The following is a 144,179-nucleotide window of genomic DNA, read 5'->3' as shown; positions in this document are numbered from 1 at the left end:
AAAACGAATAGTTGCCCCCTCTCCGTGTCTGACCAAATATCTATCCTGAGGTTGATTGAATTAGAACCCTCTCACAGTCAGAATTTGCTCGCAACGACTCACCTATAGCGTTACTAGCATTCCCGTTGCAGCAATTGTTGGTTTGTTTCTTCTAAAACAATGCCTTCACTGGAGTCCGCTTTTTGCGTGATAAATGCAGGGGTGTAACACAGGCCCCCGCAGCCCCTGCATTGCTGGGGGCCCAATCTGCAGGTGCCCCTCTCTGCACAATACTCAGGCCTGAGAGCTCCAAATTAACCCATTCTATGCTCATGACGGATTGGTTCCGTCATGAGCATCGGTGCCCCTGTGCTCATGACGTAACCATTCCGTCATGAGGCCAGGGGCACGAAATCCCTCTGCTGCAGACAGCAGATGGATTTCCTTTCCTCCCCTGTGACCTTGGTTTCTGTTCAATGATGATCAGCGCGCACGTCGCGCTGTCATCATTGAACACAAACAGAAACTGAAATGAGCCTACATGCTCAGGGGCAATCGCAGCCCCCTGAGCACGTAGAAAGACGGGAGAGGTATCATTGGAAAAGGGAGAATCTCCCCTCCCCAGTGGATCCCCCCCCAGTGATAGTGTTGGATGTATTGGAGTTATGAGAGGGCGTGTTTCACATATATTTTGAAATGTAAATAGAATGTACATATATTGATGTCTTTACTGTATATTTTGGATCTATGAAAGAATATTTCAAAAAGAAAAAAATCAATAAATAGATATATGTTTTTCAAATAAATTCTCTCTGTGTGGGGTAATGATGATGTTGTGAAAGAAATTAGAGTGATTACCTAATTATATGTTTTGTTCTAGGAGAGGTTCTCTTGTTTTTGATTACAGTTTTTTCCCTGCCTCCTCCGCCTAGTACTTGTCTTCAGGGACCCTCTTGTGTTTTTGACAGTATATCTCTATATATAAATTGCTGGATACATTTAATTATTTGGGGGTGAATTTAATTCCTGGGATACTTGAATGAATCCATTCCTCTTCCTTTCCTGTTTCATTCAGCCACAATTAGTGGCCATCTTGGGTGCAGGCAAGCATCCTGTTCTTACTCATACATATTAATGTGTCTCACTTCAGTGTTAATCGATCACACAATATATTATGGCCTATTCGGTTATAACTATAGCAATCGTTCCCATTTTTATTGATTTTTTAATCCAGATTTATATGTATCAAATTTGCTCATATAAAACCGTTCTCTCTTATTTCATTTATTGTCTACGTCCCCACCCCTCGCTGTACTCCTTTTACATTCTAATATACACCACTGTAAATCACTTTCTTTGTGTTCATATTTTGCCCATTGTCCAGTCAGGGGTGCATTCCTCTTGTTTGTTCTTATAGCCGAGATCTTTAGTTTAGTATGGTGCGTTTTTCCCTTTTTGTCTCTCTTATATAGCCTCTGTTGCATGGGCATACAATTAAAAAAACTACATTCTTAGTTTTGCAATTCATCATCATCCTAAAGTAGTGTTGTTTGCCATTATGCTCTATGTTACTCCCTTTCATTATGGAATTGCAATTTCCACAGCTTCCACTTGGGAAATTGCCTGTTAATTTTTTGCCATCAATCACACTTGTTTGTTGTGCCATGCTTACATCCTTATATGTATGATCCACATGGTTATGGATGGTCCTATTTCTCCTGTAGGCAAATAGAGGTTTGGGTAGACAGGCTTTTCCTGTTGTATTTAACAGGGACCAATTTCTATTTATTATATTCTTGATCTTAATGCTGATGCATAAAAGGTTAGCAACAAAGACTATCCTTTGTCTATTTTCTCTGGTTCCTTTGTGCTACATTTCCCCTATTAATGTACTTAGGTCTCTTATAGGCTTATTTAATAATTCTTTTGGGGTAACCTCTATTCTGCAACTTTTCTTCAATGAATCTGCATGATTCTTAAAGTCTTTTTTATTTGTACAATTTAATTTGTGTCTTAAAAATTGACCAAATGGAATATTAGCCCTCTGGGAGCATGGATCATTACTTGAATAGTGCCCTATGGTATTTCTATCTGAGGATTTAGTAAATAATTCTACTTCCAATACCTTATCAACTGTCTTAGTTTTAATGTCAAGAAAATTACAACAATGTTGACTTGACTACTGGTAGATGTAAATTCCAAATGTTCATCTCCACTAATAATCCATTCAAGAAATTCATCCAGGGTCTCCTTATTCCCATGCCAAATAAAGAGCACATCATCAATGAAGTGTGACCATATGTGTGCTATATTTTCGAAAAATGGAGCCACCTCATTAAAAATATGTTTATCCTCAAAGTCACCTACATAGAGAAAGGCCAGACTTGGGGCACAAGTTGCCCCCATGCTGGTCCCTTCAATTTGGCAGAAAAATTCTCGATTGAATAAAAAAATATTGTTTTTTAAAATACACTCAACACATTCAGTAATCAATTTAGCATGTGCTGTTAGTTCCTCCTCATTGTCTTCTATCAGCTTCCTAATCATTCCAATTGTGGCCTCTTGGGCCGTATTTTTGTATAAAGATTCAAAATAAAGAAACACCAGCCAATCTCTGTAAGAGGCACCTTCTTTGCCTTCAGTTTTCTCAATTGTATTCATAGTGTCTTAGATATATGAGTGTTGCCTCGAGACGAGGGGTCTCAAAAAACAAATACGTACTTGCTAAGTAACTCTGTTGAGGAATTAAGGCTAGATAATATGGGTCTCATCAGGGGATCCGAGAGATTCCTTTGGACTTTGAGTAAGCCATAGAATGCTGGCACTATAGGATGCCTATTTAATAAAAATTCATACTTATCCTGGCAGATCACTTCATCCTCTCTTGCACACCTTAATATTCTAGTGATCTGATGGTTATATTATCGCCTTTTTCCAACCCCTTAAGGGCCTCCCATTGATCTTTGAGTAAATTATTATTGTTCCAGAATTTTTGAGTGAGTAAATATTCTACTCCTTTTCCAACTGTCCTCTCAAATATTTCTACCTCTTTACCAACTAGTTGTCTTTGCGGTGTCCATACTGAACAAGGTTTTAGACCTGATTGATTATTGCTCTCTTTTCCCTCAAAAAAATGGCTTAGTCTGATTTTTCTAAAAAGATCTTTCATGCCCTTTTCGATTCCGTATTTGAAAGGTGGAGCTGTTGGTACCAAACCTCAACCTCTCTCTAATAGTTGAATTTCTTAGATTTTTAGGATTCTAGTGATAGATTAATTAAAGGGGTCTTATTCGTTTCTATTGTTCTCAGTTTTTCTGACTTCATGTCTTCATAATCTGGTTCCTTTGGCCCCCATTCTGGTGTTCATAAACAGCACTCCCCCTTTCCCTCCCTCTGGGGTTTTGGTTGTACCTTCTCTGATATTGATCTAAAAATCATGTTGGAACTCTCTCTACTTGGAACGGGGCCTCCTTCTCTATTATCTTTGGTATATATTTGATCTAGTGTGTTCTCCTCATTCAAATCTTTACTTGTATATGAGGTACATGCTTTTTAGGGCCCTGTTTGTTAATTGTGTACCGTTTTGTATTTTGTCCTACCTCATTCCAAGACTTTTCATATTAAACTTTCTGGAGATATGGGTAAACTTGTTCTACAATATACTTACTTATATTCTTCCTAATGTTATTTGTTTTTTTATTTACCAGTTATTCTCTGCAGCCTGTTGTCTCATCTTGGATTTCATTACATGTACGGTTTGCATCTTCCAATGCTGTACTTTCTGTTAGGTGTAATTCCAAGGTTTCAATCTCCTGTTTTTCTAATATTATTATCTCTTGAGCTGTCTCAATAATAAGAAGCATCCAGTCTCGGCTACATCTGTTTGCTATTATTGTCCAGCATTCTTTAAACTTCTCATTCTTTATAAATACACCAGGCTCATTTTTTATTTGAAGTCCTATAGGAATAATTTCTTTCTTGCAATATTCAATTACAAATTCAGAGTGTGTCTATGATTTTCTTTTTAAGATTCCATAGTGGATTCCATTCATCAGTATCACCTGTGGATAAAGTTAAGTCTTTGATTTACTACCAATGATCTTATTAAATTGATCTTTGGTGAATTCAAACGTTTTTAGTGTATCCATTTGTTTTCAAATCAAGTAAAGTTATGATCTAAACTAGATTTTGAGGGTTGAATATTGCTCTCCATCTAAATAGCTGTACATTAAACTCCACAATAATGTGAGAGGTACCCTTGTCATCTTAAAGGGACAGGGTCAATTATAATCTACACAAAAAGAGAATTCCCCTCTTGTTGAATATTTTCATACTCTAAACAACACTCTCATAACTACTCTCTATTCACTCCAATATTCACATACTGAAAGTTTGTAATATGTAAATATGTTTCATTTACTATAAAAATTATTTTATGTTTATTAATACCATTATCTTAAAACAGCACATACATAGCTTTGTATTTGGTCACAAATGGAATTCTTACAGATAGAGATCTAATTTATATTACATCAAGGTTAAAAACACAATTCATATACTTTCATGGTCAATATCACCATAAAAACACAAAAAAATCACATTAAAGATCTGCAGTTAGCTACGTAGTTTCATTATCATAACACATAGAAAAAATCACAATACAATTGTAGAGTTGTTGATGCATAGTTTCAGTTGATGGAGCTTGATACACACCACCTTCTTCAGGACTAAAACTTTTTTACAATGGGTATTTTATCCTTGTTTTTACATTTAATTCTTGTTTTGAATCATATTCAATCAATCAATCAATCAGGGTTTGTAAAGCACAGCAAGTCACCCGTGCGGGTCTCAAGGTGCTGTGGGGGGGGGGCGCAGCAGATCAGATTAAATGATAAGTTTAGCCGAAGAGCTAGGTCTTAAGGTCCGTCCCAAATTGCGTCAGCAAGGGTGATTTTCTGGGGTGGATGGGCAGGGTGTTTCATCTATTCGAGGAGAGGTAGCTGAAGGACATTCCTCCGGTTCTGGTCTTGCGGATTCATAGGATGGTAGCCAGGGAAAGCTGGATGGAGCTGAGGTGTCTGTTGGGTGTGTAGAATGTGAGGCGGTGATTCAGGTATTCGGGTCTGTCATTGTGAAGGGCCTTGTATGCGTGGGCGGGGAGTTGAAGGTTATTCTTCTGTCAATTGGGAGCCAGTGGAGGTAGCAGAGCTGTTGAGTGATGTGGCTGCGAAGGGGGATGTTGACTATTAGTCTTGCTGCGAAGTTCTAGGCATTCTGGAGTCTTTGGAGGAGTTTCTGGGTGACGCCGATGCAGAGTAAATTGCCAAAGCCGAGTCAGCTGCTGAGGAGGGCATGGAGACAGTGTTTTACCTGGCGATTCATTGGGAGCAAGGAGTCCAATATGATGCAGAGATTTTGTGCATGGTTGGTGGGGGTAGGGGGACTTCCTGGAGCAGAGGGCAGTCAGGAGTCGTTCCAAGCAGAGGGGGAGGCTCTTAGGATGAAGACTTCTTTCTTGTCCGAGTTGAGCTTCAGACAACTGTCATTCATCCATGCGGTGACGGCTTTCCTTCCTTCATGGAAGTTGTTCCTGGCGGAAGTGGATCTTTGATGAGGGAGAGGATCTGCTGTGTGTTGTCGGCGTAGGAGATGATTTTGACCTGATGGTTCCTGGTGGTGGCTGTGAAGGGAGCCATGTAGATTTTGAATGGCAGAGGAGGCTCTGTGGAAGATGCAGTGCGGGGGGTCCGAAGGTGCTCCAAAGTGGATGCTTGTAATGGTCTTTATAGTGTCATCCATGTTGAGTAAGGACCAGCTGTGCAGAGTCGGTCGGTGGGCGGCGTCAGTTGTAGTGGTTGCTGGCGTGGTGGGGTTCTGGTTGTCAAAGTTGTCGCAGATAGTCTTGATCTTGTGGTAGAAGAAGGTGCCAGGTCTGTTGCAGATGGCTTGGGAGGGTGGGATGTCTTTGGTCTCTCTGTTGGGTTTGGCTCAATCCTTGATGATGCTGAAGAATTCTTTGAACTGGCTTGCTTTCGTGATGTGTTATTTTCCTGTGGCTTTTTTGAGGGGGCAATGGTGTTGGTGATGTTTGCGATCCATTAGTGAAGGTTGTGTGTTGTGGTGTTGACGTCTGAGGATGTCAGGGGTGATGTGTTGTTGAGGAAGGCAGTGAGTTGATCTTCTTTGACTCTGTTCCAGCTTCTGTGGAGTAAATGGTGGGCATGCTGGTGTGTGGTGGGTTTGTTGAAAGAGAAGTAGATGAAGTGGTTGTCATTCCAGAGGAGTTCAGTGGTGTGGCTGTAGGACATGCTGTTTCCTGCGGCCAATACGGGGTCGGGATTGTGTCCTTCTGTAAACGTGAAAGAGGTGACTAGTTGTTTAAGTCCTACGTTGGCGATAATCTAAAGGAGGAGGGAGGGAGAAGGTGTTCGGATCGTTTTGGTTGTTCAGGTGGAAGTTGAGGTCTCCAAGTAGGATGTAGTCAGTGGTTGTGATGGCCTGAGGTGTTATGAGGTTGATGATGGCGTTGCTGAAAGAGGCACGGGGACCAGGAGGTCTGTAGACGAGGGTACCACGCAGGGTGGCTTACGGGCTGGTGTAGATCTGGTAGTGGAGGTGTTCCATGTGGGTCATTGGTTCATCTAAGTGGGTGGGCAGGCGGAGGTAGCTTTTGTGCACGATAGCAATGCCTCCTCCTGGCCAGATGGAATGATGATATTGTAGTCATAGGAGATGGTGGTGGTGATGTCTGGCACTGAGCTGGAATTCGTCCAGTGGTCCATCAGGAAGGCGATGTCAGGCGAGGAGGCCCCAGATGTCGGTGGCGTGTTTGTGGAGGGATGGTACTTTGAGGGAGGAGTATGCACTTGAGAGGCTTGGGTGCGGTGAGGGTCGTTAGATTGGGTGAGGGAGTCGGGAAACGGAGGGGGTGAAGGTGAGGCAGCGCCAAGAGCGGGCAGTTGTTCTTGCGTCCAGGGTTCAGATTGTAGAGGATGCTGGCATCGTATTGGTGGTAGGTCGAGGACCAGGGTCCCTGGCACTGAGTGTGGTATGGTCACAGACAGGTGCAGACTGGCTTGCCTTTAGCGCCCCCTCTGAGCAGCCATGCACCGGCTTCCAATAAGTAGTGTGAGGGGGAGGGGAAATGGTGCTGTGGAAGGGGAAGGGGCTCCGGGGGTCAGCAGCGGCAGGGAAAACACTGGAGGGCAAGAAAAAGAGGCAACAAGAGAAAAGATGCAAAAGAAAAAAAAATGAGAAAGGTAAGAAGAGAAAAAAGGTGCACAGAGTAGGAGGAAAGGAAAAGAGATAGCAAGGAAAAGACAGAAGTAGCAGAGAGAAAGAAGGCAGAACAGCAGAAAAGCAGAATGCTCTCTCACTGGACCACCAGAGATGAGGCACAGGAAGGAGCCTACAGGTGGAGGAGGGCTTTGAACACCCGACCCAGATGAGTCAGAGCGCACTCAGGGGGCAGCTACTTAGTGGTGGAGCTGTGCGGGGGAAAGCAGTGATGCTGACAGTTATTCAGCCAACACCCCTTCCCTGAACACAGCTTTGGCTGTGTGTGTAGTGAGGGTTTGAAAGCAGGTCCTGGATTCCTGCCAGGCCCTGCTCCCAGCCCTGCTATGGGGATGAACAATTGCCATCCACGTCCAGCTGAAAAATGCCAAAAACCTTTTACTTTGCCTACCAGTCCAAAGTTGTAATATCGTACCCAAAATGGTAAAAGGCTTTGTCACTTTCTAGCTCAGTGTGGATGGCACTGTGCTAATCCTATGCTTAAAAACTCAGCTAGAAAACCAGACATTTAAGGTGAGCAGATCTGGAGTGTGGGTGGTGCTGGAAAGTGCTCCATATTAAGGAGCTGTACTCCCTCTAAAACGTGGGAAATACCAAGGGTTCCAAGCTCTTTTTTGCATATTCTATGCAGCACTCTAAGCCTAACACAGCACTGTTTTGATTTGAGCTTTACTATCATTTCCTCAATATCATTTAGAAGAATATTTTCCCTGTGGGTGTAGATTTTCAAGGGCAGATATTTATGGCCATATTTATGACACAATATTTTGTGACAATGTTCTGGCACAATTCTGTAATGTTATTTAAAGTGAAATCTTTTCAAGGTAGGTTAATTCTATGGCAGGCACTTTCCTAAAAATCAGAAAGGTACTTGGGTTCTAATTGCACTATTGACAAAGAAAAATGTCAGACTACTAAAGTTTTTTATTGTGAATGAACTGACCTTTGAATTGGTTCTTTACAGAGCATGTGAAAGCAAGACGCACCAGACAGTGAGCTAAATGCATGGAACAAGGCAAGTGTAATTTTAACACAAGCCCAACCCTTACATCGAAAATGGACCAGAGGGTTGGAGACGAGTATTTAATAAAAATACAAAATAATATATTTATGATAAATGTGCAATATTAATGCACAGGCTTTTAACAAATATGAAATACATTTAAAATGCCGATTTCATATTATGCAGCCATAATTCATTGTACTATGCTTCAAATGGCTTAAGCTTATGTTTCTTTAGAAATTGTCCCTTAGTAAAATTATAAAGAAAATCTCATATAACAATTAAGCTTTTAAACTGAACATGACCTTTCTTAACATACTTGTTTATTTCCAAAGGATGATGTTGCACAGACATGCTTTCTTTTTGGTATAAAGCAATTTCTGCTTTTACATAGATCATTGTTAGCAGAATATAGTTGATATTTAAAAAGTTCAACACACAGTCAGATGTGTGAAAAGGAATCCTGCACGAGAAAAATGTTCTGTAAGAATCTAATCATCATGTTGAAAGTTACAAACATAACATTAAAATCTATGGACTATTTTGTATTTGTGTGAGAAGAAGAGGAGTGATTCTGTTCCCAGGAGAGCACCGAAAGTTGATTGGATGAGAGGAAGAGAAGATGCAACATGAACTGCAACATTGTTTTCGACTGTTTATAATAGTGCATGCTCCTGGAAAAGTTAAACACACACACACTTTATCTATAAAAGACTAAACATTTTACCCAAACATACTTTTTGCCCCATCACTTTCCAGACCCACATGCCCTTTGTCTTTTTGTGGTTGCTACTGCATATTTTCCCAGCCGGTTACTCAGAGACTCTACTGAGTTTCCTGAACCTCTTTTCATGGGCAGTTCTGCTTTGATCGATTTTTAAATTAATTTATGCTTGATCTCACTCTCTTTAGAACCTGAACTCTTCATGAGTTCTAGCTGACACCATTCTGTCTGATTCTTAGTATAGGGATTATTTTCTTTTATAGAACACACTTTTACGCACTTCATTAAAATTCATGATGAATCATTTTTTTGATTATTGATTTCTTTATCTATTTTGATTAATTATGGCTTTGAATAAAGATAACTTACTAAACTTGAACAATAAAAACCTTTTAAGCTTACATTCAACCCTCATTAGTGACTGAACTTAGAATGAAAGTTCTGATTAAGATTTCTGTGATCATTTGCTCCTGGTCTTTTCTAAGATAATGGCAAAGGTCCATCAGACCCAAGAAGAAGAGGCACAAACGAGGATCTGCCCTTGTGATGGTAAATCGAGTTTTGAACTGATTTCCGCTGCAGCGGGATTTATTTGCACTAAGAAAATAGAGCTACCCGCAACAGAACAGGAACAGTGGCAGCCAGCAAACACCCTGTGCTTTTGCAATAGGCACGTTTGCCCCACATTTTTCAGAATTATGCGATTGGACACAATTGTGTACGTTTCAGTATTTTTGGGTCACAAGAGTAAAACGAAAATGCTGAAATTATTTACTCTGCCATAATTACAATTTCCCCCAGTTCTAGCTTATATGATCTTCTTTGTTTTTACTTTGGCAGGTAGGAAGTCTGCTTCTAGCTGTATACACAATATTTAAGCAAGCTACCAGAGATTACCTGTTCTAAATGATATCATGCCTTGACCTTCCTTTTACACAAACCTGCTACTCCAAGGGAAGAGACAAGGAAGTGTGGTAAATAAATAATTAATTACCGGTTCTATTTTTCAGGATACTCTAATAACAGATAGCTCAATAAATAAGAGTCAAGATTCGAGGTAGCTGAAGTATACAGGCTTTAATCAGGCATAAAAGGACAGGAACAGGACAGCCTGCATGGGAATAGGATGGCAGCTGCCGGGGGCAGGATCTGGGAATTGGCTAACTTTTAATAACAGTGCACAATATTTATAGTTAAACAGAATACATTACATTCAATACAGGGGGCGTAGCAGTAGGCGGAGTTTGTAGCAGTCGCGAAAGATAAGGCATAAAGTGGGTGTAACAAGAGGTGTGTACAGGGCGTATACATAGACATGTGATGCAAACGTAACAGAATATGTCATAAATGGGGTGGAAACATGGAGGGGGCTACCTGAGCAGCTGGGACCTCTAACCTAGTGGTGCGCGTAAACTGGCAATGACGTGTTACCAGGGAGAACTGGGGGCTATGACTTCTGCACTAGAAGAGGAGACGAAAGTCTGGAGGGTCAGAGCGACATGTACCCAGGCATATCTAGTATCTGTTGTTTAGAGTACATGTTGATAGAATCCAAAAGTTATCAGGGCAAAGGCTAACAGACATTAAGACTGGTGCATGCATTATTCTACTTGTATTGCGTGTGTGAGGAATATTCTATGAATATTAATACAGTATTTCTCTTACATGGAGACATAAAGACCAGACCATGACGGAAACTATTGATGTGATTCAGTAGCTTAGGAATGCAGAGAAGGAAGGCTGGACTGATAACTAGAATCATAACATACTCTTGGCAGACTGGGAGGCAGAGCCAGGCCGAGCCGGGCACTGCGTGGCAAGAAGTAAGCTAAGGGTCAGGGATGCAGGTGGGGGCTGTATCGCTCCTCGGAGAGGGTTCAGGAGACAGGAGCTGAATCTGAGTCCGGGCCCTTTTGAGGCCTAGAAACGGGGATAATTCAATGAATTAACGTGCACACTGTAAAATGTGGCAACGTAAGTTTACATAGGCCTGATATTCGTTATATTCACGAAAACTGGAAACTGGCATACTAGAGATGGACACAACTGTAATTGCGTCTTTAATCGATCATAGGGGAATACATGCATATCGATCATGCACATATAACATAACATGGGGAACACGTAGGCACATATAACATGGCAAAATTTACTTTTCCACATTCCCTCCTTGTGCCCTACGTTTCCATTAGGAAACATCTATATTCATGATACCATCTATCATTTCATACAGCATCATTTGCTCGTCTCGAATTGTCTTGGAACGGGACTTAGGACTAGGAATACAAGAGGTAGCACAAATGCCGCAAATCGCAGGGCCACATTGTATACAGAGGCAGCAACTGAATATGATCATTACTGCAAAAACCTAGAAATGACAATACTTTCCATCCCCAGGCAGATATGATACTCCAGAGCCAACCGGACCATGTCCAGGTGCCTGGATTCTGGTGTAACTGTTGGGCAATTTTATGAAGTCTGGTTATAGCTGAATAAACAGACGGCGCGTTATTAGGAATGAAAATGCAGCAACTAGATCCGATGACTCTACATGCTCCTCCTCTATCGGCCAGTATGACGTCAAGAACGAGACGATTTTGGAGCACGACAAATCTCATAGCAGATTGCTCTTCGGTTAAGTTACCTAGAGCAGAAGTAGTCTCATTCACTACTGCTTCAAGGGTTCTGGTTAGTCTACGTATTAGCTTACTATTCTGGATAGGTCCTATAAAGAAGAAGAAACCTTTATTGAAATCTTGATATTGTTCTAGGGTAGTTTCAGTTTGATCGACAATCGGGGACTCAATCTCCCTTCTATGTCTGACCTGTACTAGATCTGTGTTTCTATGATAATCAGATGGGGCTAGAAAAACTGGTGGCAGTAGGAAGGCAACGTAACATGTTCCATCCCAATCGAGGGGCAGACGAACATATGCGGTCTGACCACAAACAAAATAAGAATGACGTGAAGCTTTGAAAATAGATTTCCCACTGTCACTGTACTCGACAGTAGTAGTACAATCACTATGTCCTACATGTGCGGAACCATTCTTTCTGACACATAATTCGCCTTTGACTGGTAGTACTGAAATAGCAGGCAAATCTGGAGTAGTATCAGACTGAACATTCAGGACCATGAAATTCGAAGAATAATTACCTAAATTATAAACTTCATTTTCTAGATCTAACCCTGTTCTATGGGGGAGACCTTGCTTGTCTGGAAAACATGTTCTATTCAGAAGAGACATATCATTGGAGGATGACGTTAACGTGGACCATGCTCCACACGAACCATTATGTGAAAACGGATAAGGAAAGAGTGGCAGAACTCCCTTCGGTGTCTGGAAAGGGGGGAGTCGACCACACACCCAACAATTAGTGGCATTGCTGGTCTGGTGTGAATAGTGTAACATTCGGATGAATGTATTATTACGCATAGCAAGACGATAGGATAACTCGTGAGGAGGCAGATCACTAAATGTGTGCTCTACTGTAGCATTAGCAAACTTATTTACATGAGAAATTGGAAAACATAAATGCAATGCATAACTTGTGCAGGTAACCATCAAACTTAGAAACAATAAGAAACTTAGAAAAACGATACATCTTATGGAGTTTTGACTAACTCTCTCACTATGGGGGTCTATCTCATACATGTCAGATACCTGTCTAACCGTTTCACCCGAGAGGGACTTAGACAATTAAACTGGCTGACTTATTTTACTAGACCGGAGTTTCTTTTTATACTCCTGTTGCGGAGTTTCCTCTAGCAGGGAAGGCTTGAGTTCAGTGTCTGTTTTTAGGCAGTCCTTAGAAATGGAACAGTCTTTAGAAGTGTCCTTTAAAAATGTCTTTTTCCGGGCTCCATGGAATTTCTTTACATGGGACAGATGGACCCACCCCTTGCGGCCTTCCAACTTCACGGCCGTGCGGGTGGTCAGGAGAACAAGTCGCGGCTCCTTCCAACGAGGCTCCAGCGGACTTGAACGATCAAAGTTCCTTACAAAAACGAGGTCCCCTGGAATGACCTCATGCGGTTTCACTTCGGTATTGTCTGGAAATGCAGCGGCAACCTGTGAACGACAAGAGTGTAGGGCAGACATCAAGGAAGCTAGGTAATCTGTCAGCATATTACTGGAAACATCTGTAATACTGCGGGGTCTAGGTGTACCCCACATGTTTGGGGGGCGGCCGAATACGACCTCATAAGGGGACAGACCTGATCTGGAATGTGCAACCATCCTCATGAAGAATAAAGCAACTGGCAGGGCAACTAGCCAGTCTACACCTTTCTCTTTACATGTCTTGGCAATACGGATTTTCAGGGTCTGATTATGTCTCTCTACGAGACCGGCTGCTTCAGGATGGCGCACACAATGGAACTTCCACTGGTACCCTAACAAAAGGGAAACATGTTTCATAAGCTCAGATGAGAATGGCTGGCCGTTATCAGAATACACGACCCTAGGGAGTCCATAACGGGGGAAAAATTCACGAACCAACTGCTTGGCAGTGGTCGCTGCTGTGTAATCTGGAACTGGATATGCTTCTGTCCACCTGGACAAAGCGCATACCACTACGAGGACATACTTGAAACCTCGACATTGCTCCATCTGAATATAATCCATCTGGAGGACTTCAAAAGGGTGGTCAGGAGGTTGGAATCCACCTTGTTCCACCGGGACACTTTTACCTGGATTGAACTGGCAACATATCATACAGGTACGGACTTTCTGCTTGGCTGCAGCTCGTAAATGCTTGTTGAACCAGAGGTTCTGTATACTGTCTAACATGGCTTTTTCTCCTAGATGTGCTGGACTATGTGCGGTATTGATAATGACTTGAACCATAGAGTCGGGGAGAAACCATGTGGCTTTTCCCTTCGTCACCCATCCCTGATCTGTCTGGACCCCTCCTTGTTCAGACCATTTCTTGATTTCTTCGGGAGTAGCATGTAACTGTATGTCTATGACATCTTGTGTAGGGTCCTTGACTGTCATACATGTAGTCTGTTCTGGAGTGGATGTCTGTGTCTTGTTAACTGGAATGTCTGGTGTCTGAGCTGTAAGCTTGGCTGTTCGATCTGCTAGATCGTTACCTTGGGAAATGATGTCAGTAACTTTCGTATGTGCCTTGCACTTCATGATAGCGATAGCTGTCGGTAAATGTATTGCATCTAACAGAGCTTGAATGAGGAGACCATGCTGAATCTTGGTTCCATGAGAAGTCATGAAACCTCTCTCCTGCCAGAGCACTCCGAAGTCGTGTACAACTCCGAATGCGTAACGTGAATCTGTATATATGTTTACTTTCAGGTTCTTGGCACGTATGCAGGCTTGGGTCAGAGCAACTAGCTCTGCTGCTTGAGCAGACAGGGTGTCAATACGTTGTGTTTCAATAACTTCGGTTTCAGTAGTCACTGCATACGCGGCTACTAGTTCTCCTGTACTAGTTCTCATACATGAACCATCCACATAAAGTGTCAGGTCGGGGTTAGGTAATGCAATGTCTGTCAGGTCTTGTCTTGGCTTGGTCATGGTGTTAATAACTTCCACACAGTCATGTGTGACAGGATTTGAAGTAACTGACGGTAACAATGTAGCAGGATTTAGAACGTTGCAGCGTCTGATTTCTATGTGTGGCTGGAACAGTGTCAGTTCATAACCTGTTAAACGTGCAATGGTCAAGTGCTGTGTCTGTGTTCGGTTTAAAAGAACTTCCACGGAGTGTGGAACTTGTACTGTCAAGGAGTGTCCTAATACTATGGAATCACTTTGTCTGATAGCTAGAGCTGTGGCTGCAACTGACTTGAGGCACGCAGGCAAAGCCTGGGCTACTGGATCTAATGTGCTCGAAAAATAAGCACAAGGTTTGTACTGTCCTGCTTGATCTTGTGTGAGAACAGATAATGCAGTACCATCACGTTCTGTGACAAAAAGTGTAAAAGGCTTACTGTAGTTCGGTGTAGCTAGAACAGGTGCTTGGCATAAGGCTTTCTTTAATTCATTAAAACTAAGTGTATGTTCAGATGTCCAAGGGAGAACAGTCGATACTGCTGCCTCCTGTGTCGTTAACTGTATCAGTGGCTTGGCTAGAAATGCATACTGAGGAATCCATTGTCTGCAGTAGGAAGTAAGGCCGATAAAAGCACGTACCTCCTTTTGTGTCTTGGGCTGTGGAAGACTCGCTATTAACTGGATACGGTCTGGTGTCAACTGCCTACCCCACTTGGACAGTAAGTGGCCTAAGTAGATCACTTGCTGGACACAGAACTGAAGCTTCGAAGGGGACACCTTGTGCCCCATCTCGGCTAGGAAATACAGAGCTGTAAGTGACGCTCGCTCGCAGTCACGTTCAGAACGGGCTGTGATCAGTAGATCATCGACATACTGGAGCAGGGCAGTGTCAGCTGGCATGTGAATATTGTCTAGTTGTCTTTTAAGTGCTTGACTGTAAATACTAGGACTTTCTGTGAAACCTTGAGGAGCTCGTGTGACTTTATAGCTCCTTCCATTTAAACAAAAACCAAAAAGGTACTGGCTGTCTGGATGAATGGGAACACTGAAAAATGCATTCTTGAGGTCTATTACAGTAAAAAATGTAGCTTCGGGATCAATAGCTGTCAATAAGGATGAAATATCTGGGACTACTGGATACTGGGGTATGATACATTTATTAAGTTCTCGAAGGTCAATCACTAATCGATATACTGGAGGTGCATTTGGATCAGTACGTTTCATGACTGGAATGATAGGAGAATTACATACATTGGAGTCAGTTTCTACAACCACTCCTTGAGCAATAAGCTCGTCAATAATTTTGGATAAGGCTGCTACAGCCTCAGGTGGCAATCTGTACTGTCTGATTCGTGGCAGGACTATACCTTGCTTGAGGGTCACACGATGGGGTGTGATTTGCATAAAACCTACATCAGTTGGACCTTGCGCCCATAGATGCTGTGGAACATTCAGTAATCTTGGATCAAAATCACGTAATACATAGTGACCTTTAAAGTCACGCAAAAACAATCGTATTCCTTCTGGAGAGCAGCAAATTACTGCACCTAATTCTTTCAATGTTTTAATGCCTAACAAATTTTCTGGACATGATTTCGTAAGTAACAAATCAGTAGTTCGGGACAATGGACCAACTTCTAGGGAAACTGGCTTTGAAATTTCGTTAATAATAGGCTTTCCTGAAAATCCAAGGGAAACATTTTTAGAGCCTGAGAGCGGAGCCCCTGGAACCTCGTCATGACTGATAGTAGTCCTACTTGCCCCTGTATCAATCAGAAACTTTCTGTCTTTCCCTAATACTTGACTGTGTACTTAGGGACCCTCTTGATCTACAGGTATCTCGATGAGAGGCAAGCCTACCTCCCTCTCTAGGCTGTTTCATGAATACTGTTGATACTCTGGATACTCTGTCTGAGCATACTGGTACATTTGCTGTGTAACATGCTGTGTTGCAGCGATGGGCTGCGATGCTGGAACTGTCTGTTGTGCATTCTGTGATGACTGAGAAGTCTGTGAAACTTGTTCTTGTCTAGGCGGACGTGGTCTTTCTTTAGTTTTACCAGTTGGTATGTTGTGTTTCAGAACTGCACACTCGTTTATAAAATGACCTGGCTGTTTACAATAATTGCATGTCCCTTTAACGGGAGCTGCAGGATGACTGGCTTGATTCGGACCCCTCTTCTGACTGTCTTGTGGAACAGATTGTGCAACTAGTACTTTCATTTTCGTATCTTTCATACGTCTCTTTTCGTGTTCTTGCTCTTCCCTGATTCTGTTCTGGTGATACTGGAGCATCTGGAGCATTTGTGACGGGGTATTAGCTTGCCAAGTACTTTCGACTTTTAAAACTCGATTTTTAACTTGTGGGCTTGAATTCTCGACTAGTTTAGTAACAAAAAGATGAGGGTATGACTCACTACCTGTCTTCAAACCACTGTTAATAATAAAACATTTTTCAAATCTAGAATAGAAATCACTAGTGTCTTCATCCTGTTTCTGTTTACATGCTGAGATTGCATCCCAATCTTCCTTTTTCGTGGCTAGTAACCTTGGCAAAACTTGAATCAATAACTCGGGCAATTCTTTACATTTGTCCCCAAGACCGGTACCTGGTACTCGTATTTTATCTTCAGCTTCTAAAGCTGTCCAATCAATCTTTTTCTCTCCCACCTCCCATTCTTTTTCCTTGAGTTTTTCATATACCCCTGCGGGCAACAGGACCTTTAGCATTTTAATGATATCTGGATACGTGTATTCTCCCATACGGAGCATGTCTTTTAATTCGTGATGGAACCCTGCTGGATCTTTGTCATGACAGGGAATTAATTTCTTCATCTCTAAGAGTTCCATCTTTGTGATAGGGGTGTAAACAAATACTCGTTGCATTTCACCACCCGCTGTCCTAACTGGGTGTACTTCTCGTAACGGATGCTGTCTATCTATGTAAAATGGTTTACTTTCTGGAGGTGAGACGTGAACAAAATGCGGATTCAGAAACGTTCTATATTTGTGGCGCTGTTCTAGAATGACACTAATTAAATCGGTACCAAGACCTCTCCATCTATACTGGAGTAACTCGTTCAGAACATCATGTAACGGACCTGGATCAGAATGTTGTCCCTCATACAGTGTAATGAGGTGCTGGATCATATACATACCCACCAGTCGCTGCTCGGCTGGGGGCAGTTTCAGAAACATTTGTGCCACTATTTCGTCTGGAAAAGTGGTAGAATCAGTAATCCATCGGACTGCTGATCGGGCTAGTTCTTGTTCATGCATGGTACTAAGTTCACTATAACCGATTCGTGATTTCAGAATGTGATCGGTAGCTTGAAATACTTGCTCCAGAGAACCTTGTTCTGGTGCTGGAGGAGGAAAAACTTTCTAGTGTTCTAGGCGTGAATGTCGGTCAGGAAGTCTAGATTTACCTACATACGCTATTCTGGCGGTATTCTCGTCTTCTACCTCTTCAGTATCAGTGTTGTCTTCTTTCTCGCTTACTTGTGCTGCTATGCGTTTCACGTGTAACCTTATTATTTCCTTACGAATTTTCTTGTACATACTGTCTATACAGTTCTGTGTCTTGTGTCTTCCCTTGGCTATGTGGTCACTCCACCTTGTCAGGATTCTCATTTCGATCGGATCTTTAGTCGGACAATCTTGTTCCCTTATTAAACAATTAATTAAAAATTTTAATAGCATGAGCTGAGTCTCAGCTTTCCTTAGAGACATGATTTCGCCAATACTTTCTGGGTCTTCTCCTGTACGGATGAAACGATATATTCTGTCTAGATCTTCTTTCATATTCGGTAGGGTGTCCAAATACTCGGTCACCCGTCTTACGCGTAATGAATATATAACCATATTATCATCACCTGGGACTGGATCATAACGGCATTCGGTAAGAGCTCGTCTGATATCTGCAACGGACTGATATTTGGGCGTACGCTGTAACGCTCGGGCATGTAGCTCGAGTAATGTCACACATCTGTGTTGCGGCGGGGTACAAGGAGGACCTCCCCCCGCGGCCCCTATACTGGAATCGTCGACTGATACTCTTCGTGCTGGCAGAGTGACCGATATAGCGGGTACTTGTACTGTAGGCTGGACCGGGGGTACCGTAACAGGTGCTGTAACAGGTGCCCCGGTGGCTGAAGGAACAGGAATTACATTATTTACAGGAGCTGGCGGAACAGGATTTGCATATTCTGGGACTGTGTCGTCCAAATAGGACGAGAGAAAAATATCAGCCGCGGTCGGTTTGTGACGTAGCTTAATCGGAACTAATGGCGGCGGAAAATTACATGGTGCTTCCGGGGTTGCTTTTGGCAAGCCCTCGGCAAGAAGAGGATACATACCCTTAATGAGGGCATTTCTCTGTCTGTCTGACTGTTCGGCTTTAATTCGTTCACCTATTTCGATTAATTCCCTTTCTTGGGCTCTTTCTGAGGATTCTCTACTTAATTCTGACTTTCTCATTTCTTTTTCGGTTCTTTTATGAGATTCTTTGCGCCATAACTCGATGGCATCTTTCTGGGACTGTCTGGCTTTCTTTTTCCATAATACTTCTTCTACTCGCATGATGCACTCGGCATCCCACGTACCTGATACGGGCCATCTATATTTTTCCTCTAATTCTTTGGTGTACTCTACCCATAAGTCTAGATATAATATGGCACTTATGCCATGCTTATGATACATAAAATGACCTGGACTGTCCCTAGGCGGGACAGGAACTGCTTCCTCGAGCAGACCTTTTCTGGTTTTTAACTGACGTAACTTTGTGAACAGAGGCATGACTTAGACTGGAATCTGGACACAATACAATACACGATAAACACAATAATAACTTGAAAACAAATCACTCATACCACAACATTGAAAACACATGAAATAACATTTAAAATAACAGTTCGGACAGAATACTACCTGGAATACTGAAAACAGAAACACATGAATTTCTCGAGAACAGAACAGAACTTACTGGAATGACTAGATGCACTGCTAAAACAGTACGAAACTTACCGGTCTCATAAAGAGACACGTCAGGACCCGCATCCACCTAGATGGACACTTCGTGTTGGATCTGTGTACCCAAACCCACGGACCAGAGACAAATTACTTTGACCCTGTCTAGATACTACCCCAGCAACGGTACTCACCGGGCAGCAAGAACGGAAGGCCTCGGACTGGACTGCTACGACGACGGACGGACGAACTTCGGACTTCAGTTACATTACAGGTGGGCCTCCGGATACCTCGGACCTTGGACTCTCGGCTTGGGCTCTGGTCGGGACTCGCCGCGTTCCTCCACCGCCTCGTCTGGACGCTGGACCGCAACCTCCGTCTCCTCCGTGGGCCTGAGGGATACTTGAAGCAGAAATATCTGCACGTGCACGGTATGGTTCCGTCACGGCTGCAGAGGATCAGGGGGCCTGCGTGGCTTCTCCGGCGCGTGGGGAAAGGGCAAGTCCCTATTCGGGCGCCATTATGTGGTAAATAAATAATTAATTACCGGTTCTATTTTTCAGGATACTCTAATAACAGATAGCTCAATAAATAAGAGTCAAGATTCGAGGTAGCTGAAGTATACAGGCTCTAATCAGGCATAAAAGGACAGCCTGCATGGGAATAGGATGGCAGCTGCCGGGGGCAGGATCTGGGAATTGGCTAACTTTTAATAACAGTGCACAATATTTATAGTTAAACAGAATACATTACATTCAATACAGGTGGCGTAGCAGTAGGCGGAGTTTGTAGCAGTCGCGAAAGATAAGGCATAAAGTGGGTGTAACAAGAGGTGTGTACAGGGCGTATACATAGACATGTGATGCAAACGTAACAGAATATGTCATAAATGGGGCGGAAACATGGAGGGGGCTACCTGAGCAGCTGGGACCTCTAACCTAGTGGTGCGCGTAAACTGGCAATGACGTGTTACCAGGGAGAACTGGGGGCTATGACTTCTGCACTAGAAGAGGAGACGAAAGTCTGGAGGGTCAGAGCGACATGTACCCAGGCATATCTAGTATCTGTTGTTTAGAGTACATGTTGATAGAATCCAAAAGTTATCAGGGCAAAGGCTAACAGACATTAAGACTGGTGCATGCATTATTCTACTTGTATTGCGTGTGTGAGGAATATTCTATGAATATTAATACAGTATTTCTCTTACATGGAGACATAAAGACCAGACCATGACGGAAACTATTGATGTGATTCAGTAGCTTAGGAATGCAGAGAAGGAAGGCTGGACTGATAACTAGAATCATAACATACTCTTGGCAGACTGGGAGGCAGAGCCAGGCCGAGCCGGGCACTGCGTGGCAAGAAGTAAGCTAAGGGTCAGGGATGCAGGTGGGGGCTGTATCGCTCCTCGGAGAGGGTTCAGGAGACAGGAGCTGAATCTGAGTCCGGGCCCTTTTGAGGCCTAGAAACGGGGATAATTCAATGAATTAACGTGCACACTGTAAAATGTGGCAACGTAGGTTTACATAGGCCTGATATTCGTTATATTCACGAAAACTGGAAACTGGCATACTAGAGATGGACACAACTGTAATTGCGTCTTTAATCGATCATAGGGGAATACATGCATATCGATCATGCACATATAACATAACATGGGGAACACGTAGGCACATATAACATGGCAAAATTTACTTTTCCACAGAAGGAGTCTTAATACAAATCAACTGCACAACTCCATAATATCAATCCATATTTTTTTAATATGGTACATGAAAACCTACATGAAACAATAAAATGTGAGATTCTCAGCCTGCAACCTCATTCTTTATGATGTCACAGCATGGATACCAGATAGCTCCATTAAATGAAAGATGCCATTTTCCAGCTCTTCTTTATTTTTATATCTTTGTTTTATTTGAGATCCAGAATAAAAAGATTACAAAGTTCAACATGTACCATACACAAGTGCAGAGACACAGGCCAGGAACTAATTTTATACCATTCAAAATCCATTGCAGAACAGAATAGCCCAAATGCTTTACACAGTTCATTGTTTGTAAAATATCAAAGGAGTGGACTACACATTTTCACCGTCCTCAGGGAGCTCTTCTTTATTTTTATATCTTTGTTTTATTTGAGATCCAGAATAAAAAGATTACAAAGTTCAACATGTACCATACACCAGTGCATAGACACAGGCCCGGAACTCATTCTATACCATTCAAAATCCATTGCAGAACAGAATAGACCAAATGCTTTACACATTGTTTGTAAAATATCAAAAGAGTGGACTACACTTTTTCACCGTCCTCAGGGATTTCCACCATAAATTAAACCCAAATTGTATTAAATCTCCTAACCTCTCCACATTGAAGACCATAAAGTGACTCTTTTGCTCTCACTTGTTTCATTTTTACCACCCATTCCCTAATAGAGGGAATTAACTTAGCTTTTTAACCTTTGGAACAGCAAAGATCTGGCCACTATCATCAAGAAAAAAAGGCAGTGTTTTAAATCGGGGAATTAATCCAATGGGGGATCATTACCTATTAGCTTCAACCACAAATTGGACACTACTTGTATCTGACAGGCTAATTCCAGATATTGAAATATGTCTCCCTAGAATTCTTGAATAGCGGCACGCTGTCCAGTAACATGAGACCAGTTTGCAACAGCACTTGATTCGCATCAAAAGCAGCAACTTGGCCATGCAGAATTAATTCCGCCCCAAACTTGCAGAGTTCTATAAAGCAGCCATTTTGTTTAGAATTGCATTCTCCACCAGTTGACCCCTCTCAGCACCTTAAAATGTAACTTACTGAGCAATATTTTCCATGCACCTGGTCATCTCAAATCTGTAGCCTCAAACGGCTCATAACCAAATTTTGACTGTCACAAATCTGACCAATATTCAAACACATGCACATCAAAACTCCTAAAGAGCCCAACAGCCAAAAACGACCCCAGATCAAATCTCTAATTTCGGACCAATACTTCCGCCTATCACCTACCATGAAGTTAGCCACCTTATGAAACCCCATTGCCTCCCATTTCAGGACTATGGTTAGTTCCATCAATCGAATGTCAATTTAGCTTCTAAAGGGGTGTAGCAAAATTAATATAGGGGATTGCATACCGCCTGTAACAGTCCTTCCATTTTTTTAAAAACAATGAAGAATCTTAAAACACTCTTTTTGAGGTGATTTTGTCAATTTTGAAACATCCCTGATATTATAATCCTTTAAGATCAAACCCATAAGATTGTGCCTAAAAAAATCAAACTAACTCATGTTTTGCATTAAATCTGAACATATATACAAAATATGCAAAGTAATAATCTTGCAAGTGGGGAAGTCCTAAACCACATTCCTCCACACCGTTATAAAAAAAAGAAAATGAAACAGGGGGAGGTCCTCCATTGCCACCCTCCCTAAAATGGCGAGGGGGAGTGTGTTCTATTGTGCAAACACTGTTTTTACTTTTAAAAGTAGTGGGGAATAATTAAAATCATATAGGGCCATATGTATCATTCCAATTTGCAATTGCAAACCCCGAAATTTGGCTTTTGCAATCGCAATTGGGCTCAATGGTATGTATGAAAGAAAAACTGCCTCGCAAAATAAGAAATCGCAAAATTTGCGATTCCCTATTTTGCTATTGCATTTAAGGATTCACAAATTGCTGTTCCTTTAATGCAATGTAAGAAGCACAGAAAAAGTGGAATTTGGCCTTAAGGAATCACAAATTACCACCAACTTCAAGTTGGTGGTAATTTGCGATTTCTCTGAAAAATTCACTTAGGGCATGTATATGTGCCACATGTGCACACATGCACATTTCAGGGGTGCAAAAGGGTGTTCTTTTGACACCCTTGCAATTGCATTCTCAATTTGCGATTCTCTAATTGAGATACGCAAATTGAGAATGTTTTCCCATTCATTCCTATGGGCCTTTAGGCCCATAGGAATGTATGGGGAGGTAGTCCGTAATTGCGAATCACATTTTGCAATTCGCAATTAAGGAATATGTAGGATTCGCAAAATTATTTGCAAATCCTACATACATAGCATTTTGCGATTCTCAAATAGCGATTTGCAAAAATTCGCTATTTGAGAATCGCAAAATCAGAGTTTGATACATATGGCCCATAGAGATAAAATTTTCAATGAGTATCTAATTCCCAGATACAGCTTCGGCTTTCATTTACACAAGTAACCATATCTGGGAGCAGAATATCAGCCTCACATTACAAAGAATCACTTCAGTTTTCTTCCTAATAATTATGTAACCCCTAACTCCTTGTACAGTGAAAAAACTCAAAAACATTTTCTTTTGAGCTCCGGCTAGCATCAAGCAACAGCACTGAGTCATTTGCATAGAGTTTTTTTACCAGTCTCTGATATAAGAGGGTTAATCAACCTGTCCTTCCATATTGCAATGGTCAATGACTCAATAAGGCTAATAATACAGGAGATAGGGAACAGCCCTGCTGGGTACCCCTGTGAACTTGCACCATACCACCCTCTGTTGCACTGCTTCAGCGCACTCCTACATCTTGTAAATCAACCTTGTGATCTGGGAGGGTATATTAGACTTCTCCAAAATACTGAAAAGAGTCTCCCAGACCATGAGGTAAAAGGCCCTTTCTACATCTAATAGAAAGACCGCGGCGGGTATATTATCAACTCTGCTAGATAATGTGTATTGATTCACTGCTGACGCCCAGAGATAAAGCCCTTCTGGTCCTGATATATCACTTTCATCGCTATCCTTTTGAATATATTAGCCAATAGTTTCATAATAATCGCATAAACTGTGTTAAATAATGTGATTGGGCAGTATGAGTTTGGATCTTCCCCATTGTTACCTTTTATTTGAAAACTGACCTTATTCTGCAAATTAAAAGATAAAGGTATGGGGACGCCCTCCAGCACAGAGTATACTATCAACAGTAAATAGTCCAATAAAACACACAAAAATTCCTAGGAAAACTCAGGCGGGAAACCATCCATCAATGCCTGTTTAGCCTTCTCAAATTCCCTTCTATACCCCTCTGAAGACTGCAGCAGAACTTCATCATGGACTTCCTGGACACACTTCTCCAGGACTAGCTTTTTTACTTTGCCATTTCCACATCTTTAGCTATCATCTGCCCACCCTGATACCTTGCCACAAACTGCTTAATCTCTTCTTTACATATCCTAACCAGTCCCTCCTCTTGAAGGTAGTGCTTATTCTAAACAATCCCTCCTCTTGAAGGTAGTGCTTATTAAAAACCCACCTCCTTACTTGTTGATTGCACCTTTCCACTTGAATCTCCAACTCAAAGAATGCATGGTCTGAAAACCCACTGGGGTTAGTCTGCAGACCTTTAAAAACAAACCAGGGTTTACAAAAAGGGTTTACAAAAAGGGTTTACAAAATATATGAGGCACTTCGAAACGTACCTGGTAAATTCCCTCTTAACTGAAACGGCATCCTGACAGGGATCGATTAGTGAGTGGACTTGATAGTTCTGAATACCATTCACTACTCTGGGTTTCGACTGTCTTTTAAGGCTTACACAGGAAACCATGCTGGGGTTGTTCAAAAAGTTAAAATTCCTCCCTCTGGTAATCCCCCCTGGGCATGCATTAGGGATTGAAATAACTCCTCGAATGGCCTGACATTGTCTTCTCTGAGGGCGTAATAGCTAATGAAAGTGAAGCACCCTGAGAAAACTGAACAGTCAAGCCAGCACCAGGGGCTCTGCATGTCACTGGCGCAATCAAAAACTTCTGCATTTAATCTATGGGCAAGAAAAACGACGACACCCCAGTGAGCCTTTGGGCCGGACAAGAAGCTTCTATACCCTGCACATTTCTTAAACACATACAACTTTAAAAGCTTTCCTACCGGCACATCACAGATGGATTACGGTCCGCACCCTGGCTTCTATAGCTCGCATCTTCTTTCTATTATTTAGCCCTTTAACATTGAACAAAGACACCTTCAAAACATTCGTAGGAACCTCACTCTCCTGCTATTTGCCGGGGATTACGGGGCCTCCTACACGTGTTCCCTAGATCCTGTTCTTCCGGATCTGGCCCAACACCCCTATAGCTTGCAGCTGCATTCATGGACGCAGCAAGAAATGGCATCCTGTGGGAGAGTCTTAGGGCCATATTATACAGAAAGGGCGATACATTATCGCCGCTTTTATCGTCAGGAAACTGCCGCTAAAGGGGCGATAAAGAGCTTGATATTATGCCCTTGTGAATTCCCATAGAAGCCCAGGTTAACACCACAACCTGGGCTTCTATGGGAAATCACAAGGGCATATTATCAAGCCCATTCTCGCCGCTTTAGCGGCAGTTTCCTGCCGATAAAAGCGGCGATAATGTATCGCCCTTTCTTGATAATATGGCCCTTAATTTGTTCTCCCTATTGCAAGGAGCTGCTCAAATCTGATGCACGAGTTTGCCTGCAGCCTTTGCTCTCCCATAGAATGTTTATGACTCATTATTACAGGGATGGTGAAGGGCCTCCTCCAGTATGTCAGCACAGAAAAAGCTGTGTATAACTGCAGAAAGAGTGTGCTGAAGTTAGTGCTTTTGTTCAAGTAAGGGGGGGCGGGCAATAGAGCCCAGGAGCTTCAGAAGGGGAAGTCTGCATGTTGGCGCCAGGGGCAGAGGGCAGCCCAGGGAGCTTGAAGTGCTGCTAAGTTACTCAAAGTCAAATACAGTTTTATTCGATTGCTATTTCATACAATCATAAAAGCACATGTAAAAACATGTGTACTTTAAAACAAGAAACATCATATATACATATTGCTAAATCCATTGATTATACACTAAATAAAAAATCATTAAAACTGGAAAAGTGTTAAAAGAAATAGCAATAGCAAGAAAATCTCAACATTTTTGTTATCTATCGCTATTCCTGGTTTTCTTAGGCCTAGAGCTTTGCTTGCATGAAGTGCTGCATTGCTGGGCTATTGTGGACCCTCTTTCCTCGAAATCACAACAGAGGTAGGGTAGCTCTACAAGGAGAAAAGACTGTTTCCCAAATTTTGAGGATACTAGTCAAAGTCCAACGTATGGATGTCACATCACAGAATTCCTGAAAGAAAATGAAGAAAGACCATTCTAATGGAAGAGGAAGTCTCTCACACAAATTGGTATAATGCTTCATCATAAGCAACCTCTCCCCACCCTGGAAGGATTATACCACTATGGCAGACTCGACCTCCTGACGGACCATGACAGGAGAGAATTCTTAGATATAAACTAATGGACATAAATCGGATCCAGTTAATTAAAAATACATTGAGGTTCTCCGGTATATTACCTATTATAATAGGGTCTTCAGCTATACCTAAAACCTGAATTGAGATTATGATTGAGGACCGCTGAGCCTGTTCCAGGCGAGGTCGCCCCCACTCCGCTGCTCCTGCCCGCTGACCACCTGAGCTGCCCTGACAAGCTGTCCTGCTGCCTCGTTGCTACCTCCTGCTACCTGCCCACTCTGCTGCCTCGTGGTTGCCCTCGCCGCCGCTCCTGCTGCCGCCTTTGTCTCTTCCCTTCTTGGGTTACCCTTGACCCGCTGCCTGTCTTTTCTGCTGCCTCCCATTTTCCCCCCCTTCTGCTGCCCTCCCCCTTCCTTTGAGACCGCTCCCGGCCGCCGGACGCCCCAGCCACCGCCGAGCCGTCCTCAGGCCCCCTTCCCGCCACTGACCTACGCCGACTCCGCCGCCCTACTGCCCATTGGCCGCCCACGCTCCCGCCACCCAGCTGACCCGCCCTACCAGATCCTTACTTAAGGGGACCGAGGGCAGGGACAGGGAGCGACCGCTGAGCCTGTTCCAGGCGAGGTTGCCCCCACTCCGCTGCTCCTGCCCGCTGACCACCTGAGCTGCCCTGACAAGCTGTCCTGCTGCCTCGCTGCTACCTCCTGCTACCTGCCCACTCTGCTGCCTCGTGGTTGCCCTCGCTGCCGCTCCTGCTGCCCCCTTTGTCTCTTCCCTTCTTGGGTTACCCTTGACCCGCTGCTTGTCTTTTCTGCTGCCTCCCGTTTTCCCCCCCTTCTGCTGCCCTCCCCCTTCCTTTGAGACCGCTCCCGGCTGCCGGACGCCCCAGCCGCCGCCGAGCCATCCTCAGGCCCCCTTCCCGCCACTGACTTACGCCGACTCTGCCCCCCTACTGCCCATTGGCCGCCCACACTCCCACCACCCAGCTGACCCGCCCTACCGGCTCCTTACTTATGACGCCCCCAGAGCGACAGCGCAGCGGACGCGTGCAGCGGGAGCACCGAATGAGCGCCGAAGGTGCGCCAAAGGTAAGCCCGTCTGCGCCCGTCCGCGCCTGGCCCGCGCCCAGCGCCCTGTCTCCCGCAGTCACCAGCCCTCCCGCCGGACCTACGCCGCCACTGAACTCAAGGCACTCAACGCCGGCCGACTCCCGGGTTGCTACCGAGCCACCCCGAGACGCACCCACGGACCCTTCTGCTGCAACTCCTGCAAGTTCACCTGCACCCGGACCTGCACCACTCCAGCAGTGCCCAAGACCTCGACGAGCAACAGCAGCAGCCACCTGAAGTGCATCCTGCTCAACACCCGCTCCGTCCACAGACACGCCATCGAGCTCTGGAACCTGCTTGACACCACAGCCCCGGTCGTCGCCTTCCTCACGGAAACCTGGATGTACGCCTCCTCAGCACCCGACATCGCCATCGCCATCCCGGACGGCTTCAAGATCATCCGGAGGGACAGCGTCAACCAGACAGGAGGAGGCATCGCCATCATCCACAGGAACTCCATCCGCATCACGACCAACACCGACGACACCCTCGCACCCGCTGAGCACCTGCACTTCCAGATCCACATCAACCCCAAGACCACCCTCAGAGGCACCCTCATCTACAGACCCCTGGGACCACGCACACAATTCAGCGAGGACATCCCCGACTTCATCAGCCCGCATGCCCTCCCCTCCGCTGACTACACCCTCCTCGGGGACCTCAACTTCCACCTGGAGAACAACAACGACCGCAACACCACCACCCTTCTGGACAACCTCGCTAACCTCGGACTCAAGCAACTGGTGACCACCCCCACCCACTACGCCGGACACACACTCGACCCCGTCTTCTCATCCAGCAAGGACATCGCCTTCAGCCACGCCACCGGACTCCACTGGACGGACAACAGCTGCGTCCACTTCAGCTTCAAAAGGACCAAGATCCACCACCAACAGCAACAGGTTGCACGCAGAAACTGGAACAAGATCACAGCCGACCAGCTCGCGACTTCCCTGACCAAGAACCCACCCACCAGCGCAACGAACCCCAGCCAAGCGGCCACCAACCTCACGAAGTGGATCAGCGACTGCGCAGATGACCTCGCCCCTCTGAGGACCCCGCCTAGCAGACCCGACAGCAAGAAAGCCCCATGGTTCACCGACGAACTCAAGAGCTCCAAGAAGGACTGCAGAGCCCTTGAGACAGCCTGGTGCAGAGACCCACCACCGGACAACATGACTGCCCTCAAGCTCGCCACCCGAAAACACCACCAACTGATCCACACCACCAAGAAAACTGCATTTAAGGAATGACTGGACAACAACGCACACAACAGCAAGGAACTCTTCAACATCGTTAAAGAGCTCTCCAACCCCAACGCCGGAAACAACGACATCACCCCTTCGCAAGACCTCTGCAACTCCCTCGCCTCCTACTTCCACAACAAGATCGCGGACATACACAACAGCTTCAGCACTCAACCGACGCACGCCACGACCGAACCACCGCCCCCCACCACCACCCTCCGCGCCTGGACCCCAATCAGCACCGAAGACACCACTCGCACGATGAACTCCATCCACTCCGGATCTCCGACCGACCCTTGCCCTCACCACGTCTTCAACAAGGCCGACGCTGTCATCGCACCCCACCTGCAAGACACCATCAACACCTCCTTCAACACCGCTACCTTCCCGGAGAGCTGGAAGCACGCCAAACTCAGCGCCCTACTAAAGAAGCCATCAGCCGACCCCACCAACCTCAAGAACTACCGACCCATCTCACTGCTCCCGTTTCCTGCAAAAGTCATCGAGAAGACCGTCAACAAGCAGCTGGCCGCCTTCCTCGAGACGAACGGATCCCTCGACCTCTCGCAATCTGGCTTCCGGGCCAACCACAGCACCGAGACCGCCCTGATCGCAGCAACCGATGACATCCGAGCCCTGCTCGACAACGGAGAAACAGCGGCCCTCATCCTCCTAGACCTCTCCGCGGCCTTCGACACTGTCTGCCACCGTACCCTAGTACAGCGCCTCAGCAACGTCGGAATCCAGGAGAAGGCACTGGAGTGGATCACCTCCTTCCTCGCCGGAAGGACACAGAGAGTCCGCCTCCCCCCGTTCAGATCAGAAGCCACCGAAGTCATCTGCGGCGTCCCTCAAGGCTCCTCGCTCAGCCCAACCCTCTTCAACGTCTACATGAGTCCCCTCGCAGCCATCGCACGCCAGCACAACCTCAACATCATCTCCTACGCCGACGACACCCAGCTGATCCTCTCCCTCACCAACGACCCCGCCACCGCCAGAGCCAACCTACACGAAGGGATGAAAGAGGTAGCCAAATGGATGAAGAAGAGCCGCCTGAAACTGAACTCGGACAAGACGGAAGTCCTCATCCCAAACCAACAGACCACGCACGCAACCTGGGCTTCATCCTGGACTCCTCCCTCTCCATGACCAGACAAGTCAACGCCGTCTCCTCGTTGTGCTTCAACATCCTACGCATGCTACGCAAGATCTTCCGGTGGATCCCCACCGAGACCAGGAAGACGGTCACCCAGGCCCTCGTCACCAGCCGACTGGACTACGGCAACGCCCTCTATGCCGGAACCACCGCCAAACTCCAGAAGAGACTCCAGCGGATCCAGAACGCCTCGGCACGACTCATCCTGGACATCCCCCGTCGCAACCACATCTCCGGACACCTGAGAGACCTGCACTGGCTCCCGGTCAACAAGAGAATCACCTTCCGTCTCCTCAACCACGCACACAAAGCCCTGCACAACCAAGGCCCAGGATACCTCAACAGCCGTCTCAACTTCTACGCTCCCAAACGCCAGCTTCGATCAACCGGCCACGCCCTCGCCGCCAAGACTTGGAACTCCCTCCCGACCCACCTCTGCCTGACCCAGGACCACCTCGCCTTCAGGAAGCAGCTCAAGACCTGGCTGTTCGAGCAGTAGCAGACCCCCCAGCGCCTTGAGACCCTCCGGGTGAGTAGTGCGCTATACAAATGCTTTGATTGATTGATTGATTGATTGACATTAACTGAAATCGTCTCTCTTAAGCCAACATGTTTGTTTCCTAATGTGTAGCTTTAACAGGTCTGGGGCATTCATCAGGGCTCTGGATCCCTAACTTTCTCAGGTGGACCAATTGCAGGGAGACATAAACTAACAAACAAATAAACCAGGTGAGTCCTACTTGGGTGTTGAAAGGAATAGTTAGCCTATTTTTTACAGGGGTACCAACATCCAGATCTGGGTGGGGAGCGATGTCCTTTATAGTCACAAAAACATCAAAAGGCCATCACGTGATTATGGCTGGGCAAGTCCGCTCCCAGCCTCCTTTCCTCCCTTTTCTTGCTTCTCTCTCGTTTGCTGCTCATGAACTTGGTGTACCTCTGTTGTGTGATGGAGGCTGGCTCTCTGGTAGTCAAGGACCATCAAGGCACATTAAGGAAATGGCAGCTAAATTAGCTAGATCACTAAAAACATTCAAGTATTGCAGTGAGAAGAAGAAAACTTCCCTAGTTGAGTTAAGAAGTACACAGAAGAGTGTGCCAGGGCTGCATGAATTGAGATGGAAGAGTGAAATCGTCTGCCTGTTAGTATCCCAAGCTGTCCATCTGCCTCGGACTTGGAGGAGGTTGTGGCCCAAGACATTTTGGGAAATTAGCATGGGCCAGGTCAAAGGGGGCTTGAGGCACTCAGCGGGTGGTGGCTGGTGTGGCATCAGGAGTTCAGGTGCTGCAAGTGAGATATTGTCACAAGAACAGTCCGTGCTGGTTGCGGCAGGAAGAGAGGACGGTCAAGGAAATGGGTGAAATACCTTGCTAGAAGGGAGGCAAAAAGGGGGATCTCAAATGGAGAAATTCGAAGATTGAAGGTGTATAACCTCTATTCCAGACCAGCCAGTGCAATGCCAAGAGTGGAAGTAATTCTAGGAGGAGACACCAGGGCAAAGCTCATCCATGCCCTCGTCTCAATTTGGATCCCACGTTTATTCACTCTGCTCAATTAGATGAAACCTTGAACAATGGTGAACAATGGTTTGGTTACTCAGAGCTCGATTAGCACCTGGCAAAGGGAGCAGGTGAACTCAACACAGTGTGGCTTCCCAGGTCTTTATTGGTATGCTATATGAAGTATTAAGAAAGGTTACATTAATCAAGGCTATGCAAGCAAAAATGGCGAATGAATTAAATGAACAGCTAGACTCAGTGTGTGCACAATTGGGGAGCCTTTCTACCAGGATAAATGAGATGGAACAAAGAGTGTCTGAATGTGAGGACAAGATACATGACTAGGAAAAAACTAATGAACAGTTGGAGAAGGAAACATCATGGCTCAAGGAGGAACTGGAGAAATGTGCAAGGAGGTCTAACCTTCGGATCAAGGGAATCCCAGAGCACAGTGAGGATGCTGCCGAATATATGCAATTTGTGGGAAATCTGATTAAGTGTTTGTGGATTCCAGACCATAAACATGATTTGACAATTCGGAGGGCTCATCGCGTACCATCACAGATTGTTTGCCCAGCCAAGTATCCTAGGACAATGCTGGTGAACTTTGTTGATTACAGAATTAAAGAGAGGATACTGGCCAAGGAAATAAGAAGTAGTAGTGTCTGCAGACAACTTTGAGTATTGTAACTGTTCAGATATGACATCTGAATCCGCCCGAAGGCGTAAAGAGTTCAGAAATTTGATCCCAAAGTTTCAAGCAGCTGGGTAGCAGGCTTCGATAATTACATTTTCGAAACTCAACATTTTATTTAATAGCACATTTCAAATATTTGGGAATGTTAATAAGGTGGTTTTGTTTGTTCCTAAAGTCAATGTCCTGGTGCGGGATTTTAGTTGAATAATTGAGGGGGGAGGGGGGGCTGAATGGAAGAAGTCTGTGGTTCCTGGCACTCCGAATTGGTAGCTAGCACGCTAGGACTAGGTCTAAACTATTTTGCAATGTTAAATAAGCTGCTAGGCTTCAATGGCTTTATAGTCTATGGGCCGTGTAGGAAAGCAAGTTTTATGGGTGTAAGGTTGAGGGGCGGTGCTGAGGGGAGGAACGGGCGAATCCTGGTGCTCTGCCATGATGCCAATATCCATGTGGACGGTAAGGACTGTAACGTGAGGGAGGAAGGTGGGACTCCCACTGATGCATTGGTCAGGGAAGGGGATGAATGGTGTGGGGAATGTGTAGGGGGGAGTTTAGGTGTGCAGTATAAAATGAGAACATTGGGAATGGAAAAAGGCAGAGTTGTACCATTAAGGGGGTTGGACATGTAGGATGTGTTGGTGTAGCTGCTGTTTATGAACCCGAACAGTTCTAAGCTATCTGATGGGTGGGGCTTTCCCTTCAATGGGTTTGGGTTTGAACTCTAAGTACCTTTTCGATATACGTATTTGCCCTTTAGTATGGGTGTCAAAATACTTTTGGGTGGCGGGGATGAGGTGTAGCATCAGGGTGTGGAGATGTGGGCTACCGGCTGCCAGTAAGCACGGGAAGAACTTTGATGATTTCAAGCACTTTAATGCATATGTTGGCACTTTAGCACTTGGGCACTTTAGGCATTTTATGTATTTTGACAGAGTATCTTTAGTGCCATTTTCCAGCTCTGTCTGGCGCGTTAACAGCCTATTGCTTTATGGAAGTTGCATTCCTCACCTAAGAAAGTGGAACTAATACATCTGAAAATAGTGATTTGAAAAAGGTGAGTCGAGGACTTAATCGTGGTATCCCTGGAGACATTGGGTCACCTCTTAACCTTATGTCACGGAATTACTTTGAACTTTTTTCGTAGCTTGACAAAATCTGAGATACTACATTTAGTTACAGCTAATTCTGTATGTGTATTGTGCATTTATTGCTTTACCATTTGAAATCGAAATAAATAATCCAAAATAATGTTTGCGAATAGGTCCCGCTGGTGTATTGATTAATTTGCACCTTTATATATCTGCATGCTGTTCGTTGTTAATGACTTAAATGCGTCTTCCTTTCTTCTACAGCTAAATCCTATTTTATTTGTTCGCAGTTTTATACTGCACGAACTGGGTCCAAGGGCATTACATTAGTATCAGAATATATTACACCGTGCCAGATTTATTTATTCATTTGTTTCAGGCACTGGGAAGTTAAGTGATCTCACAGGATCACGGAACTTTGAGCCGACGCCGAGACTTGACCCTGGTTTCCAAGTTCCAAAGTCGTCCACTGCGGCCGGAAGGCCACACACCCTCCTCTCGGGTAATGTATTCATATCGAGAATCTTACAGCTAGCTCAACTGATGCAGGTCCCTCCATTACCATTTTCAATACTCCGAACATTCATTCTGTAGAGATTGCTTTCTATGTCTAATTTAAAAGGATCGTAAAAATAAAATTGGCCAATTATACTCCTAACATCATTGAAACCTTTGAAGGTTATCCGTGATATATACATCAGCAATGTACTTCAGTTCTATAACTGCAAGCCCTTCTGTTCAAGGATTCCTTCCTTTGCTCTGCAGATTCTCGTGTGTGCACAAGATCACGTTTTCTGAGAAGAATGATCCAGTGCATTTTACTAAATAATACTAGAGAGGGGGCCAAAAGCAGGACTGTTTTTTACACCCCTTTTATTATCAAATGCTAATAAAACTACTAGACTTGTGTACAACTTAACGTCATGCACGCTAAACATGCGTTGATACAAAGGGGCATATTTTTGTGAGAGTTGTGTCACGTTTGCACAACGCAACGGGGTAAATGCGAGACTCAAACCGCTAAGTGAGATTTTTGAAGCCACGCAAAGCCACTTTATGTGGCTCTGAGTGGGTTCACCAATCACTTTAGTAATGCCACGCAGCGTAAATACCATGCCCTTTGACAACGCATCCCCAGATTTAAAAGAACCTGTAAACCTAGGGATGCACAAAAATCTTACATCTTCCCAGGGGAGGCGTAACAAGGATAAATATCTCTATTTCTTCCTCTTGCTATGTGTGCTGCAATCTGCAGCACAAACAGGAGGGAGAATGTGCCAGAAATTTTTTGTGCATGAAGGTGCCCCGTCCTGCACAGAAACAATCCCCCATGCAACACATGCACCCTTGCACCATTTTGCAAGAGTGCCTGGCGTTGACATTAAAGGGCACCAGTGCAAAGGAAATGACAGGAATGTGCTGTATTCTTTTAAATACGCCACATTCCTGCCCTTTCCCTATCACGCAAGGCAGTGAAGCAAGGTGACTTGCTGCACTCCACTTTGTGACAATTCCCATAAATATGCCTCAAAGCAAATTGTGTCTTTATCATCGATATTTTTAGAATTTGTATTTTATTTTGACTCTTTATTTAGTGCAGAACTGGCCCAGAGAGCAAGGGAAACACTCTGCAAAGTAGCAGAAATGAAAGATGCATCTGATCTCTTGGTTATTTTCAAAAACCTCTTTTTAAGTAATCTGTGTAACAAATCGTCCTGTTAAATGAGGGGCACACGCGATATACTCATGGGTTTATTTTAGTTTTGACTTCCTTTACCGATGTAATCACATTATTTATGCAAACAAAATACCCCGTGGTGGATGGCAGGCCCCTAAAGAATTTTTCATGTAGTTCCCCGCATTCCTTGACCTGCAATGCATGGCCAGGAGCATGCTTTAGCTGTCCAGCACAAGAGGAGGTGTATCTTCAATTGTTCATACATTTTACATTGCAGAAGATAGTTATTCTATTATGTCAACACTACCAAAAAAAGCCAGAAAAATTAATTTGATTCCAAAACACCTGGAAACATTTTCAAGGATAGGGACAGCATGACGCTTAGGTACTTTAGAGGTCAATGACAGACCTATGAGAACGAGGTGACTGGGATTTACTTGCACACAGCAAAAATAGTGACCCTTGTGGCACCATGAAAAGGTGGACTTATTTACCTTAGCAAGATACACAACCTATACCAGCCCCTCTGGTATTGACTGAATCCCTCAGAGCGCCTACCTCGCGCAAGTTTGATTGGAATTTGGTCTAATGAAATATAGTATTGCAAGAAGATACACTTCCATCAAAACATGGCACAAAATACGGAGCAATCAAAACAGCCTATTAGCTAGGGCGTAATGGCAGTCATTGAACGATGACAATGATTCAACATATAGTAAATACTTGAGACCCTCACTACTAGAAGCAAATACCATTAACCTATGGGACCTAAATTTATCACACTCCACATTCTGCAGAGCCGTCAACAAAGTAGCTCAATTGCATTCCCTCATTGAAGACAAGTATAAACTGAGCTCAGATTCACATGCCTGGATGGTAATCCAATCCTACACTAGTTTAAAACAAGCAGAATATCTCGGCATGACATATCCAGTATATCTACATAGAAAGCTGATGGCCCTCAGATTCGGAGTTCTGCCATCCTTGGCTGACCAACCCACATGGAGATACAAAGGCTCAAGATCGTGCAGACTCTGCGATTCTCCGAAGGAAGACATAATCTACCTATGTTAGAAATGGGGGTCTCTAGTTGACAATGGTTTGCACCTTTGTCCAAGTAGGGACCCTTGCTTCCAGTCAGGGTAAGGGAGTTAGCAACAAACAGCTCCACTTAGGGCTATCACTACATTGTGACAGATGAAAATGCCAAAATACAGAGCCAACCGTGAGGTGCGCGGCATTGGGCTCTTAGTCACATGGACCCCAAAGAACAGTATCGTGGCAGATAATGAAAACAAACACGGTGCACGGCGTCGGGAGGTGATGCTTCATTGGTGCCGGGCGGCGGCTGTTCCTTATGACCACAGGGGAGGTGAAGCATCGGTTTCTTACTGAGATGCAGGGGAGGTGAGGCATCGGTTCCTTACTGTTGTTGGGGAGGCGTTGATTTCTTACGACGAAGCGGGGTCGATGGATTTGGGAAGTCACTCATGCCAGGTATCGGCTCAGTGATGATGAAGCACAAGATCGGTGAGTTTGGGGCTGCAGTGAGATCCGGGGCAGTACATCATGAGCATCACAAGTGGTGCCCTCGGCTCCGGTGGACGAAGCGACCTCGGTGACGGCGTCAGAGTCGGTATGGTGCTGCATCGACAGGTATTGGGGCAAGTCGGGGCGGTGCGTCGTGCACTTCACAAGCGGTGCCCACAAGTTCGTTGCAGGGTGTGGCCTCGCTTGCTGGTGTCGGTGTTGCTATTTCTCTCTGTGTCAGCTGAAACAGCAGTTCTATGTGCAGGAGGACAAAGGAAATGAAGCCTTTGTGTTCCTGAGACTTCAGAACAGGAGACAAGCTCTAGACCAAGCACTTGGAGATCTTCTTCAAGCAGGATACATAGCATACAGCAAAGACTTGGCCCTCTCCTTGGCAGAAACAGCCACTGCAGGCCAACCCCATACAGCACACAGCAAAGGAGCAGTACTTCTTCTTCAGTTTTCCCAGCTCTTCTCCTTGGCAGAGGTTCCTTGTGTGTCCAGAAGTAATCTAAAGTCCTGGGATCTGGTCCCCAAAATGTATACCTTTGATCGCTTGTGCTAGAGAGTCTCTTAGCTCAGTTCAAACCAGTTATGTCCTCTCTCGTACAGCTTCCTAGCAGGAGGTGGAGATAGCATTGTGTAAGGCAGATCAGGCCTATTCAGGTGCAAGGAAATCTCTTCCCCCTACTTTAATCGCAGCCCAGGTCTATTCAGCCCAGCCCTGACTCGTCCAGGAGAGGCAAGACACACCTCAACCCCCCAGTGGCTGTCTGCAGTGAATGTACATACCAAGTCCTTGTCACTTCAAAACCAGACTGTCAATACACAACTCAGCAGAGGCACATAGAATGGCAAAGCAAAACATGCCCACTTTCTAAAAGTGGCGTTTTCAAACACACAATTTTAAAACCATCTTTACTAAAAGATGTGTTATTAAATTCTGAGTTTAGAGAACCTAAGGTTTTACTTGTAAGATGTTACGAATAAACTTCTATGTTACTCTATGGGACAGATGACCTTTCAATAGTGAAAAACAAAATACACTGTATTTCACTATCAGGACAAGTCACACACAGCAGTACATGTCCTACATTTCACATACACTGCACCCTGCCTACAGGGATATCTTTGGCCTACCTTAGGGGCGACTCACATGTAATAAAAGGGAAGGTCAGAGCCTGGCAAGTGGGTGCACTTATAACTAGACCGTGTTTGCGTTCCTTACACAAGCGCACAGCTATTTTTTTGATTTCATGCTCATTTATAACATATTGTCCCACGTGCGATTAAACAACTATGAATAAATGAAGTTATTACAACACCTATGAGTACTTGGACTAATGGCTTGAAATCTTGAAATGAGCATGAAATCAAAGAAATAGCTGTGCGCTCGTGTAGGGAACGCAAACACGGTACTATATTCCCAGTTATCATTGCAAGCATGAATAAGGGCGGATCACGCACTCGTGCTGCACGCATACCGCTGTTTAAGAATTGACATAGAAAAGGAAAGGAGAACAGAGAAATGAAAGGTGTGCACATTAACTTTTGTGATGGAAACTAAGTGGGTGCACTTGCCAGGTTGACGTGCCAGTAGAGACTGCGTGCAGACACTGCAGTGGCAGGTCTTAGAACCCTTTGAAAGGCACATTCAGGCCCACTAGCAGCATTTGAATTACAGGCCCGGGGCACACACAGTGCACTGTACTGGGGACTTACCAGTAAATGAAATAAACCAATCATGGAAACACCATTCCATAAACATAGTTTTCAGGGGGAGCATATGCACTTTAGCACTGACCCGCAGTGGTAAAGTGCCCAGAGTCCTAAAACCAACAAGAACAGGTCAGAAACAGGAGGCCAAAAAGCAATAAGTCTGGGGATAAAGCAGCTGAAAAAGTCAGGTTTAACAACCTAGTTTGACTTTGTCCGGCCTCAAAGCAACCCCAAACTCTATTACTGAAAATGCATTTAACGAACGGGGATTCAAACATGCCGGATGGCAGTAATTAAGAGCTTTGTCCCCACTGATCCCAAGATCAATTGCAAACTGTTGAAATTCCTGACACTGCACCAGAAACAAATCAACTCTGATTGACCTCCCAAAGTACAACACAAACTCTAAGTCACTCAGGCTATTCCGCTATAGAAACACTGTCTCCTTGAACATAAAACCAACAGTGGTACTACTAGGTCACTTTAGCCAAAGGATTACACCTTGAAATTTAGTGACAACTTTAAACAACTTATTTGGCTGATGTGTCCATTCATAGTCATGTATGCTCGGTATCACTAACTTGGCAGCCGAAGACTCATCTTTTTGCCTACCCATCAGGCAGCCATGGAACAATGATACTACTATGAATATAAGCCCATGAACATTACTAGATACAGCGGGGCACCAAGGCTGCCCTAGTGGAAGAAAGAACGCAAGATATAAACAATATTCACAATGGCACTTCACTCATTCTAACTATGATCGATTTTACAGACTCCAGCACTCAATAATGAATTTTAAATAGTACATACAGGGTTAATTTTATTCATCACTTTTATATGCATTTCAAAATTATTGTATGTAATATTATTGTGATGGTTTTTATTAACGTATAAAAATAAAAAGATTGATGATTGATTGATGACTGAGGCCTGGTTTTATTACAATACTAAAGTATGGAGAAAAGATTCATCCCAGTTTACTGACCAAAATATGCTGATACCCTAGCAATGGCACTATATACTATATTGATACCTCTAGCAATATAATCCATTATGTATAACCCTCATTGAGGAAACAGGCCTTCAGTCATAGGGATCAGGGACTTGTGATGCCATTATTATCATCTCAGGGTGCTTTTTCATTGTTATATTTGATAACAAGGTAAATGTGTATGTAACAGGGGTCTTTGGTTACATTTATCTAGGGCCTCATTATCTTTTTCTAGACTAATGACGATACCAGGGTCAATCCAAAGCCTGCTAACACCAAGAGGGGTGAAGAGAAGAAAAAGGTGAATAACATGCAGTGGAACAAATTGTGTTTTTAAAAACTGTCTTCACTCACACACACATGTGTGTGACATGCTTCATCATCGGGTCTGCTTACAAAATACCCTGGCGTACCCACGCACAGGATGGAGCATAGGGATGGGGAAGACAAACAACATAGAAATAAATCAAATTGGTGACTTTGTGTGCTACAACCAGCGACTGGAGACAGTGATAGAAAAAGTGCAGCAAAGAAAGTGATTAAAACTGGCTCATGGGTGCCCTATCAGATACCTTTATTCCAGGGTCCCAAGGCCAGGATTGAAATCGTGAAGGATGGGCGTGTTGTTTAGAAGGCTAGGTCCTCAAAACACCCCTCCTTAAACTGCCATTGTCAACATGTTTCGCCGTCTTCATGTGCCCCCAAAAGAGGGTCACGTTGGTCTTCCTCAGGAAGACCAATTTACTTACTTTGTAAGTAAATTTGAGGTTTGCAGGGGATTCTGGGTAAGAAAATGCTGTGGGATCCTCACAAGCCAAACCGCCAGCAGTCAGTACACACACAGTACGATCCAAGCACACCACCAGCCAAGCGCCATTCGCCCAAACCGCCAACCAAGCGCCATCCACACACACCACCAGCCAATCGCCATCCATGCACACTGCCAGCCAAGCACCATCCACGTACACTGCCAGCCAAATGCCACCCATGCACAGTCAGCCAAGCACTATCCACGCACACCACCAGCCATGCACCACCCATGAACTTCACCAGCCAAGCATCATCCCTGCACCCTGCCTGCAAAGCAGGGCCAGACTGAGATCAGCAACCAGCCCTGGCAGATTGCTGCTTGACCTGCCTTGGCAGGGGGGACCGTGCCAGTAAAATGCACCGCTCTTGCTTTTGTTACTGGGGGCCGATATTGCAGCACTGCTGCACAATCGGCCCCCAGTGTCAACACCAGCTCCCATGGCCACAAAACTGGCCCCAACCCCTCCGGCCTACCGGGGAGCCTCCTGGTGCCCGCTACGGCCTGTCCGGCCCTGCAGCCAAGCACCATCCATGCACACAGTCAGCCAAGCACTGTTCACCATACACCACCAGCCAAGCAACACTTTACACACACCACCAGGCAAGCGCCAATCTACACACAGCGTCATCAAGCACAAGTCCACACACACCATTAGCCAAGTTCAGGTCCACACAGACTGCCAGCAAAATGCCAGCCAAAGGTCAGTACATGCAGCCCGACAGCTAAACTCCAGTTCACACACACACACAATCTCTCCTTTGTTTCTAGTGGTTTTCTGCCCCTCCTTGATATCACTGAAACAACCAAAATGCGTGCCTAAAAAAGACCCTTGCCTATGGGGCTTCTCCCTGACATGCCCATAAACATCTCCCTGGTGCCTAGTGGGGTTTCTGGCCCCCGGTGGGGCAGATACGGGGTTATTGCCCCGATCTGCCTTCCGGGGGCAGGAATACTTTTTTGGGGTTGGGGCATTAGCATGGCCATTTTTGTCATCCCCTACCCCTACGTGTAAAAAAACCAATATAATTCCTGGTGCTTAGTGGGCTTTCTGCCCCCCTGGGGGACAGATCAGGGATTACTGCCCCATCTGCCTCCTGGGGGAGGCATTAAGACTGTGCTCATTTTTTGGGGGGTGGGGGCATTGGCATGCCCATTCTGGGTAGCCCAAAGCCCTATGTATGAAAAAATATAATTTCTGGTGCCTAGTGGGATTTCTGTCCCTCAGGTAGGGCAGATAAGGGACTATTTCCCCCATCTGCCTCCCGGGGGGCATAAAGACTGTGTTTATTGTTTTGGGGGTGGGGGCATTGGCATGCCCATTCTGGGTAGCCCCCAGCCCTATGTATGAAGAAACAATATAATCCCTGGTGCCTAGTGGGCAGATCAGGCGCTATTGTCCCCATCTGCAGAAAGACTGTGGCAATGTTTTGGGGGTGCCCATTTTGGGCAGCCCCTACTTATAAAAAAAACAATCCCTTGTGCCTAGTGGGCTTTATGCCCCCCGGGGGCAGATCAGGGGCTATTGCCTCATCTGCCTCTGGGGGGACAAAAATACTGTGTAATATTTGGGTTGGTGGGGGCATTGGCATTCCCATTTTGGGCAGCCCCGACTCTATACACATAAAAAAATCCCTGTTGCCTAGTGTGCGTTCTGCCCCCCAGGGGCAGATTGGGGGTTATTGCCCTCATCTGCCTCCCAGGGAGGGCAGAAAGACTGTGGATGGAGTATTTGCATGCCCATTTTGGGCAGCCCCTACAGCCATAAAATAAATTTAAAAAACTGGTGGCTAGAGTGCTTCCTGCCCCCCGGGACCAGATTGGGGGCTATTGTCCCTTCTGTCTCCCATGGGGGAAGCAAAAGCTCTTGCCCAAAGGGCCGCTCCCCTCCCTGGTGCCTAGTCGGTGGATCCCTGTTTGGGGATCACCATTCTGAGGCAATCCCCAAGCAGGGTTCGACTAGGGAGGGGTACCAATGGAAAAGAGAGATTCTCCCCTTTCCAATGATACATCTCCCACCTGCCTTGGTGCTCAGGTGGCTGAAATAGACCCCTGAGCACTGAGGCAGAAGAAACTAAAACTGAGTTTGTGCCAATCATTATTTCAGTGAAAACAATCAGAACAACCTCAGGAGCTGGGGAAGCTCTTCCCCAGCTCCAGAGGGTGTTTTGATTGAAAGGAAATCTCTCTTCTGCCGGCATCAGAGGGATTTCCTGTGCCGTGTGCGAGGATGGCCGGGAGTCGTCCTATGTACATGAGGATTGTGGCGTTGGACGGCTAATGGCTGTTCGACACACAGAACGGAGAAAACCTGCCGTTAACGAGTTTTCAATATGGTCTGTCTCTGAATAACTACTAGCATTGGGTTAGAAGAGAACTATCTTGGCTGTTAGGCTGTTTTTCAGTATAATAAGTTAGGGGATTGTGGTTTTAATATTTATTATAGAAGCTTTCCTTTACCCTTTTGCAGAGGGTGTCAATCCTGCCAGCACGCTGCCGTGAGGGAAACGGCCCTTGGCATTCTACAGACGCCGTGAGGGGAACGGCCATCGGTGACCAGTAAACTACATCCCCCAGAAGTCCTAACCCAGGCGCCTGGTACCAACGTCATCAGGCGGCGCCTGGGCTTTAAATCACCCGACGGAGCCCCGCAGCGCGGGACGCGCTTTCCTTTACTCTTTTGCAGAGGGTGTCAATCCTGCCAGCACGCTGCCGTGAGGGAAACGGCCCTTGGCATTCTACAGATGCCGTGAGGGGAACGGCCATCGGTGACCAGTAAACTACATCCCCCAGAAGTCCTAACCCAGGCGCCTGGTACCAACGTCATCAGGCGGCGCCTGGGCTTTAAATCACCCGACGGAGCCCCGCAGCGCGGGACGCGCTTTCCTTTACCCTTTTGCAAAGGGTGTCAATCCTGCCAGCACGCTACCGTGAGGGAAACGGCCCTTGGCATTCTACAGACGCCGTGAGGGGAACGACCATCGGTGACCAGTAAACTACATCCCCCAGAAGTCCTAACCCAGGCGCCCGGTACCAACGTCATCAGGCGGCGCCTGGGCTTTAAATCACCCCACGGAGCCCCGCAGCGCAGGACGAGCGCGGGCGGTCGTGGGCTAAGCCCGGGCAAAGGGCGGGCCCTCTGTGGCCCTCAGAGGCACGAGAAGGCCAGGCAAGGCCACCCCCTTGATATTTTCACTAACTAGCAGCTAAGGTACTGTACCCGTAGTATTAATTTATCGTGCATCAGTGTTGTTCAGTGCGATTGAACATTACTGATCCTCAGATACTGTTTATACACGGCTCATCAGTTGATTGAATCAAGAAACTGTCTACTGTTGCATGGTTGTAATATCCCCTTGTCCTGCTAGCTCTGTGTAACATCTTTGGAGCTAATTCTGTGAGTATTACTCAGATACCTGATAGCCTCTCAAACCCTGTTGTAAATATGCCTAAGAAATTGGTTCCTGCTGTCACTGAGCCACTTAACACTTTAGATTCTTATTTAGTACAAGTGGTCAGTAAGATAAATAATGAAAGAAGGCAATCCTTAGGCCTGAGCCAATCACCAACTTTGCTCCCAGCAAGTCCTTCCACAAGTGCATTAATGTCTGACACACCGTCACTAAACCCTCCTATATATATTCCAGACACTAATTCTCAAGACATTGGTAATGAGGACGAAGAACTAGACCCGCTTGTGGATCTGTCAGCAAATGTAGTGTTTGACTCTGACCAACAGATAGATACGGTTGATGAAGTTCAATCGCCCCCGCCGCCTGTAGTACGGGCCGTGAGAAATTGTAGAAAATCTCAGACAAAACGAGGGGGGAAACAGCAAGGAAGGAAAAAGCCTGCCACACCACCCAGGCGCGAAGGAAAAAATGTAGAGCTTGATGTTGACGCTGAGTCTAGACGCATCATTGATGACGATCTATTTAATAGGATTCAAGATATGATAGACATGAAAATCAGGACTATTATTAAGCCATTGATTGGGAAACTGGACAAATTAACTGCAGAGGTTAAAAAGTTGGGTGGGTCACAATGTAAGCTGACTGAAGAGGTGGAGAATTTAGTTGCTCTTGTCACAAAACCGACGGCCACAGACGTGGAGGTCACCCCCACGGAAAGCCAAATACAGACTATTCCAGCAGGGCAGCTACCACCACCATCTGCACCTAACCAGGAAGTAGTAAGAGACCCCCCCATAATACCATCTGCCGTGTCAGCACCATTACAACAAGGGGATGACTCATCACAATTCATCATGGAAGCCTCACCAGTTGTACTCGTACTGGCAAATGTCCCTGTCATATCACATGATAAAACAGAATCTACCCAGGGTCTAAAGGATAAAGCTTTACACTGGCTCACTAATAATATGCGTATGGCATACCAAGGGTTTGATCAATTAGCAGGGGAGATTGTTATGACAAGGAGGGTACCATGGTTTGGGAACAAGCCAAAAAAGTTTAAGGGGGATTGCGTAATATTAAATTTCGCTAATGCAGATGTCCTCCCAAACATCCTGTCCAACATCTTTCCCCCTCAACGACGAAGTGGTTCTATAATCCCCCTCACCCTGAAATTCTTTTATAGTGAGATCCAGATTGCTACCTTCCCCAATATCCCTAAACTTAGGAGATATACAAAAGCCACTAGCTGGGGAGGGGACACCAGACCTAGATATAACAACGATTGTTTTCACCCAATGAGTAGTCGTGGGACATATAATTATCCGATTGAGCCACCAGCCAGAACACCAATGTTAAATGGGCCCATTATAAACGGATGGGGACCAGGCACTCCGGGTTATGACCACAGAGGTCAGGGAAATGGGTTTATATCCCGGATGGGAAATGAACAGTCTTTGATGCGCCCAAACACCCCACGACCTATGCGGAATACGACAGCCAGTGGATGGGGCCAGGTAGCTACCACTTTTGACTGGGGATTTGGAATGGGGAATAGGTATGGAGTTCTATTGAATTTAAATGATTGCGACTGACTCATGGAAGACAGTGAACTGGCAAAAGATGCTTTGAATGCGCCATTAGCCAAAAGTGGACAATACATTAATGGCCTAGGCCCCAGCGAGTCCACCTATCAGATAGTGCAAGAAGGTCAGGTTATATTAAAGTGTGATTATCTTCCCACAATAAATCTGCCTGAGCACTGTGCAAATCAGAGCCTTGTCAGTGATAATTCACAGAGCCCCCTGGAAGTGGGAATTAATGAAGGGACCCAACTGGTTCGAGTAGCTGAAGGGGCATCGGTGCAGTACCCAGAATCTAAGAAATCTACAGACTCTTGCAAGATGATAAGCTGGAACATAGCAGGCCTAAATGGCAAACGACAGGACAAGGCATGGTCAAGCTTTGTTTTAGGCCACCATATTATTGCTCTCCAGGAAACCTGGGACACATCCGCCAATCTTTGGTGGGATGGGTTCACTAGCTTTACTAAACCAGCAGTTCCCAGTCGTATGGGGAGAGCTAAGGGAGGCCATGTAATTTTGTTCTCCTTAGATTTAAAGGGAAGTTGTAGGCAGATTAGCACCGATTTCCATAATATCCTAATGGTAGAAAGAGCGATTAATAACAGTAGCAGGATTGTATATATACATTTTTATAACTCAGGAAATAGTGATCATAGAGGTTGTAACGTCACTAACCTAGATAGCATTTTAAAATCAGTAAGCCAGAATATCAGGTACGACTCAGAGTATATTTTATTAGGCGATTTTAATATTCACCCGTGTAATCTAGCCTGTAGGGGAAGTAGTGATGATGGGGATGAAGGACTAGAGGGACCCCACTTTGAACATTCTATCGAGGGGGAGGAGCTAGAAGAACTTCTTGCTAACTTCGACCTGTACGAACCAGACGGCGGGCCGAGATTGCCAACGTTTATTGGTGCCGATCAAGGTACAATAATAGACTATATCTTTGTTTCACAAGGTATTTTAAACCGGGTCATGGATTATCGTACAGTTCAAACACACCTTAGTGATCATAACCCGGTAGTACTCGAAGTGGCTTGGGGAGCCCATATGGGAATATCCCCTACAATAGTAAAGCTCGCCCACCCCCTGAAGATTACTGACCAAGATAGGCGAGTGAAATGGGCTAAAGTGATCCCGAAAAAATTCTACGAAAAAAATTTCTCTAAGATCAAGGATAAGGTCGAGATTTGTAAACATGCTTGTGGGACGGGCAAAGAAATCGTAGAGGCATTTGAGGTAATATGTGGCCAGGTGTCACAGGATCTTTTAGTTAAATCAAAAAAAGGAACCCCAGGAAACAAGCGCTGGTTCGATTCAGCATGCTCTAATGCTCACAGATTACTGCTGGCAGCCCTAAAAAACACTCCCAGGGAAAAAGATGATATTACCAGATTAAGGAAAATCTATAAGCTAGCCATAAAGAAAAGAAAGGACACCATCAAACGCGAAACGTGGGAGAATCTCCTTGCAGCAGCAGTGCTGAAGGACAGCAGAAAATTTTGGGAGATCATCAAACAGCCCCTATTCTCAGATGATAACAACGAATCCATGGACTGCGTTATCCCCGATGAAAAATGGCTGTCTCATTTCAAAAATGTTTACGGAGATGATGATGAAGAAATCAAAGGTGTCCCGTTGGTTACTGTAGCTGTTCGTCCTATTTTCTTTAACCACCAAGAAGTGGAAAAAGCTATCCTGGCGACTACAAAGCACAAGGCACCCGGCCCTGATGGTGTCCCCGCTGATTTTTTCATGTACTCACCAAAACTGTGGGCAGAGGTATTGGCAAACGTGTTTAACGCAGTTAATGGCAACCCAGTACCTGCCTCATGGGTTACATCTACTATCGTCCCTATTTTTAAAAATAAAGGCCAGCGGGATGATCCTGCCTGCTACAGGCCCATATCCCTCTTGGACTCATCTGTTAAAATCTTAGGTAGAGTCCTTTTATCTAGATTGAGGGAAAATGTTGAGAGCTGTGGCGGGTTGTCCGAAATACAATATGGCTTTAGAGAAAGAAAAGGGACCATTGAACAGTGCGTTAATCTGTACATGCTTATCTCCAAATATACTGTGGCCAAGGAGGGGTCCGTGTTTCTTGCGTTCATGGATCTCTCCTCGGCTTTTGACTTGATCAATAGGTCAAAGCTGTGGCTCATTTTATTGGAGATGGGCATTGATGAGGCTTTGGTCTCGTTCATGGCCACCCTGCACCAGGAGCTCTTCGCAGCAGTACGAGTAACGAATGAGGGTAGACGTACCCCCCTTTTTAAATCCCTAAAGGGGGTACGGCAAGGCTGTATACTAGCCCCCTTGCTCTTTACCATCTATATCAATGGCCTGGGCGCACACTTAGGGGAGCAGGAAGCCGACGTACCGCATGCAGGAGCTGACAAAATCCCGGCACTTCTGTATGCGGATGACGCCGTACTAATCGCTCGCACGGGGGTTGGCCTCCAGCACCTTTTGGATGCCTTTGGTTCATTTATGGAGCGATTAAATCTCAAGGTAAATGTAACCAAGTCACATACAATGGTGATGGGGCGTGAGTGCAGCAAGAAGAGACATAAAACATTTTCTTGCAGAGGGGATATTGTTTCCAAGGTATCTACATTCCCCTACCTAGGCGTACTGTTTGATCAGAAAGGGACCTGGGGCCCACAGATAAGAGCAAAGAGATTGGCTATAATTAGATCATCATCTGCACTCATGGGCTTTGCTGGAAAGCTAGGGGCTAGGCCTATGGAAGCCCTGTTAAAAATCTATAAGAGCAAATCTGTGGCCATTGCGTTATATGGTTCCGCTTTGTGGGGGTATGTAAATTTGGAATTAATCCAGAGAGCAGAGAATAGATTCATCAGAACCCTGCTTTCTGTACCACAGTCAACCCCAACCTATTCATTTCACAAAGAAGTGGGCCTACATTTTTTGTCAGACACGTTGAGCATGGCTCCTTTGATCTTTTGGTTGAAAATGTGGACGAACAAAGACCTTCCTCTAAACCATAAAATCATGCATGACGTTCTGTCCCTGGACAAATCTAACAAGATCCCATGGCTGGCCTATTTGGCTAAAGCATTTTCAGATTTGGGACGACCGGAGCTTTTTTCCTCCCCTGAGAACATTAAGGTGCATGACATCGATGTTATAAAAAAGTCTTTCAGGGCAAGGAAGGAAGCATGCCGTGAAGAACGCAAATTGGAGAAACCATCTGTAAGGGAACATTGTCTACTTGTTAGCTCATTTTCACTTGCACCTTACCTCAGCTTCGTTACAATCCCTTTTCACAGGTTTCTTTTAACCAAGTTTAGATTTAATTTGTTACATTTTTATTTAGGTTCTTTTAAAAATTGGCAGAAGCCGGAATTAGCTTCTCCCTGTAGATGCGACCAGTTCTCTGTGCAAGATACAATGCATTTTGTTATGTTTTGTGGGTTGTATTTAGAGCAGAGGAAAAAATATCTGTATCCTGTTCTTAAAGAGGCTGGCTCCACTCAAGTGAGACCGGCCCTGCTCTTTTTACAATTATTGCCTAACCCCCACATTACTTTTTGCATAGCTAACTTTCTGGTAGCCGCCTCAAGAGTGAAAGCCGTCTGCCAAACTTCGCCTTAAAGTAAAAGTAAATGTTTTACTACTCATACTCATCTTAGGAATGTCATTTTTTTTAACTGTTTGTAATACCTTCTAAAATGTCTATTTATATTGTTTTTAAGGAAGAAAAAAACTTTGTATGAAATGTTTTTAATTTTTTCCCTCTTCTTTGTATGACTTTTAATAAGTCGAATAAAGATATTCTGACTGACTGACTGACTATATTTTTTAAGGTTGTGTTTTCCTAACTGTATGTTTAATTGTATTTGTTGTTAATAACGAATGCTTTTGTGGACGTGAAGTATAATAAATTACATTATCATTATTATTAGTAGTAATAGTAGAAGTAGTATTAGTATTACTATTACTATTATCATTATTATTATGGTAATCCGATGAAGCTGTTTCAGAACACATTGTGGGATCATTGCAAGATGTTCCCTTCAAATACATCTTAGATGTGAAGTATTCACCTTAAAGCGGTAACCCTTGAATCATGATCTTAAGGCCAAGCATTCTTTTTTCTCCATGTAGTTGCAGATGCAGCATTGACCCAATAGTACCCTGTTGTCACCATTCTACAATTGATTAGACAGCTGATTCAATGGGGAAGGGTCAGGTAACATAAAATGAATAAAAATGACAACTGTTAGACCTGACATCCTTAGCTTTGTAGTCCCCAAAACATTTTACCTTTACTCCTCCTGCTTTGCTGAATTTGTTATGGTCTTAATTAGTGCTCAGTGCACTTTATCACTGCTAACCAATGCTTAAGTGCTTAAGTTCTCTCTTTTTCAACTAATTGATCGATATGTCCCTAGCAATGGTACTACATATACCCAGTGCCTGTAACTTAACTCCTACTAGTGGGCCCGCATTAAAGAAGAGGACAACCAAACTGACCCTTGCGATTATGAGCAGGGCCAGACTGGCCGTAGCGGGCACCAGGTGTATCCCCGGGTGGGTCGACATGGTGGGGGCCGGTTTTGGACCCCTGGGGGTTGTTTTTGTTACCAGTGGCCTGCAATATCCGCCCCCAGTAACAAAATCGGCCGAAATTATTACTTTCAAACAGCTCGGCTGCACCCCCTCGGCCACACCAGGGGGCCGACCGAGCAGTTTCCCAGGGCCGGTTTCGGTTCTCAGTCCAGCCCTGATTATGAGTATAATCTATATTGAAAGGTAATGAGCTACTAAGGAAATCACTTATGTAAAGGGAGCATTTTATATATTCTAATTGAGTTGTGTGTCCCGAAATGTAACGATAAACAATCAAACATAACTAGGTTAAATACAAAATTTGGGATAAAGTAGCTTTCTCAAAAAATGAAAGAGAAAGAAAATGGAAACAAGTGCATAGTAAAAGTAGTTTAGAAAAAGCGTATTTGTATTCAATTGATAAAGTTGCACAGGGCACAAATTATGGAGTTCCATAACGACAATAATCTTGTAAAACAAAATTGAATAATTACACAAATTAAAGATTAATGTCCGAGAAGTTCACTCTACAAACTAATAATTAATTTGATGATGTAGAGCCAGTAGATATATATTTGGATAGAGTAGGACTTGGTGTCAACGTTTCAGTCTCAGGTATGAAATCGGCGAGACCATCCTCAGGACAATCAGATTTTAGGAAATGTAACAAAGACCCTAATGTACTAAAATTTATTAAAATGATTGTAAAATTAAATAGTACAGTATGAGTCAACGTATTTAATTTAACACAACCCATGCTTCAAACGTGTGAAAATTCAATGTACTAAGAATGAAAGAAATGTGAAAGTGCTGAAGTACACCCTGGGAAAAAATGATTATATGAATGCTATTAATAGTTGTTATAAACCAAGGGCACCAAAAGGACTTACTTCACGGAGAAAGGATCACAATACTCTTGGTCAGCCAAGACAAAGAATTCATAAAGGCTGTAACCTAAGAAATGCATATTCAAAATTACTCTATGACCACTGAATTATGTGACAGTCGATAGTAATCAAAGGCTTACATATTTGTACAGAGTAATTCAGTAGACCTTGAAGTGAACTGGAAAAAGTTGAAAAACAAATAAAATCAGGAACTACTCATTTTACATCAATATGTTGAAAAACAACAATTATATGTGAAAAATGCATTATATGTTTACCGTGGTGGCATGAATAAATGAGCGCCACATCTTGTATCTGTGATTTCAATGAAACTGACCACAGAAGGTGTTTCTGTATTTATGCATGCTTGTCGTTGGGCTCAAATAGGCTATAGCGATGAATTAAGGTGGCCATATTGAGTGAGGATGCATAACTTAACCGAATGTCTCCATATAAATACATTGATTTCAAATGAAAAGGAGCACACAGGTGCTTTCATATTTATGTGTGCTTTACATCAGGCTCAAGCTAAATTAAGATGGCCATATTGAATGAGGATGCATGACTTAAAAGAATGTCTCCATATGAACACAATGGTTTCAAGAGTCCCCATGGCGGACATATTGACATGCTTTAAAATGTAGTAGAGTTAGGCCTATTCATCAAAACCATGATGGATTATTATAAGGTTAAAGTGTCAAGACGGCAAGAGGTGGTATTATGCGTAAATGAGTCACCAAGATATTCACAATAATACAAGTTCATTTTAAATGATTTCCTCCGTGAATCATTCAGTTAAAATGCAACAGGTCGGAACATGTTCATATTCCAATAATTAAACACAATTAATTATTTGAGATACAATTAACAGTAATCTTAGGAATAGATTGAATTCCACAACATAAGGCGAACATGTTGTATAGTTCAACCTATATTAAATAGAGATCACCATTGTAACACTCAGATAGTGATTGAAGCAATTATTTTAAGTAAGAGCATGTGACTCAGCTGGATAGCTACAGACATAAATATTCATTTATGACAATTACTTACATGACTCGTTCTTGAGAATGCAACCGGATCAAACATGATACATTCTTATGAGAAGTAATTAACAGTGACATTAGGCAAGAATAGCAATCAGCACCATAGGACAAAAAAACACACGAGCAGTCCAACTCATTAAAAAAAAGATGACCATACAGATTATATAGTGAAACACAAATAATTGATATAGGACAGGCTGTAATGATAGTGAAAATAAAATGTTGTCCTAATTAGAAATAGGCAGTTGGAAACGATGTTCTGATACAAAATGGGCACAATTGCAAAACAATCATATTTTACAAAGTGGTTGCAGTTAACACTGTTCATTTGCCAAATCCATTTGTTTTTATGTATAGTTCATTGAGTTTCAGTGTTGGCAGTTCTGACATTTGGTTTAATCAGTTCAGTAACCCACCATGGTATATCCCTGGCTGATGGTTACATTTGGTGAAATATTCCACAAGGGGGGAATGTTCAGTTTTGCATCTAATACATGATTGCTGCTGTAAAATCCTCTTCCATATTGTTTGTGTGGTTGTTCCAGTGTATAGAAGATCACAGTGATACTTGATGCAATAAATGACATTAGAAATGTTGCAGTTTGAAAAGTCCCTAATTGTGAAATTAAATCCATTTACTGAGAAGTTTTTAACTACTTTACATGTTTCACATTGAACAATGGAAATGTCCTACAATAGGAGGTAATTTTACACTCTGGAGTAGAGTGTTTTTCTTAGGTTCAGTATAAGCTCTAACTTATCTATCCTTCAGAATCGAACTTGTTTGGAACGCAAACATAGGCTTCTCATGAAAAAATCGAGTCATCATTTAACAAATGCCAATGCTTTTGGACTATATTTTTATTTCATTTGATAGGGTACTAAACGTGAAAATACTCATCAGCCTAGAATCTTTGGGTCTTTTTTTAAATCTGTAAGAGTGATTCTCCTCAGCTTTGATTGTGATGTCCACAAAATTGAGTTTGGTAGAGGTAAACTCTAATTTAAATTGAAGGTTAGAATTAAGCAGGTTGAACCATGAATGGAAATGAGTTACCGATCAATGCTGCCATGCCAAATCATTATACATCAACTATGTATCTCGGCCATTTAGTGATTTGAGATTGAAAGGGATTAGAGCTAAGAAAGATGCATTTGGAATCAAAATCTTCCACATAGATATTAGCCATATTGGGGCAATAACGGTGCCCATAGCTACTCCCTTAACCTGTTCAGATGAAAAAACTGACAGCTAAGAGGCAGATCAACAAATTCCAAGATGAAGGAAGTTGGTACCGGATGAGGACGAGTACTGGTTTCAAGTAAATCAGAGAGGATCATTAAGACTTCTGACTGAGGAATATTTGTGTAAAAGACGTTCTATGACCAGTAGTGTTATATGGATCAAATGGAAAGTGTTCAGTGAGATTGATAACAGAGGTAGTATCACAAATGAATGATGGATTATTTCTGCCAAAAGGATTACTGAAAACATCAACAAATTGAGCAAGTGGTTTTAAAATAGAACTGCATCCATAAACTATTAACTTGCTGCATACTGTAATATTTAATTTACATTTTACAGTATTTAAAAACATTTGAGATCATATGGGGTCTTTGTTACATTTTCTTAAATCTTATTGTCCTGAGGACGGTCTTGTGGACTTTGTAGATATGAGGCTGAAACTTTGACGCCAAGTCCTACTCTATCCAAATACTACCACTGGATCTTTATCATCAAATTATTTCATCTTGTGTGTGGACTAATCATTTCTAGAGTGGACTTCTTAGACCTTAATTTTTGATTGGTGTAACTATTCAATTGTGTTTTACAAGATCAATGTCATTATGGAATTTCATGATTTGTACCCTGTGCAACTTTATCCATTGAATACAAATACAGTTTTTCTAAACTCTAGTACGTGCCTATTTCCTTTTTCATTCTCTCATCTTTTGATAACATTACTTTATCACAAATTGTGTATATAACCTAGTTATATTTGATTCTATATTTTTACCTTTTGGGACAAGCAACTAAAGTAGAATATATAAAATATTTCCTTTACATAAGTGATTCCCTTTTTAGCTCATTACTAGTGGGCCTACAGCAGTCACTGTGCCACCCACTGAGGTGGGCTTCTAAACCTGTCTCAGATCTGGCACTACAGCCTGTAGTGAAGTATTAAACTGCAATTTCAACCTAATAAAGTAAACCTTTTTCCTTCATTCCTCTTTGATACTTATAGGTCACCCCTTAGGTAGGCTCTAAATGCTAATGGGGCTGTGTACATTGCATTTAAAAACTAGGACATGTGAACTTTAGTTTTACGTTTCCTGGCAGTCAAAAACTCCTAAAGTCATTTTGACTAACACTGGGTTACCTTATTCATTAGGTGATAATTTTGGATTGGGAGCAGATAGAGATATGCTGTTTGCACTCAGATGAATTTTAATTTTAAATCCTCTTTTACTGTAAAGTCAGATTTTAAATTACAATTCTGAAAAGGCCACTTTTATAAAATTGGCATTTTTTTGTCCTAACCATTAGTGCCTTCTGCCAGGGCTCTGAGTCATGACTGTAAATGGCTCTGCTGTTGGGGCTTGTGTGGCGCTTTCAGCCACTAACACAAAGTGGGCTTAGGTGTGGACAGGATGGGCCAACCTTGTAGGCTGACTAGGAGGAGCTGCACCTGGCCCCGCTTTCACTTTAAAGCGCTTTGCTTTCTGCACACAGAAATTAATTTGACACCATACTAGCCCAGTCTTTTGTGACATCAGACAGTTTGGAGCCTTGACAGGGGAAGAAAAGCTTTCCAGAACAAGATGTGGGAGTCCTTCCATACAAATGCTGGCACTAGCTACAAATGCTGGGCTTCTACAGCTACTCTTCAGAATACTCCTAAACCTGTAGAAGTTACAGAAAAAGGGCTGCCTTGCTGCCAGAGGACTGCCCTGCTACTTGAAGGACTGCTTTGCTGCCTTAGATGAGGTCCTGATTCCCAAGAGGTGCCGTCCTGGGTCCCGGACCCTGGGCTGGCAACAGAGTGCACTCATCCTCAAGAAAAGCTGAAAATCCTATGTGTGCTACAGGGACAGAACAAGCTTGGCAGGCCTCCCTGCAACTGCCCAGCAAATCTGGTGCACCTGGATCGGCTTGGACCTGTCTGAACCCTGCTGGCCTCTGCTGTAGTGAGTTCCTGATTCCCAAGAGGTGCCACCCCCCCAGGACCTGGACCCTGGGCTGGCATGAGAGTGCACTACTCCTCAAGAAAAGCAGAAAATACCAATGTCATAGCTCCTTGCGACCAAAAACAGGCCTGTCCATGTCAAGACAATGCTGCCTGCATTGCCAGCCAACGTGTAGCTCTGGTGAGACATGCTCTTTGCGTCAACAGCGACCGTCAGTAATGACCAGCAATGCAAGGACTGCACTTCTCACTACAGCAACAACAGCCTGTGCTGAACGTCAATACAAGCTTGATTCCGGTCCAGGGAAGGCATGGCTTGGCATTTCGGGCTGGACTGTTCCCATGAAGCACAGGGTCAGACTGATTTGCATATGGCCATGTCTGAACTGGGGGGGGCAGAGTGGGCTAAAGAACGGTAATGGATTAAACCCAGATCTGTTGACTGGGTGTGAGTGTTTGATTGGTTCAGATGCTCCGTCCATCACCACCCCCTTTTGTACCGATTTGTTCACCATAAGTTAGCAGGGTATGCTCAGACGTTGAGTCCCTTGCACACTTTGCCACTGGATTCAAGCAAGCTTGGCTGAAGATGGCTGAAATTCCAGAACCGGTCCTAGGAAGCTTGATTCCGGTCCAGGAAAGGCATGGCTTGGCAGTTCGGGCTGGACTGTTCCCATGAGGCACAGGGTCAGACTGCTTTGCATATGGTCATGTCTGCACTGGGGTGGCAGAGTGGGCTAAAGAACGGTGATGGATTAAACCCAGATCTGTTGACTGGGTGTGAGTGTTTGATTGGTTCAGATGCTCCGTCCATCTCCACCCCCTTTTGTACCGGAACGTCAACACAAAGCTGCACAAATGATGCCCCATGACAATTGACCAGATCTTTGTGGTGATGACCGTCCACGATATTCAAATGGCTACAAGCGCTAATCAATGACTATCCTTCATGGTCCTACTCCTCCGTGCAGCCTCCTCAATGTGAACAGAACTCTTCATGCCAGACTTAGAATGTAACTTTTCAGCAGGACTTACCTGGTCCCTGTATTCGACCCACGCTCCACTTGAGACTTCCCCCGATCAAGCGCAAACCGATAACCATAAGTGGGTTTTAGTGCTTTTAGGTGCTACTTTCACTAGAAATTCTTACATTTAAATATCTGGTTCTACTAATTGGATTCTTGTTGTTCTAGTATCATTTTTTTTGTCCAAATGTACTTTATATTTTCCAATTGGTTTGGGAATTTTCTTGTGTTGTGTTTTGACTTTGTTATTGTTTGTGTGCTGCATAAATACTTCACATGTTGCTTCTAACTTAAGCCTAACTGCTTTTGTGTAAAACAACTAGTGCGTTAGGCACAGGTTAATTTATGCTTCACCCTGACTGGGATTGCAGTTGTTTCCTGAGTGGGGCTCCCCCCAACCAATAACCAAATTTCTTACAGCAACCAAAATGAATAAAAGAGTCATTATGTCACTTACAGTTACCAAAACTCTACAGCTTCTGTATCCAGTGTCTATTAGTTCACTTGGGCCTTAGCTCGCTCAGAGGTGATTTTAAAGCTCCTTTTCAGTGATGTTTTGGGTTACCCATTTTTCACAGTTTCATCTCCAGACATGCTGAATGAAAAATGATGTAACACAGCTGAGGTGCTAAACCTAATTGCCCCTTTCACGGTGCAATCAGATACCAGCCTAGGCATCATAACAATACGAATGATGGGACTAGGTGTGGGTTTGATGTATAGAGTGGTTGTTGGGTTGGGTGAAGACAGGGAGATTTACTGATACATTCCATGGTATTTCAACTATAGTAGATGTCCACTATCATGTATCCACAAAGTTTAACTGGCATTACCCTTGCATCCTTACTCAAAAAACCCTGTGGCAATTTAAAATATGGGGCATAGACACATTTAAGATGGGTTTATGCAGAAATATGAAGGGAAACAAATCCTCTCTCCAACTTCTCTGCATTTGGAAACGGAATCACTCATTAACACTATGACTACAATGGGAGAAAGTCTTCTATGTGTGAGCCACTACAGTCGGGTAGATCCACACATGAAGAATCATTGAAGTTCATGGAGGACAGCACCAAAGCATCTGATAATTGAATAGACACAAAAGCATGCTATGTTATATTTTTCAGTTTGGTAACTAAACCTATAATCTGTAATGTGCATCATAGAGTCAGTACTTCTTTCATCTGATCATGTCAAGGAGATGGAAAGTGAGATCTTCAGAACCAAAATAATTTAAGTCCACATACAGTTGGAAGAAACAGTAGATAAAGTGGCATTACAGCAAAAATGAAGCAGTCTGAGATTAATTCTCACCTGTCTGTCATCAGATGTAGACTTTAAGTGAAGGAAAAACAATTAACAGAGATAGAGGACCCTAATTAGAAGATCAGTGCTTAGTTTAGGGGTTTCCATGTTACCATTTAATTTCATATTCAAATGTTTAAACAATAAGAAAAAAGAAAGGAAATTCTAGAATTAAGTTTGGAGACTCACTTAAAAACAACATAAATGTCACTTTATTCAGTGCAGACTGAGATAAACACAGCATTAAAACCAATTGTAATTCAGTTATAATGTGACAATTTCAGAGACTTAAATCCTGCGATTAGGATTCTAGGGTTGACCAGGAACCTTTATTGACTCTCGTTAAGCTCCATCAGCATCCAAAAACATTAATTGACCTTTCTGACTTAATCATTGGTTACACTAATTCTTCAAACTACTTGCAAATTAAAAACTTTTATATATTATTTGACCCTAATATCTCGGAGAATAGCAATCAACCTCCCTTGGACGTATGACAGTATGGGGCATATTACCAACAACTAGCGATATTTATCGCTAAATGCGCTTAGCGACTTTTTTTTTATCGCTGCCTATCGCTGGATATTTTAGCGGAGAAAACATGCTATTAGCAACGTTTTTCTCCATAGCGCTAAAATATCCAGCGATAGCAGCGTAATGCGAGAATATCGCTGAGAATATAGCGATATTCTCGCATTAGCGACAAAATGCTCTTAGCCATGTTATCCACCACCCATTGGATAACATGGCTAAGAACTGGTCAGACAGGCGTTAGTTTTTGGCGATAGCAGGAATATTTCCATCGCTACTCCAGCCTTGTGAATAGGCGATAGCGACGTTATCGACTGCTTTCAGTCGCTAACGGGTTGGGTACGCCCACTTTGCATGTCAATAGCGATAAATATCGCTGACATGCAAAGCGGGCCCCCAACCGCTCGCTATCGCCTTCAAGCTGTCGCTAACTGCTGTTAGCGACAGCTTGAAAATAGGGCGATAAAATTTTCGCCGCTTAGCGGCCGAAAATGGCCGCTAAACCGGCGAAAAGTGCCTATCGCCCCCTTGATAATATGCCCCTATATCTCTTAGTTCAAAGCCTGTGGATAGAAGATTTTCTATGACATACATCAAGATTGATTGTCCTGGTCAACAGCACCCCAAACACTTGTTTCCTAGCTTTCAAAGCAGAGAAACTCCTTGCCTCCCTCACAGAAAAAGTAGTAGCTTTTTTGGAGACTGGGGCTGAAATGTTGGACATGTAGATTATTAATAGGTATGAGCTTTGTGGATGAAGATTGTGTAGTTTGGATTGGAATATTTCTATCCAGTGTGTACCATGTGCCACCTGACCTAAAAAGCTCGCCGGTACGGAGGGACATGCAAAGATGGAGATCCCTTTTGGCTCCTAATTTATTAGGTTCAATGTGTGAGTCCGTGTGATTCGGCATTAGGTGTTCAAAGATAGAGGAATGTTGGTCAGAAGGAAAGAACCTAACATAAATACCTGATACAGTTTATGACATAATTGCACAGGGACATTTATTTCAAAGTATCTCGGAATGTTAATGGCTTACTACACACCATAAAAATCAGGCTACAAGAATCGGAACCGATATGATATTTCAGAAAATTCATCTCCCAAATTACTAACCCGGTCTTCTTAAGGTTAATTTGGCCTGTAACTGCCATTTCTACTGAAAGGGGCACTTTTGTAGGCACACTAATACCTGTTAGAAATGCTTAACACCCTTCGCTCTTAACTTTAAAAGGAGATAGGTTAGGAAGATGAGCTTCTGTCTTGCTAAGAGCAAGGGGCTTATTATCAGTTTGGCAGTCCGACAGTCTTAGAACCGCATCCTGGAGCGGTGCCCAACAAACAGCGGTTATCCAATGGCACTTGACCACCATGGTATGTACCAAAAATGTTCTTTGGCAAATAGACAAGCCTGCAAATTACAGTATAAAACACATTCCATCCCTTACCATAATTGTTTGCTTCCAAAATGCAGCACAGCAAGACAGACAGACAGACATTTTCATCATTTTTTGATATGGCACCCTTTTTTCATCTTCCCATTTAGCACTGTCCACCACCTGTAATATTATTTTTTCACCTTTCTTACCTCTATCACTTGTTTGTTTGTCAATCATGTACTCACTCATATTTTTGTTATCCCCATGCCTGGGAAGAAAAAAACATGTTTCACTGAGCGACATTAGGAAGAGGTGTTGGTACTTACCATGTACAACAGCCACCAACTGGAGGCTTCGAGGACTGGCAGTATTCCCCCCAGTGAACCATTACAACTCTTACCTTGGGAGGAGAAGGTCTTGTCATCCTGCATACTGAGGGCATTATAGGAAATGGCGAGGGGGGGTTGACTCTTGTAAGTTACAGTGCAATAACTGCCACAATATCACAATGTCCTTTTTGCTCTTGACTTTGCTTTTGATATTCTGTTCTCTATCTAATTTTCTAACATGAAATAAACAAAGTATCTAAGATGTTTGTTTGTCTGTGGCAATGTGCATTGTTGCCAATAAGACCCTGTGTATCCAACTCCATGACATGCCACATGTTGCAATGCTGTCTTTAAGTGCATTACCATCAAAATATCGATCCAGGACCCATGATATGTGTGAAAATGTAAATGTGTGGTCCATCCCAAATGCATGTTGCCAACAGCTATGGTATACTGATTGTTTGTCAAGTGTTGCTAATGTGATACTGAAATGACTACAACTACCATGAGGCCTTGTGACTACAACTCTAATCAAGATGCTAGACTCCTTTCGCCCCTTCTCACTTGTCTACCATGTCACTGCTGAAGTTTACTAGTCATGCAGGTACCATTACTCAAGTGTTGGGAAGTGTCATTTAATTGAGTTCACCTACCATGATTCCTTGTCACTCCAACTATAACCAGGATGCTACACTCCTTTTGTCTCTTCTCAGTTGTCTCTCATGTCACCTCTGACATAAACTTCTTATACAGGTTACCATTGATCAAGTGTTGCTAAAGAAACATTGAAAGGACTACAACTACCATAAGGCCCTGTGACTGCAACTCTAACCAAGATGCTAGACTCCTTTTTCCCCTTCTCACTTGTCTGCCATGTCACTATTAAAGTTGACGAGCATGCAGCTTACTATTACTCAAGTGTTGGGGATGTGTCAATTGAAGTGAGTACAACTGCCATGAGGTCTTGTGACTACTACTCTAACAACGATGCTAGACTCATTTAGCCCCTTCTCACTTGTTTCCCATGTTACTAATGATGTCCACTCATCATCAGCTGTGCAATGTACAGACAGTGCTCCACTCAGCTATATGCCTGAATACTTTGCTTGATGGTGTCCTGGACCCATCAACTGAAACGTATTATGTCATGAGTGATACCATAACAACGGTGCACCCCTAATATATGTGAGCCATGAAGGAAACTCAGCTGGTTAGCTGTGCCAGGTGACCACTTGACTTTGAATTCTCACATGATAAACAATGAAGCTCGGTGTTAGCCGATCTTAGACAAAACTAGGCCTTGGAATGGTCCAATACACATGTTAGGACCACATTGTGTTTGTAACAGAGTTTTGGAGATGTCATGATCTATCCCTAAAGCCAAAATGCCACATATTTGCACATCTTATGAGCTGACGAAAACTACTACATCTATTGACTGTCAACAAATGTCTAATAACCAAGTTCAACTCCACACAAATAGATGGCAATACTAATCTCTAACTAATTTGTTCCATTCTAGGTCCCCAGTTACCTTGACACAAACAATGTGGATGTAGATACCTTACTTCCACCATCAACAATGTTCTCTATCTCTCACAAGGTCGATCCACCACTGCATCTGCACATAAGTTGGAAACCGAACAGAGTTCCTCTCCATCCATGGAAAAATTCCTCAGTGATGAGAATGTCCCTGAAGAGGTGGACATGGATGACGGTCCTGGCCCATCTGGTCAGCCTGGGTAGATGCCAACAGTGGAACTCACTGTACCCACTACAACACCTCCCACCACCGCTGAAACATAATAGCCAACCACTGCCCCCCCAACCTATGCACCTCGCACCGTCAATACCTTCTTATGAATCCCAGCCCTGCATTTTTCTACTTCTAACAACACCTGTGAGAGAGGGCCCGACACAGACTCCCTCGCAGCCCTCTACTTACCGGGAGTAAATCCAGTGTTCCACGGGAAAACACCGAGGATGTAGAGAACATCACATACCTGAAAAATAAAAGAGAAAGAGAGGGTTAAACAAATTCTCCCAGTCTCTCCCATACAGAAAGGAGCAGAAGCCTACCCAGGAGAAGGTTAATCCAGGATCCCACTAGGATAAGAAAAGGTCCTCACACCGGACCAGTAAGAGTTTGGGGGAGGGTCAAGATGCAGAGCCACGAGGAGCTGGAGAATGCCAAGAAGGAAAGCCCAATAGAAGGGCCAACCAGTGGAGCGATGCAGAACCAGAGGAAGACTTAGTGGAGTGAAGACTGGTGGATTCACACGAGGAGAAGTGCAGTTGTCACCGCAACTCCGGAGAGTTGCGGCACGGGCAGTGAGTGATAAGGGACATTTTCTTTTTTACCAACGGTGATGCACATTGTGGGAGCAGGTTTGGGAACAGACACTGTTGAAGCAAGGTCACACACTGTGGGAGCGGGGTTGGAAGACTCCAAGATGCTGTCACAGATTTTTGACATTGTTGCCAAATAGTGTTACAAACATGTTACTGGTGGCCCAATACAAAGGGCAGATTTTGTTTAAAAGTAATAGCGGGCACATTATTTCTATTTTAGTGATTTTTCCTCCTTCGCTTTACTTGGTACTGCCAGACAACCTGTGTGGTAAAGTCCCAGGAAACAGATTGATGAGTAATATAAGGCAGATAGGGGACCTTAGTGAATCAGCCAAATTGGTTAATTATGAATCATTTTATTTTCTTCCTATACGTTTTTTGTTTTTTTGCTTTTTTGACTCCTCAAGTGGATTAGCCTGTGTATGGAGATTTCCACCGCTATTTATTTTACTACAAAAGTGGGGAAAAAGGACAAGGACAAGACCTGCTTTCCTCCAGTACTTTTCACTTCCTACCCATCCCTAGAGAGTGTGTGAAATCCCATTCTTGACATTTTTGGTGTGGTGAAGGACACTATCTCAGCCCTAGTCAGATCATACAAACCTCAAGATACTTACCGTCATTTTATCTTCTTTAAAGCCTCCTGCGGATTTCCGTCTGGAGAAACATTACGTGTAAAAGAGAAGAAAATGTAAAAAGAGAAAATAAGGAATCCAGGAAAATACATTAAACAGTTCCTGTGTGAAAGTCATTCTGTGAACAAAGAAGCAAGAATTGAGAAGCAAATTAATCCCCCTAGCTCTGTTTCCGCCCGTCCATCCCAAAACATCCCTTTCACGGAGAAACCAGGACCTAGTGGGAGGGTGCAGCCTGCATCAAGTGCACAGGGGGTAGGCATTGTGGGAGGGTAATTGTGTTTGTTATGTTATGTTATGTTAAAGGGATTTGGTACCGCGCTCATTCACCAATTGGTTTCTTGGCGCTCAAGACAAGTGGAAGAAGACACAGGGGAATGGAAGCAGCTAGTCATAAGCCAGATGGAACAGATGAGTTTTCAAGAGTTTACAGAAAGTGGTGTAGTCAGGTGTGAGCCGGATTGAGAGAGGAAAAGAGTTCCAAGTGAATGGGGCGAGAAAAGAAAAACAGGCACCACCGTGTTTCTTACGTTTGATCCTGGGAATGATCAAGAGGGTGTGGGCAGAGGATCTAAGGTGTCGGGAAGGGACGTGAGGGTATAGGCTGAGGGAAATAAAGACAGGGGCTGAAGCAGATAAAGATTTGAAAACAGTACAACCCATTTTAAAAATGCAGCGTTGCGCAACCGGGAGCCAGTGAAGTTTTTTCAGCATCGGCGTGGCATGTTGGTATTTAGGCTGTTGGAAGATCAATCTGGCTGCCTGGTTTTGCACCAATTGAAGTCGGTGGAGGTGGTATGCGGGAATCCCCACGTATAGACAGTTGGCATAGTCTATACGTGAGGTAACCAGGGCCATGATAACCAGGGTGAGAGCCTCTGATGATAAGAACCTTTGAATGTTCCCGATTCTGCGAAGGTGATAAAAGCAGGCCGAGGTAACAGCGTTAATATGTGGCCGCATCGACAAGTCGCTGGAAATGATGACTCCTAGGCTCTTCACAGAGTTCACTGGGTTGGGAGGAGGGCCGAGGGCAGGGGGCCAGAAGTTGGGAGTCCATGGGTGCGAAGGCCCACCGACCACAACCAACTCTGTCTTGCTGGGGTTGAGCTTCAGCTGACTGAAGTTCATCCACTCATAGATGGTAAGCATAGTTGATTGAAAGTTGGAGCAAGAGAGAGGTGAGGGGTCGATGGGGAAAATGAGTTGCAGATCATCTGCGTAATTAAAGATGGTAACAGAGGAATGGTGAAGAGAGGCGAGGAGGGGCTGCATATAAAGATTAAACAAAAGGGGGGACAAGGCAGAACCCTGGGGAACACCACAAGAGAGTGAGATTTGGGGAGCAGAGAAGGTGGACAGTTGAACCGATTGGGAGCGGCGTTGGAGGAAGGACACAATCCAAGACAGGGCCGGGCCCAAGATGCCCGCGTTTCTGACACGGTCGATCAGTATGTCATGATCGACCGTGTCAAAGGCGGCCGAGAGATCAAATAACACCAGGGCCTGGGCCAAGTTCTGATCGGCCCCCTGTCTCAGCACATCCATGACCGCTACCACCACTGCCTCCGTGGAGTGGGCCGGTCTGAAACCTGCCTGTTGATCATCCAGGAAATGAGTTTCCTCGATGAAGGCACTCAGGCAACGGGTGACATAGGTCTCCAAGACCTTCCCCAAATAGGGGAGAAGGGAGATAGGTCGGTAGTTACCCAAGACCGCAGGATCAGAACCGTTTTTTTTTTAAATGGGTACAACCACTGCTCTTTTGAAGGCATCAGGGACAGAGCCTGTAGAGAGTGAACGATTTAGCAGGTCAAGAGGGGGACCAGCACAAGCCATGAAGGCATCTCTAAGGATTTGGGGCGGACAGCAATCGTGGGGGGAACCAGAGCCAACAGCCTGAAGTATCGAAAAAAAAGTGTCCTGGGAGATAGGAGGGAATTCATGCAGGGAATGGGGGTTCGGGGAAGGAAGGACGCTGACCTGGGGCATGGTAGTGGAAGGGATGTTGTTTTTAATCGTGGATATTTTATCAATAAAAAATAAGTTTAGAGAGTCGCACAAAGCCTGCGAGGGTTGAGGCTGAGGCGTAACGCGATCAGGGAGGGAGAGTTCAGCCACGATGGAAAAAATTTCTTTTGTTTTCGATGCAGCACTAATAATTTTCCGGGAGTAATGAAGGGACGTGGCCAATATGATAGATTTTTTGTAAGCTTTTAGTAAATCAGAGTAAATAACCTTTAGCGGAGGGTCATAATTTCGCCTCCAGCGACACTCAGCCTGTCTGAGGAGGAGTTTATCAGCTGATCAGAAAACCAACGCTGAGCGTCGTGTGGACGTTTAGATTTAATTGTTTTGACAGGGGCCACCACATCACTGGCTTGAGACAGCCATTGGTCGAGTGAGGCCGCTTGAGAATTCAGATCAGAGTGGTCAGGGGGGAGTGTGGAGGCAAGGGTCAAGTGGAAAAGGGAAGCATCGGCATGCTTCCAGTTACGGGCCAAGAAATTGGAAACTGAAGGGGGATGAATAGGCACTGAGAGTTTCAGAGAGAAAGAAATAAAGAAATGGTCGGACCAGGTGCAGGGGTAGACCAGGGGAGGGGAAATATCCAGGTTGGATGTCCATACCTGGTCAAGGGTATGGCCCCTATTGTGAGTGACAACAAAAATATGTTGGGAGAAATTAAGACCAAGTTGTAGGTCAGTGAATTCAACTGAGGGAGTGGATTCGTGGGGATCATGTGGCCAGTAATTGTGGGCCTGTAGAGTGAGCCCACTGAGGCCATGGTCAACCAGGCTGCCATCACCCAAGTCTTGAGCGTCTACAGGACTCCCATAGTGTCATGGGTCAGGTTTTGACTGACATCCAGGAAATGAAGGAGCGGCAAAGGAACACATACCACATACTGACACTGAGGTGGTCGATATTCACACTGAAGTGGCTGGAAACCACACTGAGGTGGCCAGTATCCATACTGAGGGGGCCTCCCTGGTTGGGGTGCTGCAGGACGTTAAGACACCCCTCTGCAGGGCTTTTCTACCTGTATCTACCCCTTCCTGTGGTCCAAGTACACCCCACCATCCACATCTGCCGCGGCCACAGGAATGGAGGCTCTGCCAGAGGACGATACACCTGCAAGCTCTCCTGTCTCAGCAGCTCCAGATGCCACCTCTGGCAAAAAGAGGGGATGTCCATGCAAACACCCAGGAGCTAAGGATGGCAACTCAACCACCACTGCCAGTAAGAGACCTCAACCCTAATGTCCTCCTCTTGTTGCTACACATTCACTTTGTTGGACTACTCCTGCCCACTTTTCAATTTCTGATGGGAAGAGTATGTTAGACTCTGGACTGTTGACCATTTGGACTATACTGCAATGGTTTCATCCACCATTATTGAAGACTTCACTTTTTGTTTGCACTGTTGAATTTTATGTTATGTTATCTTTGGCCTTGTTCACTGCATTCAAAAACCACATCACCAAAGCATTGTCTCCTGTTGTAATTCTCACATATAACAATGTGAATGTACTACCAGGTGAACTTTGCAATATCAAAACTAGGGACTTCTGGAAGCATGGATATGCTGTACGTAAACAATGTATAACTCAGGATCGCTACCATGTCACAACAACGCATACCTACAAGTGTCTGGGCTAAGAACATCTTTATTCCATTGTTCAACTCATAGGCTGACATGATGTCAGAAACGTAGCAAATAAGACATGACTCAGTAATTCTGAATCAGTAATAACATAATCACTTGCGAAAATTCACAACATGGAAGGAGGGGATACATCTGTCAATATCCTCCACACTAGGCAATAATCAGTTAAGTCTACATCATCAGCTGGAGCCATTTTACCTACCTCACAAAAGGAATCCTACATAAAATAAAGAAAAAACAGACATGTCAGTACAACAGTTTCTGACCACAGGGTCTTTTCAATCCAGAGTGCTTGCGTCTGGTGGAATGTCCCAATCAAATGTCAGTGATGTGCTACAATCACTTCAGCCTACAATGAGGAGACACATAAACCGCTACATTCAGTTCATACACAATGAGGAATTACCCAAAGTGAAGGCAGGATTACATGATTTGGGAAAAACACAACATTGTGTTGTATCTCATGATGGCACACTTATTGAATTAGGACCAATGCACCACAAGGAACATGTCCAATGAAAGCCAGGTAATCTCCATCCTATCGCTGTGCAAGCTGTCTTGGCACTGGCTTCGTACACACAAACACAATGACAGACATTCCCAGGAGCCAATCCATGTCCACTTTGTACATCTGAATAGCACCATATACCTAATAATGTCACAACTCTGAAATGTTCAAATGAAGATGACATGGTGAAGGAACCTAAAACAGACCAACACAAAGAGATTAGCTAAGAAAACAAATATATGGCACACATCCCTTCGTCACCTTCTAGAGAACACAGTCCAAAAAACAATTACAGATGAACAAAGCTACACTTATAATACAAACACCTTTCCACAGTTATTGACAGACCTATATAATCCTTGTATGTAGCTTTAATAATCTCCTCACAATGTCACCACAAGAGTTGAAAGAATAGTCAAAGCCATCACATCTCACACCATACTTACACCCAGGAGAAGTAGTTCTGAATGAGATCCTGACTCAATTCAGCTTCTTCCTCTTCACTACTATCATCATCTTCATTTGTCATTCCGGGGTCCCCACCCGGTGGGTCTTCATGGACTGCATCTTCTGCAATGTAAGGTATGTTCAGTCACAGGGCAATGTTGTGGAGTATGCAGCAGGCCACAGTGATCTTACACACCTTCACGGGTGAGTAGTGGAGGGCTCTACCAGTCCGGTCTAAACATCTGATTCCGGCTTTCAGGAGCCCAAAAGCTCACTCCAGTGGCTACTGTGTTCTTCCATGGGCCTCATTGAAGCAGACTTCGCCTGGTGTTGTAGGATTCCTCAGGGGTTCCAATAGCCATGGTCGGTTGGAATATGCTGAGTCTCCTAGATGGAAGATAGACAGAAGTGCAATAATTCGTTACACTCTTTCAGATCATACTACCTGACATTTCCTATACAAAGTTAGGGCAGATCACACTAACCTACAAGCCAGGCCCTCTCCTGTAATAGTTGTAAAATCAGGTGATGCATGGTGCTGTTCAGCAGTACAAAGAAATCATGTGTAGTTTCTTGGAACCGGGCACTAACGTTTGAGATGCACAAATCTGCTAGGCAGACAACTTGCACGTTGATATAATCGTAGTGCTTCCTGTTCTGGTACACTTTCTGTTTTGTGGTGGTATTAAGGCAATATAGGTACAAGTATAGGTGCAAGCAATAGATCCAATTACATGTGGGATGTGTCCAAACCCATAGAAATCTGCCTTCAAAGTGGTGAAATCTTCATGTCTTCGGGAAGTGGATGTAGCTGTCCACATGTCTCAACATTGCTGTAAGCCCCTCTATGAGTACCGGACCTAACAGAGGTTGTGACATTCCACCAGAAATAGCAACAGTTAATTGAAAGGTGCTTCTGACCACAAAATGCAAAACTGACATGTGTTTTACTAGTTGTGGAATTGATGTAGGATTACTGAGGTGAGGCAGGAGGAAAGGCTAAAAATTATGACATACATCCACAATTGTTTGCCTATTCAGACGGAACTTCACTATGATATGTCGTTCTTGCCTGGAAATGGACGGTACACTGGTTTGTGTTGTCTCCTCCCTCTCCCAGGGTACCTATGTAAGGAGCAATACAAACATTTATTTTGGTCTCAGTGTGCAGAGTAACATGTGAAGAGCAAGGCAAAAGTCATGTTTCAGATCATCAATGCTTCATGAATCAGTACACATTTTTCATCATCATTGACAAGTCTTGAACGGTCACCCGTCATCCCCAAGGCGACCTTTAAAGGTCTGTAACAGAACTATGCACATCTCAGATTGCGAAAACACTTCCTTTCTCATCCAAGTCTCCCCCTTGAAATCGCTGCCGGGAATTCTCATCTATCGCCCTCCGGGCACTCCAGGGCAATTTTGTAGTTCCCTCCTGGAATCTTCCATCGCCCTGGCCAGCGCCTCCCCAAATTTCACGATCCTAGGAGATTTAAACCTCCACTTCGATAACTCGGGTGACAAGGTGGCCTCTGAGTTGGCACTCGATCTGGCTTCATACCAATTTAATCTTTTGAACTGTCAACCCACCCACATCAAGGGCCACCTCTTGGACCCTTTATTCTCTAATCTTTCTGATCTGAAAGTACAAAACCCCGTCTCTTTCCCTTGGTCTGACCACTCCCTAATTTCTTTTAGCTGGAACATCCCGGTCTCCCAACGCACCAAATCAGCCCCCTGCACTCTGGAACGCAGCTGGTCGAAACTAGCCATTGATGATTGGAGACGACTCCTAGAACTCTCCCTTCCATCTAATAAACCCCTCACGCATGTCGCAGACTCCAAGTTCTCCGCTTGGATTGAGGACTCTCTCGACATAATCCTGCCCAAGAAACCCTCCCACACCTTTGGTGGAAAGTCCAAATCCCCTTGGATCAACCACAAACTCCGCCTCTTAAAAAAACGCTGCAAAAAAACTGAAAGTGCATGGAGGAAAGATTTTTCCCCTCAGAAAACGAAAGAATACAGCCACTCAATCCTAATCTATAAAAAGGCCCTTAAATCTACTCAAGCTGCCTTTTTTGAGGAAAAAATCAGAGCCTCCTCTAGCTCATCTAGGGAAACGTTCCGCATAATAAATAAGCTCCTCAAAATTCCAGACCCCCCTCCCCCCGAGGACCCATTTGGGGATCGCTGCAATGAGCTCGCGGAATTCTTTAATGACAAAATTCAAAACATCCTTAAGCTCCTTCCCCCAGCTGAAGGCCTTCCAGAACCCTCTTTTAGCACCCAGCTACAAAGTGAATTTCGCCTAAACTCATTCTCTCCTATTACTGAGGAGACCCTCCTTCCCATTTTTCTCTCTATAAAAGTAGCTCCCTACTTGACCCAGCCCCTCTTAACATTTTAAAACTAGTTGCCCCCACCATCCTTCCCCCATGGCCAAACTTATCAACACCTCTTTATCACAAGGTATTGTCCCCCTAGCTGGAAAAGGGCCATTGTAAAAGCCCTTCTTAAAAAGCCCCACCTCAACCCCGCTGAGTTGAGTAACTTCCGGCCCATCTCACTTCTGCCTGGAGTCAGCAAGATTGCTGAAAAATTCATCAACCAGCAGCTTTCAGCCTTCCTGGAGGTCAATGGACTCTTACACTCCTCCCAGACGGGCTTTCGCCCTGGCCAGGGCACGGAAACCGCAATGATCACGGTAGTGGAAGAGGCGAGAAAGATTCTTGATTCAGGAGGATCAGTGGCAGTGAACCTCCTGGATCTAAGTGCTGCCTTTGACCCGGTGAACCATCTCACGCTGATTCACCGTCTCAGGTGACTGGGAATTTCCGGCTCCGCACTTTTTTTGGCTGAAATCGTTTCTCCACAATAGATCCTTTCAGGTCCTCGAGGGAGCTTCTAGATCCCACATAACTCCCCTACACTGTGGGGTTCCCCAGGGCTCCTCCCTGAGCCCACTCTTTTTAACATTTACTTGTCCCCCTTGGAAGATATAGTCACTCCCCATGGTGTTAAACTCGTGACCCATGCTGAAGACACCCAACTTGTCGTCTCTCTCAGCCAGCTGGACCGCCCCCCTGACAACCTTTACACTTGCCTTCAAGACATATCCCACTGGATGGACTACTCTCACCTCAAACTAAACGGCGAAAAGACTGAGATCTTGGTACTGGGCAACCAATCCCACTTTACATCTAAGTCTCTGTGGCCACCCTGTATGGGACCTCCCCCGGCCCCTAAACAGGACATTAAGAGCCTGGGGATGTGGCTTGACCAGGATCTCACGTTCAATACGCAAGCCAGGATAACAGCAGGAGCCTGCTATGGCATCCTCCGAACCACCCGCAAGATCCTCCCCCTCCTCTCCCAGGACTCCAGGAAGCTCCTAATTCAGAGCCTCCTACTATCCAGATTAGATTATGGCAATGCTTTGTACCTGGGAGCCCCAAAGAAAGTCATTGCCAAACTGCAAGTGGTTCAAAACTCCGCGGCCAGGCTCCTAACATCCACTAACAGTAGGAGCTCGGTAAAATCCGCCCTAAGATCGCTCCACTGGCTGCCCATTCAGGAGAGAGTACACTTTAAAATCCCCTGTACCACCCATAAAATTCTTCATGGCAAGGGCCCCCACATTCTAAAAAATCTCATCAGACCGCACGAAGCCGCTTGGAACCTCCGATCATACTTACACCTTGCCCACGACCCCAGGATTAAAAAGGCTCGCACCGGGGGCCGCCTCTTTTCCTACAATGCCCCCAAGCTGTGGAACTCTTTGCCCCTGAACTTGCGCACCGAACCCAACCTCCTGGCTTTCCGTAGGCTTCTGAAAACTTGGCTTTTTCCATAATCCCTAAATCTTCTTTTCGTCTGCTCATCCACTAGCGCTGGGACGCTCATGGGCAGCCATGCGCTCTACAAATCCTTCTTTCATTTCATTTAATCAAATCATCAAATTGCTGCATATTTGCCCTAATGTCAGTTTTCTTAACTGCTATCGTGACGGCTGCCTGACCTCGCTAATAGGACATGTTGAACATTGTACGCAGGCGGAAGTCGACCACGCAGTGGGCGGTTGCATGCACGGCAGTCACAGCCAGAAGCTAGCTTTGGGGATAGTGATGGCCATGGTTCAATGGCTGTGTGCACAAATGCTGATTACTGTGTATGCGGCATATATGTATGCAGCAGTTGACGATTTAGCTCAATTGACTTCTGACTCTGCTGCTATCAAGTCCTTCTCCATTTTAGCTAATATTTATCACCTCTGGAAGCAATCATGGCACGCAGTATAGGGGATAGGGCTCGTCGCTCCACTCCAGAGGAGCTGGAGTTCCTGGTAGATGAGGTGCCTCCCTTGTAAATGCAGCTCTATGACTCACCAGAGGAACAGGTAACTATCTCAAATACACTTATTCACTCTGTTCAACTTCTTCCTTTCTGTTCACCTAGGCTACAATGTGACTGTGAATTCCAGACTGTAACAGTTTTGTGTTGTTTGGTGAAATGGAGTAGTCCTTACATAGGACACACATGTATTGGAATATGACACACTTTACATTGTGGAGAGAAGCTCACAATTGGAATTTATGATAAGGGTAATTTCTACTTGTGTTACATGTATGTCTCTATGCAGGGATCAAATTCACAGTAGCTACAATGAGTTCTTAAGTAACACCATGGTACATGTCTGTATATTGTTAGAGGCATTTAATAATAATGATTGCCAAGTGTACCATCCTACTTATCGCTCAGGCCATATCAGACTTTGTAAAACAGTTGTCTAGGAGGTAGGTATACAACATAGACCCCTTCAGAATGCCAAAAAACGAAATGCTCACATATGGATTGGCCAGTAGTTTCACCCTTCTGTATTGATTTGGTGGAAATGTGAGTTTCTGCTGAGAGCAAGCTCTGACATTGATATGTGGGCAGTGTGGGCCATGGCTCTGCCTGGGCCAGAGCTATTTGTTTCAGGAGAACTGATGCATAGAGTAATGTCACTGTAGACCTGCTGATCCATGGTTGTTCCCAGGAAGTTACCTGTACAACTAGCAGCCATGATATATGTTACATGGACAATATGAGGCATGGTGATTGTCACTTTTTCTGTTGCTCCCGCTATTCGGTAATCTAAGCACCAGGATACCCTTTGGGTGACAGTCGCGCTATATAAGTGTACCTTACGATACATTACATTACATGATCTCTTGACTGTCCCCTTAATCACACAGGTCTGTTGAAACTTATCTAAAAGTGTTGCTTCCACTGTACAGGCCTATTGCACAACTGAGACATGAACAGTGTAGATAGTGGGTACTTGAAAAAAAAAATTGAAAATTGTATCATCTGCTTGGCTACAATATTTCCTATCACACAACACATACAATCATATGCTGATTATCATCACAGTTACAGTGCCTCATCTGGTAAAAAGGGTGTCCTGTGATGGCACTACAAACCACACAAATGTTTGTTGACTACTATGATACTCAAATAAGTAATCCACATTTCCACACAGCCCCCAGAGGTGGAGCTCTCAGTGCCACACATACCAGCCCTTACTTTGTGACCTTAGCCTTAGCATGTTGTATATGATATGCTTCTTGCATTTAAGGACCATATGCATCAATTCAATGGGCCCGGCAGGAAAGGTGTCTCGACAGTCATGCATAGGTAGTTCACCCTTTAGAAGGTCCAACTTGTGTGTTGTGTGTCATAGTACCTCACATAACATGCCATGTAGGAGGGCCCATGTTAGTGGGCAGCCTCAGTGAGTGTAGGTCATGGCCAGGGTTGAGGTTAGTCATCAGATGACCACTAAAGTGTGTATCCATGCTTCAGCTGTACATAGCATGTGACATGGACACATGTAACATGATGGCTCTTGATGAAGGCCTGTGGTAGATGTCAAAGTAATGTGTTACAAGCTGACAGTTATCCACAAACTTACAGTCACAATCTTTTTCTACATCTATTGCATCTATACAGGTCAACACCCATCAGAAGAAGGCCATTTGGAAAGCCATTGCCCAGAAGATGCTGACCCTGGGGAACTACAACCAGCCCAGTGCCAACTGCAGGAAGAGGTGGGAGGGTCTGCAGCCAGCACTGGACCAGGAAGATCACAGAGGTCCAGCTGGGGAAGCCCTCTCAATGTGCAAGGGGTACGTGCCGGATCCTAATCCCCCTGATGGCCCGAATACTGGTGGTGACCTAACTGGACCTTAATGGGCAGTTGAGGGCCAACAGCACCAACAAGGAGGTGAGTCCTGGCCAGAGTCATGCATGTTACTCTGCCAACTTTCTGTGTTACAGGCAGGCATGCCCAAACCAAGATTAGTGGTGGCCCATGTGCCACACACAGGATGAGTCAATGTTAGTATAAGTGTGGTAGTAGGTGCATGCTGCTGTGCTGTGCCTATTTTCCTTCTGACCGGAAGACAGCAGTGTCCTCTCCACATCCACATCCATGTCCACCCTTCCACAACACCCATATCCCCAGACACCACACCAAAAGGCACAGATCCCTTCACAACACCCATTTCCCCAGACACCACACCCACAGGCACAGACTCCTCAACAACACCCATTCCCCAGAAACTGCACCAACAGACACAGATCCCTCCACAACAACCAGCACATCTACAACACTCCCACCCAAAAAAAACAAATGCTCACAGTCACCCACAAAACAGCCACCAACATAAAGCCAGTTTATACAGCTGAGATATCTCACACATCTACTCCCTCATCCTGCCAATCTGAACTCCATCCTGAACATCCTACCCTGTTTTCCCAGTCTATCTCTTTTGTTTGCCCTTGCCCTTAACCCTCTGAAACCTGCTACCTGCTGCCATAGTCCCAAAAAACCCTCCAACAGCCAAACTCATCCATTCCACTTCCCCTCCACCTCTGAAAAACAACCTCCTCACAACCTTATATCTAGGCCAAAAAAGAAAAAAACTGAAAAAACCTCCTGAACCAAGCCCTAAATTCCCCAAACCCAAGATGCCCCCATCCAAGGACAACCCTACTCCTCCCTAAACCTCTGCCTCCCTCCTTCCCAGATACCATCTTTGGGATGCCTGCTTTGTCTATTGGATGCCCCTTGCTGAGGAGGTTACCTATCAGTGTCAGTAAGTACATTGCTGTGGCACATGGAGTATGAGTGGAGGGGCCATTGGCCTTTGTTTCTTTTTTTAATTGGTTTATATCAATTAATTAAAAACCATCATAGTTTGAAAGACATTAGTCCTGCCATTACTTTCCTTTTTATTTAATGTTATTGTTTAGTTAGTGATGTATGAGTACATTTGTGTTTGTTTGATCCCTGATTCTTGATTCAGCTGTTGTAGTTAGTGTGATGTGCCCTTGAAGACAGTGCTGGAGTAAGACAGGGCAAGGGGAAATGGTGGATGAATGTCTATGTGGGTTGACATCCTGATGGGGCAAGTATTTCAGCGTGGTGTGGACACTTTCAATGTAATTTTGTTTGCAATTCTCCATACGATGTAGGTTGGGTATGCGTATGATAGATATGTGTGTATCCACACACGGAAGGGTGACAACTTATACCTTTGTGGAGTTCTGCATGCAGATGTGTACCTTACAACTACTTCATCTAGATGTGTGCCACATGCTGTTAGTGCTGTGTTTGCTTTCATAGGTGGCACTTACCCATTTCCTACACATGTACTGCACTTGGTTATGCTATTGGTTGTCCCTGATATTTTTCAGTTCCCAGGTCCAGTGCACATGGACTATGTAAGACGTGTGTGAAATGTTATGTGCTCCAGGACCCCAGCCTTGCAGCGTTCTACCTGATAGAGGCATTTCTATCCTGCAGAGAGTGTTTCCATTGTGCCCTTGGAATGATTCTCATGCTGATTCTATGTAATCCCATTGACTGACACTGTCTTTTCATGTTGGTGATTTGTGAGAGTCCAATACAGAATTGTAGTACAGAAGCTGTGTTTCACATTTATGACACATCCATATAGATGTGTCAATGAAATCAAAATAGGACCTGGGATGTATGAAATGTGAGTGTGTCACATTCATTATAACATCTTGGTTGTAGTTGGAGAGACAAGGCCTCATGGTAGTTGTAGTCACTTCAATATCAATTTAGCAACATTTGAGTAATGGTAAGCTGCATGGCTAGTGTAGACCAGTAGTGACATGGGAGACAAGTGAGAAGGAGCAAAAGGAGTCTATCATCTTAGTTAAAGCTGCAGTTGCAAGGCCTCATGCTACTTGTAGTCACTTCAATGTCACTTTCCCTACACTTGAGTAATGGTGAGCTGCATGAATAATGAACTTCAGTAGTGACATGGGAGACAAGTGAGAAGGGGCAATAGGAATGTTGCATCTTGGTTAGATGTGCAATCACAAGCCCTCATTGTAGTTGTAGTCACTTCAATGTCACTTTCCCAACACTTGAGTAATGGTAAGCTGCATGACAAGTGAACTTCAGTAGTTTCATGAGAGAAAAGTGAGAAGGGGCAAAAGTAGTGTAGCATTTGGGCCAGAGTTGAGTTCACAAGGCCTCATGGTAGTTGTAGTCACTTCAATGTCAATTTCCCAACATATGAGAAATGGTAAACTGTATGACTAGTGAAGATCAGTAGGAACATGGCAGACAAGCGAGAAAAGGAAAACGTTAGGTGTGACAGATATTAATAGGTGTGATATTGTTGGGGAGGTGGTGTTGTTGAACACAAAATACTGCACACATCACAAGTCCATTTGTGTACAGTGTTCCTGTGTAGTACCAATGATTTGGCCCAGGAGGGCATCCTACTGATGTATTTTGGATGATTGTAATGAAACATTCCCAGATAGGGTCCCTCTATGTGTGTAAATTACTGAAGGACCCCACCTCCTTGCTTGGTCCATTGCGGTGCATTGTTTTGCAGCGGAGTCAATGGCAAGAGGTAGTTCTATGACTCACCACCAATTTTGTCTGCAACAGACTGGGTTTTGAAGGTGGGCGAGAAGGTAAAGGGAGTGTTTGCCTGTGATGTTGAGAAAGCCAATCCGCCAAACTCGTAATATGGTGGTCGGATTGCTGAACTCACTGCGGTCGGATCTCCACCACTCGTACGGTGGTCCACGAATCTCCAAACTCATATTAAGACCGTAAGTAATTAATGCACTACATTTGCAAGCATGTATGGTTTTACCTTACACAAGAAAGGTCGAATTAGCAAAGATGAATATTGATGGATACATTAAAAAATGAAACTTTGTGACCTAAGCTGAAGTGGACGGTCTATACTGTAAAATTCATATTTATATACCTCTATGGTAAAACTGTGTTAACTATTCTAGGTCATCCCTTTTATTTAGAAAGTCATATCTTATTCTCAAGAATTTACAATTTTATGTGTCAAAATCACTTTTTGAAAATGTAACAAACATAGAAACCTATCTGTCAGCAAGAGAAAATGGGCAGATTCAGTGAGAAATAAAGTAAGAAAATGCTAGGTAGCCATAAATCAAGTTAAACATAAATTGGATTCACTCAATATTCTGTCAAGAACTAGGTGTTTGAGGAAGCAGTTAAAGATGCATTTGTAAACCCACTTTGCATCATCATATTCTGAACCGGCTATCAATGATCTGTGAATGGTTGATGGTTTTTGTTCTAAAATGTCAGTCTAATCAGTGGAATAAATAGTAAAAATTAAGCTTCTCAGCTGAATTTACGGAAACAGAAATTATGCAGACTCTCCAGAAGGCTGAAAAATGCCAAATCACCATGCCCTGATGGACACCTCACAATGTCATGAAAATGCCTGGCTAAAGAAACGCCACATTCATGCAATGCACTTTGCCAAGAAGTATTTCTCATTGGCTCAGCTACTTTGTTATGACATGGTATTTCTATACTTTTGTTTTGTCAATAGAGAAAGGGACTTTTTTGTTATTCTTACAGGTCTATATCTGCTCAAAATACTGATTGTAAAATATAGTCTAAAATTTTAGTCCACCGACTGCAGAGGCTCCTCCCCAGTTTGGTGCTCACAGATCAATAAGGTTTTATCAAAGCACAAAGTTTAAGAAAAATCATTTGAGATCGTATTGACTCTGCGGGTCATTCCTCCTGTGCACTGACTACTGCTTTGTGGATATAGGAAGAATTTTGATCTTTTCCACACTGTGCTTTGTGGTTAGCATTGAATGCCCTATTTAGAATACTCCAGGTATTTAGCTACACATTGCCAAGATCCAAGCACCATTATAGTACATGGGTGGAACTAGGTAGGGCTGTCCTTTGTCACTTTTGCTGTTCTCCCTATTCTCCCTTTTCACAGAACCAGTTGCAGCACCCTACACTAATTCCATTATATGGGGATTTCAGCTTGGGCCCTCTTGTCAAAAGTTGAACTCTACACTGATTATTGATTGGTCCTGGCCATCAATTAGATGGCAGTTACTAGGATTGTGGATGCTATTCTATATTTCATTCAATTTCCAGATAAAAAAAAATTAATATGGCCAACTTTGTAGCTTCTGTATTGAGGTTGTGGCATGCCATTGATATTCTACTGAAGCAGTTGTTTACCCATTTACTAGTTTTAATGATGTATTATTTTAGTAATGGTTTCAATTAGCTGAGAAATGCATTTTGATTTGATTTTAATGTCTATGACCAAGATTATGGTATGTCATGTATGTGCGGGCATTACTAAAACATTCACTCTAAAAGTTAAAGTTATGCATCAGGTACGATTCTTAGGTGTTTTAATACCTAAGAAAATTAAGGGTATAAATCAACTAATTTACTTCACTTAATGGTTAGATATTAAGCAATCATTAGATCAAAAACTGAAATTATCCATTATGTTATTTGATAGAATTAGTTCTGTAAGTAGGGTGATCCTTCGTAAACTGTTTTTTATTCTAATGCCTCCCAACACATATATAAGTCAAAGATAATTTTTTGTAAGAATAAATCCGGTCTTAATAACTGAATTTGGCAAAATAAAACGCTGTAGAAATCTAAGAAATAACTCACCCTTAGATAGAGGATGCTGGAATCACAGGCCTGGCTTTTAAAAATATTGCTGGTTACCATACAATTGTTATTAGTAAAACACATTAGGTGCACAAGCCAATTTAGTTGCTTTTGTATACCACTTTACTCAAGAAAGCTATAAGCATTTAACAGTTTCAATTTTTTTAAAGAATAGGAAACTTTAATGACTGCCATCTGTCACAATGTGCATGTGCTTTGAAATCCTCTTTGGGCTCCTGAAGCTGTTGATGCTAATTTTCCTAGATCCAGTTGACAAGTTTACCACTTCTATCACCCAAGAAGGCTTCTTACAAAATAACATGGTGCAGATGGGTTTGGTTTATAAAGCACTAGGAAAGCTTCACACAATGATTGCAAAGAGTTGGTGTTAATACAAATATTTGGGAACCCTCATATTACTAGCCGGTAAGGTAACAAGGAGTTTGTCAAAGACAATAGGAGGGCCGGGGCACCCTGCTAGTAGAGTCTGTGCTCTATAAACCCTTATCATAAACAGGTAGAGGCAAGCATGGTCTCTGTGATGAAGAGAATGCATTGGTTTGTATGTGAGAGAGAATTAGGATTTGCATGGACTTACTATTGTCACTCCTATATATATGTCGCTGAACTCCGCTGGAAATTGAGTTACTGATTGAGTGGGCTGAAACCACACACAAGCAGCAGCCATAATTTCTGTCAGGGTGAAGTCACAAACAAACTCCAAATGCACCTGTGTTTAAGCCTTCGGTAGCTTGGCACAAATCAGTCAAGCTTAACTTAGAGTCAATGTGTAAAGTATTTATCCAGCAATTCAAACAGTAATAAAATGAAAAGACAACACAAGAAAAGTCCCACACCAATTGAGAAACAGAGAGTAAATTTTGATAAAATATTTTACACCAAAATGGCAAAAATCCAATCAGTTGAACTGATGATGTCCAATTTTAAGGATGTAGGTGAAAATAGTACTTAAAAGCACAAAGCACCAACTGTGGTTGTCTGGCTGTGCAGGACCAGGAGAAAGTCACACGTTCAGGCAACCACAATGGAGCGCTTACCGGATACAGGGACCAAGTTATGCCTAATGAACAAAGGGGTGTCGCTCAGCAGCAGTTCCGAGGAGCTGCAAGGCTGAGATGCAGAGTCATGCTTCGTCATCAAAGATGCCATTAATGGAAAGCTTGTGTTGAAAAGGCTTATGCCAAGGACACATTGCTCAGCAGTGGTTCCGCTGAGACTGCTGACTGAGATGAGAGGTCTGGCGTTGGAGATGCGTCCCACTGGGACAGCTCCGAAGCGGCTGCAAGGAGATGTGTCATGCTTTATCTGTTATGCTCAGAGCACCACAGCTGGGCTGGCAGAGCAACTTCAGGCACACTTCCAAGCATCCAGGACGGGGGTGGCATGACCTGGGGGCAGGACTTACACCTGACAGAGTCCAGGTTCTGGGCTCAAGATGTTTGGGCCTTTTTTGTCCCTTTGGTGCTGATCAGGCTCCACAAGGCTGGAAGCCCCTTCTGCAAGGAGCCACTAAAGTAGATTTATTGCTGTGGAGAAGAATGCAGTGGGAGCCTCCTCAAAGTCAGGCCTACTGGTCATGCACATTAGGTGAAATGGTGAGCAGGGAGGTTCTGTCTCCTCTTGGTTCTCAGGGCACTTTGTGGCAGACAATTTCACAAGTTTTGGATTTGGGCTATGTGGGCACCTTTAGCACTACCTCTAAGGATTTAGGACTGGAGGGGAACCACTTGGAGGGTCAGGACTCACTCAGGCTGGTTTCAGGTGCTAGGTTCAAGAAGGCTAGAGCCTTTTCTGTCCCTCTGGTGGTCCTGGATGCAAGATGCATGACCAGTCCTTGCACTGAGGAACACAGTAGCAGTGCAGCAGGGCAGCAGAGTACCAGTCCTTCTTGAGAGCAGCACAGTAGTCCTTCTAAGTCTTCCACAGGTCCAGGAGTGTACTGAAGAGTAGGGTCTGAGGGTTCAATGCTTTTACCTGCTGTCAGTTTTGAAGTAGGAGAAGGTTCTGGAGGATTCCACCACCAGAAGTGTTTGCATTTTCCTGCCTCTCTGGCCAGGCCCCAGCTTGTTTGGGGTCACAAAAGACTAGCGTCAAAACCTTTGAGAGTGTGACCAGGCAGAGCCTTTGTGATGTGCAAGTGTGGTAGGTGACAGCTCCTCTCCCTCATCAAGTCAGAGACGGCCCATCCTGCCAATACCTATTGCCCTTTGCCCCACTATCTGAGTGCAATACACAAATACCAACTGTCAGCTACACCTAGTCATGTGTCCCAGGATGCAGGCTGCAGACACCAAATGGTTGGGACAAGAAAATGTAAACTTTTTAAAAGTGGTATTTTCAGAATTGTGTTTTACAATCTGACTTTAGCATTAAAGAGGGCTTTGGCTTGCAATACTTTAGACACCAAACTCAATATTCCTAGCTGCTCCCAACTAAATGTTAGCACATATTAAATGCAATAGGTAAACCTAATGTTATCTTATGGCAGGTGCTGTCCTTGCAGTAAAGGAAAATTAATTTAGGAGTTTTTCAGTACCATGACATGTAAAGTACATGTCCAAACTTTTAGATACACTGCACCCTACCCTCTGGGCTACTTAGGGACTACCCTAGGGGTGATGTATATATATTAAAAAGGAAGGTTCAGGCCTGGCAAAAGGTTTATTTTACTAGGTTACAATGACAGATTAAAACTGCACACACAGGCTGTAGTGACAGGCCTTAGACATGTTGCAAGGCAACTTAAGTCGGTGGCACAATAAGTACTGTAGGCCCACGAGTAGCATTTTGTTTGCAGGCACTAGGTTATATGTAGTGCCACTTTACTAGGGACTTAGAAGTAAAGTAAATTTGTCAATTGGGTGCAAACCAACTTTATCATGTTTAGAGGAGAGCTCACGAAAACATTATCACTTGATAGCAGTGGTAAAGTGCACAGAGTCCTAGGGCCAATAAAAACAGAGGAAGAGGCACAAAGTTTGGAGAAGATCACCATAACGCTGTCAGGTGTAATAAACCCACAAAGAGAAGTCTCTAGAATGCTGTGTGATATATGGTCCTCAGGATCAATGGTAGTTCTCTAATGGTCGCAGCCTAAATATAAGTAAGTTGCTAAATGGTGCGTTAACATTAACTATTACTGGGATGCCCCTCTTCCATTGGTGGTCTGCCTGTGCGTTGAATACTAATGTACACCTAAGGTTTCCTCTCAACTACAGTAAAATAAGCGAATAATTGTTTTAATGTCATTAACTTTTTTCTTGTGATCCTCAGTTACCTTTGGTGCAATGCCTTTAGTTTTTGGCTTGTACACATGTTATAGACTTTCTCTAGGTTCGACCTGTCAACCTTAGGTTGGTTTTCCGCCCAACTTTTTTCCATTCCCTCTATTTTATAAGTGTAATTTCCAAATCAAGAGAGATAACCCCTTTTCAGTTTGGTGTCTGTGGAAACACAATTTAAAATCATAACTTATGGAAAGTCAGACTTTCAATTGGAATTCTGAATATACACTTTTAGAAGGATAGCGTTTTTTTGACTAAGCCATTTGGCGCCTGCAGCCTGTCTCTGGTCACAAGACTAGGTGTAGTTGGCAGTTGGGCTTTCTGTATTCCTCCTAGTCAACCACACACCATAGAAGCTTGGGTGTGACTGGATGGGCAATCACAGGCAGGAAGGGAGCGAGGAGCTGGACTCAGCCTCACCGAACAGCAGAATAGGATGTGTCCTGTCTCCACATGAAGGGCTTAACAACCCTGTGTTGTCACTTCAGCCAGCCTGGAGCCAGAGCAGGGGAGGCTGAGATTCAAAGACACTGTCTAGAAGGTTCTCCAACCTTTCAGAACCAGGACACCAGTGTATAAAAGAAGGACCTCAGACACCCCCACTACAGTACACTTCTGGACCTATGGATACTCTACCAGTAAGAAGGCCTGCAATGCTGCTAAAGGACTTCCACTCTGCAGGGCTGCTACTCTGAAAGAGCTGCTGCTTTGCTGCGCTGATCTGCTGCTTACAGCCCTCTTGCTTGGGGAAGAGGAATTGGGCCTGCAACTCCATCATGAACATGGCTCCACAACAGCTCCTGGACCCATCTTCAGATAGTTCCTGCCCCCAGGAGGCACCTCTCAGGTCCTGGGCCCTTGATATGGCTCTTGAGTTCTTAAAATTTAAGCTTTCAGGCCCTTACGAATGCGACGGACCTTTTCACGCTTGAACATGACATGGACCGCCAAGGCAAGGCTCGAGCCCGCCCGTCCGCAACACCCGGCCTGCTCCTCGCACCATGCCACCCACCACCAGTGACGCTCTCCTTGCTCCCAGTTATTTTCTTTCACACAAACAGGGTTCTTGGCACAAAACCTGCTAAGGTAACCCTTCAGTAGCACTAATCTGGGATTTTTTCTGACCTGCGCTCTATCGCGGTCACCTTGAACTTTTGATTTTGGCCTGGTCCAGTGTGACCAACTATCCCCGGTAGGTACTTTATGCTTTTAGGTACTATTTTACAGCTTATTCTTTAAAAATTCCAGGTCAACTGATTGAATTTTTATTGTTTTGGTCTTGTTTTATTTATTACATTTTTCCCTGGTGTTCTAATTTGGTGTGGGAGCTTTTTTGATTGGTGTTTTCCCAGTTTTAATATTTGTAGTGCTGCACACATACATTACACATTGCCTCTAAGTTAAACCTGACTACTATGTGCCAAGCTGCCAAGGGGTTGAGCACTGGTTAAATTGGAGTTCCCTTGTGCCTCACCTTGATTATGAAGGTTGCTGTGATTGCTAGTGGTTGCTGCTTGACTAGGGCTCACACCCAGGTCAACCAGTAACCCAATTTCTAGCATTGGTAATCAGTGATGAGGATAGGACTTATGTTTGTGCAGTACCATACAGTGATCTGGTGTACACTACCATCCCGTACCTAAGACCAATTTGAGTTTTAAATTTTAAATTCTCCTTGACTGGCTTCTTTTTGTCTTTCTCTAAATTGACCCTCATTCCTGCTAATTGACTGTCTGAAACCGTACCTGCAGAAATGGAGTTTGAGCAGGCCAACCTGGAGTGCTATACAGTGGCTGAGCTTCAACAGCTTCGCCAGGAAAGGGGACTACAAATGAAGAAAGGCACCTAAAGGTTAGTCCTGCAGAAAGCTCTGAGGTCCCGGACAGAGGTCCACCAGTTGATGACAGCCAAAGAGGAGCAAGAAGATAATATGGAGGATCAGGATCAAAACCAGGACATCAGCCCTGGAATGCAGTCTTCAAGGAACAGAGAGGACTCATCCCATGAGTTGGATACCCCTGCCAGAGCAGGTAGCAGTGTTTCTTTGCATGACCTTTCCCAGGAGGAGCTGGTGAGCAGAAAGTCAGAGAGGGAGTTTCAGCTGTAAATGACCAAATTGAAAATGTAGGAAAAGAGACTGGCAATGGAAGCAGAACGAACCAAAGAATCCTTTCATAGAGGAGAGAATATTGAGGCCGATGTCTGCACCTGTGGTGTTAAGGGCACTGATGGGTAATTGTCACCCATGTGGGATTCTCCAAAGAGATAGGGTCTGACAGAGGCACTAACTTCATGTCAGCATACATGATGTCCATGTGGGATAAGTATGAGATAACTTATAAGTTCTCCACACCTTATCAACCCCAAACCAATTGCCTTGTGGAGAGATTCAACAAGACCTTAAATGGCATGGAAATGGGCCTACCTGAGCCCATGAGGCATAACTGGGACTACCTCCTTCAATGCTTTCTCTTTACCTACAGTGAGGTGCTACAGAATGGAGTGTGGTTTAGACCCTTTGAACTCTACCCTGTTAGGGTACCTCTAAGGCTTGTGAGAGAGAAGTGGGAGTGAGATCCCAGGAAACCCCTTCAGGGTATGGTCAGGTACATGCTGGACCTCCACAACCAGATGCACCACTTATGGAAGAAGGCAAAAAGTAATCTTTGGCCAGTCAAGAAGTTATAAAACCTTGGTATGACCAGAAGGCCACTCCGGTAAAGTTTCAACCTTGCCAGAAGATGTGGGCTATGAGCCTCAGGAGCCCGGTACCCTCCTGGATCGCTGGAAAGGCCCATATGAGGTGAAGGCATGGAGGGAGAGTCCACTGACTTGGTGGATATCCAGCCCCAGAAATTCCTGGTTGGCACTTTATTATTTTAGGTGCTATTTTACAGATTATTCTTTACAAATTCCAGTTCTACTGATTGAATTTACTTTTTTTGGCCGTGTTTTCGTTATTACATTTTTCACTATTTTTCTAACCTACTGTAAGAACTTTTTGTGTGAAATTTTCACAGTTTTACTGTCTTAAACATTGCCTCTAAGTTAAGCCTAACTGCTCTGTGCTACACTAACATGGGATTGAGCCTTGTCAATTTGGTGTTTTCTTATGCCTTACCCTTTCTAGGAATGTAGTTGCTGCTTGACCAGGGATCACACCCCTGTCAACCAGTATCCCAATTTCTAACACCCTCTGTCTGTTATATAGAGTTTGGTGGACAAGAGCTACACCTTAAGTCAGAAGTTATCTCATCTAGGCTGTCTTTGTCTTTTCCCCTCACTATTTGTTAAGTGACACTTTTTGCCCAGTTGATCAGAAGGTGGGTGGCTAGGTGTTACATCTGATCCCAGGGCCATAGCCACGGAGGGGCATTTGAGGGCCAAGCCAGCTTATGATAATCTTAGGCACCCCCTCCCAAACGACCAAGGCAGCTGGAACACTATAGAGGTGCAGGAGTTCAGAAGGTGAATGAGCAATTCAAATCCTTTTAAGTGCTGTTTTATCTTGTTACATTTGCTCCAATGTATTTTAAACATCAGGCTGTCTTCTGACAAACTGCTATATATTCTTTTAATGTGAAAATGTTGTTTAGTTTTCTACATTTGACCTGGAAAGTGAGAGAATTTTGTAAAGTGAACTATGTGACAGGGTAGGCAGCAGTGGAGGCCTAAATTATGTGGCAGTGTTTATTAATTTATGTGACAAACAACACAAATTATGTGGCTTAATGTGCCACATTTTGTAATAGTATCACTTAATTATTTTGCAATTTGTACACTTTAGCACTGTCTGAGCAAAGGTTTCACTTCATTAGTAATGGGTCCACATCCAAGTACAGCTGTAAGTAAGAAAGAGGGCCATTCATTCTTTGCAAAATACCTTACACTGCACAACAGCATGGGTTGGAACATTTTAGTATCTTTTGACCTGTTTGAGGTAGAAACAAAATATGTTTTTCAGTAACATAAACTGCATATGCAGCAGATGACGGATTATGTTGCAAATACAGTCAATCCATAATTATGCTGAAAAAGTCACTGCTGCAGAATTGCATCGTTCCATGGCTGCAGAATCTCATAATTCCAGTGGCCTTGCGTACAGGGAGTCCATAGAAAAATACTGTAGGATGTCAATTTGTTTCCTTTAAACTTTTTTTTATATAGCAGTGGCACAATACACACTATGTCAACATAGCACAGACGTTGATGACTCAGAAAAGATAATAGTACAATCCATACAGTCATTAATCAAAAGGAGACTAATCACACAATGTTCGACCAGTTGGGAAAAGAGAATCTGTTTCAGCAGTCGATTTATTTCTAATTCACAACAAATTAAAAAACTTGTAAATGAACTGTACACACTTTACAACATATACCAGCAGTTAAAAAAGCACAAATGAAGCACATTTTGTTTTACAATTCTGAAGTGTTATGGAAACAAAGATTTTAGTAGGACCAAAACAAATCTTGGTCATGCGAGTAATAAAACTGGATTGTATTGCCCATTTGTATAGCGCTTACTACCTCTATGTATGGCACTGAAGACCTTACCCACATGGGCGGCATATAGGGTGGTGTGTGGTTAGAAGGATGTTGTCTTAGTTTTGTGGTCCAATTACGTGTTTCCATGTTGTGCACGATGACCACTGAGGTGCATTTATTGTTTTATGGGCTGCAACATGTAGCAGTGTGGGGTATGATGAGGTGTAAGAGACACTGACACATTGGGCCTGATTCACAAAAGGAAAACATAGACGTTTGGTTTAAAATTAGACTAAACGTCTAAGTTTATTACTTTGGGAATTTACGAGTACTATCTTTATGTTTGTACTCGGGGCAGAGATCTGGCCCGAGTGCGGACATAAAGATAGTACTTGCAAATACCCTTTGTTGAGTCCCAAAGTTGTAAACCTAGGCCTTTGGTCTAACTCCAGACCATATGTCTAACTTTACCTTTGTGAATAAGGCCTATTGTATATGGTTTTTCAGTACGATGGCAGCTTTGAACAGCTCTGCAGGCACCATTATGGTATTTCTTATGACTAAAGTCTGCTTAGCTGGTTACTGCACTGTTATGTTATGTTATGTTAGGGCGGATTTATAGAGCGCACAGCTACTCAAAGAGTGTCCCGGCGCTGAGACAGGGAGAAAGATGCAGAGACACAGTCATGAGAGAGAAACAAGGGTCCTAAAAGTGAGGTGATCAGCCTGCTTGTTGGAACAGCCATGTTTTCAGTTTCTTTCGCAAAACCAGAACATTTGCTGTTTGCCGAAGCGGTAGAGGGAGCCTATTCCAGGACCTGGTCACCAGAACCTGAAAGGAACGACCCCCACTACGGGCTTTAGCAAATTTAGGAGTTACTACCAGATGTTGAGACGCAGACCTAAGAGGTCTGCCAGGGGTGTAGAATGAGATTCTTTTACGTGTGTAGAGTACCGCCATACCATGCAGGGCTTTGAAGGCCAGAACCAGAGCTTTAAAGAGTATTCCGCAGCGGACTGGCAGCCAGTGCATTGCCTTCAGATGGTGAGAGATCCGCTCTCTGGGCCCAAGGCTGAGAACTGCCCTTGCTGCCGAGTTCTGCACAGTTTGTAATCTGTTGAGCAGAAACTCCGGGAGGCCCAAATAAATGCTGTTGACATAATCGAGCCTAGAAGTAATAAGAGCCTGTACAACTGTCTTCCTATTAGAAATAGGTAGCAGGAACAAGAACCTGCGAAGCATCTTCAGGAGGCCAAAACAGGTGCCTACAACTGACTGTATTTGTGACTTCATAGATAATGTCTCATCCAACTTTACCCCTAAGTTCTTTACCGTCTTAACTGGAGTTTGAGGGGGGGCCATATCAGGGGGCCACCATTGCTTCCAGGCGTCCAGGGGCGGGGTGCCGAAGAAGATGATTTCAGACTTCTCTGAATTGCATTTGAGATGGTTCGATTGGAACCAAGCGAAAACGTCTCTCAGGCATTTATAAATTTTTTCCCCATTGAACGCCTCATCCTTTTTGCACATAAACAGCAGCTGGGTGTCGTTGGCGTAAGATATAATTACAGCCTCGCCAGCTTCCAACAGTGTGGCCAGAGGGGACATATAAGATAAATCCCTGAGGCACTCCCACATCAAGAGGAGGTAGGCCCGCTGAAAAAGTGGGTGACCACACCTCCTGATGCCTTGCCTCCAAAAAGGAGGACACCCACTTCAACACCGTGCCCCCATACCCGCACTCCTGCAATCTCCGAAGTAGGCGATCATGGGGCACGGTGTCGAAAGCTGCCGAAAGTTCAAGTATGACCAGAACTGCCTTTATCAAGTGTCTCCTTAACAGAGTCCGAAATCTCCAGCAGTGCTGTCTCCGTACTAAGGTTCTGACAGAAGCCAGATTGGCTAGAATGGAAGAGATTCTTAGTTTCCGCAAAATTGTAAATTACTGAGTGGACATGTTTCTCAATAGTTTTGGCAAAAAAGGGCAGCAGAGAAATAGGTCTGTAATTGGTGAGCATGGTAGGATCAGCTGTAGGTGTTTTTAATAGAGGAATGATTTTAGCACACTTCCAGGCGGCCGGGACCCTGCCGCACATGAGTGACGTATTCATTACCCTGTTGGCTGTAGGATTCAGAATCTCAGCCATCTCTGCCAAGAATTTCGCCGGACACGTATCGCTCGGCGATCCTGATTTCAGGCCCTTCATGATTGTCAGGGAAGCCTCGAGGAGAGACAGGGGGGGGAGGAGAGAAGGGAGGTCTTGTCTTTGTCATACTGAGGGACAATCCGAAGGGAAACTGTAGGATCGGTTACCTCAGGGGCGTCAAAAGAGGATTGAATGGTTATTATCTTGGAGTAGAAAAAGTTAGCTAGTTTATTCGTCCAATCCAAGGAGGGGGAGCCCTCGTCATGGCCTTCGGGGAGGAAAAACTTTTGACTATTTTAAAGATTTCTTTGGCCTGGTTTCCTGCGGACTCAATCTTGGATGCAAAAAAGCTCTGGTTTGTCCAATCAGACATTTTGGGGCATATTTACTTACATTTCACCCAACGCCCCAAGGCAACTTGCTGCACTGCATTGCATGAATGGCAGACAGCAGAAATGCACCATATTTACAACAATATGGCACATTTCTGCTGTCTCCTAGTGCTGGTGCACTGTGTGTTGCCTAGCACGAACAGTGAAAAGGTGCCTGTATTACAGGCAGGATTGTTTGCGCAGGAAGGGACAACTTCCTGCACAAAAACAATCCTTAGAGGCCTATTCCTCTTTCTATCCATGTTGCAGAATTCAGCTCACATTGAATGGGTGAAATAACACAGAGAAAAAAGATATTTCTCTTCATTATTCCACACTGGGAAAGCCATAGTGTTTTGACGCATTCCCTGGTTTACTAGCTTTAGTAAATCTGGGAATGCACCAAAATCTCCTGGCGAAGCATAGGTCAGCTCAACTTAACTTACCTAGGTATCGAAATTAGTTTGCTGGTTGGGTTGTTTTCCTACTGTGGATTGTAAGCTCAAGATTGAGCTGGATGGTGCAACTGTATATCCAGGTTCTGTGGCCGGGACATGTGGTGGTGTAGTTGTCTTAGAAATAACAAGGTTTACAACTGCCTTCTGAAGTGTAGAGACTCCATGGTGCTTCTTAGGCTGGCTGGTAGTGTGTTCCAGAGCTTGGCGGAATGTTCTGAGAAAGCAGTGCCTCCTACAGATTTGTTATGGTAAGGTGGTATGATAAATGGTGCAAGCCGGAGCGCAATGTCCTGATTTGTTTATATTGCTTGTATTCAGCTTGTAGTTAACGTTGTTCTTTTGCTTGAAGGCTCTGTAAACAAGGCAAAGTGCCTTGACATTGCCATTTTTCAATTGGTAGCTTGTAGAGTAATTGGAAGACAGGACTTGTGTGTCTGTGTTTCTTGGGTGGAGGTGGAGAAGAAATATTACAGCAACATTTTGGATAAGTTGTATTTTGTGTATTATGAATGAAGCTGTGCCAAGGTATAGGCTGTTGACAGTCAGGGCTGGAGATTACAAGTGAAATAATGGCATGCAGTTTCTGTTGCTATCCAAGGTATGGGAGGAGGCAACACAGTGTTTTCATTGTGTCGAAGTCACTCTGTTTTATGTTAACATGTGGTATCAAATATAGGTCTGAATCCATGGTTACTCCTAAGTTCCTGACTTCTCTTGATATTGTTGGAGGGGCCTCATGTTCCTTAGGCCACATGGCAGTAGGCTGGTAATTTTGTAATTGTCCGCAGGTCAGAAGCTCTGTCTTAGGGGTATTTAGCTTTAGAAGGTTATTCATTATCCATGTGTTTATGGTTCGAAGTCACAACTTAAAATATGTACTATGTGCACATCTCCTTGATGAATGTGTTACTGCAGGAGTCACCAATCTTGATCAGACCAGGCAGTACAAGGACAATCCTAATAGGGTGCAATATTCTATATGAAGGTAGGTAGGACCTTACCTTTAATGTTTGTACATGTAGTATAGGTTGGAGAACCTTCTAGAGCCCTGAAGAATGCCCAGGACTATTTCATAGCTTATAAGAGGCAGAAGCATTCTGGCAAAACAGACATTATATCTAATAGTATCTTCCGAGTATACTTTGTAGTATTTTTATTCATACCAAAGGTACCACCTAATAAAGGTAATCCCTGTGATATACATTAAGGTTCGTTTAGATTAGAACTGGATCCCTAAAATACTAATACACACTATATAGCCCGTAGTCTCAAAAATAAAGAGCAATCGAATGTAAAACCAAGCCAAGACTTCTCAAAAATACAACAAATTTGTATGGATTCCCATCACTCACAAAGCACTTGGTATCCTTTTCACCGCTTAGTGCTGAAACATGCTGACTATTATAGATTCATGGATGGCTATTTATGAAAACTATCCTTCTGCACTGTTTTTAATCATTGTACGTATCAGACAAGAATAAATTAGGCGTCTGATTACGCTTCAATTTTAGAATTCACTTTATACTCTTGCACTGCACTACCTTTCCCATACACTCCACAAATAACATCAGCTCACATCTGTATTTAAGAATTTTGAAAACATCCTTGGGCTCCTCCATCATTAGGGTGGAGTGTTAGCCCTGTTAAAGGAGACCCAGATGATGAAGCATGTCACCTGGAATGGTGAGTGATGGGAATCCATACAAATTTGTTGTATTTTTGAGAAGTCTTGGCTTGGTTTTTACATTTGATTGCTCTTTATTTTTGAGACTACGGGCTATATAGTGTGTATTGGCTATTAGTTTGTGGGGCTGCATATCCCGACTAGTCTTTAAACTTTGGCCTCAGACCCTAATCAAAAATTTAGTATTCTCTCTCTCCCTAAAATACTATCCATATTATTATATTTTAAGAACTCCCTCCAAAAACTGTGAGGTTGAGTCCACCTTGGAAGTATTATCTCACCAGGGTGCCATGATGTGGCTGATGAAGAAGCATGCCAAATCACATGGTTATGATGGAGCGTAAAAGTTAAATGGCAGTTGCCTTTATCAATTCCCACAATATAAAGGGGATTAACAAAATAATTTTTGATAAAAAACTTGTAACATGGTTGAAAACGAAAACCATGAGATTTTCTACTGCTTCGTAAAAGCATGCAGAAATGTTTTGAAACGTGGAAATGTTAAAAACGTAAATAAAGAGAGAGAAAGTTATTTGCTTATGCTATGTAAACCCGTGCTTAAGGAACTAAACATTAGTTAGCCTGGAAAATGTACTGTTAGCGACTACTAAATGTGTTGAATGAAATTAATGCTTATGTAATGCACATTCAAAAACAGTTAAAATGCTTAGTATATGAATGCTTGATAACATGAAGTTTTGCAGTTTTACTTTAGTATTATGTGATATAAATGTGAATAACAAAAGTGACATACACATTAATCTGTTTGAAAATTAAATAACGTGACATGTAATTTCTAAAGAAAGAATATTGAGTGAATTAACTAAGAAAACTGAATTATTCAAATGAATGTGTGTTTATATTAATCATAACGTGATAATGATTCGGCAAGTTTTCACACAGGCCTCAAATGCTTCTATTTCTTCATTTGCAAAAAGCTGAATCTAACTGAAGTAGTCATTTTAGACGCTGTGAGAACTTTTTAGAAAGTTTCTTTCTTATGTTCGCAAACAAAAGACTCTTTTGATTCAGCAACACTTTTGACAGAAATGTATCAATACAAATGCAAACCAAGAGAGCGCATCTGGGAACTGACAGACAAGTCAACAAAATGAATTTCTTACTTACGAGGAAAGAATGGAAATATAAAACTATTGAATTTGATGATTTTGCAAAAGGATTACTTAATGCTTCTGGATTTCTTAGTAAGGTGTTGATCACACCATGAGCAGCTCACTGCAAACAACCAATGGAAACCGTATGATGAATGGTTACTTTGTGGGAGTAAACTGAGAACTTTTGGAAGTATAATTGCCCCCTTGGAGGAGGAGTTGGGGTTGGTTGTCACTTTCAATTTCCCTGCCAGGCATGCTGTCAGACTGACCTCTAATTTTCCTTGCTATGCCAAACCCATTTGAACTTAACTTTCTGATCTGACTCAAACGTGTCCTTTACTGCTGGTAAAGTGTGCAGGTATAACTCTTCAGATGAAGAGTTTAAGGACTCTTTCCTGTTACTCATTGCGCTTCAACTCTGCATAATTGGTTTGTATAACCTAAATGCTGAGACTCGATTGTTTCACCCCTGAGGCGGAAGCCGGGGGCTCTCTAAGCTTTCCCTATCGCCCACGGGCATTTACCGAATTTATTGGCAGAATTTGTTTTTAAAACTTATAAATATTTTAAATAGTGCATTTTTACTTGTCTGCATCGCTGCTCCCTCGGCGCGAGAATCACGTCGCTCCGAGGCCCCTCATAGCCATTCCTTGACCGGTTCAGCCGAGTCAGGGCTGACGCCGGTAGGCTACGAGGGGTGACGCCATCTTGGGGGAGGAATAGGGGAGCGGTCCAGTAGTTGGACGCTTCATGCCCTCCTCCACTCTTGATAAAAAGATGACTTCCTCCCGTCCGCCCAGCGGGCGGGCGGGCGCAGCGGGCGCGCCTTAGGCGCGCCGAAGGCGCGCCTAAGGCAAGCCCGTCTGCGCCCGTCAGCGACAGCTCAGCGCCAAGCGCCAGGACCCCTGGTCATTTTGATCCAAATCATCATTCCAGGAGGGTATACAGCCGCAACCAACTTCTGAGCCTTAAAGGAGTGATGGGAGTTGATTGCAGATGCACAATTCCGGGCAACGAGATGCCTGCCATGCCCAAGGTTTGTTTAGCATGTCGCTCTCGCTTACCTGATATTTTGTGGACACCAATTAAGGGCCTAACTAGCCCCTACTATGTGAAAAAGGATAGAGAAGAAAATACAATTAACTGCCTTCTTATCAATGCCAGATCCCTGGTTAAACACAGTACTGAGTGCGCAGATCTGATCCTAGAGAAAAAGGCTAAAATTGTATTTATTTCCGAGACTTGGACGGAGGCGGCCTCAGGACCGGACCTGGTTATGGACACACCAACAGGCTACTGCAGCCGTGTTCTGGACAGAATTGGTCAAAAGGGGGGCGGGATTGCTATTATTTATCATGCCTCGATCCAGGGCACATTTCAGATAGTGACCTCTCAGTCGACTGAGTCACTGGGATTTAAGCTTTCTATTTCCAATCACTGCACCTTCCAAGGCTGCCTCTTATACAGACCACCCGGCCCCAAAGCCCAATTTCTCGACGAGGTGGGCACCTATCTGGAAGAAGCCTTCTGTGCTAAGTCCTTCACTGTGCTAGGCGATTTTCATTTTCACTTAGAGAGAAACTTAGACCCTGATACGTCAACTTTAGTTGATGCAATGCTTGCGGCAGGATTGATTCAGGTGGTAAGTGGGTCCACACATGTTAAGGGACATACTTTAGATGGTATCTTTACAAATAACCCAGACCTTCACTTCAGCCACTCGGAGCCCTTGGCCTGGTCAGATCATTCAGTAGTCCTTTTTAAAATTCAACCGCCCGAGCTAATTAGAGCGAGAAAGGACAGAAAGCCTGCCAAGCTATACAGGCCATGGAAGGAATTGGATGGCAAAGCACTGGAGGACTGTCTTTTAGCCTCCACTTTTACGCTACCCACCGATGTAAATGAAGCCGCTGAAAGGTACACGAATTGGATAAATCACGCATGTACCTCTCTAGCCCAGCCTAAACTCTGTCGCCCCACGCGCACAGTACCATCTGCTCCCTGGTTTACCCAGGAGCTACGAGATTATAAGGTGTCTTGTAAAAAACTAGAGCGCCAATGGCGTACAGAGTATTTACAGGCAGATAAAATGAAACTTAAAGCCAGCCAAAAGACATATAAAGAAATGATTAAAAAAGCAAAAAGCGTATTTTTTTCTGCAAAAATCGAGGGGGCAAAAAACTCCTCTAGAGAACTCTTTGAGACTGTGACCAATCTGACTACTCCGAAATCAGTCGATATTCCCCCAAGTCTGGAGCTTTGCGAGAATCTCGCCACATTTTTCTTGGGAAAGGTGGAGCAGATTTTTGCAGCCCTGGAACATCAAGTGGGGTTGACTCTCCTCGAAGGAACACATAAGACCACACAGACGAACCCACAAAATTCGGAACTCTTGGAGTTTAGGCCAGTAAAAGTGGAAGAAATAAAAAAGCTGTTATTAAGAACCAAATCGGGCTCACCTCATGATCCCTGCCCAGCCTCAGTGGCTCAACTGGCAGCCACTCCCATATCTTTTATGTTAACTGAAGTATTTAATGCAATGTTTAAAGATGGAGAATATCCATTATGCTGGAAACAAGTCTCTATAGCGCCTTTGCTTAAAAAATCAACTCTAGACATTTCAGATCCCAATAGCTACCGGCCTATAGCTAGACTCCCACTACCGGCCAAACTCATTGAGAGGGTCATGAATGCCCAACTCTGTGAATTCCTCCGATCCTCTCGATGTTTGGACCTAGCTCAACACGGATTTAGGGAAGGCCACAGCACCGAGACTGCCCTCATTAAGTCCACGGAAGAAATCAGGAAGGTGATGGACGCGGGCGGACGGGCAGTCCTAGTGCTCCTTGACCTGTCCGCGGCCTTCGATACGGTCCACCATAACATCTTGGTGGACCGTCTTGAGGGCTGCGGAATTCGAGGAGTAGCGTTGAGCATGCTGAAATCTTTCCTATCTGACAGGGTTCAAGTGGTGGCCCTGGGAGATTTTGAATCTTCCCCTTTCATACTCCCAGGAGGGGTTCCTCAGGGCTCCTCCCTGAGTCCCACCCTATTTAATATATATGTCACTTCCCTCGCCCCGGTGATTCGGTCATTTGGCTTTGAATTAACATCTTACGCAGATGATACACAAATTGTGGTATCTCTGCTCCCGGGGCGAGAAAAAGGAACAGCGGCAAGATTCCAAGACTGCATGACTGCAGTAAGTTCATGGATGGCTAGGAATTGCCTCAAATTGAATTCCTCGAAAACAGAGGTTCTTCTTTTTGGCAATGAGGCTAATCTTTGGACCCCCAACTGGTGGCCCTAAGAAATGGGAGAACCACCCATTCCAGCCACGACAGTAAAAAACCTGGGGGTGTTCATCGATAAACAACTATCTTTTAAATCACATGTTAATGCCCTTTCATCCTCCATTCATTGGATAATAAAAACTATCAGGAAAATTCACCCTTTTCTTTCCATCAGTAGCAGGAAAACGGTGGTGACAGCACTTGTGCTGTCATGCCTTGACTATTGAAATAGTCTGTTTCTGCAAGCACAGCAAGGGATTTTGAACAAAATGCCGATACTGCAAAATGCTGCTGCCCGATTAATCTCTGGTCTACCCAAATTTGCATCGGTCACTCAGGAACTGAGAAAATTGCATTGGCTCTCAATACGGAAACGTATGATATTCAAAGCACTATGTATGGTGTTCAAGGCAGTGAATGGACTAGGTCCGTCCTTCCTTCAACAACACTTTCAGTTGTACAAGCCAGGTCGACAACTAAGATCAGCCGACAAATGGCTTGTTAAGACTGATCGTATTAGGAAAGCTCGATGGGGAGGACGCAGTTTTATTTCCAGAGCATCTGCTATTTGGAATAAAATGCCCCTCCCCCTAAAACAAAGTACTGACCTGATGACATTTAGGAAAAACATCAAAACATGGCTCTTTGACTTATAGGGATGATCATGTCTTATGGAGAAAGCATATCGTTTCAGCGCCAGGACACCGCCCGGTAACAGCGCGCTTAATAAATGGTAAAAGTAAATAAATAAATAAATTATGTCCATGTTCTCTCTTCTTTTCTTTCCTAGGTAACTAGCAAAGGTTTATCTTGTTGAATCTGTATGACATTGTGTGACTAATTGTACTAAAGGATATCTATTAAATCTGTTTACGAAATGTGATTTATGTTCTTGACCATTTAAATTGAGGCTTATATAAATGGTTTACATGAGCAAAAATGGTCCCGTGGGGTGTATTAGGATGCGTCCGCCACTTTGGCGGGCGCATCCTGTATTTGTAGCATTGTGGCGGGCGGTGCTCCCAGCACCGCCCGCCACAATGCTAAAAATGCACTTTTACATTTGCATAAACAAAGCGGCAGGCACCGCGTGGTGCCTGCCGCTTTGTTTATGCAAATGCAGGGGGTACCACAGGTAACCCTCCGTGTGCACCCCTCACCTCTGTGCGGGCCCCCAGAGTGAAGACCGCATGCCTTTCTGTGGCAGCATCGCTGCCACGGAAAGGCATCTCCCTAAGCCCATTGTAATATGGCTGGCGGTGTCTAATAGACACCGTCAGCCATATTAATCCTTTTCCGCCCTGGCCGCAAGGCGACTGGGGCGGAAAAGCGGCGGACGGTCTTTCCGTCCGCCGAAGTTCCCCCCCATACTAATATGGCGGGGGGAATTTGAATGCGGATGTCGGGCGGATTGCCCCCGCCAGGCTGGCTGTAGCCACTGCCAGCCTGGCGGGGGCAATCCGCCCGACATCCTAATGGGCCCCTAAGTGTTTCGATGTTTAAAGTATATTTAGGTGAAATCTAAGGTTAGTATTATTGTTAGTAGGTGTTTATGTGTTGTTTTTTGTGGGAGGGAATGTATGTTACTTTTTTTAAGTATTTTTATTTCAGGTGTTCTTAATATCAGGAGGAGTCATTTTTTTTTTTTAAAGAAGTGTTTGTTAGTTTTATTGACTAATGTCTTTTTAACATTTCTTTACATTTTTCGGTTTTCCTGGAGCGTTGTGTTGTGGTTTGTGTTTAGTGTTTAATTGTTTATATAGTGTTTTTGAGTTAATAATTCATTTTCAATTGGTTCATTTGAATTTGCAGTGTTTTTATTGGTTAGTTTGTATTTTTTAAATTATCTTTGGGTAGTTAGTTTCCAAATAAGGCAAACGCTAATTAATATTTTGGTATGTTTCGTTTATTTTATTAATATAAATAGTTTTAGTTCAACATTATACGTTTTCTGTGATTTGTTATTGTGAAATGTAATTATATTTATTTTATGTTATGAGTGATGTTTATTTTTGTGTTAATTTAATTATTATACATTTATTTTATGTTTTGATATTTTTAGATTAACAATATTAATGTTGTCGATAACTTTGCTGTCGATATTTTTTACTTAGTTTGTTTATTTTTTAGTTGTTGATATTTAGACATTTCGATATGTATGTTGTCGATTTTAGTGATATCGATATTTATGTACTTTGATATTGTGTATGTGATATTTTTGTATGTTTTTAAAAGGTATAGGATGTCGATATTATTGTCATCGATATGTTTGTATCGATATATTTGTAGGACGATATTGTGTCTTTCGAAATCATGTCATTGATTAGTATGGGGATAATAGGTACTATAAGGCACAGATTCTGTGTACTTTAGGGGCAATAGAGCAAATTAGGCTACATATTTGACCGAACCTGATAAATACTTATAACCTGGCATTTGCTATTTACAGGATATAATCAATACCTCCAAGTTCTGCATTTCAGAAATAAACATCACATGAAGATTTTATATATATTGCCTTAAAATCTACGTTTTGCCTTTTTACAAGGCCTTTTCCCTCTATCTGTTTAATCAGGTGAAATCTGTCATTGAAAAACATTGGGGTGCAAAATTCTCTTAGTGCATATATCAGAATCTACCACCCTACTAGGAAGCAGAGACTGAATCATACTACTTTACACATCCATATCAATATTTCAATCACTAAATCAAAAAGCTTTATTTTGTCAACAAAAAGCATCCATAAATGCACAATACAGAAATAACTCAAATCTATTCACATCATTATAAATTATGAGTATACATAAAACAAATATAAAAGGCACATCTTAAAATTATTAATACATTGGCTAAAAAACTTTTAGATGAAATACCCAGGGATATCGTCATATGGGAATATAGAAATAATTTTCCTAGAGTGAATGCAAGCCCAACTGACAGTCTGGCCCAAAATTACTCATTTAATGATATAGCTTCCCTGTACAATCAAGATGATTAAAATCTAAAATAAGATTGATTTTCTTTTTGGAATGGATTTAAAAAAATGGAACATTAATACAGAGGGTAGGGGAGTTTAGCTGTTGCAAGTATATCAAGGTCTCACCACATCTTATCAAACCACTCTTTCATACAATGGGAATTTAAAACATCTTAGTGTACGCATTATAAAAGTGACAAAAGAGGGTAAACTGGAACAAGCTCTTGGGGGCGAACTGGTCACATGGGAGGATTAACACTTTGGGGTCATTATGATGACGGGCGGACTTAGTCCGCCCGACATCCTAGCGGGACTCGGGACCGCCCGCCATAAGGGCGGGGGTCCCGGGGGTGGTATTAGGATGTGCCCGCCACAGTGGCGGGCACATCCTGCATGTTAAGCCACAATGCAGAAAAAGCACTTTCACATTTGCATTTACAAAGCGGCAGGCACCGCGCGGTGCCTGCCGCTTTGTAAATGCAAATGAAGGGGGATACCACAGGTACCCCCGTGTGCACCCCCCTACTCTCCTTCACTCTGGGGGCCCGCAAGGGGCCCCCAGAGTGAAGGCCACCACGGAAAGGCATTGCCAAATGCACATCATAATATGGCTGGCGGTGTCTGCTAGACACCGCCACCATCTTATTCCTTTTCCGCCCCGGCCGCAAGGCGACTGGGGCGGAAAAGCGGCGGACGGTCTTTCCGTCCGCCGAGGTCCCCCCCGCCATACTAATATGGCGGGGGGAAATGAGAGTGGATGGCGGGCGGATTGCCCCCGCCAGGCTGGCGGTGGCCACCGCCAGCCTGGCGGGGGCAATCCGCCCGCTATCATAATGGGCCCCTTTGCTTGGATCAAAATGGACCACTGGGAAATCCAGGTCTACCCTCACATATCGATGTCAGAATCTCGTTAAAAGGACTCTGTCCCAAATATTATCATGCCATCCTAAATATGGCTCCAGTGTAAGGGTAGTCAGGAGCTTGAATTAATCCCTGACAGTTGACTTTAGGGTCTCAGTTTTCTCTCTATGTCAGTGTTTCATATTTTTCAATGACTTCTTGACCCAGGCAAGGTCGGATTTAGACACAGCAGTGGGATTATAGAAAAGTTCAGGCCTCATCAAGTTAGTCATTTGGGGGCATATTATCAAGAACGGCGTTAAAATTATCACCGGTTTAGCGGCAGAAACCTACCAATATTGGGCTTGAAAATATGCCCTGGAGAATTCCAGTAGAAACCCATGTTCACACCTGAACATAGACTTCTATTGGAATTCTCAAGGGCATATTATCAAGCCCATTATCGCAGCTTTAGCTGCAGTTTTCTGCCGCTAAACTGGTGATAATTTTTAACGCCGTTCTTGATAATATGCCCCTTCATTCTTAACCTATTAGAGGCAAGGGATATTCGGACCCTTATCATGAGTGACACAGTCGGATATGACCTCCCTACTAAAGCCAGCATGCATATTTGACCAGATTGCACACCACAACGCAAAGTGGGAACATTTGATGCTGTCCTTCACATTCTCAACCCCAAGCTCTTTGTGCACAATGAAGGTTTCCCCTTCCACATGCGTGACTCTTTCTATCAAGGTGTTCATCTTTTTGTCCAGCGTTTCACATGACTCATGTATCTTAATCTGGTTCCGTTCAGATGTTGCAAAATTTGTCTCTTAGCTCCTTCATCATCTCTCCCATTTCCCCCAGGATCTTTTCTACTTGAGACCCTCCTGTCTCCTCTGGATGTAGGTCTATTCTCCCCTTCAAGTGGGTTGGCTCTAAGTCAAAAACAGTTTTGGAAGTGGATACTTGGGCTTGTACCTGTTTAAGTTGTTTAAGTTGATTTGATGTTTCTGGTACCTGACTGCCTTCTGCTGCCTCCTGCATTTCAAGGTTTTCCAGGGCTTGATATTTATTACTCGTTGCTACTCCAATGCTACCCAAATTTGACTTCCCTGCCATCGTTGAGCCTTTTTGTGTATTAATTTCTCTTTGGGCTTCTCTAGGTCTCTCCTCCTTCTCCTCACTCAGACCTTTCTTCTCTTGTACTTTAAAGAAAGAGCGGAGAGATGGGGTAATTTTTTGGGCACTTTTTCCACCTGGCTTTGTTAGACTAAGCCGGGTCGCATGTGATAGAGGTGCAGCGCTTTTTTTGTTCCTACCTCTGCAAGCTTTGGATGCGGGTGCGGGTGTGGCGCAGGCCTTGCCTTTCCCTCTACCAATGTCTTCGACCCTAGGTACGCTAGCAATTTTTTGGTCTTCAGTGGTCCTTGAAACCTTAATATCTTTACGTCCCAAATAGCCACTTTTCAGACTCCTCAGGCTATAACCCCCTCCTGTGGCTCTCCCTTCCTCTGAGATACTGTTTTCTAAGGGGGGGACTTTGGTCTTATCCAGTTTTACTGTTTGGGAGTCTCTTGGTGGGTTACCCCCTGTGCATAGAGCATTGCAGCACACTGGGTCAACCTTTAGGCTACCCTCTGAGCCTCCAGTACTTAAAGTAGCACCCAAGGAAGCGTTTTTCAGAGTTCTTAGTGAGTGTCCTGCTTTCTTTGGCCCTTTCTCTCCTTCACTGCTGCAGTTTTGTAGCGAGATAAGATGGCGGCTGACTAACAGCTCAATCGCGAGCTCCCTATCTCGAAGAGCAATTCATATGGTATTCCTATCAGAAGCGCTGAAATGACCAGGCAATAACGTACGGCAAGGAACCTACCAGCGAGCCGAGTCGGAGTTGGTGGAGTTGCTTCGGAGCCGTCAGAGTGCTGGAAGCGGGTGGTGGCGGTGAGAGAGAACCAGGAATTGCGTCGGACCACAGGAAAGAGAGCACGGACTACAGAGCCTGTCGGGGGCGGCAGTAGTCGCAGTCGGTTGGGGTGCTCGGTTTCCCAAGAGTGAGCCAGGCGGAGCTAGACGGAGTATTGGAGGACGAGCCTGCAGATCGCGGATTGCCGAGAGTCGTGGAGCTGAGGACAACAGAGCAACAGATGCACAGCATACGGAAGCAGGGAACAGGAGCAGAGAATTGCGAGCCGGTAGAGTGAAAAAGAACGGTGGGAGCTGAGAGCTCACAGAAAAGGAAACTGAGTAAGAGAACAGATCGTGCTAAGGACATAGCGGCAGTCATAGTCACAGCCGGTAACAGCAATTAAAGCTCAGCTTCATAGAAGGGAGACCACAGATTATGGAGATACACGGCGGGTGGGACTGGGTCCCAAAAGTTAGGCTCTCACTGGTGAGCTTCTGTCTGGCGCTTTTTTACTCTCATTCGCTCCTGCAGCCCTTCACAGAAATATATTGAGGCCTCCCAGCACATTAATCTCGGGGCACAGAAACGGAGCAGAAAGGGAGTAGAGTTTAGGATAAAGCAGCAAGAAGACAGTGAGAAGTCTACACCACCACAGCTATACAATCATAGCGTCATAGCAAGGAGAGGTACACTGGAGGGCTCGGAGATACAGTATTCAGCAGATGGTACCTACAGAGTCAGGGGGAGCTCACTGGTAGTATGGGCAGAGGCAGCCCATGCACGTCTGATAAATAATAAAATAGCCCATCGTGTCAGAGGAGGTATAACATCGGTCTACAATATTGTGGTAAGGAAATGTGGTTTATCTGAAACAAAATACTTTTTACCTGTACCTCTAATATGGAGGATGGAAATTTCACAGTCTCCCATAACAAGGTTTCTTCTCTTTCACGCTCATGTGCTGTGGATTGTTGCATGTAGTGTGTGCTCTGTGATTAAGTTAAGCGATGCATATTTGAAAGTTCAAATGTTGTGTATAAAATGTTCTCTTCGAGGGTGAGATGACTGCAGTACAAGATGTAGTTTCAAAATTCCATTTTATTTACATGCAACCTGAATTTAACTTATTGCCTGAAGCTCTGAAACCCATCTGGAAAGATCAGGGCAATTCTCATTTGTATCCCGTAAAGATAGAGAACAAATGAACTGACCTAAACTAGTTTTGCTGCCTGTAACTCTGTCCCCAAATTTGCTTAGCAACAGCCTATAATGGATCGGAACATACAGATTATGGCTCTTCAAACGTTCATCCCTGTGGCAATCGGTGAGTGGTAGAAATGGGGGTCTCTAGTTGGCAGTGGTGTGCACCCTGTCCAAGTATGGACCCTTCCTTTTTGTCAGCGTAAGGTAATTACACACCCAAGATAACCCCTGCTCACCCCCTTGGTAGCTTGGCACGAGCAACCAGGCCGATCGCAGAGGCAATGTGTAAAGTATTTGCATATAAAACACACAGTAACACAGGGAAAACACTACAAATGGACAGCACACCTGTTTAAAAAAATAAATGATCTTTATCTAAATCAAAAAAATTCCACATAACAGAACTCAAGAATAAGATATCACGTTATAAGGGTTTAAGCAATTCTGTTCATAGAACTCTACGGATGCAGTGATTTTAGCACAAAGTACCTTTGATGCGTCAAAATCCAAGTAAAAAGAAGAGAAACATCGGAAAACACAGCAATGTGTTGATTCTGGAGTCCCAGGAGAATGGAGGCAGCAGTTGTGCTGCACGCAGGAGATGTTATGTTATGTTATGTTATGTTATTTTAATTTATATAGCGCTCAGATGCCGCAGCCAAGAGGCGTCCCGGCGCTTTCCAGAGATGGTAAACACAACGCAGCAAAGATGTAGGGGAGCAGATAAAATTAAACTGAGGAAAATAGGAAGGTTTTTAATGCCTTCCTAAAAGGGAGCAGATCAGGAATGGCACGGAGAGTGATGGGTAAAGAATTCCAAAGAGTAGCCGCCAACACTGAAAAAGAGCGACCGCCCATTCTAGCTCTTTTAAAACGGGGCACAATGGCGAGATTTGAGCCTAAGGATCGGAGGGTTCTGGACGGAACATAGTGTTGGATAGTCTGCGATAAAATAGGAGGAGAGGCAGATTTAAGAATTTTAAAAGTTAAGCACAGAGCTTTAAACTTAATTCTTTGCCCAACAGGCAGCCAGTGTAGATTTTGAATAGTGCGACGGGCAGAGACAAACTTCGGAAGGCCGACAAGCATCCTGGCCGCCGCATTTTGCACCCTCTGAAGGCGGGCCAGTTCTGCTTGATTCACACCCAAAAACAGAGAGCTGGCATAGTCCAATCTGGTAAGAACCAGAGCTTGGACTATAATCTGTCTGGTGTCCGCATCAAAAAACTTGAAGATGGGTCGGAGGCAATGCAGAGCACCAAAACAAGTACCGGCTACACGTTTGGTATGGGAGGAGAAGGAAAGTTTGTCATCGAGCCACACCCCGAGATTTCTGACTTCAGCAACGGGGGTGGGAACAAGGCCCAATTCAGATGGCCACCATTGATCTCCCCAGAGTCCACCTTCCCTACCTAGATGTGTTGAGTTGATTCCTTACTGTGAGGAGCAACAAAGCGCCAGAATCCAAAAATGGTTCTGGTCTACTGGGTGATGCATTGGAAACTTGGTGCACAGGTGCGATGCATGGAAACATAGGCTGCGTTGATTCTTTCAACCGCACAGCAGGGTCTGTGTCAGAGTCAGAGCGGATGTCTTGGATGTCGAAGACACAGTGCTCTGGACTTAGGCTACTGTGTTTTTTCAGGCCTCGGACAGGAGCTGCATCAATTTGTATCGATGTTTTGGTTTTTTGACTGTACAGCAAGCTTGTGGTGAAAAAAACAGCACTGTAAGGGCGATGCAAGAATTTTCAAGTCTTGAAACAGCAGAACCACTTCCAAGGGCCGAGAACTGAAATTGGTCCCACTTGGCAGGTCAGAACTCTCAGCAGTGGAGTTCAGGGATGCTGAAGGTGAAGTTTATGATGGCCCTGGGACTTCTTAACAGGAGGCAAGAACACACATGCCTTTGGAAAATCTTCTCCAGCAGGATATAAAACAGTAAATTCCAGTCTTTGTACTCGCCATGGCAGAAACAGCCACTGCAGGCCAACCCAGCAAAGCAACACAACAAGGGGCAGTACTCCCCCTGACAGCACTCTAACTCTTCCTCTTGGCAGAGTCTTCTTTTGATCCAGAAGTGTTCTAGAAGTCTGGGGTTATAGGTCCAATACTTGTAACCCCTTCTGGCCTTTGAAGTAGGCATACTTTAAAGGACAGTCTTTGTAGTGAGCAGATCATACTTTGTCCCGTCCTGGCTCCCGACACACTACAAGGGGGTGGAGACAGCATTGTGAGAGGACAGGCACAGCCCTATTCGGGTATCAATGACAACTCCTCCTACCACTCTAGCTCAGGAAGGTCCATCAGTCTGGTGATGGGCAATCAGGATGTGCAGGGCACACCTCAGTTCCCTTTGTGTGACAGTCTAGATTGAGGGCACAAACAGCCCAACTGTCAGTCTAAACCAGACGTGGATCCCCCAGGCAAGCTAAGGCACAGGATGGTAAAGCCAGAAAAAATCCCACGTTCTAAAAGTGGCATTTTGAAACTCACAATTGAAAACCCACCTTCACAGAAAGATGAGTTTTTAAATCCTGAGTTAAGGGAACCCATACTCCAAATCTCCACCTCTTCCCAATTGAAAGTTACACGTGTAAGGGGTTATAAGGCAGCTCCAATGATAACTTATGGTGCAAATAGTCCTTGAATTAGTGTGAAACGAAATTAGCAGTAGTTCACTATCAGGACATGTAAAACACACCAGTACATATCCTACCTTTCACATACACTGCACCCTGCCCATGGGGCCACCTTGGGTCTACCTCATGGTGCCTTACATGCAGCAAAATGGAAGTTTACAGCCTGGCAAGTGGGTGCACTTGCCAGGTTGACATGGCAGTTTAAAACGGCACTCATAGACAGTGCAATGGCAGGTCAGAGACACGTTTTCAGGGCTATTCATGTGGGTGGCACAACCAATACTGCAGGCCCACTAGTAGCATTTAAATGACAGGCCCTGGGAACAGGCAGTGCACTTTACTAGGTACTTACCAGTAAATCAAATACGCCAATTAAGGACAACCAATCATAATCACAATTTCCACAGGGAGCACTTGCACTTCAGCACAGATCAGCAGTGGTAAAGTGTCCAGAGTACACAAACCAATAAAAAGAAGTCCATCATACACTCAAAAATACAGTAGGTAGAGGCAAAAAAAGAGGAAGCCAAGCCAAGGATGCCAGTTCTAACAGTGGGTTCCCCTTTTGATTGTGCTGGAAGATTATACAGACAGAAAAGTCCACACTTAGGCTGTTTACAATTTAGTGCTGCTTCCTACCCTTCATTATGAAGTCAACACTAGACTGCCTGGAAGTTTTGGAGGCAGACTTTTACCAGTTACACTCCCAGTCAGCCCAAGCTGATCTCTTCATACACATTTTGCTGGATCCTTTGAATGTTCTTTAGGAAAATTGCTCAATTTGTTCTCTCATCTGTAATAGCTTGACAACAACTATCTTCCCCCAGTCATTTTTGCTTCCCTTTATTTTCTTCATGACCTAATGATAGGTTTTTATAGCTTGAATGTTGTTTCAGAATATAAACACTGTGCAAAAACCATTTGATTTGGTTCTGAGTCCATGTGACTTGCATGAATATGTTCTGACCTTTCCAATTCAAAATACAACTATAGGCCTGATTCTGATGCGGTTAGGAAAGCATTCCCACCTAGGGCCTGATTCTGATGCCGTTAGGAAGGCCTCCTAACGGCATTTGTTCCTTCCAAATCGGATCGGGAACATGTCTTACCGACAGAGGGCCCAAGTATGATGCGGTTAGGAACATATGCCTTCATTGACGTCAATGGGAGTCCAACCAAATCGTATCGGGAAGCATCCGGATGCATCGTACTCTGTCGGTCTGACACTCCCGATCGGAGTGGGTCGGAAAACATTTCCAAACCGATTTGGTCGGGAAGCTTTCCAACCCGCATCAGAATCATCCGCTAAGTGCTTCTTTTCCATTTTAAATTAAAGCTAAAGATTGCCTGAAATTACTGCGTCCTTTTATTAATTAGAAAAAGAGAAACCTTATATTAGGGAACTCTCCACTTCTGGTGAAAAAGCGTCTCTGTTATTGTACTTGTACAAGCTGTCTTTAGACTCCTCAGCCTTGTTTTTGGTTTATCTGCCCTGAAATTAATATTCAAAGGTGACTGCCTATAGGTTTCCATATGCACATGCACACCTATGTTTTTTTCTAAATGTAAAAACCATTCCAAGATGGACATGGAAGCTTACCAACACTGCTACTTGACTGCTTGCATGCACTGTTTGCATAATTCACTATTATGCTAATGAGGCCATCTTAAATTAAATAGTAAATTATTCCCCTGATGCGTATATAAAAAAACAGTTCCCGCCACTGAGAGGGGGGGGACACATTTTTTGTACAGATGTTTGCATTGAGGAGCAGCAGAACTTCCGAAATGGCCTAACCCGGTGCTCCATGCTCTATGCTGTGGTCGTTGTAAGAAAAATATAAATGACACAACAATGGACCAATTGATGAAGTGGGCTGCCTAAAAAGTGTGTGTGTGCATATAATAAATTACCTACATTTTATGAGAAAGGTAGAAAATCCAGTAGCTGAGGATTAGGTTAAAGATGAAGGTATTATTGATCTTGGTTCTCAGAATGGTCTAATAAGCTCTGTAGTTAGCCCCACCAGGAGCAGCCTCCCTGCTGCTCAGTCCATACTCCAACTGACACTCCACATCACAAGCATCCTCACATTCCATTACATCACCATGCACACAACATTCCACACATCATACTTCTCACTGGCTGAGCAGCACGGGCAGAGAAACAGGAAAGATGCACAATACCATAAACCAGATATAACACATCGTGCAGGAAAGATGCTCAATACCATAAACCAGATATAACACTACATTTGTAGTTTCTGTACAACCAGGGGTCAAAAAAGGTGTTAGATATATTAGCGTTTTAATGTAATGTTTTAATGCTCTTCCTAAGTGTTTTATCTTGTTCATTGTTGGTATACAGTCTTTGTTAATCTCTTAATAACCATTTGATTTGGCCCTATTTAGTACCCTATTCACTAATTGCTCTCACTGTCGTGGTGTAGGCTACATTTACATTCCTTCTTTAACCTCTTGTGTCTATTGCAAGCTTTTTTACAGGCATGGTAGTGGGGTTCCAACCTCCATTCTTTATCATTCTGCTCTGCCTCTCAAAATTGGTATTGTATGAACTGATATGCAAGCAGCGTCTCGTTTAGACCAACTCTCTGAATTGATTCGGCGTGTTTTGCATTGGTAGAAAACTGCAAATGCTTTAAGCATCGTTGTGACACTCACTGAATGTTCTAGATGCACATAAGAAATTTTTTTGTGAATAATAATAGCATATCATCATCTCTAATAGGGTCACTTGAACACTTAGGGGTCCATTAGGATGACGGGCGGACTTTGCCCGCCCGTCATCCCATCGTAAATCGGGACCGCCCACATAAAGGGGGGGGGTCCCGGGGGTGCCATTAGGATGTGCCTGCCACAGTGGCGGGCACATCCTGTATTTTCAGCATTGTGGCAGGCGGTGCTCTCTGCACCGCCCGCCACAATGCTGAAAATGCACTTTCACATTGTCATTTGCAAAGCGGCAGGCACCGCGCGGTGCCTGCCGCTTTGCAAATGACAATGAAGGGGGGTACCACAGGTACCCCCCATGTGCACCCCCCACCTGTACTTCACTCTGGGGGCCCGCAGGGGCCCCCCAGAGTGAAGACCGCATGCCTTGGTGGCAGCGCCGCCGCGGAAAGGCACTTAACACCACACATCATAATATGTCTGGCGGTGTCTATTAGACACCGCCACCATATTATTCCTTTTCCGCCCCGGCCGCAAGGCGACCGGGGCGGAAAAGTGGCGGGCGGTGTTTCCCTCCGTTGCAGTCCCCCCGCCATTGTAATGTGGCGGGGGGAAAAGGGTGGCGGGCGGGCATTTATGTCGGGCGGATCGTAATGGAGCCCTTACAATCAATTAGTGTTAAAATGTACAGAACAGTATTTGGAGACGTGTTACCGATACTAAAAAATTAGCTGAAAAAAACATACATTTGTACTTATTCACCTTTTGAGTTCGCACTGTCCAGACTTTTTACGGTGATAAATGTGAGTCCAATGCAGTAAAAAATGCCAGAGCAACAAAATGAGCGTGAAAAACTTGTATGTATGCTAGTACCCCAATTTTAACCAATGTAAAAACTGATGCCTAATTCAGAAAACAGCCTGTTCAAATGTTATTTGGCGCAATTTTTAGTAAATGAGGTGGAAGATATTGGGGAAACGAAAATAAGCTCCTGGGACTTTCTATTTTGCTTCAGCACAAACGTGTGTGACCCAGGCACAATGTACGAATGGCTTGCACCCCGTGTAATTAGCATCAGCAACAGAGCAAGCACAGCACTTTCAGAATGCAAATATTGACCTCTTTTCCTGCAAACACATGGGGCTGCTTAAAGGGAATAGCAAGCCCTAAATCAGTCAGTTTGATTGGCTGATTCGGGTCTTAGTTCTGCTCAGTTGTTGCGTTGGCAGTCGCTTCCTTTATGACAGCTCACTACGTGGTTTTTCATGTGCTGAATCCGGGTATCATTATTATCCTCTCAGCGCAATTAAATGAGAAGAGAATATCATTTAGTTTTACTGAGAACGAGGGCGTCGCTGTGCCGGCAGAAATGAAATCAGTTAATTTCTCCGTAAATTTAAGACAACTCTTGCTCAGTCCTCAGAGCTCCTAGTGATGAAAAATCGTTATGAGACCAGAACATTTTTTTGAGAAATAACTTTAATATACCTTTTTTTCAGCACAGCCAGTTGTAATAACCCAGCAAAGTGCCAATATGAGGAGGTCACGGCTCAAATCAAGCTGGTGCTGGAGAAAACAGGAATTGACACATCATTATTTAAATGCCACTCTTCTGAAATCTATTCGGCGGCTCTGCAGGAGCTGTGCGTCGGCGAACTAATTCTCCGCGCTGCCCTTAAGAATGCCAGTACACATGCTTCTGGAACCTTCCACCACAGGTTATTAACGTGCTACTCAGGAGGAGGGGGTAACTGAAGTGAATTATTCCACAGTAGTTCATCTGTACACGCACGTGTATACTAGGGTGGCAGGTCAGAATATTTTCTGTAAATGTTAAAGATATTAGGCCTCATTTATGAGAAATGACGCATCACTGCGTGAAAGCAGCGATGCGTCACTTCTCAGTGCGCCCTCCTTGCGACATACCTGATGCGTCATATTTAATATATGATGCATCATGTCGCAAAGAGTTACAGATACGTCAGTATTTCTGACGTATCTGTAAGCGCAAAAGTGACGCATTGCTGGAGTGTGTCACAAAAGTGACCCAACTCCAGCAATGCGTCCTTTCACATGGGTTAAGCCCCATGTGAAAGGGCCTGCTGTGAGGCAGGCGCAAGATTTTGATGCAATGGCGTCCTAGAAGTGATGCAGTGAAATCTCATAGATTTCACTGCGTCACTTCTACGAGGCTTTTTGCGGGGGAACGCCCCCCCGAATACATGATACCTGACGCAGGTATAATGTAGCGCAGGGGTTTACAAAGTGACGCATCTGCGTAGATGCGTCACTTTGTAAATAGTGCACAACAGGAAGCATGTTCTACGCCGCCGATGAGTCACAAAAAGTGACAAATTGGAAGCGCAAAACTGACGCATGGCCTCATAAACGCAAAATGGTGACGCAGAATGAAACGAGGGGCCCTTGATTCGTCCATATTTCACATATATTCATTAGCATTGGTTTGAAAGGGGGCTCCTGAAGTATTTGGGCCCCCCTATGTTTCAGGGGTCACGTTACGCCCCTGGATATGTCACCGTTTCTCCACTTACTGAAAAAAAACACGCAAACATATATGTAGAAAGCGAAAATATGAAAGCTACCCCTTTGGCTAGTATGAAATGCAAGACAACCTTTACTTTACATCAAGGTTTATATGTAGCAGCAGAATCCAAAAACGCTTTTGTGTTGGATGACGAGATGTTTGTATCATCCTGATGTTTAATTGAACATAACATATTATATATTCCAGTCCATCTTGCATCAGAAATACAGTAGAGGGTGAATTGATTTCTCTCTACCGTTGTGGGAATTGGAAGTGGTACCTTACTGATCCATGTCATGTTTTTAACATTCCGTCATCCTTGCTTTGGAAAGAAAACAAAAGCATTCTCAGCTCTCCTGTTGCTCTGAAGTACCCAAATGATAACACCCAGCACTTCCAAAAGCTCACATTGAATACACATATGAGCAAGTGAAAAGAAGTTCTTCTGAAATGTTCTCAATGTGGGTATGATGTTTACATTGTCAAAGCTTAGATGAGCATTTTATTTAGAAATTAAACCAATATGAATATATGTGAGGAAGTGCACTGTCTGTAATTATGGGAAGATACAAGCAAGGATTTAGGTGGGCCGGGTCTCACCGGTGCTGAGCACCGGCAGTTTTTTAAGGGGGGCGTCAAAAAGGGTCTCTATCGGGCTATGTTTTGTGCCCTGGCACAGGCGGTCTGTTTTTTTGGACTGTTGTGACAGCAGGCACATCGATGTGCGCCTGCTCACACAGCTCCCTTCTCACTAGTGTGGGCGTGCTCACACTGCTCACTTCTCAGTAGTGGAAAAGTTACGGCATGACCTCATGACAGGTGAGCGTTGTAGGGGAAGGGAAATCCTTTAAAGAGAGTCATTCTCTCTCTGGATTTCCCTTCTCTTTATGAAACTCAGGAGCAGCAACCTTGTCATGATGTTACCATGGCTTCAAGTGGAAGATTCTTCAATATTATGTACAAGCCATAGTTGCTGCTTATTTATGTTATAAATGTTATGTTATGCATTTTGCGATGCAGGGCGCACTACGAAATTCGTTTTATTTATTAAATTGTTTACTTACCTCCAATTATCTATATTGCGGTTTTTAGCACCCCCCACCCTGCCCCTCCCTCGCCCCGTCTTCCTGCCCCAACGTAACTCCCTCCACAGGCGGCGGCTGTTGACAAAGCCAATAGTCCTCACTTGTTGTAGGTATGAGGTTACGTGTTGTATCATATATCTGGATGCAATGACAGTAACAGCAAAATACAAGTATGCTAAGATTTTTAGCTTATGTGTTTTAAGCCATGCCCCTGATTACATTGGCCACGCCTCTGTGTGAGACCCCCACGTTTTTTCATCCCAGTTAAAGCCCTGGATACAAGGCATTATTTACACAGGTTTGTATAAGCACAACTTCCAGAAATTGGTGGCTCTCCTGCCCCCCACCTCTTGTATGCCCACCTAATTTGGATTGTGTGAGACGTTGTAGGTTCCACCTCCTCGTAAACTGTTGCAAGGAACAGCCACCATTGGAAATTATATTGGTGGCCCTTATTTGGGGTGGCCCCTCAAGGTCCATGTCTGCCACCCTTGTTTCCTTACCTGATTGCCTTGGAAAGAAAACTGCTCAAAACTCCTCATTGTGCTTGGAATACATTCTTCCATTATGTCTGGGACTTTAATTGTATCTTTGCCAGTCACAAAGAAAGTGAATAGGAAAAGTCCCATGTCATCTTTGTTGGGTAAGCCAGTGAAAGACTGAAAACGATCGCTCACAGTGGCGCTCATTAAAGTAATAATTAGCGTCTCCTATAGTGTTTCCCGTTTGTCTTTAACTGTATCAAAGATATTTTTTTTCAACTCAAACCATGTCCCATTTAAACGAGACTCAGAGAAAAAAGAGGTTATATTGTAAGTCAGTGCTTAATTTGAGCAGGTTTTTTCAGGTGCTCAGCACCTGCACTTCTTTCCCAGGGCCGGGGCTACAATTTCTGATCCTACAGGTGGTGGTCTCAATATTAATTGTTCAATTCAAAATAAAAAGAATAACATACATTGCAAGATGACTGGCTGGTAAATGTGCATAGGCAGGCCGGCATACGCCTGTCCAGGCAGGCATAATTGTGTATCACCATGTTAGTGATGATGTCATCACGCTGATCACAAATCCAAGAAGTCATCGACAAACTATGGCTTGCATTCTATTCCCCTAGTCTGCTGCACCCTGCCACTGCCTAAACCTCCCATTGGATTATTGTAGCTGGGGGCTGGCTCATGACGGAGTTGAGGCAAGGAAGCTGCAAGAGCGCATTTGGAACTTGGGAGTGACGGCTCTTGAGGAAGAATAAATGAAAGTAAGTGTGGAATTTCCACTTGCTGCATAGCCAGAGTAGCATATCCGGCAGCCCTGCATTGCTTCTATCCTCAATGTGCTCCATGCGGCTGTGGCCAAACACAACTTTTGTGCGCCAAGGAGTCACCAGTAGAATCTGTGCCTTGCTCCCCAGCATGGTAATTGCTGAGCATGAGTGAGTCCAGTAGGCACCACAGCCATACTTACCGGCATTGGCAGCATTACTGCTGGGGACAATGCCTGTGCTGTGGCAGGCAGGATCACAGCAAGCTGAGCAGTGGATGCCAATTCCGTCGCCATCCTTCGACCTACTAATTACACGCAGCACTAGCAGTGACATGACCTGCTAACCTCAAGCAGCACCTGTTTCGCAATAAACCCTGTCATATCACACTGATAAATATATGCAAAAAAGCATTTTCATTTGGTGTACATTTTGTTTTTGCACTCGGTATAGGTAAGAAAGTAAAACACATCATCTTCCGCTTCTTTAGGAATGACAACAGGAAAACACATATTTCAAAATAGCAGGGACATGTACATGCTGACGACAGGGGTCATAGGCAGCAGCAGTATTAGAGAAGAGAGACAGCAAGAGTAAAGAGGAGAGGAAACAACAAGAGAGGAGAGAGATCAAATGGAGCAAAGTAGAAGAAAAGGAGGAGAGCAAATCAGATACAAAGAGAAAGCAGCCATTATGTGAAAAAGAGAGCATTAAGAAGAGAGAAGATAGAATGAAAGGATGTGGAGGACAAGACAGAGAAAAAAAACAGACACATCATAAAATGGAGACACAGCTAATTACTGCTAGAGCGTGATAGTGAAGAGCCAAGATCGAGGGGAGAGAGAGCACAGCATAGATAAAAGTGAAGAGAAAAAAGGGCAGGGCTAAAATGAATAGAGGGCAAATCAGAAATACAGGGTGTGACAAAGGTTATAGAAAACAATTAGAGAGGTGAGAGGATAGACTCTTAGAACAAAGACTTAGGAGACAGACAACAGATCAAGTTTAGAAGATAGAGACTGAGGCAGTGAGAGTGTTGAAAGTGGGGCTCACCGGAGGAAGACGTGAGCGATGGCCTCCTTGGCAAAATGTTCAGCTCCTGCACTTCTTTTTTTACAAATTAAGCACTAAGTATAGCTATTCAAATCATGTAAATAAAATAGATAGGTTAGAGCAATGGCGAATCCAAAAAAGACTGACTTGTCCCACCTTTTTGGGCAACTACAGTTATCTCAATTACTTTATAACCGAAGTATAAACCATACATTTAGTTTATTCAGAATCAATGTTTCGTGGTTGATGTTTCATTCCTCCATTGCAGTTCATGTGGAATAATCATCTTTAAGACCAGGGCCGGCTAGTTGTATGTGATTTCTGTATATATTTTAACTGCTACAGTTTTAATTTGCTGGAACCAAAGTCCGCTAAAGGGCAACAATTCCTCAGCACCGAGGCGTGCTTTACTTACCCCCTCATCCCGGCGTGGCCAATTGCGGGCTGACGACGCGGGACAGGGGCGCCATCTTGGAGGGAGGAAGGGTTGGCGGTCCAGTGGCAGGACGCCTCCCGCCCTCCCGGATACTTAAGGAGCTGTTTCCTTAAGGCTCGCTGTACTTGCTACTCTCCCCTGAGGCGAAAAGCCGGGGGTTCTCTACTCTTTTCTTTGTTGATGCGCGCAGACACGCGGATTGATTTCTAACGCTGTTACTGCAGAAATTTTTAAAACCTGTATATATTTTAACTGCTACAGTTTTAATTTGCTGGAACCAAAGTCCGCTAAAGGGCAACAATTCCTCAGCACCGAGGCGTGCTTCACTTACCCCCTCATCCCGGCGTGGCCAATTGCGGGCTGACGACGCGGGACAGGGGCGCCATCTTGGAGGGAGGAAGGGTTGGCGGTCCAGTGGCAGGACGCCTCCCGCCCTCCCGGATACTTAAGGAGCTGTTTCCTTAAGGCTCGCTGTACTTGCTACTCTCCCCTGAGGCGAAAAGCCGGGGGTTCTCTACTCTTTTCTTTGTTGATGCGCGCAGACACGCGGATTGATTTCTAACGCTGTTACTGCAGAAATTTTTAAAACCTGTATATATTTTAACTGCTACAGTTTTAATTTGCTGGAACCAAAGTCCGCTAAAGGGCAACAATTCCTCAGCACCGAGGCGTGCTTTACTTACCCCCTCATCCCGGCGTGGCCAATTGCGGGCTGACGACGCGGGACAGGGGCGCCATCTTGGAGGGAGGAAGGGTTGGCGGTCCAGTGGCAGGACGCCTCCCGCCCTCCCGGATACTTAAGGAGCTGTTTCCTTAAGGCTCGCTGTACTTGCTACTCTCCCCTGAGGCGAAAAGCCGGGGGTTCTCTACTCTTTTCTTTGTTGATGCGCGCAGACACGCGGATTGATTTCTAACGCTGTTACTGCAGAAATTTTTAAAACCTGTATATATTTTAACTGCTACAGTTTTAATTTGCTGGAACCAAAGTCCGCTAAAGGGCAACAATTCCTCAGCACCGAGGCGTGCTTCACTTACCCCCTCATCCCGGCGTGGCCAATTGCGGGCTGACGACGCGGGACAGGGGCGCCATCTTGGAGGGAGGAAGGGTTGGCGGTCCAGTGGCAGGACGCCTCCCGCCCTCCCGGATACTTAAGGAGCTGTTTCCTTAAGGCTCGCTGTACTTGCTACTCTCCCCTGAGGCGAAAAGCCGGGGGTTCTCTACTCTTTTCTTTGTTGATGCGCGCAGACACGCGGATTGATTTCTAACGCTGTTACTGCAGAAATTTTTAAAACCTGTATATATTTTAACTGCTACAGTTTTAATTTGCTGGAACCAAAGTCCGCTAAAGGGCAACAATTCCTCAGCACCGAGGCGTGCTTTACTTACCCCCTCATCCCGGCGTGGCCAATTGCGGGCTGACGACGCGGGACAAGGGCGCCATCTTGGAGGGAGGAACGGTTGGCGGTCCAGTGGCAGGACGCCTCCCACCCTCCTCCACAGGATATAAAATAATGGGGTCATTCCGTCCGCGCAGCGGGCGGGCGCAGCGGGCGCGCCGGCGGCGCGCCGAAGGCGGGCCCGTCTGCGCCCGTCCGCGCCAGACACGGGCCTAGGGCCACCCCCCCTGGTCAAAATGTCCACGCAAGCCTTATCTCCTACCCACGCTCGGCTTTGGTAGATCTGCACCCGCAAACCTCGCAACACTGCACAAGGTACAGCCCTGACTCTTTGCCATCAACTGAATTGCAATGTAAATATTGTCAAATGTCTACCCCTTTATTAAATAAAGGAATAGATGGCGAAAACGGGAATAAAACAAATCAAATGTTTAAAATAGCCCTGATTAACGTGCGCTCCTTACCCAAACATAGGCAAGAGGTAGCCGATGTACTTACTGACAGGAACATAGATATTATGTTCCTGACAGAGACCTGGCTGGACAAAGCCTCGGACCCAGACCTCGTGATAGCCGTTCCACCTGGATACAACTGCTACAGATTAGATAGAAGTGGCAAACGAGGTGGTGGGGTTGCAATCATTGCCCGTGACTTTTTTAAAATCCGCACTACTGCCTTACCTCTAAAGGCATGTGAGGCGCTTCAATTCGATATTTATCTCTCACCATCTTACAATTTTAAAGGTACATTACTTTATAGAAGGCCAGAAACAAGGGCAGATTTCCTGACAGAAATACTTACTATTCTGGAAACCTCTGGCACTGACAACTCGATAACTCTGTTAGGTGATTTTAATTTCCATTTGGAATGTGGCGAAGACAAGGACACCATTTCATTGCAATCTGAAATGGAGGTCTTTGGTCTAGCTCAGCTGGTGAAAGGACCTACCCATAAGGCAGGCCATACCCTAGATGGTATCTTTACCAACTTGGAAAATATATCAGTGTCTGATATCTTACCCATGACATGGTCTGACCATTATTTGGTTTTGGCAACCATTCAAATAAACAAAGTTATAACATCCTCTACATCCTCTTTGCGAGAATTGTTTAAGGTCTGGAAAGATATTAATATTCCCTGCTTCAAGGAGGCGTTAGTGAACTCCACTCCCAAATGGGCAGATGACCCAGATACCGCTGTCGAACAATATTACACATGGATAGGCCAGGCGGCCAACAAACTGGTACCTGAAAAAAGAATGTCCAGAAATAGAAATACCCCTTCAGCCCCCTGGTACACTGAAGAGCTTAAAAAATTGAAACAGCAATGCCGAAACAAAGAAAGAACATGGAGAAAAAAGTATGATAATAAGGATAAGATAGTGTACAAGGAACTCTTAACCCAATATAAACTTCTAATAATAGAGACAAAAAAGAAGTTTTATACAGAGCAAATCGAAAGCGCCAAAAACTCACATAAAAAGCTTTTCGAAATAACTAAACATCTTGCGGGATGTGCCCCAGATCTTAACCCTCCGTGCTCACAAGAGTTCTGTGATTCACTAGCAACATTCTTCTTCACCAAAGTAAATGACATATTCTCGGCATTTAACCAAGGTGAAGATCAAAGGATTGGGAAAACAAATACTTCCCCTCCAAGCAACACCCTTTCATGCTTTGCAGAGGTAACAGATGCCAATATCCAAGACATCGTGAAAACAATTAAATCTGGATCAGCCTTGGACCCCTGCCCTTTAAACACCCTTCGGTCATTAATAGATACTATAATTCCAGTCATCACTCAAATGACTAATCTCATGTTTCACACAGGAATCTTCCCTAGTCAGCTGAAGAAAACACTACTTAAACCACTCCTGAAGAAACCTGGCTTGGACAAAGCAGAATTAAAAAATTATAGACCTATAGCCAACCTACCTTTTATCGCGAAAGTAATTGAGAAAGCTATGAACGTTCAACTTGCGGGATTCATCGAGCAATACCATCTGCTCGATGAAACACAATTCGGATTCCGCAAATATCACGGGACGGAAACAGCCCTCATAAAGGCAGCAGACGACATCCGATTAATTAGAGACCAAGGTGGAACCGCACTATTGGTGCTCTTAGACTTATCAGCTGCCTTCGACACGGTTGACCATAAGATCCTAGTCAACCGTGTCGAAAGGATGGGCGTGCAAGGCACAGCGAAAGACCTAATAGCGTCTTTTCTAGCAGAAAGATCCCAGGCAGTCATACTGGGCCAGTATGAGTCTGCTGAACTATCACTGCCGTGTGGGGTACCACAAGGTTCATCCCTTAGTCCGACACTATTCAACATCTATGTGTCGGACCTCGCAAATACCATCAAAGCGCACGGGATGAACCTTACCTCATACGCAGATGACACTCAGCTGATACTGGCTGTCAGAAATGACGGGGAAACAGTGGCGGAAAATTTCAAGACAGGTATACTGGCCATTGGAAAATGGATGTCCGAAAACTGCTTGAAATTAAATTCCGACAAAACCGAGGTGGTCATTTTTGGCCACCTCAGCCCAAGCTGGTCCCCCACTTGGTGGCCATCATCTTTCGGAATTGTGCCTGAACCAGCTACGAAAGTGAGAAACTTGGGTGTCATCTTTGATGACAACCTAAATTTCATGGCTCACGCAAACCAGACAGCCTCCAATGCCTTCTACAAGCTGCGATTGGTAAGGAAGATTCTTCCGTTTCTCCCTACCATCGTGGGAAAGACATTGGTTAGCGCAATGGTCCTTTCAGCGCTGGATTATTGCAATGGCTTGTTTGCAAATGCTCAAGCGAAAACTATCAAGAAGTTGCAGACAATCCAGAATGCAGCAGCCAGGCTTCTCCTCAACATTCCTAAATTCAAACCTATATCCGAATCCTTGAGGAGTCTCCACTGGCTACCTGTTAGGAACCGAATTAAGTTTAAGACGCTATGTATCGTCTATAAAGCACGGCACCATCAAGCGCCTCAGTTCCTATGCGACCATCTCGTCCCGTACATTCCCACTCGAATGCTACGATCTGCAGGACAGAATGACCTGATAGTGCCTCGAACCAGACTGGTCAACTGGGGAGACAGACGTTTTTTAGTCGCCGCCCCAAGATTGTGGAACATGCTTCCACAAAACATAAGATCAAGTCCAAATTTATTGTCCTTCAGAAAGAAATTGAAAACCTGGCTATTTAATCTCTGAAAACTATACAGACCATATAGGAGGGTAAAACAGTACAGCGCCGAGACGCCTGCGGGCAATTGTTCGCGCTTAATAAATGCCAAAAATAAATAAATAAATAAATTTCATAGAAACATGAAATCATGGAATATCATTACTGAGGAACCATTTTATCTAAACTTTTGTATGGAAATTTTCATGATGAATGCTATTGACCTTTTTGTAGAATCCAATTCATATAAAGTCATTTTGGTCAAAATTGGCTCCTGAATGCTTATTTATTATGTGTAAATGCAATGGTTGCAGGTCTTCATTTCAGAAAATGTTTTGTTGGAGATATTTGTTTCCGTGCTTTACTTCAGGGAACACAATTTCATATGTATATCATCTACAGTGTTAGACAATTACTTTGGATGCTTTTAATTCTCTGAGCCATCACCAGCTTTTAACAACATCCATCACTGTCCCCTCACAACAATCCTAAACACCATCAATCCCTGCCTCCTAAAGCCCATCACCATGCCTAAACAACACTCACCCCTGAAGCCTAAAAGCCCTGTGCTCGCCAAAAATCAACCATCTCTGAACCCTAAAAGCAGTCACTACCCCTAACCCCACCCATTCCTGAACTCTCGACCCTCCTTCTATACATAAACTCTGCCCATCTCATACCCATTAAAAAACCCTCAGCACACCCAAACTCCACCCTTCTTGTACTCTAAAAAATCCTCACTGCCCTTAACCCGTTGCGTGCTAATGACGAGCTCAGCTCGTAATGAGGCACGGTTGAGCTGCACTCATGACAAACTGAGCTCGTCACGGCCTTTGGAACGTTCGCACGCGGGGCTGATTGCTGAACGTTTGAAAAACGGGTGCGGCCGTGATGAGCTCAGCTCGTCATGAGTGCAGCTCTGCTCTGCCTCATGACGAGCTGAGCTTGTCACCAGCACGGCGGCGCCGTGCGCGGCCCACCTCCCCCGCACAGGAGGTGAAAAAACCCCACAGGGAAGGGGTTAAACACCAGCCATTCATGACCCATAAGAACTCATCACCCTAAATTACTCAGCCGTGAACCCTAAAAACCTCTGTCTACATCTAAACTCCACCCATCCTGAGTCCTTAAAACCCCTCACTACCCTAAACTCCACCCCATCCTGAACCCTAAAAACTCTTCACCATCCCAGCCGCTATCCATTGTTGAACCTTAAAAAGCCTCACCAGCCCTAAATTCCTGCCCATCCATGAACCCTAAAATCTCGACACCCATACACCCCACCTATCATTGAAGCCTAAAACACTTCACACACCTAATCACCACTCATCTATGAAACCTAAAAAGCCCCAACCACCCCTGCACTCTACCCATCTCTGAACCCTAAAAACGCCATTGTATGCCCTAACACCAATTATTTCTTAGCTATGAGAACCCCATCATAACGCTAAACATGATCCATCTCTGAGCCCAAAAACACAAGAGTAGTACTAGACTCCAACCAAGTTTAATGCAATTTTGTATTTTCGTTGAAATTATCTTTACTTTAAAGTGCAAAATGTTTCCTTTAATTTTCAATTTTATGTATTTCCTTAAACTTGTCTTTCCTTAAAATTGGTTTTCCATGATTTGGTTTCTTCCATTGTGGTTTCTATGGCTTACTACCAGGCCAGCTACATCACTGGTGGCGCCCTGTGCATCGGTCTTTGTTGGTGCCCACCACCCCTATTAGCCTGCTTCACATTTGTTTGATTTCTTTTGTGGCGCTGCTCATCCCGGTGTGGGGTGTCAGAGAGCTTTGTATCGCACAGACATGTGCTACATTGCTGATGAATCATGGAAGTGTGTGGGAAGTGTTGCATGGGACGGTGGGAGCTGTGAAGTGTGTGGATCACGTTGTCATTTATGCTGGTGGGTGTTGTATGGTTGGCCACTTCTTTTGGAGTGGCATGAACTCATGACGATGTGTGGCACTGTGTTGGCATAGCTATACTGGTGGCAGTTTATTGCTATCAAAATTAGCATATTTTGGTGGCTTTGGATTCGCAAAAGATTAAGAAGATAAATGGTGGAGTTCTGAGCCTTTGCCTGCAATCTGTGTGCAGTTGATTGATGCTGGGTTGTGGCTTATTCCTGTATTGGAAGCAAGGATTGTGAATTGTGGGATGTGGGTGGCAGGGGATCTCTGTTGCAGAGGAGATGGCCATCTGAGCTTTCTGAAAATAGCGCAGATCTGTGATCTGCGTGTTGAACATTGTGCTTTGCAGGTGGCACATTAACCCTTTGTGTTGTATTGTGACGGGCCGGAACTTCAACTGGATGGGGTTCAGATCTCTCTTGCAGGTACATTGATTAACAGTGTTTTCTTGACACTTTTGTTATCGCCTGGAGGTTGCTGACCACACGTGGAGTTCTGTAGCAGGTGTCTTTGACCTCCTGGGTCGTTTCAGGTTGCAGCACCTCCCCCCAAGTTTGGTGCCCAGTGCGGCGGCACCGATAACACCCCCCTAAAGCTGGCACTGGCCAGAACAACTTAAAGTAGTGTGACATTTTCTGGCCAATATATAGTCTATGAAAATGAAATGCAGTCTTCAAAGGAAAATGCTTGAAGAATAGTCCAGTAATGAAGTATCAATAAACCATAGCGGGCATATCTGGAAATGTCTGCCAAAGCATTGAAGGCCATATTTATCAAGGGGTTGAGTCACTTTTGTACCACGCAACGTGATGCGAAAGAGATGCAACCCCTAAGATGTGATTTATGAAGCTACACAAGGCCCCCTTATGTGGCCCTGATTTGCTTGATAAATCTGGAGTAATGAAATACAACACAAATGGCTGTGTTGCGGTACTCTGTCCAAGGGGATGGATTCCATGGGCATTGCTTGGGTGTTCCCATGTAACACCCATGGAGTTTGATGCATTCCCAGATTTACCATGACTGGAAGACCTGGGAAATGTGCCAAATGCTATCCATTCCCAGGGGACAGATTTTCTATGTGTGCTGCAATCCGCAGCACAAATAGAAAGAGGAATATGTCTCAGAGTATTGTTTTTGTGCAGGAAGTTCTGCCTTCCTGCACAAAAACAATCCTGCTTGCAATACAGGCACCCTTTTACTATCATGCAAGGGTGCTTGCATTGGCGCTAGGCAGCACATTGTGCAGTAGTGCTGGGAAAAGGCAGTAATGCTCCGTATTGTGATAAATACGGTGGATTCCTGTGCTTTCCTTGTAATGCAGCTCAGCACGCCAAGCTGACTTGCTGTGCTGCACCACTATTTGATCAATATGGCCCTCATTCTGCAGTATCCAGTTTGTCTGAATGAGAGACAGTACCTTTATATGCTTTGGTTGTGATGTAACAGGATGATGACCCCCCTTGCAGCAACGTCAGTTCAGTGTGTTTTCCTCCCTGCATTGTGCTCCTTTAAAATGCACATTTGGTAAGTTCATCTACTTTGTATGCCAAATGAAGGAACTGTGAGATATCCTTTTAAAAACATTGACCACACAATTAGTTCATCCGGGTGAATATCCGGAGGTCTAGCCTTTAGACATCCAATCTGCTAATTTTCCGTTGTGGTGCTCATATTTAATTTTCATGTAATGTAAAATGGCTAGAGAGGTACCTTTTTCTGTACTATCCAAGGCGTCACAAAATCAAATTTTTTTTGGAGACAGCCTTCTCCAATGAAGTGGATGCTGCTTCAGGAAATAAATGGAGCTGGACAGGAATGTATAGATAAGTCTGACTGGTTGCTGCATTTCTGGTCTGTCACGTGCTAAATGAGCCTGATCGGTTCCTGTGTATAGAAACATGCCCCAAGGGACCAGTTTACAAAAAACTACTACTTTCTTACAAGGTGCCTAGACCACACTGTTCAGATAATGATAAGGTCCTGGAAAATACTAGAGTTAAAGGATGTACTAGTGTCGCAGGGATTCCGTTCTCATACAGACCTGTGCATAGAGACTTGGAACCTCAGTGAATTAGGGTGTGCCAAAACTCACCTTAGTACCCAAAATCCCCTACCAGACTAGCTACAGTGTCTCATTGGTTATTACAAACTCCCAATGTTTAGACAAACCAGAACATGGACTTAGAACACCTCAGGTAACATGGAACACATGAACACTCTTTCGTTATACAATCATTTCAATCCAGAACAAGGAGTAAATGAGGACGCGTGCACATTTGAAATGTTTATTTTCTAATGCAGTGTTCTCAAGCGCAGTATATTAGCTAACACAAACAAACATATTATAAGAAACAAAGTAAATAGCATAGTTACTAGTCCATAGAATACAAAGGGTGAAAGCATGTTAAAATGCTAGAAGGAAGAAGGCTAAAAGACACCTAATCCTCACCCTCCCTTGCTAGTATATTATATTATATCTAAGAAGGTCTCTTTGGGTTTTATCAGGGTGGCCCCATACCTCAGATCCTAGTGGTAAGGGATCACATCATCTTCCACCAGCTCTCTGCTTGTGAAGCACCATCAAGTCTGTGTGTATGCTCTGTGCAATGCAATATAAAACGTGCCTAAAGCCAGAATTTGGCCGTAGCTGCATGTACGTTATGTCTAGGAACGTGCGAAGATCAGACCTCATAACAACCACTGTGTCGAGATTTCCTTGAAGGCTTCAGCACTCACTGCACAGACACAGCTCACCAAGCAAAGCTGATATCAGAGCAATAACATATTATTCTCGTGTGAAGCAAAACATTCTACTAAGTTCAAAGCTAAAGTAACAATTATGTGCCGTGTGCAGAAGCAGCAGAAAGGTAAAATGGCGTTTAAACTCCTAATAAGCTCATGCTAACTTAACACAGTGTGTAGGCAAAGCATATCTATATGACACTAGGAACATGAACCTTTTTTCATTTGTGGAACCACACTTTGGTTCAGCATCTGCAGACTCTAGGCCGTAGCCAATCCACTATCCATTTAGATGAACCACGAGAACTGATTCTAAACAAAAGCATTCACTTGTCAGCGAGATGAGCACATTTAAATGTTGCATACAAAGTGCCGCAAAATCAGGGCAGAAGTCGAGGATAGAGGAAGGTAGGCGGTGTCTACCCACTATTTTCACAGGGTGAACACCGTCTCCCCTGCCAAAAAGCTGGGAAACAGGTAAATATGCAGAGCCTGTCCTTGTGTAACTTTCCAAGACCGGGACACATTCAGCAGTGCCTGCACATTGTCTGCTTTCTCTTTGCAGCAGAACTATGGAGGCAGGGAACGTCCTATTACTCACCGGTAATCTTCATTACTCCTGGTCCCGTTGTCCTCATCCCATTCCTTAACTAAGTGGAGATGACTATCTCCGCGACAGAAAAAAAAGAAAAGTAGCATGCTGGGATACCTAACCAACTCCCTCCCACTGGGAGTACATAAGCGGTACCAGCCCAGCATGCAGCCTGAAAATAACAAGCCAACAACAGGAAGGCCGTCCGCCAGGGAGGGAGGGAGGAGCATAAGGAATCAGACCCAGGCACCACCGGGCAGTCACCCGATCGGGAACCAAACAGGCCAACCCAGCCCAACGGCCAAGAGCAGAAGAGAACAGGCTGCACAGGGCGGCAGGGCCGAAGGCCCAGGAACAAACACAGCAGAAGCAAGACTCCATTAACCATAGGGCCACCTCAACACACCAGGGGAGGCCACCAGCATAGTCGCAAAGACCAAAGAGGGCAGAACTGGACAAGCAAACAGGCCCCCACCAAGAGTAACAGCCAGGAAGAGAAGGGGGCAGGGAACCCAGGCAGGGCCCCCCAGCCGGAAATAGCCACAACAAGGAACCCGGAGGCCAGAAATCCACAGAAGGACCAGGCCACAGTGCAGGACCGACCAACGGCCAACCCCATTCGAGGTACCGAAGAGCTGCAGGAATCAAAAGGCCACCCCACCGGAAAAAGAACCTGGGGCACAAGAAATGACCAGGCCCGAGGTACACCCCCACAGCAGGAGACACCGGGACAAGAAGCCCAGCAACCTACCCAACGGAGGCCAGGGAGAGCAAAGAAGCTCAACCCGAAGCAGACCCGGCAAAAACCAGGACAAACCCAAGAAAGACAACAAAGAGGCCCAACAGTGGAACCGGGGAAACCAAATCCCCAGAACCGGAAAGGAGAAAAGAACACCAACCAAGAGCTGACCAACCGCCAAGAGGAAGGCAAACACCAAGAGGTAGAAGGGCAAAATAGGAAAGACCAACAAAGAGGCCAACAGCCCAACCCCGCAGGAGACCCATAAATGCCCAAGAAGCCAGCCGGAGAACCAGCAGTCCAGCCAGCCAGCCAGGAGGCACACAACACAGTGCCACCTGTACCTGGAAGGAGAGGCAAAAAGAACCCCCAACTAAGACGGGACACAGGGAAAGGCACATCAGGCCCCGTAACGGCCCCAGCACCACATCCAGCCGAAAAGGAGCAGCACAGGTAAGGACAGAAGACCAGACCAGGACCGCGACAGAGCCCAAGAGAACGAGCGGCCAGGAAAGGACCCAATCAGGGAACGAAAGAGGACCCCAAGCAAACCAGGGCCCCACAGCACAAAGCATGACACAACCAAACCGAGAGCCGCGCCAGCGACCCAAACGCACAAGCGAACAGGAGGCCAAACACAGGGACCACAAGGGAAAATCTGACAGAGGTAGAGCCCATGCCCCAGAGCACACCGGAACAACCCAGGCACCAGAACCCAAAGGAGAGGAGCCCGGAGAAGCCACTGGTGCACCACCCAACAGGGGAGCGGGAACAGACTCAAACAAGGGGAGAAGGAACACCCCAGAGCCAACAAAAGAGCTAGGGTCACAGACATCACAGGCTGAAAACTGCCCGCGAGGGAGCACAGGCCCAACGACAGGCCCTCCCAAAAGGGAAAAAGCCAGGGCCCCAGAACCGAGGCAAAGCCAACCGCAACCCAAGAGCAGAACGAACGGAGCGGGAAGCAGCAAAGCGGCCTACGGACCATGGGAGGGCGATACCCAACACCCACAAGAAGGGAAAGGGCATTGCAGCCAGGGCAGGGCACAGTATCCGGGAACCTGAAGAACAAAGGGCCACCCAAGGCAGAGGCCAAGGAAGACCAATGACCACCAGCCACCACAGGAGGCAAAAGAAGCGGCAGGATAGAAGGCAAGCCCAACAAGCCAACACCCAACACCAGCCAGAACCCATCAGGCCCCCAACCAGCACAGCCCCGGAGCTAAGAGCCCAACCAGACCAAGGGACCCCCAGAACCGAGGAAGGACACAACAACCTCCCCCCCCCCAGAAAACAATGGGGAGGACCCAGCGAGCCAGCGGAAGGCAGACACACCAAGCACAGGGCAAGCCAAAAGCACCCTGAAGAATGCAAGAAGCGCCCAACAGCAAACACCCGAGGCAAGCATGCCCCCAGACAAGCACGCACCAGGTCTGAACCCACAGAAGGGCAGGAACCAACAGGCAGAAGGGCCGCAGGCAGCAAAAGGAAGTCCAAGAACCGCAATGGCACCAGGACCCAAAAAGGGCAAAACACCTGACAAGCAGCTAGCGGCGACCATAACAGGCAACAGCAACAGGCAGACCCAGGTGCACCCCAATCCAGGCACCAACCAGGGCAGACCAGGGACAACAGAAGCCCACAGGACAGGACAGCCAGAGACCCAGCAGAGAACAGAGCAAAGAGGCAACAAAGAGAAGCCAACAAACCTCGGGAGAGACTGTCCAAAGCGAGCCATGGCCCAGCAAGCAGACACATCCCAAGGAGGAACCAGGTCCGACCCGGCCAAGCCAAAGGGTGGGCAGCAGGTGCAACAGAAGCCAAGGCCGCAGCCCAGCAAAAGCAAGCAAGAAGCCACCATGCAGCAGGCACCAATGGGACAGGCCAACGGGAGACCCACAGGAACCGACTCCCAGCCCAGATGCCAACCAGCAACAAGCGCAGAGCAAGCGAAAAGCCAAAAGGCTAGGAAACACACAACCCACTGAGGAAGCCCCAAAGGCCCAAGACAGGACAGCAAAGGCAGGGAAGCCAATGTCGCAGGCAGCCGAGGAAGCCGAAGGACCGCCAAGACCCCGGGAGCAGGGGGCAGCAGAGGCAGCGAACCAGGCCAGAGACACGAAGGGCCCAGGACTGAGACAGCAAGCAGACCTATGCCCATGCAACCAGCAAAGCACAGAGGGCCAGCACACAGGAACAGGCACCAGCAAAGACAGGAATCCACCAGCACCGGGAGAGACCTGAAACCGACTTAACATAACATCTAACAGCCCCTGAGAGAAAGCAAGTAACCCAGACAGCAAGAACCAGGGAGACCAGCGGAGGCCAGTGCAAAGACAAAGGGTGCAAGAAACGCCAGCAGGAGGCCTTGGGACCATACCCCGGCACTGCCCATAGGCCCAGGCGTACATTGCGGCAGCGACCAGAAGGCCAAGCAGGCAGCAACCCAAACACCCGAAGAGGGCAAGGGGAAGAGACACCACCCAGGCCTGCAAGCAAACCCCATGGAAAGCAGAAGCGAAATGAACCCGGAAAACCCAGGCGAAAAAGAACAGAGATGCAGCAGCAGGGAGCAAAACCACAAGTGCGTGCAACAAAGACACAGGAACGAAGGCTGCAGTGCTGACCCCGTCAAACAGTCCATGTCCGAACCTACAAAACCAGAAATAGTAGCACCTGTCACTGCAAAGGAAGCCACACCAAAGGGGCACGTATATCAGCTCCACATAACATCCACATAGTACAAAAACGTGAGTCACAGCACACAAGGAAGGGAACACGTATGGAAACACAGGATGTAGAACGGATGCCAGGCTCAAACCCACTGACACAGGCAAAAAAATTGGCAGCTCCAGCCGCACACCACAACCATGCCCACTGACAAGAATCAGGAAAGAATGGCCAGAGGAGATGCGGGCAAGGGCAGAAGCGCATGCATGGGGCCCCGGGTACAAACTCTGACATCTCCAGGAGACCCTGCACCCCAGGTAGCACCCAGAAGGAGAGCCAGCTAACATATCCCCAAAACAGCAAGGAGAAAAAAGGGACTGCTACGCTGTACTCACCAAGGGGGCAGGAAGGGCGCACCACAAGCCCACTGCCCCCAAACCCCAGTCCAGGCGCGCTCCAGGAAACCAGCGCCAGGAGGAGAAACCCGCCGAAAACGACCTCCGAGGCCACAGCAAGGCCCGCCCCTACATTAACCCAACCGAGCAGCAGGGGCAGCAGGAAGAAGAGGAGGCCGGCAGGACATCAAACGGCAGGCAGGGGGCCCAGGAGCATTGCCCAGCAGAGTCCCAGGACCTGCCAAACAGCACCAGCAGCATGTCCCCCACACCGGCCAAGTCACAGGGAGACGCGCACTGCAACCCAGAAGAGACCTGGAGGAACGGCGCCCCAGCCACAAAGGGCTGGTCGGCAATCAACGCGGCTCCTGGCAAGCCCGGCAAGCCAGGAGAACGCAGAAGAGGATGGCGTGGACAACCCAGCAGCCCCGACGAGACGTCCATCAGGTATGTCCAAACATGTCCTATTCTGTCGGAAGATAGAAAAAAAGAACAGGCTGCATGCTGGGCTGGTACCGCTTATGTACTCCCAGTGGGAGGGAGTGGGTTGGGTATCCCAGCATGCTCCTTTTCTTTTTTTCTGTCGCGGAGATAGTCATCTCCACTTAGTTAAGGAATGGGACGAGGACAGGAGGGACCTGGGGGTAATGGGCTTTTGAATTTATATTCCAGTTTAATGTCTGCCTTGTCCCAAAACAAAGGCCCAATTTAAGGTGCCATCAGCCCTCCTTTTGTCAGAGTTAGTTCTTGGCTGTGAGCTTTTAGAGCCTCACACCTCGATGCCAATACAATAGAAGGACACAAAGGCACACAGCTTGTTATCACTTCATCACTTCACAAGTAGTAAAGACATACTAAGGTATGCAGGTAAGCTTTTTCCTTTGTTCAATCCCTGTAAATGAGATACATGCGTGGAATGTTAGAATGTCAGATGTGTCAGTCTGTGCAAGTATTTACACAAATACCAATTTAAATACTAACATGTTTTTTATTTCTTTTATGTAGAGTGACAGAGCTCTTTAAATCAGATGCACACATTATACATTGGCAATAAATCATACATTTGTGTTAAGAAATGTACAGAATTTTTACATAAGGTACACAAGGTGTAGGAATGATGATATGTCCTTCATAGCTCACTGTGTTATATTAAAAGGATTGCAATTTATGAACTGCAAGTAATAAAATGATCTCTGTGTTAAATGCAGTATCCCACTTACCTATTTACATAAAATAAAACCTGCCATCTGTATGTTATGCAATGTACTTTTTAGGAGACACTTTAATCCTCTATGCTAATTTGAATCAAAACTGTGACTAGACAAAACTAAGATCAATCCAGCAAATACTTTAACCAACAGTGTTATTTGATAGTTATTATTCCTTGAAATTTACTGACACACAAAGATCTCCGCAGAAGGTGCCTTAACCCAATAAGATATTTTAGAATGCAGCCTTTGCAACCTATTCAACCAGAATAGATTTACTGTCACATTTCTCTTTGTTGCCAAGTGTTCAGTGGCACAGTTTAAAAACGTAAATGTAAACCTAGAGGCTCATAGTGCTGCTTTGTGTTACCTTTTGTTAGATAGATGTTTCATGGGTGGTGTCGGCTATTCAAGTGCATCGATCCATGTATTTGGACACAAACCCACATTTACCAAGTCTTATAGACATAGGCTTGTGCCCAAATGGGGCACCTACTTGAGGCTGGCTTAATGAGGAGACATATCTTTATTTCTCCTGGGTTTTTCCTCTTTGTATGTGTGCTGAATTGTGCAGTAAACATACAAAGAAGAAAAAGCCTCAAATGATAGTTTTGGTTCAGGAAGGTATGCTTCCTACACAAAAACTATCCTGAGCCAACTCAGGCACTCTTGCACCTTGACGCAAGGGAGCTAGCATTGGCACTAGGCAGTTACATGTGCACCAGCGCTTGAAGAGAACAGAACTGCGCCATATCTTTGAAAATATGGTCCTCCCCTATTCTCTTCCTTTCAAGCAATGCTGCACAGCAACTCCACTTGCTGTGCTGTGCTGCATGAAATCTTTGCAAATCTGGTTCTCAATGTCAGGCTGCTTTTCATGAATTTGTCCCTCATGACTGACCCCCTTTCATTGCCCCACCTTGACCCACAAGTTATGTGTTCTCGGAGTTAAGTGTTTCCAATTGCAGCACAAAATATATAAGATTTGCCTAGGATCACACAATTTGGCGAAGTAAGGAAGCCCGGATTGTTCCCAGGTTTTCTGCTTCAGACTGTATTTACAGTCATTAGATGGCTATCTCTTTTTTCACCTTAATTTCTCCTGTTTTCATCAAATGTTAATGCTTTGTATTTAAATCTTGGTGCATCAAGGTGGAATATGGGTAGCATACAGAACTCATATCAAGTCAATTGCCATTTGCATCTTATATATGCCCTAGATTTTTATTATACATGTAACAATATAGTTGATTAAATCACATACCAGAGGTATTTGCCTACCACTCATACTAAGGCCCACTTCATTTTCCCCTTCTTATTGTATGTATGTAAAAGTGCATAGACAGATGTATCTATGTTGCACATCTCAACTTAAACCTATTGTTTGATGTTTAATTAGTGAAACAGGCTGATGCACACTTACTTGTCAATTTGTAGAAACCACACCACAGCAAAAAGTGATTTCCAAACATTTGAAATCCTGTGTATTATTTTACAGTTCCAATCAGTAAATGTTGAAGAGCAGTTTTCCTTGAAAGGAAACACATTGCTTTTTATAGCGGTGGATATTTGAGAGTGTTGGTGTTAGACCAGGCATCCTTGGCGTGGTTTCTCCTAACTTTTTAACCCTCGGACCTCCTGTTTTGCTGACATTTTTTTGCTTCCTTTAGGACTCTTGGCAGGTTACTGCTGCTAATCAGTGCTAAAGTGCATGTGCTCTCTGTTTAAAACATGGTAAGATTGGCTTATCCACAACTGACATTTAATTTACTTAATTGTGCCTAATAATTGTGAAATATTAAGGAAAGATACATTGACCATCGAATCCATTTTGTGTAACTGACCAATACCTGTTTTTGCTCTTCACTGTGCAGAGTAAGTTAGAACATATAGGGGTCCATTAGGATGTCGGGGGATGGCACCACCGCGGTGGTGGCGGGCGGAAAAACAGCTTTTTCCGCCCGTGAGCAGCGGTACTCACGTCCGCCACATTAGGATAGTAAAACATAGGTCATTTCTCGTCCGCCGCGGAGCACCGCGCACCGCCATCAAAGTGCGCCCGCCACCGAGGTTGCGGCAGCCAATCGAGACTCACCGCTATGCCGAATGACGTCCGCCCCGCTCGACAAATTAGGATGACCCAAACAAGCAGATGCAGTGCAGCGGAGACACCGCCCAGTCTGAGCAGGCGGAAACAGTCTGAGCAGGCGGAAACTCAACAGTGGAGCAAGATAGCCAAGACCCGGTCATGAATGCCATGGACCCAGCCCTCCACATGCATCCGGTGATGTACCTCCTACAACACTATCATCAGATGGGCCGCCGTGGCCGCCGCCGCAGGTACGCAACTACCCAAATGCAACACACAACACACATGCCGACACAGGGTCCAATCACCACACAGGCACCCTGCTGGGGGACACAACACATCCACAAGGGCACCCACACATGACCCACCTGACAACGGGGCACCCCCCAGCATCTGGGACACACATCGTCCTCCAACCAGCAGCAACGTCCCGGTCCCAGTCACATCACCGCCGCGGTCAACACATGCGCACTATGCAAAAGGCAGGGCCACTCCAAGGCATGGGCAGGGCACAGAGACCACAGGGACACACCACCCCAACCACACATCAACACACCCTATCAAGTCACAGGCCAGGTGCCCATCCTGTGCACCCCCATGCACACCGACAAGCACTGCAACAACAAGCACAATACACACTCTCTGCACCACACAACATACACCCAGGGAGACAGCCACTGCAGGAGTGGCTGACAAGGAACACACAACACCAGTGCCACACACACTGAAGGCTCACAATCCTTCCCAGCACATACACACCCAAACAAACACACACCCTGGGTGTAGCCACAAACACAACACACACACAGGGATTTCTCAACAGATGCCTGCACAAGAACAATACACAAACACTACAGGAACACATACTGAACTCCAACAGAAACAGACATACCCTGTCATCCAAACTGGGGAAAAGCAATGGGAGCACAGACACAACAGGAGTACACAGCAACATCACTCAGGAACAAAACACACACACCATAACACAAATCACACAAGAAGTGCATCTGGACAAACACACACTGCCACATCAAACCGACCACAGATGCACATGAAACCCCAATCAACAAACACCACAAGACATCAGGGGATGCACATCAGGCAATGCCAAGGCCACATACACACAGCACTGCATGCAAAACAAGCAGTCTGTGCATAACAAGCACAACAGCCACACACACACATGATTGACACAATCTCATCACACACACCACAAATCATCACTGCACAAATACAAAAGCACACCCAGGAACTGAAGCAATACCACACCCAACACCCACACATCCAACACAACAACTACACATGCACCACTCTGGGATACAAGAGCCAAGCCATCTACACCAGAGCACTGGGCAGCACATACAGCTGAAGTGCACATGACCACTACAGAATGACTAATAGCACAAGGACAGCACACATAAACCATTGGTGCAATGTCCAGAGTGGAATAACACTAAAGGCCCAAGAACTGCACCACAAATCTCAAGCCCACAAATGAAGTGATGGGGAGGCACACACACATGGAAACCAAGGGGACAGCTTACATCAACGTGAAATAGCCAGCATGTCAGTAGCAGACACATAAGGGGTGTACCACACACAAATAGAGGGATGGAACACCCAGAATGGCCAGGCACAAGTGGCACACATAGGAGATGGCTTAACACCACACACACCATGCAATACAGGAGGAGAAAAACCACCATGTGCCTGCAATGCATGACTAACACAAATACAATGCCATTGTGGAGCAGCAGGGCCACACAGTTTACACAAAAACACCCAAGACACATTGATGATCAATAAAACACAACACTGATGTGCAACTCACACACTTTGCACACTTCAAACTTACAAACACAACAAGGAGGAGTCACACACAACACCATGGACACACCAACACACAGCACAGTGCACTACAAACAGCTCACACAAGTGCATACAATCTTCTACACAGGGCAAGACAAAACAAACAACAGGCATACAACTCCTGGGTGACACATGTGTGTCTCTCACAATACAGGGGCACACATACATCCACTACAAACTTACACCCTTCAGACTGCACACCTATGCTACACCCAAAAACACGCATCTCATGTAGGCCATGGTACCAGGACTAAGGGCCAACACAAGATGACCATACACATACATGGCTGGGCACACAGAAAGTTATTCACACACATACATCATGACATATCCCAGCCTGCTTCTAAACCTTTGCACAGCATTACACCCTGTGCTGGCAGTGTCCCCCAACCTGACATGTGAACAGTGTAGCCAACAATAGCAAATCACTAAGAAGATAACTGCATGGCAGGTAAAATAGCCATGTAAACACATGGAGGGGTGGGGGGAAAGAAACTCGGTACAGACGAAGACAAAGGGCTGTGGAAAATAATAATTATTTAGAAAAACTGCCCTCACTCACACACATCATCATCGGGTCTGCTTACAATACGCCCCCACGTAGCCATGCAGGGGGCGGAGCATAAGGGGGGACACACAAGAACAAAACAGACAAAGATCAACATAGATGTGACAAACAGTGATCACAACAATGAGTGTTGTCCCTAAAGGACTGGGTGAGTGATAGACGAAAAGTGCAGTTAGATAGTGCTCATTAAAACTGGCTCATGGATACCCGTTAACCCTTTATTCATAGGTTCCATGGTCAGGATTAAAAAAGTGTAAAGGTTGACAAAGTGTTTAGGCAGGAGGTCAAGATCTAAAAACACTCCTCCTTAAACTGCGATGGTCAACATGTTTCGACCGTGTTAAAGTGCCCTCTCTTACATGGGTCACGTCGGTCTTCTTCAGGACAGTCTATCTGTCCCAGTCCCTATTTACCTCTTACCTCAATATGGTAATTGTCTTCATGGCGCATCGGACAGCGGACACAACTGGTGCTGGAGGCTTCCATCGGAACAGTTGTGTTCCTTGGAACTCCAGCCGCCTGACGCCAATATGAGCCTTAAGAATCAATAGACTCGTAATAACAATCCACGGTTGTGGAAGTACCCTCCACGTGGTTTTTCCTCTGACAATTACCATATTGAGGTAAGAGGTACACATTTTTAATCCTGACCATGGAACCTATAAAGGGTTAACAGGTATCCATGAGCCAGTTTTAATGAGCACTATCTAACTGCACTTTTTCGTCTATCACTCACCCAGTCCTTAGGGACAACACTCATTGTTGTGATCACTGTTTGTCACATTTGTGTTGATCCTTGTCTGTTTTGTGTTTTGTGTCCCCCCTCCCTATGCTCTGCCCCCTTTGTGGCTACACGGGGGCGTATTGTAAGCAGACCCGATGATGAAGCATGTCACACACATTGTGTGTGAGTGAGGGCAGTTTTTCTAAATAAATATTATTTTTCACAGCCCTTTGTCTTCGTCTGTACCGAGTTTCTTTCTCCCCAACCCTCCATGTGTTTACATTGTTGATTAGGGGGTTCGGGGTGGTGGAGTTCATTGGTTGACCCTCTCCCCTCCTTTGTGATAAATGAGGTAAAATAGCCATCACAGATTACACTATTTTCAGGGTCAGAATTCACTGAAGACCCTGTCACTCCTGCCTAAATATCTGATGCCTGCAAAGAGCCTTGCAATGTTGAAGTGTTACTTATCTGCCCCTGCCCAAGGCTTTATATAGGGAAAACAAACCAGCAGGTAAATCTTCGAATGGGACAGCACCGATCAAGAATCAAAAAAAGAATACTAACAGCCCCAGTGGTAGAACATTTCATCGAAATGTCCCACAACGAAAATGATTTCAAATGGACAGTTTTACACACTATGAGTCACGTACAGCGCCCTGCTGACATTGACAAAATGTTACTGACAAAAGAAGCATATCTAATTTTAAAATTTAATTGCATCATGACTGGCCTCAACAACATGTCTGAACTGTCAAGAATTTGAGACTTGGTGTTAAACTGCAGTGTCGTCATGTTCTTGCTCCCTTCATGAATAAAACAGTGAAAATCATGCACCTTTTTAACATTATACAGACTAAATCCATTCGTTTTTTGCCACAAAATGAGGTACCTTGCAGTACTGTACAGATTGAATTCAAGTTCCATGTGCCATAAAAACCACCACTGATTGACCCTATCACACCAGAAAGGGCTTTACACTGCAAATCCCAGAATGCACCTTGGACACAGAAGGTCGTTCCCGCGGTGTCACTTTAAGAATGGAAAAATGGCCGGTGCCACTTGTAGCTAGCAGCGAGTGAGAAGCGCCGGTTGAAAGTTGAGCAGAGAGAGCAGAGAGGTTTGAGGTAAGCGTTTCCCGGGAGGTTGAACCACCCGCAATGAGACTGCCGCGGGATGGGCAATCCTCACACTAACCTCCCGTGCGTTTTTCCAGATCACGACGGGACGTGAGTGCTGTACACAGAGCGGATTAGAGTTACTGTGCTCCGCGAGTGCCCCGGCTGGGGCCCTGATTGGAAACGCGGCGAGCAGATAACAACAAGAAATAAAGGTACATTCAGGTCTGGCACACCGAACGGGTCATTAATTACGGTACAACGTTTGGTGCAGCTTTGGTAAAAACTTAAAGCGCGCATTGATTTAGTCCATTGTTTTCACAGATACAGGGTAGAAATTCCTGCCGCCTCATATCAGAAAATCGTGAAAGGTATGATATCACGATTTTTGTTTCAAGTAAAAGACACTTGTATACATTTGAATTCATGCTAAATGGGTGCATGTTCCCCATGCAGGATTAAAAGAAGAGATAATCCTCTGCCTCCCAAAGAGAAAAAAATCCCGCCTTTTGGTGGATATAAAGTTGAACCACTAAAGGTATGACAACACGCTTTTCAATATTACTATTGTGTTGGAAATAGAGTGCAGGATGATATTCTATTCCCAAGGGACCTTATGTTAAATAAAGGCAACACCTGTTTTCCCAGGTTGGTGCTGCCACTGAAGCTATCTTGGTTGTGTCCTGAATAAAGGATTTGGTCCAGTTACAGAAACCCACACAGGCCAACCGATCACTAACGTTCAGGTACTTTTAATCCCATTCAAACGGTTCTTCTTTGACAGAAGAGGCCATTTGGTTATATTAAAACAGTATTTTTTTCACATTCCAACAGAAAAATCACAAGAGCCCTGATGATGGTTTGGAAACTTTACGCCCAAACTTGAAACGCGTCGGCAATCCAGCAAGAGTTAATGATATACATTTATTGTGGATTATGAATCATACCTGCTTCACGCTTTTTCTCTTGTATTGAACTGGCTCTGTATATGGTTTTTGATTAGTCTGAATTTTTGACTTGGCTTTATAAAACTGTTTTGTGATGATGGTTATAATTTAAGTATTGTATTGTCATTGGAATGTCACATTTAAATATTTTTTTCACAGAAAGCGTTAGTAGTATTGTGTCAATGTATTTTTGTTTCACTTGTAAATAATTGTGTATGTTGTATTCTCTTGTTGCCATATAAAATAATTTTTGAAATAATAAGTCATAAAAGGTATAAATAAAGATACCAGACCAGATTTATTGTTTATGTTCATTTGGTCGTGAAATAATATTCAAGTAATTGAGTGAGGGGGCACATTTTGTTGGTTCACGAAGTGTTACATAGAGCATGGGGCACAGGCAATCAAATGCAAACAGAAAAATAACTTTAATCAGCAAGGACACCGACAAAACACACAACAGAAGTAACTGTATTTATTCACATATTGCACAGATGTAGCAGTACAACAATAGTAGACAACAGCAAGGCACAAAATGATGTACAAATGCTAGATACTATGCACAGGTGAAACACAAACAGGAAAGCCAGTGTCCATAGCACAGGGTAGAGGCCAACACAGCAGAGCAACAGGTCCAGTGTCCATGGCAGGTGAGACAGCAAGTACACGAGAGGCTGCACAGGGGAGAGTACAGCACAGCAGAGCAACAGGGCCAGTGTCCATGGCAGATGAGACAGCAAGTACATGAGAGGCTGCACAGGGGAGAGTACAGCACAGCAGAGCAACAGGGCCAGTGTTCATAGCACAGGGGAGAGGCCAACACAGCAGAGCAACAGGGCCAGTGTCCATGGCAGGTGAGGCAGCAAGTACATGAGAGGCTGCATAGGGGAGAGTACAGCACAGTAGAGCAGCAGGGCCAGTGTCCATAGCACAGGGTAGAGGCCAACACAGCAGAGCAACAGGGCCAGTGTCCATGGCAGGTGAGACAGCAAGTACATGAGAGGCTGCACAGGGGAGAGTTCAGCACAGCAGAGCAACAGGGCCTGTGTCCATGGCAGGTGAGAAAGCAAGTACATGAGAGGCTGCACAGGGGAGAGTACAGCACAGCAGAGCAACAGGGCCAGTGTCCATGGCAGGTAGGACAGTAAGTACATGAGAAGCTGCACAGGGGAGAGTACAGAACAGCAGAGCAACAGGGCCAGTTTACAAAGCACAGGGGAGAGGCCAACACAGCACAGCAACAGGGCCAGTGTCCATGGCAGGTGAGACAGCAAGTACATGAGAGACTGCACAGGGGAGAGTACAGCACAGCAGAGCAACAGGGCCAGTGTCCATAGCACAGGGGAGAGGCCAACACAGCAGAGCAACAGGGCCAGTGTTCATGGCAGATGAGACAGCAAGTACATGAGAGGCTGCACAGGGGAGAGTACAGCACAGTAGAGAAACAGGGCCAGCAACACACCCATTTTCCAAACAATGTTCAGGACCAGCACACCTGTATGAGGCACAGGCGTACTAGGGTGATGTCAACTCACTCCTGGCTGTCATGCGGACTTGTACCTGGCTGTGTGTCGGGGACAGCAGGCCCACTTGACTGTGGTGACAGAGCCCCAGGTGCTGTGGGGCTAACAGTGGCTTGGCAAGCTGGAGGGATGTGTGGACCAGGTGGCATAGTAGCACGTGTAGGTGGAGTCATGCAGACCTCTGACACAGTGTGGGTGGGAGAGGTTGGAGGGGTGCCATTCCACTTTTTGGGAATATGAAATGGCTTCCCTGCCTTGGGGTTGATGAGAAGTATTGATGACACAACAGGCACACACCCCAACTGTCCCACATCATGTGCAGACACTGGCACTACCTCTGGAGATGTGCTGGATCCTGCGGAACGCTTGGTCTGGCTACGTCTCTGGACCACCTTCCCCTCTTTGCCAGGTGTTCCCCCTACAGTGCCCTCCTTTGCCTTCTTGCCAGGGGTGGTCTCTACAGTGCCCTCCTTAGCCTTCTTGCCACGTGTACCCCCTACAGTGCCCTCCTTTGCCTTCTTGCCAGGGGTGGTCTCTACAGTGCCCTCCTCCACCTGCATCAATGGACCTGGAATTGGGGTAGATATGTTGGGTGGGTGGTCTCTACAGTGCCCTCCTTAGCCTTCTTGCCAGATGTACCCCCTACAGTGCCCTCCTTTGTCTTCTTGCCAGGGGTGGTCTCTACAGTGCCCTCCTATGCCTTCTTGCCAGGTGTACCCCCTACAGTGCCATCCTTTGCCTTTTTGCCAGGGGTGGTCTCTACAGTGCCCTCCTACACCTGCATCAATGAACGTGTAATTGGGGTAGATATGTTGGGTGGATGTGTACCTGTGCTCTTCCTAGGTGTACTCCTGATATGCAACACCTCCTCAGTGGGCACAGACACTGCATGGGTAGGTTTGTGTGATGTATTACTGACAGAAGAGTCTTTTGCTGGTGATGCCTCTGCAGCATGTGAGCCTGATGTCTGCCTGATTGCTCTTCTGGCCTTGTTCTTCCCTGACTGGCTCTTGTCTGTGCCTTCTGGGGTGGCCATGCTCTTCAGTGGGGATGGTGTCTGTGCGCGGAGTGTTTGGGTTGTGTCTTTTGTGTGCTCCTTGTGCTGTACCTTTTCGGTGACGCAGGCGAACCGTGCACACTGTCATCTGATGTGGCCACTGACTGGGGGGTGGACACAGGCACCTGAGCTGCAATGGGAGCATGTGCCTGTTGAAGGGCTGACGTGACTGTGGATGACAACGCCCGGACTGTACGGTGTAGCCCACCCACGTCAGAGTGTATGCCCTCCATGTATGCAACCACCTGGCCTAATTTCTTGTCATGGTCGCTGTAGGCATTGAGCAGGGCGGTCTGGCCCACACAAAGCTGGCGCAGGAGCTCAACACACTCTGCACTGAGGGCAGCAGGGGGGACAGGTGCAGGGTTAGCGGTGCCAGGTGTGATTGTGACTCGTCCCCTCTTAGTGACACGGATATGGGCAGCACCAGAGGAAGTGGATGGGAGGCTGGGCACTGGCCGCTGGGTGGTAGATGATGATGCAGACTCCACATCCCCTGTGCCTTCTAACATGGATGCATCCCCGCTGGCATCAGATGATGTGCTACTCTGTGTCTCTGCCACGGATTCCTCCTGCATAATTCTGTCCCCCTCAGATGCAGTGGTGGGCTCTGTGTCACTGGCCTCTGCTGCAGCTGTAGTGCTACTCTCGCCACCACTGGTTTCTGGCTCATGTTCCTCCGTGGTCTCTTGCGAATCTGCATGAGAGAGAGATACAGGGTTGTGTAAGTGTCATCATCTGGTCACACGAATTACAATCAATGCAGTACAGGAGAGGCCCAAATCTACATGCTAACCACCACACCCTTCAATCACTGTGCAGCAACACACAACATAGACCACAACAGAGCCTGTAACGCAGATTAACTGCCATGAATGAGCCATGTTGATGGCACACAGCACCACACCTTGCCCGTAGATGGAGTGCCCCCCCAACTTGCCTTGCCCTAGGTACATGTTGTGGGTACAACACTTATTACCAATGTCAGACCTTCAAGGAACAGGAGGGGACAACACACACACCTATCAGGTCATTACAGACTACAATACCAAGTAGGCCATAGCAAGCACCATGTGGTAACCTGGGGCACATTGTTGTCAGATGTGTGGGTCTCAACGATCATGGTGCATGCAAAGTAGGCATACATGAAGTCACACTCTGAAAGTTGACACTGCAGTTCACCCCATTATAGATTCCCCACACTATCCCAATGATGAATGACCATGTGGAGCCTAACCCATCTGGCAATGCAAAAGTACAGCAGGGAGTTTCAGCTCAGTAAGGCCAGGGTGGGCGAATGCCTGATACACCCACACATCACAGCAGCCACTCACAATACACAACACATCACAGCAACACACGCACATCACATGGGTCACCGGTGCCACAGGCCCTGTACACATGCATCCACTCCCAGCAAAAGTCATCCTCCCCAGATACTCACCACCCCTGCCTTGCTGCCGATGCTCCCTCAGACGTGCATCCAGGTCTGGATGAGTCACTGCCAAGATGCGGCCCATCAGTGGAGTCATGCTGCGCCGTGCCAAACGCCCTGTGCGTGGTAGCATCCCCAAGGTCATCTCTGCCACTTGCTTTGCTAGCCGGCTGATGTCGTCCCACCTCTTGTGACAGTGCGTGTGTCGTCTGTTGGAAACCCCCAGGGCTCACACCTTTTCTGCAATGGCCCTCCACAGGGCCTTACGCTGGTGTACCTTGAGCTGCAGGTATGAGCGAAAAGAAGGGTAAATGACCAGTTACACAATGTTACATACCAACATCTATCAGTACAGTAGCAAGACACAGACTCAGGACTAATTGTTTGAAAAATAGAAAGTGTGTATTCCATGAGATATCAAAATTGTGCTTATTTGGATAAATATCCGTTCTTTCGAATTGTCATATAGGAGACAGAACTACTTCAAATTGCAGTGTGACATCTTTATTATTTTGTTGTGAGACATGGACAGCTGACACGTGTTTCGCCCCCTATTGGCGAGTTGCGCCGGGGCTTTCTCAAGGCTATTTACACATATACAACGTATATTGTAACTGTTTCCAAATTGTCAAAGTCCAAAAGACAAGAGTTTCAATACTCGTAGAACAAAATTCTTCTGTAGGTTTTCAAAAGGCTGGCGAATGCAGTTCGGTCCCTGCTCCCGGCTCTCGGTATACGAATAGGTGTATGGGTTGAATCCCGATTTTAATGAATTTGAAGTAGTTCTGTCTCCGAATATTTATCCAAATAAGCACAATTTTGATATCTCATGGAATACACACTTTCTATTTTTCAATCTTGCCTTGCTTATGAAGCTCAAGAGGTCCAGAGCTTCGAGTGTGTCTCCATCTACTTATAAAAGCAGCTTATTAAGCGTTGTTTAGCCTTGGAATCCTTGGACCCTCCTTGTCTTGCTAGTAATCAGGACTAATTGTAATCTCCCTCCCTCCAAAACTGGGGGACCCCTCACAAGGGCAATCTGCATGGCCCAAACATTTGTGATTGCATGCACACATTGGGACGTATAGGCTCCATGATAATCTCACAAATGCAGGATGCCTCAACACAATATGCATCGACAGAAGTGTGTAAGTCTGAAATTATACAGGGCACAGATGGGGCATATCTACTATTCAGTGTGAAGGAACAGGAGCAAGGAGCATGTAAGTCTGCTGATGTTTAATCGTTTGGGTGGGCAGGCACTGAACCTACTCTCTGGGTCACACTGACTCAGACTACAGGTGCACACAGAAAAATTCACACATGCAAATACTGTCCTGGAACCTACATGGCTAACAACCGTTGGCTCTGTATGGCTGATAATGTAACACACACCACTCACACATACAAGTACAGGCATGGAAAAGAGTGACATTGGGACACACACACTCCCTCGCCCTGGACACAGCTTGTCTGTCAGTGTTTCACACAACCCCACACCCTCAGGCAATTACTGCAGCTGCACAACTACACGTCTGACACCCCCCTGCCCTACAGCTACCTTCATGGTGACTTACCACTACATTGGGACCTCCAAACAGCCTTGGGTACTGTGCCAGCACCTCGTCCACAAGGACCTCCAGCTCCTCACTTGTGAACGGACTGTCACGGATCTTCTTTGTCCTTGCCATCCCTGTGGACATGGAACACCTGTGGTGGAAGTGAGTGGTGAGGGGTCCCAGGGAGCAGGCTCTTCAGGCAGCAGCAGGAGAGGGTCCCAGGCAGCAGGCACTTCTGGCAGCAGCAGGAGAGTGTCCCAGGCAGAAGGCACTTCTGGCAGCAGCAGGAGAGGGTCCAGGCAGCAGCAGGAGAGGGTCCCAGGAAGCAGGCACTTCTGGCAGCAGCAGGAGAGGGTCCCAGGCAGCAGGCACTCTGGCAGCAGCAGGAGAGGGTCCCGGGCAGCAGGCTCTGTGAGCAGTGGAAATGTGAGGCTCACTCCCACAGATTTATAGCCCATGGGGTCGTTTGGAAGCTGCAAAGCAGCAACAATTGGTTGTCCAGGTCTGCCTCTTTCAAAAGTATCCAATGACCGCCTCCGCGGTGGCAGAGTATACTCTCCGCGATTCTCAAATTTGCATCATGCCACCGCGAGCATCGCTCCCATTGGCTGTAGGCAATGCTCCATGGCGGTGATGCACCGCGGGTGCCCGGTGTGCGCTACCGCGGTGGTGCATAATTCAAAAGTATCCAATGACCACCTCCGCCGTGGCAGAGCATGCCCACCGCCATCTACACATGTCCATATGCCAATGGCTACCGCACTTGTGAAGGGGTGGTGCTGGTGCCATACCGCCAGGGCCAGGCGGTAGGTACTGCGATTCATGCGGCGGAGCATGCCCCCCGCCATCTACACATGTCCATATGTCAATGGCTACCGCACTTGTGAAGGGGGTGGTGCTGGTGTCACACCGCCGGGGCCAAGCGGTAGGTACCGCGATTCATGTGGCGGAGCATTCCCACCGCCATCTACACATGTCCATATGCCAATGGCTACCGCACTTGTGAAGGGGGTGGTGCTGGTGTCACACCACCGGGGCCAGGCGGTAGGTACCGCCATTTTCATAACCTTTAATGTCTATGTCAATCGTGAACACTGTATCAGTACCCAGCAGCAACATGGTGAAGGGCACATCATTGTACACACAATGCCATTCTGCCATGTCATCCACAGGTGGACGTACGTTCTGTGTGACACACTTTGGTCTGTGGTCCCTGCCATGTTAGTTATGCATTTGATGGATGATGATGCTTGACACTCTTGAGCTGGTGTTAATGATGTTGAAGAAATCAATGTGTTGTGGGTCAGTGCTGACCTTGACAAGGCTTGTGTCACTGTATGGTATCGTACCAGACTGGTGCTTTCACAACAGCTCATGCACACAACCGAAAGTTTTCTTGCTACTGTGATCATTGTGTTGATGGATGTGTGCAGACTTTACATGATGCATTGAGGTGTGACAGGTATGGGTATGATACAGTCATGGTAATTTCTAACACATTGGCGGAAGTTGCAGCACCTTGCGTGCACATGTGAATTGTGTGGTACAGTATGTGTGCATTCACATTCACCGATGTGTTTGTGGCATATGTGTATTGTCAGTGGAGAGGTGTGCCCTCTGTGTGTAGCAAAAGGACACTCATGTAACCTGGTGTGCCATGCATCTCTCAGGCAGTCTTTGTTTTTCCATGACATCATTGACGGTATGTGCTGTGGCCATCTCATGATGGTTGTCACTGACATTTTCAAATTTACATCCCAACTAGGAGGAGGCCAAATCTCCTACGTCACCTGACAGTGCTGGAGGACATGGAAAATGTTGCAATAATTCGCAAATTCCACCTGGACAGACCAACACTGAAGTTCCTGTGTGATCTTTTGGAGCCCCACCTGCAGCCTCGCCGTCACTATCCAACTGCATTCACACCCACATACAAGGTGATGGTAGCACTCCACTTTTTTACAACAGGTTCCTTCCAGGAGACCGTGGCTAGCGCTGGAGGGATGTCGCAGCCCATGTTCAGCCAGTTGCTGAGGGATGTTCTTGCAGCCATGATGCTATATAGGAATCGCTACATTCATTTCCCTAGGGGAGAAGAATTGGCCGGTGTGAAGGGTGACTTCTATTCCCTTGGGCGCATCCCACATGACGTTGGTGCCATCGATTGCACCCATGTAGGTCTGGTGCCACCACAGGCAACAGAGCACATTTATAGAAACTGTAAACATTATCATTCTATCAATGTGCAGGTGGTGTGCCTTGCGGACATGACCATTTCTCATGTGTGTGCGAGATATCTTGGCTCTGCACATGATTCGTACATCATGAGGAACAGCATGGTGGCACGGATGATGGAAAATCTGCATACCGAGCGTGCTTGGATTGTGGGTGAGTATGCCTACTGATATGGCGTGCTGTGTGTTACCTGCTGCACTCTGGCTGTGCAACATTGCAATGGGTGTTTGTCATTCACAGGTGACTCTGCATATCCCAGTAGGTCATGGCTGTTGAGGCCGCTAAGGAATCCCAGGACCCCGGCTGACATCTGGTACAATGAGGCCCATGGCAGGACCCGACGTGTAATCGAGTGCACTTTTGGCGTGCAGAAGTCAAGATTCGGCTGCCTTGACAGGACAGGAGGTGCACTGGCATACTCGCCGGGGAAGGTGTGCAAGATCGTTGTGGCATGCTGTATGCTGCACAATCTGGCTATCAACAAGGGGATCGCCCTGCTCCTGGACGATGGTGAGGAACCAAGGCCACCACCTGCTCAAGGA

The sequence above is a fragment of the Lissotriton helveticus genome, chromosome 4_1 (genome assembly GCF_964261635.1).
Source record: "Lissotriton helveticus chromosome 4_1, aLisHel1.1, whole genome shotgun sequence".
NCBI lineage: Eukaryota > Metazoa > Chordata > Amphibia > Caudata > Salamandridae > Lissotriton > Lissotriton helveticus.
Note: the sequence above shows the minus strand (reverse complement) of the source record.